We start from the raw sequence: 144,179 nt of genomic DNA, 5'->3' as shown, positions 1-144,179 counted from the left end.
GGACACTCAATAACACTATCTGAACTCTGAATTCTAAGCGGATAATTTATAAGCTTTTTGGTATAGTTTTTAGGTAGTTTTTAGTAGGATCTAGCTACTTTTAGAGATGTTTTTATTAGTTTTTATGCAAAATTCACATTTCTGGACTTTACTATGAGTTTGTGTGTTTTTCTGTGATTTTAGGTATTTTCTGGCTGAAATTGAGGGACCTGAGCAAAAATCTGATTCAGGCTAAAAAAGGACTACAAATGTTGTTGGATTCTGACCTCCCTACACTTGAAATGGATTTTTTGGAGCTACAAAACTCCAAATGGTGCGCTTTTAACTGCGTTGGAAAGTAGACATCCAGGGCTTTCCAGAAATATATAATGGTTCATACTTTGTTCGAGCTTAGATGACTTAAACTGGCATTCAATGTAGTCCCATGCTGCATTCTGGAGTAAAACGCCAGAAACACGTCACAAACCAGAGTTAAACACCAAAAACATGTTACAACTTGGTGTTTAACTCCAAGAGAAGCCTTTGCACGTGTAAAGCTCAAGCTCAGCCCAAGCACACACCAAAGTGGGCCCCAAAAGTGGATTTCTGCACTAAGACTTATTTCTGTAAACCCTAGTAACTAGTTTAATATAAATAGAACTTCTTACTATTGTATTAGACATCTTGGTATCTATCTTCAGACGTTTAGTTCTTAGACTTTGGGGGCTGACCATTCGGCCATGCCTGGACCTTGATCACTTATGTATTTTCAACGGTGGAGTTTCTACACACCATGGATTAAGGTGTGGAGTTCTGTTGTTCCTTGAGTATTAATGCAATTACTATTATTCTTGTATTCAATTAAGCTTATTCTTATTCTAAGATATTCACTGCCTTTCAACATGATGAATGTGATGATCCGTGACACTCATCATCATTCTCACCTATGAATGCATGCCTGACAACCACTCCTGTTCTACCTTAGAACGAACGCGCATCTCTTGGATTCCTTAATCAGAATCTTCGTGGTATAAGCTAGAATTATTGGTGGCCATTTTTGAGAATCCAGAAAGTCTAAACCTTGTCTGTGGTATTCCAAGTAGGATTCAAGGATTGAATGACTGTGACGAGCTTCAAACTCGCGAGTGTTGGGAGTAGTGACAAACGCAAAAGAATCACTGGATTCTATTTCGACATGATCGAGAACCGACAGATGATTAGCCGTGCTGTGACAGAGCATTTGGACCGTTTTCACTGAGAGGACGGGAGGTAGCCATTGACATTGGTGAAACCCAACATACAGCTTGCCATAGAAAGGAGTAAGAATGATTGGATGAAAGCAGTAAGAAAGCACAGATTCAGAAGGAACACAGCATCTCCATACACTTATCTGAAATTCCCACCAATGAATTACATAAGTATCTCTATCTTTATTTTATGCTTTATTTATCTTTATTTTCGAAAACCATTATAACCATTTGATTATGCCTGACTGGGATTTACAAGATGATCATAGCTTGCTTCATACCAACAATCTCCGTGGGATCGACCCTTACTCATGTAAGGTATTACTTGGACGACCCAGTGCACTTGTTGGTTAGTTGTGCGAAGTTGTGACAAAGTGTGATTCACGTTTGAGAGCTCTAAGTCTATTGGCGCCATTGTTGATGATAACAATTTCGTGTACCAAGGATCCAGAAATTTGTTCCTTAGTTTTTCTTTTCTTTGATGCTGAGGTTTTTGGTGGTGCCGTTAGGTTGAGAGAGAGTGTTTGAAGGTTTAAGGAAAGTTGGGGAATGTTGCAAGAGAGCAAGAAAACGCAAGCAAAACAAAGTTTTGCTTTAAACCAAACTTAGAACTTGATTGTCCCAATCAAGAAAAGGAAAAGAAATAGGGAAAGAGAAAAGAGATGAGAAGAATGAAGGAATTGTCTGGGTTCTTTCCTGTGTGAATTGGGGTTTGAAGTGGGAGGAGAGGTAGGAAAGTGAGGGGCTTTTATAGGGGGTGGGAAGTGTGGTCTGAATGGTGGGAAGTAATGTAATTCAATGTTTTCCCACTTGGGGAGTGGCTCCTAGCATGGGAAGAGGCGCCAATCCTTATCCCACTTTGCTTTCTACATGTGTTGAGTTCCAAAGTGAAAGTACACTTTGACTTTTTTGCTTTATGAGCTATCAATCATGTGGGCCCATTTTTCTCTCCTAAAAATAAAATCGAAACCCCATCAGTAATAACAAAAGAATTCTTCATATTCCTTTCTAATATGAGTGAATGAATTTGCAACTGATGAGTGTCCCTTGGGACACCGAACTTAATCCTATTGTATCATAATAAATTGGGTTCATCATTGGGTTTTTAATGTGTTCATAAAGGTAAAATAATTCCAATTTTTTCATATCCTTTTGCTTCTAACCTCTTCTGAACACAATTAAACAACGTTCATGTTCTCACCAATATATTAAATGCTTGCAAATTGAGTAGTATTGGGCCTGCTTAGGTGATCCTTGTATGGTGGTGGCCACACCAAACTTAATCTCTGGGCTTACATTTCAAAATTAATTTATCCAAATGGTTGTAAGCCTAGATTAAGTAGGTAAGTGGCCACACCAAACTTAGCTTTTTAGCTAGTTCTTAGCCCAATCACTCATCATCAGTAAATGTATTCATCAAATTGCATTTCCAGAATAGAAGAAAACAGAATGTAAGGGTCTCTTAACTACCAAAACTAACATTAGACTTCCTACTCTACCACCTACAATCTACTTCTAGAAGGCAATGAAACACAATTATTAAACTGAAACTTAAACTACCTAAATCGACAATTTTAAGCTATTTCTAAGAAAGCAATAATTCAAAAGGATATAAAGTATTGGGGTGCCTCCCAACTAGCGCTTCTTTACTGTCACTAGCTTGACACTCCATCTTTAGTTGAGCTTGTAGCTCACTCTTTGCTCCTCCAAATAGCCTCCCAAGTAATGTTTGAGCCTATGGCCATTGACAATGAAAGTTCTCTAAGTGTTGTCCTCCATGAGATCTACATGACCATATGGGGATGCCTTAAGGATAGTAAAAGGTCCTAACCATCGAGACTTAAGTTTCCCTGGGAAGAATTTGAGTCTTGACTTGAATAGTAGCACTTTTTGACCTTCCTCAAACTCTCTCCTTGCTATCTTTTGATCATGCCATCTCTTAGCTTTTTCCTTGTAGATTTTGGCATTTTCATATGATTGAGATCTAAGCTCTTCCAATTCTTGCAATTGCAAGTTCCTTTTCTCCCCAGCAGCATTACCATCAAAGTTTAGTAGCTTGATTGTCCAAAAGGCTTTATGTTCAAGCTCAAGGGGTAGATGACATGCCTTCCCGTACACCAACTAATATGGGGTTATACCTGTTGGTGTTTTTAAGGCTGTCCTATATGCCCAAGTCATCCAGCCTCTTCGACCAGTCCTTTCTTGAAGTTCCCACAGTTTTCTCTAGGATCCTCTTTAACTCTCTATTTGATATCTCAACCTGCCCGCTTGTTTGAAGGTGATAAGGTATTGCAACCTTATGCTTCACTCCATATCTCAAAACTAAGGTCTCCAATGGTCTATTGCAGAAGTGTGTCCCTCCATCACTAATGAGGGCTCTAGGAACTTCAAACCGGCTGAAGATGTTTCTCCTAAGAAAGCTCATGACCACCTCATTGTCGCTTGTTGGGGTTGCAATAGCCTCTACCCACTTTGAGACATAGTCCACTGCCAGTAGAATGAACTTATTTGCGTATGAGGTGGGGAATGGACCCATGAAGTCAATTCCCCATACGTCAAATAGTTCAAGTTCTAGTATGAATTGTTGTGGCATCTCGTCTTTCTTGGACAGGTTCCCAGCTCTTTGCCATTCATTCTAGTATGAATTGTTGTGGCATCTCGTTTTTCTTGGACAGGTTCCCAGCTCTTTGCCATTCATTACACATTGACACAAATTCCTTAGCATCCTTGAATATTGTTGACCAATAGAATCCGTATTGGAGCACCTTTGCCGTTGTTCTTTCTCTACTAGTGGTCACCATATGCAGATTCGTGGCATTGCCACAATACCTTTTGCCCTTCTTCTTGTGAAATACATCTCCTTAAGATCCCATCAACACTCTTCTTGAACAAGTAGGGTTTATCCCAAATTTAGTGTTAAGAATCATTGATCAGTTTCTTCTTCATGTGATTGTTGATGTTGGTGGGTGATGTGTGGAAAGCGATCCAACACAAAACTCACCGGTAAGTGTACCGGGTCGCATCAAGTAATAATAACTCACATGAGTGAGGTCGATCCCACAGGGATTGAAGGATTGAGCAATTTTAGTTTAGTGGGTGATTTAGTCAAGCGAATTAAGTTTTGGTTGAGTGATTTGTGTTTAACAGGAAGTAAATGACAGTAAATGTAAAGGGGGAAGGGAAAAGTGCAATAAATTGAAGAACAGAATTGTAAATTTGCATAATCTTAAAGAGCAAGAAAGTAAATGACTGAAACTTAAAGTGCAAGAAACTTAAATTGCAGTAACTTAAATGGCAAGAAAGATAAATGGCTTGAATATAAAAGGGAATTGAGGAATGGGATTGCAAGATCTAAACAAAGAAGAAGTAAATTGCAGCAATTGATTGAGCAGAATTTAAATCAGAGGCAAATAGCATTCAAACAGAAAGAAAATAAAATGTAGCAAAGGTTCACAGAAGAACCAAGAGTGAATTATGATCTCAGGATCCCAAGGGCTTAGGTAGCAGAGCCTAAAACCCACTTTCCTTCCCAGATCTGAATTAACTAAGCAATTGACAGAAAATTAAAGAAGAAGTAATAGAAGAACAGAATTGGAATTGAATTATGCAGAAAACAAGATGCAAAGAGCTTGAATGGGAATTGGGACAGAATTTCCCCAATTTCACACACCCAAAACTCAGAAACAGAAGAGTAGAATTGCCCAAGGGAAATGAGGAAGGAGATCAATCAATTCTCCCTTGATCCTCTTAGTGCTCGGACAAGTCTCTCAAGAAAGCTCAAAGAAAAATGAAATTCAAGAGCTAAGACAAGAGTAAGTTAGAAGGTAAAAATTCAAAAGAAGGTAAAAAGCTCCTAATTACATCAAACTAGCTTCTATATATACACTTTCTATTCTTGGATTTTGGGATTTGGATGGGCTTTTGATTTGGTGAAGAAATGAATTAAAATGGGAATTTAATTTAAATTTTCGGCCCATGAGATTCACTCCCAGGAGGCTGCCCTGCCCTTGGTGCGAGTTGGTGTGAGTTGGTGCGTGTGGTGCGAGTCTGGCGCGAGTTTGGTGCACCCTTGGTTGAGGAGTGCTGCCAGGGTTGAGGAGTGCGCGCGTTGGTGCTGCCAGGGTTGAAAATTGGTGCGCCAGGAAGAAAATTGGTGCGCCAGGATGCGCGTTGGTGCGTGGGACGCTACCCTGCCCGCGCCAAGGGCAGGGCAGGAAGAGTTTGATGCGCCAGGGACGTTGGTGCGCGCGGTTGGTGCTGCCAGGAACAAAATTTGGTGCGTGCGTTTTGCTTCTTAGTGCGCCACTTCAAATGCTGCCCTGCCCGCGCCAAGGGTAGGGCAGAGTTGCCATATTGCACGCCCGTGTTCGAACCTGGGCGGATACACACGCTTCATTAATTTTCTTGATTTCTTGGCACGGCAATGGGTCTTAGAGCTTGGCTTCCTCATGGTTCTTTGTTCGAACCTTGTGGCATGCATGGGATATATTTTTTTGTTGAATTTCTTCCTTGTAGAGCCCGATTCTGCCCTCCACAAGGGCAGGGCAATGTTCTCCTTCTCTTGGCTCCAAGGCACCATTTTGTGCTCTGCCCTTGTAGTGGGCAGGGCAGAGTTGCCTTCCTTGGCTTGGTCACCTAATGTTGCTCTCCTAGAGGGCATTCTGCCCTTGTGGAGGGCAATGTTGCTTCCCCCATTAGTTGCGGCACGCTTCTCTCCTCTTTGGCCATGCTTTCCTTTTCTTGTGTTACGCTTCTTAGGCCACGCTTTTCATTTTCTTTTCTTTTCTTCACCTACAATAAACCAAACAACCACTCAAAGTATCACTAAATTCAAGAGGCTTATAAATCAATTAAAATTCAATCAAAATTAGCTTAAACCTCATGATTTAACATTAATTTCATGGTGGTTGCTTGATTTAGAGAAGTTATGCATTTTCACTCCAAATCACTTACTTAGGATGCAAGAAAGTGCATAAATGCTAACAAAACAAGTGAAATTAGCTTGAAAAATGGGTATATGATGACTTGTCATCACAACACCAAACTTAAACCTTGCTTGTCCCCAAGCAAGCATCAAAACTAAGAGTAAATGAAATGAATAAGAAAAGAGTATATATCCTTATTATGCAGATAGCAGAACTTGATCTATGGGGCATTTATGCAGACAATGACAACTCATTTATTGTTGCTGCTGCATAATGCACATTTTGCATCAAAGGTTTGCTAAACTTGCTGTTATAAGACTCACCTTTTGATTACTCCCTTGCTAACTCTTCTTGGCTTATAATGCTTTAACAAGCTTATTATTCTTTTATAGGTTGGGTGTCAAATGCTGCAGCATAGCCTTTGGCTTTATTTTCTTTTCTTTTTGCTCAACATCTTTCCACCACAGACACTTGGCTTGCTAATTCTTCCTAGGATCATTGATGCCCAGCATCTCTTTGGATAACTAAATGTTCTGTATCTAAGTTGCTCTTTATTGTGGATTTTCAATTGGCCATCCCAAATCAGTTGATCTAAGTGACCGGGTTTCAAAATACCCCTTAGAATTTACTCATCCAAGCAGATCTCAGTACAAGAACACCACAGGCATTTGTCCTAAGGTTCAAGCCATTGGTGTCCAACCTTTATTCTTTGTTTTTCTTGACATTTTGGCTTTTTCCTTCCTTTTTCTTTCTGCTTTTGTTACCAAGGGTTGTTTCATTCTTGATAGGAGTCTTTGTAACAGCAAGCCAACTCACAATTGGATGAGAATAATATTATGCAACAATTATTTCATGAGTCATGCATTTAATCTAACACATGTGCCACCACCAACTTCCATTCACACTTATGCAACATTGGATATTTTCCTTTTTAATTCAAACCAAACTCTTTTATTCAAGCATATGGGAAACAAAGCAATATTTAAAGCTAAGTGATGGATACAAGCATTATGCAGACTTAGCATTTGTAACAAACCATTTCACTTGCAGCTAGATAAACATTTTAGCAAGACATACAATGATTTCCAAATTCAAAACATCACACAGCAGCAAGAATTAAGTTTAGATACAACCTTTGAAGTTGCAGCCCTTTGATTTTTCTCCTTCTGTTGTGTTCCCTTTGAGTCAAAATGCATAGTGTCTTCAATTGTTGATTCATGTCCTGCATAATCCTCAAAGTTGCTTGCTTCTCAAGCCCTTAATTACATGGTTAGTTTGTATGAACTGAGTGTGGTTTCAGGATTCGTTTTGGTGTGTGAACACCAAACTTAATTGTTTTGCCACTGTCTCAGATGTACCAAGTTAACCATATTTGAAACCATGTATCCTTGCTAAGGGTTAATGGAATTAAAGCTAGAAAACAATTTAACAGTTGAATAATGTGGCTGATTGCTTGGAGTTAGAATTATGCAAGAGGTGAGAATGTATTAAATGATATTTTTGGTGGAACACCAAACTTAGAAGTTTTCATTCTCCCTCCAATTGTTTTGGTGTGCAACACCAAACTTAGCTCCTTGCAATCCACACCAATTACTCAACATTCTTATTGAAAAAGCTATGAAAAGAAACTACCTCAAGTTGGGTTGCCTCCCAACAAGCGCTCGTTTATTGTCATTAGCTTGACATCTTCATTTTTGCTTATCATGGGGGTCGGAAATCACAGTGCCTTAGCTTGTCTGTCTTCACTGTGAACTTCCTTCTGGTTTCCTCTTTGATGACTTCTATACATTCTTGTGGAAGGATCTTAGTCACAGTGTAGTGATCAGACAACTGTGGGGATACCTTCAAGGGTTGAATATTGATCATCACTCGATCCCCTAGTGAAAACCTTCCAGTGAGGATTTTTTTCTTTTCTTTAGTTCTATCCTCTGCTTCTTCTTGAAAGAATTCCTTGTTGTGTTTTTCTTGGCTGGTGCTTCCTTTGTCCAGTATTTTCTCGTTGTCCTCTATGATCCCTTTCCATCCTTCCTTCTTTGTAGCATCTTTGTTGTTGGTTGGTTTATCTTCAATGGTTTTGAAGAAAGTATCTGGTTTCTTCTCACCCATTTCTGCAAGGTATTTTGCCAATTGAGCTATCTGCTCCTCAATTCCTCTCATTAACATTTCTTGGTTCCTTGTTGTTTCCTCTTGATGTTTCATCATTCTCTCCATTAGGATCTCCAAGTTTGTGATTCTCTGAGAGTCTTGTGAGGTTGGTTGGTTATGACCTGTTGAAGGTAGGAAGGGTGGGTGTGGTGGAGGCATGTAGTGGTTGTTATTGCTGTAATGGTGTTTTTGATGATTTATGAAGTTCGGGTTGTTATAATGGAATTCCCTTGGTCTGTGATTTTGATACTCATTCCTTCTCCAGTTGAGATGGGTTTGGGAATGTCTGTGTTGTGAGTATTGGCTTTGGGTGGTATTAGTGGGTGGGGGAGGTTGATTGGTTGTGGTCATGGAATTGTCCTGGCGGAAACTTCCTTGTTCTTGATGTTGAGGCTCCCTCATTCTCAGATAAGAATGAGGTCTCCATGGTGGGAATTTGGCATTCACTGCAGCAGACAATTCTATGTTTTGCTGTGGTTGATGGTGCATTTGTTTGTTTTGGTCCTTGAATGCATTCACCCCTTCAATAATTGCCACTTCTTTTTCTGAGATTGCATTCTGTGGTTTCTCAGATGGATGTTGGTTGTTGACTCCTTTGTCATTGAAGTCTGTAATTCCTTGAGCGTTTGTTGTTGCTTTGAGTAGGCCATCTGAGAAGTAATCCACTGCTATTCTTGTTTCTGGGGTCAATCCTTCATAGAAAGCTCGGAAGCCCACTTTGTCAGTTGCTTTCTTGTATCTTTCCCAAGCCTTGAAGAGTGGTTCTTCGTCCCCTTGTGTGAATAGATGTTCCTCTTCTTTCAGCTGGATGATCTGTCTGGATGAGGTGAATTTGGCCAGAAATTTGGTGACCAAATCATACCAACTAGTGATACTTCCCTGGGGAAAAGTTTCAAACCAGTGTGCAGCTTCACCCTTTAATGAGAAGGGGAATAACAGGATCTTGTAAGTGTCCTGATCTGGACCATCAGTTTTTACCGCATTGCAAGTTCTCAGGAAAGTAGATATATGCTGTTGAGGATCCTCTGATGGATTTCCATCATAAGAACAATTGTTCTTGATGAGTGTAATGAGTGGTGGCTTCATGTCATGATACCCTCTATCTGTAGAAACTTGATTTCCTGTGATATGCAAACAATCAGGATGACCAAACAACAACACGCTTGAGAGTTAAGTGCGATTATTTGAAAAAATTGTTAGTGAGTTAATAGAGGCAATTTCTCAAACAGTTAGTGTGTTAGTAGGAGTTAGAGTATCAGAAAAAAAAATGCTTAATCTAGACCTCCACTTCACTTAATCATTGTCAATCTATTTCAATCCCCGGCAACGGCGCCAAAAACTTGATGTGTGGAAAGCGATCTAACACAAAACTCACCGGCAAGTGTACCGGGTCGCATCAAGTAATAATAACTCACATGAGTGAGGTCGATCCCACAGGGATTGAAGGATTGAGCAATTTTAGTTTAGTGGGTGATTTAGTCAAGCGAATTAAGTTTTGGTTGAGTGATTTGTGTTTAACAGGAAGTAAATGACAGTAAATGTAAAGGGGGAAGGGAAAAGTGCAGTAAATTGAAGAACAGAATTGTAAATTTGCAGAATCTTAAAGAGCAAGAAAGTAAATGACTGAAACTTAAAGTGCAAGAAACTTAAATTGCAGTAACTTAAATGGCAAGAAAGATAAATGGCTTGAATATAAAAGGGAATCGAGGAATGGGATTGCAAGATCTAAACAAAGAAGAAGTAAATTGCAGCAATTGATTGAGCAGAATTTAAATCAGAGGCAAATAGCATTCAAACAGAAAGAAAATAAAATGCAGCAAAGGTTCACAGAAGAACCAAGAGTGAATTATGATCTCAGGATCCCAAGGGCTTAGGTAGCAGAGCCTAAAACCCACTTTCCTTCCCAGATCTGAATTAACTAAGCAATTGACAGAAAATTAAAGAAGAAGTAATAGAAGAACAGAATTGGAATTGAATTATGCAGAAAACAAGATGCAAAGAGCTTGAATGGGAATTGGGACAGAATTTCCCCAATTTCACACACCCAAAACTCAGAAACAGAATAGTAGAATTGCCCAAGGGAAATGAGGAAGGAGATCAATCAATTCTCCCTTGATCCTCTTAGTGCTCGGACAAGTCTCTCAAGAAAGCTCAAAGAAAAATGAAATTCAAAAGCTAAGACAAGAGTAAGTTAGAAGGTAAAAATTCAAAAGAAGGTAAAAAGCTCCTAATTACATCAAACTAGCTTCTATATATACACTTTCTATTCTTGGATTTTGGGATTTGGATGGGCTTTTGATTTGGTGAAGAAATGAATTAATATGGGAATTTAATTTAAATTTTCGGCCCATGAGATTCACTCCCAGGAGGCTGCCCTGCCCTTGTGGAGGGCAGGGCAGAAAATTGATGCATGGTGGTGCGAGTTGGTGCGGCCTTGGTGCGTGTGGTGTGAGTCTGGCGCGAGTTTGGTGCGCCCTTGGTGCGCCAGAGGCTGCCCTGCCCGCGCCAAGGGCAGGGCAGAAAAGTTGGTGCTGCCAGGGTTGAGGAGTGCACGCGTTGGTGCTGCCAGGGTTGAAAATTGGTGCGCCAGGAAGAAAATTGGTGCGCCAGGATGCGCGTTGGTGCGTGGGACACTGCCCTGCCCGCGCCAAGGGCAGGGCAGGAAGAGTTTGATGCGCCAGGGACGTTGGTGCGCGCGGTTGGTGCTGCCAGGAACAAAATTTGGTGCGTGCGTTTTGCTTCTTGGTGCGCCACTTCAAATGCTGCCCTGCCCGCGCCAAGGGCAGGGCAGAGTTGCCATATTGCACGCCCGTGTTCGAACCTGGGCGGATACACACGCTTCATTAATTTTCTTGATTTCTTGGCACGGCAATGGGTCTTAGAGCTTGGCTTCCTCATGGTTCTTTGTTCGAACCTTGTGGCATGCATGGGATATATTTTTTTGTTGAATTTCTTCCTTGTAGAGCCCGATTCTGCCCTCCACAAGGGCAGGGCAATGTTCTCCTTCTCTTGGCTCCAAGGCACCATTTTGTGCTCTGCCCTTGTAGTGGGCAGGGCAGAGTTGCCTTCCTTGGCTTGGTCACCTAATGTTGCTCTCCTAGAGGGCATTCTGCCCTTGTGGAGGGCAATGTTGCTTCCCCCATTAGTTGCGGCACGCTTCTCTCCTCTTTGGCCATGCTTTCCTTTTCTTGTGTTACGCTTCTTAGGCCACGCTTTTCATTTTCTTTTCTTTTCTTCACCTACAATAAACCAAACAACCACTCAAAGTATCACTAAATTCAAGAGGCTTATAAATCAATTAAAATTCAATCAAAATTAGCTTAAACCTCATGATTTAACATTAATTTCATGGTGGTTGCTTGATTTAGAGAAGTTATGCATTTTCACTCCAAATCACTTACTTAGGATGCAAGAAAGTGCATAAATGCTAACAAAACAAGTGAAATTAGCTTGAAAAATGGGTATATGATGACTTGTCATCAGTGGGCAACTCCCCAATGGGCTTGAAGTTAGCTATGTCTTCAAAATAAGGGGCTACTTGGATCATCATCAACTTCTCATCAGGGAAGCTCTCATTCACTGCAAATTGGAGTGTCTCTTCTTCTCCTTGTGGGATCCTTGAAAGGTGCTCAACCACTTTATTCTCTACTCCACTCTTATCTTTAATTTCAATGTCAAACTCTTGGAGTAGTAGGATCCATCTTATTAGTCTGGGCTTAGACTCTTATTTGGTAAGCAAGTATTTGAGGGGTACATGATCAGTGAACACAATAACTTTAGAGCCAATAAGATATGATCTAAATTTATCAAAAGCAAAGACTATGGCCAAAAGTTCCTTCTCTGTATTGGTGTAGTTCCTTTGATTCTCATTAAGGACCTTGCTAGCATAGTAAATAACATGCACTAGCTTGTCTTTCCTTTGTCCCAGGACAGCACCAATAGCAAAGTAAGATGCATCACACATTAATTCAAAGGGTAAATCCCAACTAGGTAGTGCTATAATAGGTGCAGAGGAAAGTCTGTTTTTAAGTTCATCAAAGGCTAACATGCTCTCTCTATCAAAGACAAAGGGAGTGTTTGAGACAAGTAGGTTTCTAAGGGGTTTTGCAATATTTGAAAAATCTTTAATAAACCTCCTATAGAACCTAGCATGTCCCAAAATGCTTCTGATTGCCTTGACTTTGCAAGGTGGAGGCAACTTCTCAATTACTTCCACCTTTGCCTTGTCTACTTCTATGCCACTTTTGGAGATCTTATGACCAAGAACCACCCCTTCAGTCACCATAAAATGGTACTTCTCCTAGCTCAAAACCAAGTTGGTTTCTTGGAATCTCCTTAGCACCATGGCAAGATGACATAGGTAATCAGAATATGAATCCCCAAACATAGAGAAGTCATCCATAAAAACTTCTATGAACTTCTAAATCATGTTTGAGAAGATGGAGAGCATGCACCTTTGGAATATTGCAAGTGCATTGCACAATCCAAAGGGCATTCTCCTATAAGCAAAGACTCCGTAGGGACAAGTAAAAGAGGTTTTCTCCTGACCCTTGAGGTCTCACAGAGCCTTTTCAAAGTTCATGGTGCCTATGGTGCAAGGTATTAAGAACTTTTTGGGAACCGGTTTCGTTTGAGGCAATGTCAGCTGAATCCATGTATTCAGTTCATTGATGAGCAATGGAGTTTCATCCCCCCAAGTCTCATTACCAAATAACTTGGCATTCAGCTTTATGATTGCTCCTAGATACTGAGCAACTTGCTCTTCAACAGTGTCTTTAGTGCAGGAAATTGTAAATCACACTTTTTACAATTCGTACCACTAACCAGCAAGTGCACTGGGTCCTCTAAGTAATACCTTACGTGAGTAAGGGTCGATCCCACGGAGATTGTTGGCTTGAAGCAAGCTATGGTTATCTTGTAACTCTTAGTTAGGATATCAGTTATAATTATCAGTTGACTTGCAAATGAACAAGAGAGCATGTATTAAATAATACTTATTATGCAGTAATGGAGAATATGTTGGAGTTTTGGAGATGCTTTGTCTTCTGAATCTCTGCTTTCCCACTGTCTTCTTCTTCACGCATGCAAGGTTTCTCCTTTGGCAAGCTGTGTGTTAGTGGATCACCGTTGTCAATGGCTACCATCCGTCCTCTCAGTAAAAATGGTCCAGGTGCACTGTCACCGCATGGCTAATCATCTGTTGGTTTTCACTCATGTTGGAATAGGATCCATTGATCCTTTTGCGTCTGTCACTACGCCCAACCCTTGTGAGTTGGAAGCTCATCACATTCATTCAATCCCTAAATCCTACTCAGAATACCACAGACAGGGTTTAGACTTTCCGGATTCTCAAGAATACTGCCAATGTATTCTAGCTTATACCACGAAGATTCTGATTAAGGAATCCAAGAGATACTCATTCAATCGAAGGTAGAATAGAAGTGGTTGTCCGGTATGCGTTCATAGGTTAAGAATGGTGATGAGTGTCACGGATCATCACCTTCTTCACATTAAAGTGCAAATGAATATCTTAGATAGAAACAAGCGAGTTTGAATGGAAAACAGAAATAATTGCATTAATTCATCGAGACACACAAAGCTCCTCACCTCCAACAATGGTGTTTAGAGACTCATGCCGTCAAAGAGTACAAATTTCAGATCTAAAATATCATGAGGTACAAAATAAATCTCTAAAAGTTGTTTAAATACTAAACTAGTAACCTAGGTTTATAGAAAATGAGTAAACTAAGATAGATAGTGCAGAAATCCACTTCTGGGGCCCACTTGGTGTGTGCTGGGGCTGAGACTTGAGCTTCTCATGTGCCTGAGCTATTTCTGGAGTTAAACGTTAGGTTGTAACCTGTTTTGGGCATTTAACTCCAACTGGTAACCTATTTATGGCGTTTAACGCCAAAATGGAACATGGAACTGGCGTTAAACACCAGTTTATGTCGTTTATCTTCGAGAAAAGTATGGACTATTATATATTTCTGGAAAGCCCTGGATGTATACTTTCTAACCCAATTGAGAGTGGTGCCAATTGGACTTCTCTAGCTCCAAAAAATCCATTCCGAGTGCAGGGAGGTCAGAATCCAAAAGCATCAGGAGTCCTTTTTCAACCTGAAGTAGATTTTTGCTCAGCTCCCTCAATTTTAGCTAGAAAATACCTGAAATCATAGAAAAACACACAAACTGATAGTAAAGTCCAAAAATATGAATTTTTCCTAAAAACTAAGAAAAATATACTAAAACTAACTAAAACATACCAAAAAACTACATGAAATAACCTCAAAAAGCGTATAAAATATCCGCTCATCACAACACCAAACTTAAACTGTAGCTTGTCCCCAAGCAACTAGGTAAATAAAATAGGATAAAAAGAAATCAAGAAGCAATAATATCTCAGAGTTGTAAGTGAAGCTCAGATTCTAATTAGATGAGCGGGACTAGTAGCTTTTTGCTTCCGAACAGTTTTGGCTTCAGAATGATTGGCATCCATAGGAACTCAGAATTTAGATAGTATTATTGATTCTCCTAGTTTAGTATGTTGATTCTTGAACACAGCTACTTTATGAGTCTTGGTCGTGGCCCTAAGCACTTTGTTTTCTAGTATTACCACTGGATACATAAATGCCACAGACACATGGGTGAACCTTTTCAGATTGTGAATTAGCTTTGCTAAAGTCCCCAATTAAAGGTGTCCAGAGTTCTTAAGCACACTCTTTTGCTTTGGATCACGACTTTAACCACTCAGTCTCAAGCTTTTCACTTGGACCTGCATGCCACAAGCACATGGTTAGGGACAGCTTGATTTAGCCGCTTAGGCCTGGATTTATTTCCTTGGGCCCTCTTATCCGTTGATGCTCAAACCTTAGATCCTTTTTACCCTTGCCTTTTGGTTTAAAGGGCTATTGGCTTTTCCTACTGCTCCTTCTCTTTTTTTTTTCACTGCTTTTTCTTGTTTCAAGAATCAATTTCATGATTTTTTAGATCAACAATAATATTTCTTTTGTTCATCATTCTTTCAAGAGCCAACAATTTTAACATTCATAAAATTCAATATAAAAAATATGCACTATTTAGGCATTCATTCAGAAGACAAAAAGTATTGCCACCACATATAAATAATTAGAATTTTTCTTATTAAAAACTCGAAAAAATATTGACTCCTTATTCTAAAAATCTACTATTTTATTCATGTTTGATGATGATGAGAAAAATAAATTATAGCTTAATTAGAGATAAAATCAAAATAGAAATAATAATTACTACTACTCATATATAACTTCTAAGGTAAATTCCTAATAAGAACAATTATCACAGAGTTAAGGCTAAGATTAGGACTCAACAACCTTTATTTTGGGAGGTAGATGCTCCTTTAATCTGTGGGGTGCTTGGCCCTTCAAGAGATAGCTTCTGACGCTTTAGTTGCTTCAGTTCACACCCTTGCTCTTCTTGTTCCCTAAGCAGTTTGCAAAGCATGCTACTTTGATTTTGCTGTTCTTCCTTTAGTTGGTCCATAGCTTCTTGCAACTTGGTGACAGATGCTTCAAGACGCTCCCAGTATTCAATTTGAGGGATTTCCGGGAGGAACTCCTGTGCTTTCCTCTTGATGAGATCATCCTGCACTTGTTGTCCTTCCATTGACTTTTAGGTGATTGGTTGCTCAACTGAGATATACTCATTCACTCCCATCTTTACCCCAGCATCTTTACATAGCATAGAGATTAAGCTTGGATAAGAAAAATTGGCATCTTTGGAGTTCTTGTTTGCAATTGTGTAAAGTTCACAAGAAATCAGCTGATGAACTTCCACTTCTTTTCCCAACATAATGCAATAGATCATTAATGCTCTTTTGATGGTGACTTCAGAGCGATTGCTAGTGGGCAGTATAGAATGCCCATTGAAGTCCAGCCAGCCTCTGGCGACTGGTTTGAGATCTCCTCTCTTAAGTTGATTTGGGACACCCTTTGTGCTGGTTGTCCACTTGGTTCCAGGGAGGCATATGTCCTCAAGAATTTCCTCCAAGCCCTTATTTATTCTCATCATTCTCCTATTAAAGGAGTCTGGGTCATCCATCAGCTAAGGTAGCTTGAAGATCTCCCTGATTTTGTCAGAGTGGAGGTGAACAATCTTCCCTCTGACCAAAGTCTGATAGTCATAGAAGGCGGTTCTAGCTATTCTCTGCCTGTCTATTTACCACAGATTAGAGTAGAATTCCTGAACCATGTTTCTTCCCACCTTTGTTTCAGGATTAGCTAGGATTTCCCAGCTCCTATTTCGAATTTGCTCTTGGATCTCCGGATATTCGTCTTCTTTCAGATCGAATTTAACTTCTGGGATCACTGACCTTAGACCCATTATTTTGTAGTAATGGTCTGAATGTTCTTTGGTTAAGAACATCCCTTGATTCCAAAGTGGTTTTGAAATATTCTCTTTCTTGCCTCTTGGAGTGGTTTGTTTTCCCTTAGGAGCCATGATCTTAGTGGGTATTGGTTTAGTGATCACGGATAAACACACCAAACTTAGAGGTTTGCTTGTCCTCAAGCAAAAGAAAGGAAAGGAGAGGGATAGAGGGAGAGCCAAGTTCGAATTGTGGATGAGAGGAGGGAGACGAACGTGGATTTAAAGGGAAGGGGGTGGGTTTTCAAAAATTTTGAAGAAGATATGATAGAAGATATGATTTGTAAAAGATAAGTATAAAAGGAAAAAGATATTTGAAAAAGATAAATCTGAATTTTGAAAAGAAGATATGATGAATTTAAAAAAGATTTGAGAAGAATTTAAAAAGATAATTGAGTTTTGAAAAAAATTTGAAAAGAAGTTGAAGAGGATTTGAAAAGGATTTATGTTTAAACTTAAGATACATTTGATATCTTTGAAAAAGGATTTGAAAAATTAGGATTTGTAATGTGTTTATCCAAGAAATTATGGATGGAAACATGAAAATTTTGAAAAAAAAAATCAAGTTGGGAACAAAAACTTCCTCCCCTCCACAATCCTGGCGTTAAACGCCCAACTACTGCATGTTTTGGGCGTTTAACGCCCAGTTGATGCTTGGTCTAGGCGTTTAACGCCCAGCTGTTGCTTCTAGCTGGCGTTAAACGCCAGAAACTCCTTTATCACTGGGCATTTTTCTGAACGCCTAGGATGTTATAAATCTGGCATTAAACGCCCAGAAGTTGCTTCTTTCTGGCGTTTAACGCCCAGATGGCTATCTCTACTGGCGTTAAACGCCCAGTAGATGCTTCTTTTGGGCGTTTAACGCCCAAAACAGCTTTTACTGGATTTTTAGCACCAGTGAGCTTCTTTTTGCTGTTTTATCCTCTGAATCCTTCTGTAACTCTGTAAACTCATGTAATTGCTATTTTACCTTGAAGATAATTAATATGAACATGTAAAATTCAATTAATTAACAAATAAGATTTGTTAATGGCTGGGTTGCCTCCCAGCAAGCGCTTCTTTGTTGTCTTTAGCTGGACTGTTACTGAGCTTTAATCAAGTCTCAGTTTTTAGCATTCTTGCTTAGAATTGCTTTCAAGATAATGTTTGACTCTCTGTCCATTAACAATGAACTTTTTCTTAGAATCATTATCCTGAAGCTCTACATATCCATATGGTGACACACCTGTAATCACATATGGTCCTCTCCACTACGATTTCAATTTCCCGGGGAATAATCTGAGCCTAGAATTAAACAGCAGAACTTTCTGCCCTGGCTCAAAGACTCTGAATGACAGCTTCTTATCATGCCATCTTTTTGTTTTCTCTTTGTAAATTTTTTCATTTTCGAAAGCATTGAGTATGAATTCCTCGAGCTCATTTAATTGGAGCAATCATATTTCTCCAGCTAACTTGGCATCAAGGTTTATGAATCTGGTTGCCCAGTAGGCCTTATGTTCCAGTTCCACTGGCAAGTGACAGGCTTTTCCATACACAAGCTGGTATGGAGAGGTCCCTATAGGAGTCTTGAATGCTGTTCTGTATGCCCACAGAGCATCATCCAAACTTCTTGCCCAATCCCTTCTACGATTAATCACAGTCCATTCCAGGATTCTTTTAAGTTCTCTATTAGAGAGTTCAGATTGCCCATTTGTCTATGGATGATATGGAGTTGCCACCCTGTGGCTAACTCCATATCGAACCATAGCAGAGTAAAGCTGTTTATTGCAGAAATGAGCACCCCATCACTGATTAGTACTCTAGGGACGCCAAATCTGCAGAAGATATGTTTCTGGAGGAATTTCAACACTGTCTTCATATCATTAGTGGGTGTTGCAATAGCTTCAACCCATTTGGATACATAATCCACTGCCACCAGAATATAAGTGTTTGAGTATGATGGTGGGAAAGGCCCCATGAAGTCAGGGTATACATCAAACAACTCAATCTCCAAAATCCCTTGTTGAGGCATGGCATAACTGTGAGGTAGATTGCCAGATCTTTGATAACTGTCACAATTAAGTACAAACTCTTGGGAGTCTTTATAGAGAGTAGGCCAATAGAAGTCACATTGGAGGACTCTTGAGGCTGTTCGCTCACTTCCAAAATGTCTTCCATATTGTGATCCATGGCAATGCCAGAGGATCTTCTGTGCTTCTTCTTTAGGCACACATCTATAGATTACTCCGTCTGCACATCTCTTGAAGAGATATAGTTCATCCCAAAGATAGTACTTTGCATCTGTGATCAATTTCTTTGATTGCTTTCTACTATACTCTTTGGGTATGAATATCACAGCCTTGTAGTTTGCAATGTCTGCAAACCATGGTACTTCCTGGATGGCAAAGAGTTGCTCATCCGAAAAGTTTTCAGAGATCTCAGTAAGAGGGAGGGACGCCCCTTCTACTGGTTCTATTCGGGACAGGTGATCTGCTACTTGGTTCTCTGTCCCTTTTCTGTCTCTTATTTCTATATCAAACTCTTGTAGAAGCAACACCCATCTTATGAGTCTGGGTTTTGAATCCTGCTTTGTGAGTAGATATTTAAGAGCAGCATGGTCAGTGTACACTATCACTTTTGATCCTACTAAATAAGATCTGAACTTGTCAATGGCATAAACCACTGCAAGTAACTCTTTTTCTGTGGTTGTGTAGTTCTTCTGTGCATCATTTAATACACGACTGGCATAATAAATGATGTGCATAAGCTTGTCATGCCTTTGTCCCAACACCGCACCAATGGCATGGTCACTGGTATCACACATTAGTTCAAATGGTAATGTCCAGTCTGGTACACAAATGACTGGTGCTGTGACCAGCTTAGCTTTCAAAGTCTCAAATGCCTGCAGACACTCCTTATCAAAGATAAATGGCGTGGTAGCAGCTAGCAGATTACTCAGAGGTTTGGCGATTTTTGAAAAAATCTTTTATAAACCTCCTATAGAATCCTGCATGCCCCAAAAAACTTCTGATTGTCTTAACATTGGCAGGTGGTGGTAATTTATCAATTACCTCTACCTTAGCTTGATCCACCTCTATTCCCTTGTTCGAAATTTTGTGCCCAAGGACAATTCCTTCAGTCACCATAAAGTGACATTTCTCCCAGTTTATAACCAGGTTAGTCTCTTGGCACCTCTTTAGAATAAGTGCTAGATGGTCAAGACAGGAGCTGAATGAATCTCCAAATACTGAAAAGTCATCCATGAAGACTTATAGAAAATTTTCCACCATATCAGAGAAAATAGAGAGCATGCACCTTTGAAAGGTTGCAGGTGCATTGCACAGACCAAATGGCATCCTTCTGTAAGCAAATACTCTGGATGGACATGTGAATGCTGTTTTCTCTTGATCTTGGGGATCTACTGCAATTTGATTATAACCTGAATATCCATCCAGGAAGCAGTAGTATTCATGACCTGCTAGTCTTTCTAGCATCTGGTCTATGAATGGTAAAGGAAAATAATCCTTTCTGGTAGCTGTATTAAGCCTTCTGTAATCAATACACATATGCCACCCTGTAACTGTTCTTGTAGGAACCAGTTCATTTTTTTCATTATGAACTACTGTCATGCCACCCTTCTTAGGGATGACTTGGACAGGGATTACCCAGGGGCTATCAAAAATAGGATAAATAATTCCAGCCTCTAGTAATTTAGTGACCTGCTTCTGCACCACCTCCTTCATGGCTGGATTCAGCCGCCTCTGTGGTTGAACTACTGGCTTAGCGTCATCCTCCAATAGGATCTTGTGCATGCATCTGGCTGGGCTAATACCCTTAAGATCACTGTGGACCACCCAAGAGCTGTCTTGTGTATCCTTAGCACTTGAATTAGTGCTTCCTCTTCCTGTGACTCTAAGGTAGAGCTTATGATTACAGGAAAAGTGTCACCTTCTCCCAGAAATGCATATTTCAGGGATGGTGGTAATGGTTTGAGCTCGGGTTTAGGAGGTTTTTCCTCTTCCTGAGGGATTTTCAGAGGTTCTATTATTCTCTCTGGTTCCACCAGATCAGGCTGAGCATCTTTAAAGATATCCTCTAGATCTGATTCGAGACTCTTAGTCATATTGACCTCTTTCACTAGAGAGTCAATAATATCAATGCTCATGCAGTCATTTGGGGTGTCTGGATGCTGCATAGCTTTAACAACATTCAACTTAAACTTGTCCTCATTGACTCTCAGGGTTAATTCCCCTTTTTGGACGTCAATGAGGGTTCGTCCAGTTGTTAGGAAAGACCTTCCTAGAATGAGAGTTGCACTCTTGTGCTCCTCCATTTCCAGCACCACAAAGTCAGTGGGAAAGGCAAATGGCCCAACCTTGACAATCATGTCTTTAATCATGCCTGATGGGTATTTAATGGAGCCATCAGCAAGTTGAAGACATATCTGGGTTGGTTTGACTTCTTCAGTCAAACCAAGCTTTCTGATAGTAGATGTAGGTATTAGGTTGATACTTACCCCAAGATCACATAGAGATTTCTTGGTACAAGTACCCTCTAATATGCATGGTATCATGAAGCTTCCGGGATCTTTAAGCTTCTCTGGTAAGCTTTTCAGAATGACTGCACTGCATTCTTCGGTGAGGTAAACTTTTCAGTTTCTCTCCAATCCTTCTTATGACTTAAGATCTCTTTCATGAACTTAGCATAAGAGGGTATTTGCTCAAGTGCCTCTGCAAACGGAATCTTTATTTCAAGAGTCCTGAGGTAGTCTGTAAAGCGGGCAAATTGCTTATCCTGTTCCGCTTGGAAAAGTTTATGAGGATAAGGCATTTTGGCTTTGTATTCCTCAACCGTAGTTGCTGCAGGTTCATTTCCTACAGATGTGGTTGGAGAAGCCTTTTTAGAGGGGTTGCTATCAGCACTTGTATGTGTCTGATCCCTCACTGGCATTTGAATGCCAGGGTTGGAAGCTGGAGTGGCGTTAGACGCCAATTCCTTACTTGTTTCTGGCGTTTGAACGCCAGAACTGAGCATGGGTTGGGCGTTTAACGCTAGCTCTCCACCCTTTTCTGGCATTTGAGCGCCAGAATTATTCCTCTCTGGGCTCTTACTATCCTCAGAGGGATTTTGGGTAGCAGTTTGTTCATTTTTTGGCTTCATGCATTCTTGAAGTGAAGTATTTAATGTCTTTCCACTTCTTAATTGAACTGCTTGGCACTCTTCTGTTATTTACTTTTATAACTGCTGTTCTGTTTGCTTCAACTGTACTTCCATGTTCATATTATCCATTCTTGTGTCTTGTAATATGTCCTTGAATTCGGCTAGCTATTTTGTTAGAAAATCTAATTGCTGATTGAATTCAGTAACTTGTTCTGCAGGACTGAGTTTAGCAGTTACTGTTTTAGCCTCTTCTTTCATGGAAGGTTCACTACTTAGGTACAGATGCTGATTTTTGGCAATTGTATCAATGAGCTCTTGAACTTCTTCAATTGTCTTTCTCATGTGTATAGATCTACTAGATAAGTGGTTCAAAGACATCTGAGCTTTCTCTGTAAGCCCATAATAGAATATCTCTCCCAGGCATCATAAAGAGATTCATTATCTCCTTGTTTAAAGCCTTGGATGTTCAGCCTTAGTTGTGTCATCCATTTTGGAGGAAAGTATTGATTCAAGAATTTTCTGACAGTTGTTTCCATGTCCTTATGCTAGCCTTTGGTTGGTTATTTAACCACCTATTAGCTTGGTCTTTTACAGCAAATGGAAACAGTAATAATCTGTAGATATCCTGATTTACTTCCTTATCATGTACTGTGTCAGCAATTTATAAAAACTGTGCCAGAAACTCTGTAGGTTCTTCCTGTAGAAGACCAGAATACTGGCAACTTTGCTGCACCATGATAATGAGCTGAGGATTCAACTCAAAACTACTGACTCTGATGGAGGGTATACAGATACTACTCCCATATGAAGCAGTAGTGGGGTTAGCATATGACCCCAGAGTCCTTCTGGACTGTTTATTTCCACTTAGGTCCATGATGGAGTAAGTGAAATGACGTGGATTTATTTTATTATATAAAAAAAATTTCGAAATAACAAAATAAAATAAAATAAAAACTAAAATAATAATAAAAATATTTAAAAATATTTTATGATGATTTTCAAAAAGGTGAGGAGAGAGAAAGTGGTTAGGATATTTTTGAAAAATATATGATTTTTAAAAAAAGGATAAGATTTGAAAAATTTTGAAATTGAAATCTGAATTTTTATAAAAAAATTTCAAAATAATTGCTAAAAAAAAGTTAGAAAAGATAGTTTTTTATTTTTTATTTTTTTTAATTTTATTATGAAAGAGACAAACACACAAAAGACATAAGACTAAAAATTTTTAGATCCAATGCTCCTTGTTTTCGAAAATTTTAGAGGGAAAACTCCAAGGAACACCAAACTTAAAAATTTTAAGATCAAAACATAAAGAAGACTCAAGAATACCTTGAAGACTCACAAGAACAACAAGAACAAAAGAAAGAAAACCAAACTTAAAATCTTTAGAAAACCAAAATAATATTTTCGAAAACTAAAGGAAAATTAACAAGAGAAAAACAAACATAAATTTTGGCACAAGATTTAATCAAAGAAAAATTATTTTTGAAAAAGTTTTAAAAGGAAGATATCCAATTACCAAGAACACAAGCACACGCTTTAACCAACTGAGCTATAAATGTAACGTGTTTTAAAAAGGTATTTTTAAAGGAAAATAAGAACATGCAATTCGAAAATTGAAGATAAAGAAAAGCATGCAATTCACAGCAAACTTAAAACATGACACTAAACTCGCATAAAAACTAAAAATTAATAAAGAAAAATAATATTTTTGAAAAATTTTTGAAAAGAAAATAAAAGACTCTTACCCAAAAGACAAAATTTTCCTAAACTAAGCAACAAGATTCACCGTCAGTTATTCAAACTCAAACAATCCCCGGCAACGGCGCTAAGTAAATCACACTTTTCACAATTCGTACCACTAACCAACAAGTGCACTGGATCGTCCAAGTAATACCTTACGTGAGTAAGGGTCGATCCCACAGAGATTGTTGGCTTGAAGAAAGCTATGGTTATCTTGTAACTCTTAGTTAGGATATCAGTTATAATTATCAGTTGACTTGCAAATGAACAAGAGAGCATGTACTAAATAATACTTATTATGCAGTAATGGAGAATATGTTAGAGTTTTGGAGATGCTTTGTCTTCTGAATCTCTGCTTCCCCCTGTCTTCTTCTTCACGCACGCAAGGTTCCTCCTATGGCAAGCTGTGTGTTAATGGATCACCGTTGTCAATGGCTACCATCCGTCCTCTCAGTAAAAATGGTCCAGGTGTGTTGTCACCGCATGGCTAATCATCTGTTGGTTCTCACTCTTGTTGGAATAGGATCCATTGATCCTTTTGCATCTGTCACTACGCCCAACCCTTGTGAGTTTGAAGCTCATCACAGTCATTCAATCCCTGAATCCTACTTGGAATACCACAGACAAGGTTTAGACTTTCTGAATTCTGAAGAATACTGCCAATGGATTCTAGCTTATACCACGAAGATTCTGATTAAGGAATCCAAGAGATACTCATTCAATCGAAGGTAGAACAGAAGTGGTTGTCAGGCACACGTTCATAGGTTGAGAATGGTGATGAGTGTCACAGATCATCACCTTCTTCATATTGAAGTGCGAATGAATATCTTAGATAGAAACAAGCGTGTTTGAATGGAAAATAGAAATAATTGCATTAATTCATCGAGACACAGCAGAGCTCCTCACCCCCAACAATGGAGTTTAGAGACTCATGCCGTTAAAGAGTACAAAGTTCAGATCTAAAATGTCATGAGGTACAAAATAAATCTCTAAAAGTTGTTTAAATACTAAACTACTAACCTAGGTTTACAGAAAATGAGTAAACTAAGATAGATAGTGCAGAAATCCACTTCTGCGGCCCACTTAGTGTGTGCTGGGGCTGAGACTTGAGCTTCTCACGTGCCTGGGCTATTTTTGGAGTTAAACGTCAGGTTGTAACCTGTTTTGGGCGTTTAACTCCAACTGGTAAACTATTTCTGGCGTTTAATGCCATAATGGAACATGGAACTAGCATTAAACGCTAGTTTACATCGTTTATCTTAGAGAAAAGTATAGACTATTATATATTTCTGGAAAGCCCTGGATGTCTACTTTCCAACCCAATTGAGAGCGCGCCAATTGGACTCCTGTAGCTCTAAAAAATCCATTCCAAGTGCAGGGAGGTCAGAATCCAATAGCATCAGCAGTCTTTTTTCAGCCTGAATCAGATTTTTGCTCAGCTCCCTCAATTTCATACAGAAAATACCTGAAATTACAGAAAAACACACAAACTCATAATAAAGTCCAAAAATATGAATTTTTTCTAAAAACTAATAAAAATATACTAAAAACTAACTAAAACATACTAAAAACTACATGAAATTACCCCTAAAAAGTGTATAAAATATCCGCTCATCAGTCTTCGTCCTCTTCAGAGGAAGAATACTCATCAGAGCTCATGAATGGCAAAAGTAAGTTCAGTTGAATTTCTATGGTCTCTGTGTGAGCCTCAAATTCCCTTGGTTCCTCGATAGGGAATCCCTTATTGGTCAGTGGACGTCCCTTAAGGTCTTCCTCATTGGGAATCACTGTCTTTTCACTATCTCCAGGTTCGTCCATGTGGATATAGTTATGGCCTTTGATAAACCATTATTTTATGATTTATATTCTGTTTAATTGAGTGGTTTTATCAAGTCTTTACCCACTTATTCATATGATTAGCATGATATTACAATTCCTTCCCAAAGTTGTTCTATGGTTGAAAACTTGCTTCCTAGAGATATTTGTATTGTGTATTTTAATTCTCTTTTATACCATTCGAAGTCGTGATTTGTGTGTTAAGTATTTCAGGTTTCATAGGGCAAGAATGGCTTAGAGAAAGGAGAGGAAGCTTGCAAAAATGGAAGGAGCACAAGAAATCAAGGAGATGACCAGCGAACACTGACGCAGACACATGGCTCACGCGACCGCGTGAAATGGTGAAAATTATAGTGACGCGTTAACGTGCTGGACGCGAACGCGCGGATTGAAATCTACACGGATGACGCAAACGCGTGGACGACACATACGCGTGGCAAGGAAAAATGCTGGATGACGCGATCGGGTGGACGACGCGTACGCGTGACATGCGCGATCTGTAGAATTTACAGAAATCACTGGTGGCAATTTTGGGTCGCGTTTTGACCCAGTTTTGACCCAAGGAACATGCAGAGACTCGGGAGAGATTCTGATGATGATAGTTTTTTAGTTTTTAGATCGGATTTTACTCCTCCTTTAGGTTTTCTCTCTACACATGCATAGTTCTTAGAATTTTATTTGCTTTTTAGATTTGGATATTGAGAAGAGTTGTTACCTCCGCCAAGACTTCGTCATTCTAGTTTGTTTTCTTACTTTTCACTTACTCTTTCATATCCTTAAATTGTCCAGAGTTACAATTGGATTATTTTTAGAGTTTATTAATAAAAGAACTATTTTTATTTTTAATTGATCTTTTTGATTATTGTTTATCATGTCTTTCTTTATTTTCCCTTTTAATTTTGTGAAGTTTACATTCATGACAATTGAGTAATTCCCCAACTTGATTGGGAGTTGATTAAAAAGAGAACCTTGAGTTGGAATACTCGAGAGTCAAATTATAATTGGGTTTATGGTTGGTTGACTCTCTAGTCACTAACGCTAATCCTTCCCAAGGGAAAGGATTAGAACTTGTGAATAGAAGTTGACTCCTAACTTACTTGACTTTCCTTTATTCAGTAACGGATAACTAAGTGGAAACAACTACCAATTATCAATTGTTCTTGAGAAAAATCTAACAAGGGTAGAACTTCCAATTAATCTTCTCCCGGTCAATATCTTTGTTTAAATTACATAAATTCTCTCATTTATTTTCCTGTTTCTCAAAGTCAAATTTTCTTGGAAAATCTCTAACCAATAAGCTGCACTCTTTTGTCAACTCGTTGCGAGACGACTTGGGATTCATACTCCCAGTATTTTTTATTCTAACCTTGTGACAACCCATTTTCACTGGTTAAGAACTGTACTTGCAATGTATTTATTCCATTAAATTCTTAATCGGTCAATTTCCACCTCCATTATTTTTTGGCGCCATTACCGGGGAGTTGCAATAGTGTGCTAATTCATTGGTTGGAATTTATTTATTTGCATTTTATTTTATTTTGTTTTATTGCCATGTGCGGTATGCTTCTTTCGTTGAATGACGCATTCACTACCTGATTTGAGCTTAGCTGCTTTTGATCCTGAAATTGAAAGAACTCTTTCACGTATTAGGCAAGCTCGACATCAGTTATCCTCTGAGGGTGGTGAAGTGATTGTTATCGATTCACCAGTCTCATCTGAAGGCAAGTCTGAACCGCCATTTAAGGAAGAAATAAGCTCATTTACTTCTGATTCAGTTGATTCACATGCAGGTAACATTGCAGCATCTAGGAGGATTAATCTCTAGGAAACTGGAGCCCTAGATTTTACACTGCAGCCGTATCAAGTGCATCACCCAACTCTGGTCGTAGATTTTAAACTAAAAACTGCACTAATCAACTTGTTTATCAAGAGCCTATTAAGCACCTTAGGGGTTTCCAGACAGCTTGTTCTACTGTTAGGCGTCATGGTGCGGATGAAACTTCTATTCTGTTAACTGCCTTCCCGTTTTGTCTTGAAGGAAAGGCGAGGGAATGGTACTACACTCAACCTAAAGCGATTGTTACTAACTAGGATACGCTTATAAGAGAATTTTTGGAGAAATACTTTCCAGCTGAAGTTACTGATAGATTGAGGAAAGAAATTTCTATGATTATTCAAGGCGAACCCGAGACTCTCTACGAATATTGGGAGTGCGTCAACAATCTCCTGGATGTATGCCCCCATCATATGATTGGCAAGATGGTGTTGATCAGCTACTTCACATAAGGCATGAAGCCTCAGGACAAGACCACATTGGAAGGTGCTAGTAATGGTTCTATGAAAAAGTACAAGATCGAAGATGAAGCATGGCAATTGATCAGCGACTTAGCTGAATCCACTAGGAATCATGGGCATAGGCACAACCACTCAAAAGCTGTTACTGAGGTTTCCTTTAGCAAAAAGACTACTGCTCTAACCCAGAATATATGTGATATGACCAACCTACTGAAACAAATGCAGTTGAATCAACAACAGGGGCAACAAGCTCAGCCTCCCCCGCCACAACAAAGCTAACAGTTGGTTCCATAAAGAGTATGCAGAATCTGCACTGATTATAGTCGTTATACTGATGAATGTCCGCTACTCCAACAGGAAGACAATACTGTGGCAGCCACTCACAACTTCTACAACCGTCCAAATCAAGGATACAATCAAGGTGGCAACTACAATCAATGTGGCACCTATAACCATGGATGGCAGGACAATTCCAACCAAGGTTTGAGAGATAATTCTAACCATGGTTGGAGGAACAACAATAACAGAGGAGGAAGAGATAGCAATGGAAACCAGAGGTGGAATAACAATAACAACAACAGACAGCAGAATCAGAACCAACCTTACAGAGCCCCTCACCTAAGACAGTCTCAAGGACCCCAGCAAAACCAACAACAAGTACCTCAGATCACTTATTCAAATCCCTCATCAAATGATGAGATGCTCCGTTCTCTCGCACAAGGACAACAAGACATGCACATGCAGCTGAGTTCTACTTTGAATGGTCTAACTGCCACTTTACAAGCTCTTGTGTCTCGGTTAGATTCATCACTTAACTCCACCAATTCAAGCTCCAGTGGAATTCCTTCTCAACCCTTACCTAATCCCAAGGGTGGCATCAATGCCATCACTCTGAGGTCTGGAACCACATTGCAGGAGAGGAACCAGGAGGAGCCAGGCTCAACAGTACACGTCCCCACTGAGGATGTGGTGGAAGTGAAAGATCCTGAAGAGGAAGAGGACGTATAGAACATAGTTGAAGAAGAAGCAGCTCAACCACAGAATGAAACACCAAAGGATGCAGAAGCTGCAAGCAATGCCCTCCCTATTCCCTTCCCACAACTTGTAAGGAAGCCCAGAAAGCAGATGGAACTTAATCCCAAAATAGTAGAAATATCCAAAAAGGTTGAGGTAACTGTCCCCCTTTTTGATGTTATTCAGCAGGTACCTAAATATGAAAAGTTTTTAAAATATTTGTGCATACATAAAAATAAAATTAATTTATTCGAAACTATTCCTTTAGGTAGTTCTATATCTGCTTTAATGGGAAATATGCCTGAAAAATGTAGTGATCCAGGTCCATGTATGGTTAATTGTACCATTAGAGGTGTAATATTTTCTGATTGTATGTGTGATTTAGGAGCGTGCGTGAGTATTATGCCTTTGTCTATATATGATGCTTTGAGGCTCCCTCCCTTAAAAAGGTAGGCAGCTCATTTTATGTTAGCAGATAAAAGCATTATTACAGTAGCTGGAATTGCTGAAGATGTATTGGTCAGCATTAAGGGGCTCACATTTCCCATTGACTTCTATATCTTGGAGATGCCCCAAAATGACTCGAGAAAGCCGTCATCCATCCTACTTAGAAGACCATTCTTAAAGACTTCTAAGTTCAAGCTGGATGCCTTTTCAGGAACCTATTCCTTTGAAATAGACGGCCAAGCAGTGAGCTTCAATCTGACTGAAGTAATAAAGCATCCTCTGGAAGATCATTCCGTATTCAAGTGCGACATTATTGATGAAACTGTCACTGCAGTTCACCAGGAGGAAATAGCAGAGAAGCACATGGAGCAAGGTCCAAGTGTGGGGACATCCTATTAACAAAATGAGAATGCCTTGCCATTATCATTAGCTCCAGAAGGTCCAAAGCCTAGCCATGAGCAAAAATTGGAATTAAAGCCCCTTCCTTCACACCTCAAGTATGCTTACCTTAAGGATAAGCAGAAGTTCCCAGTTATCATTGCAAGGGAGCTCACTTCCCAACAGGAAGAACAATTGCTTAGCGTGTTGAGATAGCATAAGAAAGCAATTGGATGGAGCTTGGCAAATATAGTAGGCATCAGCCCACAAGTTTGTGAACACAGAATATTCTTAGAATAAGGAGCAAAGCATGTCCGTCAGCCTCAAAGAAGATTGAATCCGACCATCTTAGAAGTTGTCAAGAAAGAAGTAACCAGACTACTTGAAGCAGATATCATTTACCCCATTTCAGATAGCAAATGGGTCAGTCCAGTACAAGTGATACCCAAGAAGTCTGGAGTCACAACAGTGAAGAATGAGCATGGAGTGCTTCTGACAACTAGAGTACAGAATTCATGGAGAGTTTGCATTGACTATAGGCGTCTAAACCAAGCCACTCGCAAGGATCACTACCCCTTGCCTTTTATTGATCCAATGCTTGATCGCCTGTCAGGTAAATCTCATTATTGCTTTTTAGACGGTTATACAGGTTATTTTCAAATCTATATAGCTCCTGAAGATCAGGAAAAGACTACTTATACATATCCGTTTGGAACTTATGCTTATAAGAGAATGCCCTTTGGCTTATGCAATGCACCAGCTACTTTCCAAAGGTGTATGATAAGCCTTTTCTCTGATCTCATAGAGAACTGTATGGAAGTTTTTATGGGTGACTTTAGCGTATATAGTGATTCATTTAGCCTTTGTTTGGATAGTTTATCTAGAGTATTAGACAGGTGTGTTAGTTCAAACCTTGTTTTAAATTTTGAAAAATGTCATTTTATGGTCAAATAAGGTATTGTTCTGGGACACGTTCTTTCTAATACTGGTATCTCTGTAGATCCAGCAAAGGTAGATATTATTTCTAGTTTACCTTACCCCTCCTCCGTAAGGGAAGTCCATTCGTTCCTTGGCCACGCAAGTTTTTATAGGAGATTTATTATGGACTTCAGTAAGGTAGCATTGCCTTTATTCAGACTACTACAGAAAGATATTGAGTTTGAGTTTAGTGAGGATTTCATACAACCGTTTGATAAGCTGAAGATCGCCCTGACTCAAGCTCTAATTGTGAGAGGACTAGACTGGAGCCAGCTATTTGAAATCACGTGTGATGCCTCCAATCATGCAGTAGGAGCAGCACTGGCTCAGCACGAATGTAAGGATCCTTTTGTAATTGCTTATGCATCTAAGACTTTAGATGCTGCTCAGTCTAATTATACTACTGGTGCACGAAATTGTGATCATCAATAATGGCGCCAAAGACTTGGAGCTCTCAAACGTGAATCACACTTTATCATAACTTTGCACAACTAACCAGCAAGTGCACTAGGTCGTCCAAGTAATACCTTACGTGAGTAAGGGTCGATCCCACGGAGATTGTTGGTATGAAGCAAGCTATGGTCATCTTGTAAATCTCAGTTAGGCGGATTCAAATGGTTATAATGGTTTTTGAATATAAAGATAATTAAAGCATAAAATAAAGATAGAGATACTTATGTAAATCATTGGTTGAGGAATTTCATACAAGTGTAAGGAGATGCTTTGTCCCTTCTGAATCTCTGCTTTCCTACTGCCTTCCCCCAATCATTCTTACTCCTTTCTATGGCAAGCTGTATATAGGGCATTACCATTGTCAATGGCTACTTCCTATCCTCTCAGTGAAAATGGTCCAAATGCTCTGTCACAGCACGGCTAATCATCTGTCGGTTCTCGATCATGTCGGAATAGAATCCAGTGATTCGTTTACGTTTGTCACAACGCCCAACATTCGCGAGTTTGAAGCTCGTCACAGTCATCCCTTCCCAGATCCTACTCAGAATACCACAGACAAGGTTTAGACTTTCTGGATCTCAGAAATGGCCTCCAATAATTTTAGCTTATACCACGAAGATTCTGATTAAGGAATCCAAGAGATACACACTCTAGCTCTCGCTTGTAGAACGGAAGTGGTTGTCAGACACGCGTTCATAGGTGAGAATGATGATGAGTGTCACGGATCATCACATTCATCATGTTGAAGTGCAGTGAATATCTTAGAATAAGAATAAGCATGAATTGAATAGAAGAATAATAGTAATTGCATTAACACTCGAGGAACAGCAGAGCTCCACACCTTAATCTATGGTGTGTAGAAACTCCACCATTGAAAATACATAAGTGATGGTCCAGGCATGGCCAAATGGCCAGCCTCCCAAATAGCATGTGAATTCAAAAATAGGGAAAAGACCCCTAGTACAATAGTAAAAACTTCTATTTATACTAAACTAGCTACTAGGATTTATAGAAATAAGTCTAAGTGCAGAAATCCACTTTCGGGGCCCACCTTGGTGTGTGCTTGGGCTGAGCTTGATCTTTACACGTGTAGAGGCTTCTCGTGGAGTTAAACGCCAAGTTGTAATGTGTTTTTGGCATTTAACTCTGGTTTGTGACGTGTTTCTGGCGTTTTGCTCCAGAATGCTGCATGGAACTGCCGTTGAACGCCAGTTTACATCGTCTAAACTTGAATAAAGTATAGACTATTATATATTGTTGAAAAGCCCTGAATGTCTACTTTCCAACGCAATTGAGAGCGTGCCATTTGGAGTTCTGTAGCTCCAGAAAATCTATTTCGAGTGCAGGGAGGTCAGAATCCAACAGCATATGTAGTCCTTTTTCAGCCTCCTATCAGATTTTTGCTCAAGTCCCTCAATTTCATCCAGAAAATACCTAAAATCATAAAAAAACACAAAAACTCATAGTAAATTCCAGAAATGTGAATTTTGCATAAAAATTAATAAAACATCCCTAAAAGTAGCTAGATTCTACTAAAAACTACCTAAAACCAATGCCAAAAAGCGTATAAATTATCCGCTCATCACAACACCAAACTTTAATTGTTGCTTGTTCCCAAGCAACTGAAAATCAAATAGGATAAAAAGAAGAGAATATACTATAAATCTCAAAATATCAATGAATATTAGTTCTAACTAGATGAGTGGGACTTGTAGCTTTTTGCTTCTGAACAGTTTTGGCATCTCACTTTATCCTTTGAAGTTTAGAATGATTGGCATCCATAGGAACTCAGAGTTCAGATAGTGTTATTGATTCTCCTAGTTAAGTATGTTGATTCTTGAATACAGCTACTTTTATGAGTCTTGGTCGTGGCCCTAAGCACTTTGTTTTCCAGTTTTACCACCGGATACATAAATGCCACAGACACATGACTGGGTGAACCTTTTCAGATTGTGACTCAGCTTTGCTAAAGTCCCCAGTTAGAGGTGTCCAGAGCTCTTAAGCACACTCTTTTTGTTTTGGATCATGACTTGAAAATTTGAAAGTGAATAATGAGAGATTGAAATGTATTTTTGTAGAAAAATATGGGTGAGAAAAGGAAAGTTTGAAAAAATCTGATTTGAAAACAAAATTGTGGTCCCCCCACCTTTCTGGCATTAAACGCCCAGAATGGCACTCATTCTGGCGTTTAACGCCCAATTGGCACCCCTTTTGGGCGTTTAACGCCCAGCCAGGTGCCCTGGCTGGCGTTAAACGCCAGAAATCCTTTAGCACTGGGCGTTTTTCTGAACGCCCAGGATGCTGCACACCTGGCGTTAAACGCCCAGAATGGTGCCCATTCTGGCGTTTAACGCCCAAAATGGCACCATTCCTGGCGTTAAACGCCCAGAATGGTACCCATTCTGGCGTTTAACGCCCAAAATGCCCCTTATTGGCGTTTTTTCGCCAGTAAGCTCTTTTTCTCTGCTTTTTGAGCTGAATCCTTCTGTAACTCTGTGAATTCCTTCATTCTTGATACTTGCCTCTGTAAGAACAATTCATACAACTTCCTAATGACTGGGTTGCCTCCCAGCAAGCGCTTCTTTACTGTCTTTAGCTGGACTTTCACTGAGAATCACTCAAGTCTCAGTTTTGAGCATTCCTGCTCAAAATTGCCTTCAAGATAATGTTTGATTCTCTGTCCATTGACAATGAACTTTTTGTCAGAATCAATATCCTGAAGCTCAACATATCCATATGGTGACACTCCTGTAATCACATACGGACCCCTCTACCGGGATTTGAGTTTTCCTGGAAACAGTCTGAGCCTAGAGTTGAAGAGCAGAACTTTTTGTCCTGGCTCAAAGACTCTGGTTGACAACTTCTTGTCATGCCATTTCTTTGCCTTTTCCTTATAAATTTTTGCATTTTCAAAGACATTGAGTCTGAACTCCTCTAGCTCATTTAGCTAGAGCAGTCTTTTTTCACCAGCTAACTGTGCATCCATGTTTAGGAATCTGGTTGCCCAGTAGGCTTTATGTTCCAGTTCCACAGGCAAATGACTGGCCTTCCCATACACCAGTTGGTATGGAGAGGTTCCTATAGGAGTCTTGAATGCTGTTCTGTATGCCCACAGAGCATCATCCAAGCTCTTTGCCCAATCCTTTCTTCGGGCTATCACAGTCCGTTCCAGGATTCTCTTTAGCTCTCTGTTAGAGACTTCAGCTTGCCCATTTGTCTGTGGATGATACGGAGTTGCCACTTTGTGGCTAATTCCATATCTAACCATAGCAGAGTATAGCTGTTTGTTGCAGAAATGAGTGCCCCCATCACTGATTAGTATTCTGGGAACGCCAAACCTGCTAAAAATGTTTTTCTGGAGGAATTTCAGTACGGTCTTGGTATCATTAGTGGGTGTAGCAATCGCTTCTACCCACTTAGACACATAGTCCACTGCCACCAGAATGTAAGTGTTTGAGTATGATGGTGGGAATGGCCCCATGAAGTCAATTCCCCATACATCAAACAATTCTATCTCTAATATCCCTTGTTGAGGCATGGCATATCCATGAGGTAGGTTACCAGCTCTTTGGCAACTGTCACAGTTACGCACAAACTCTCGGGAATCTTTATAGAGAGTAGGCCAGTAGAAGCCACATTGGAGGACTTTAGTGGCTGTTCGCTCACTTCCAAAATGTCCTCCATATTGTGATCCATGGCAGTGCCATAGGATCCTTTGTGCTTCTTCTCTGGGTACACATCTGTGGATCACTCCGTCAGCACATCTCTTAAAGAGATATGGTTCATCCCAGAGGTAGTACTTGGCATCTGAGATTAATTTCTTTCTCTGCACGTAGCTGTACTCTTTGGGAATGAACCTCACGGCTTTATAATTTGCAATATCTGCAAACCATGGAGCTTCCTGAATGGCAAAGAGTTGCTCATCTGGGAAAGTCTCAGAGATCTCAGTAGAAGGGAGGTACGCCCCTGCTACTGGTTCTATTCGGGATAGATGATCAGCTACTTGGTTCTCTGTCCCTTTTCTGTCTCTTATTTCTATATCAAACTCTTGCAGAAGCAACACCCATCTTATAAGCCTGGGTTTTGAATCCTGCTTTGTGAGTAAGTATTTAAGAGCAGCATGGTCAGTGTACACAACCACTTTGGATCCCACTAGATAGGATCTAAACTTGTCAATGGCATAGACCACTGCAAGTAACTCTTTTTCTGTGGTTGTGTAGTTTTTCTGTGCGTCATTTAGAACACGGCTGGCATAGTAAATGACGTGCAGAAGCTTGTTATGCCTCTGTCCCAATACTGCACCAATGGCATGGTCACTGGCATCACACATTAATTCAAATGGCAATGTCCAATCTGGTGCAGAGATGACTGGTGCTGTGACCAGCTTAGCTTTCAGGGTCTCAAATGCCTGCAGACACTGTGTGTCAAACACAAATAGTGTGTCAGCAGCTAACAGGTTACTCAAAGGTTTTGCAATTTTCGAAAAATCCTTTATAAACCTTCGGTAGAATCCTGCATGCCCCAGAAAACTTCTGATTGCCTTAACATTGGCAGGTGGTGGTAATTTTTCAATTACCTCTACCTTTGCCTTATCCACTTCTATCCCCCTGCCTGAAATTTTGTGCCCAAGGACAATCCCTTCAGTGACCATAAAGTGACATTTCTCCCAGTTTAAAACCAGGTTAGTCTCTTGGCACCTTTTCAGGACAAGGGCTAGGTGACTAAGACAGGAGCTGAATGAGTCTCCATATACCGAGAAGTCATCCATGAAGACTTCCAGAAATTTCTCTACCATATCTGAGAAGATAGAGAGCATGCACCTCTGAAAGGTTGCAGGTGCATTGCACAGACCAAAAGGCATCCTCCTATAGGCAAACACGGCAGAAGGGCAAGTGAATGCTGTTTTCTCTTGGTCCTGAGGATCTACTACAATTTGGTTGTAGCCTGAATAGCCATCCAAAAAGCAGTAGTAGTCATGCCCAGCTAGTCTTTCTAGCATTTGGTCTATGAATGGTAAAGGAAAATGATCCTTTCTGGTGGCTGTATTGAGCCTTCTGTAGTCAATACACATACGCCACCCTGTGACTGTTCTTGTAGGAACCAGTTCATTTTTTTCATTATGAACCACTGTCATGCCTCCCTTTTTGGGAACAACTTGGACAGGGCTCACCCAGGGGCTATCAGAAATAGGATAAATAATCCCAGCCTCTAGTAATTTAGTGACCTCTTTCTGCACCACCTCCTTCACGGCAGGATTTAGCCTCCTCTGTGGTTGGACCACTGGTTTGGCATTATCCTCCAATAGGATCTTGTGCATGCATCTAGCTGGGCTAATGCCCTTAAGATCACTTATGGACTACCCAAGAGCTGTCTTGTGTGTCCTTAGCACTTGAATCAGTGTTTCCTCTTCCTGTGGATTTAAAGCAGAGCTTATAATCACTGGAAAAGTTTCACCCCCTCCCAGAAATGCATACTTTAGGGATGGTGGTAGTGGTTTGAGTTCAGGTTTGGGAGGCTTATCCTCCTCTTGAGGAATTTTCGAAAATTCCTTTGCTTCCTCTAGTTCTTCTTGATCAGGTTGAGCATCCTTGAAGATGTCCTCAAGCTCTGATTCTAGGCTTTCAGCCATATTGATCTCTTCTACCAGAGAGTCAATAATGTCAGCACCCATGCAGTCATTTGGTGTGTCTGGATGCTGCATAGCTTTTACAGCATTCAACTTGAACTCATCCTCATTGACTCTCAAGGTGACTTCCCCTTTTTGTACATCAATGAGGGTTCGTCCAATTGCTAGGAAGGGTCTTCTTAGAATGAGAGTTGCACTCTTGTGCTCCTCCATTTCCAGCACTACAAAGTCGGTTGGAAAGGCAAATGGCCCTACCTTGACAATCATGTCCTCAATAATGCCTGATGGGTATTTAATGGAGCCATTAGCAAGTTGGAGGCATATCCGGGTTGGTTTGACTTCTCCAGTCAACCCAAGCTTTCTGATAGTGGATGCAGGTATTAGATTGATGCTTGCTCCAAGATCACATAGAGCTGTCTTGGTGCAAGCACCTTCTAATGTGCATGGTATCATAAAGCTCGCTGGATCTTGAAGCTTTTCTGGTAAGCTCTTTAATATGACTGCACTGCATTCTTCAGTGAGAAACACTTTTTCAGTTTCTCTCCAATCCTTCTTATGACTTAAGATTTCTTTCATGAACTTAGCATAAGAAGGTATTTGCTCAAGTGCCTCTGCAAACGGAATCTTTATTTCAAGAGTCCTTAGATAGTCTGCAAAGCGGGCAAATTGCTTATCCTGCTCCGCTTGGCGGAGTTTTTGAGGATAAGGCATCTTGGCTTTATATTCTTCAACCTTAGATGCTGCAGGTTTATTCCTTACAGAAGTGGTTGAAGAAGCCTTGTTAGAGGGATTACTGTCAGCACTCTCAGGTGTCTGATTCTCCCCAGGCGTCTGAACGCCAGGATTGGGTGGAAATTGGGCGTTTAACGCCAACTTTTCCCCCTTTTCTGGCGTTTGAACGCCAGAACTGGTCAAGGAATGGGCGTTTAACGCCAGCTTTCCTTCCCTTTCTGGCGTCTGAACGCCAATGACATTCCTCTCTGGGCTCTTACTGTCCTCAGAGGGATTTTGAACAGTGGTTTGGTTGTCCTCTGTCAATTGTTCCTTGTTTGGCTTTTTACTCTTTTGAACAGTGTTATTCAGGGTCTTCCCACTCCTCAATTGAACTGCTTGACATTCCTCTGTTATCTGTTTAGATATTTGCTGTTTTGCTTGATTTAACTGCAGTTCTATGCTCTTGTTAGCAACTTTAGTTTCGTGGAGCATCTCTTTAAAGTCTGCTAACTGTTCTGTTATCAGGAGCAATTGTTGATTAAGCTCAATTATCTGTTCTTGAGGACTAGGGTCAGTGACTACTGCCATGACTTCCTCTCTTGGAGAGAACTCATTGCTAGAGTACAAATGTTGGTTTCTAGCAACAGTGTCTATAAGCTCCTGAGCTTCTTCAATTGTCTTCCTCATGTGTATAGATCCACCAGCTGAGTGGTCTAAAGACATCTGAGCTTTTTCTGTAAGCCCATAGTAGAAAATGTCTAACTGTACCCACTCTGAAAACATTTCAGAGGGACATTTCCTTAGCATACCTCTATACCTCTCCCAGGCATTATAAAGGGATTCATTATCCTCTTGTTTAAAGCCTTGGATGTCCAGTCTTAACTGTGTCATCCTTTTTGGAGGGTAAAAATGATTCAGGAATTTGTCTGATAACTGTTTCCATGTCTTTATGCTTGCTGTAGGTTGGTTATTCAACCACCTTTTAGCTTGATCTTTTACAGCAAATGGAAACAGTAATAGTCTGTAGACATCCTGATCTACCTCTTTATCATGTACTGTGTCAGCAATTTGTAAAAACTGTGCCAGAAACTCAGTAGGTTCTTCCTGTGGAAGACCGGAATACTGGCAGTTTTGCTGCACTATGATAATGAGTTGAGGATTTAGTTCAAAGCTGCTTGCTTTGATGGGAGGTGTATAGATGCTACTCCCATATGCAGCTGTAATGGGGTTAGCATATGACCCCAGAGTCCTTTTGGACTGATTGATCCCACTTAAGTCCATAATGGACAAAAGGGAAATGATAATGATTGCAAAGAGATAAATTTTGTTTGTTTGTTTTTTTTTTTTTGAATTTACGAAAAAAAAAAGAATAACACAAAATAAAATTAAAATAAAAATTCGAAAATCAAAAAGAAAATAAGATCAAAGCAAATTGAGAACTGAATCATTGATTTAATTAAAAAGATTTTGAAAATAGCAATTAGAAAGATATGATTGAAAAATTTTATGAAAAAGATTTGATTTTGAAAAGAGGAAAGAGAAAAACACAAAAAGACACCAAACTTAAAATTTTTAGAAAATCAAACACAAATTTTCGAAAATTTTTAAGGGAAAAACACAAAGAGGACACCAAACTTAGAATTTTTATGAATCAAAAAGGGACTAAGAACATGCAAAATCGAAAATTAAAAAAAAAAAAAACAAAAGCATGCAACTGACACCAAACTTAAAATATGAAACTAGACTCAACTAAAAGACTCTAAACCACAAAAATAAAAAAGTCCTAATCTAAGCAACAAGATAAGCCGTCAGTTGTCCAAACTCAACAATCCCCGGCAACGGCGCCAAAAACTTGGTGCACGAAATTGCAATCACACTTTTGCAACTCCGCACAACTAACCAGCAAGTGCACTGGGTCGTCCAAGTAATACCTTGCGTGAGCAAGGGTCGATCCCACGGAGATTGTCGGCTTGAAGCAAGCTATGGTTATCTTGTAAATCTTAGTCAGGATATCAGAAATTATCAGGATTGTTTGTGAAAAGCAAAAGAACATGAAATGATTACTTGTTTTGCAGTAATGGGGAATAGGTTGAGGTTTGGAGATGCTCTATCTTCTGAATCCCTGCTTTCCTACTGTCTTCATCTTCAAACACGCAAGTCTCCTTCCATGGCAAGCTGTATGTAGGGTTTCACCGTTGTCAATGGCTACCTCCCATCCTCTCAGTGAAAACGATTGCATATGCTCTGTCACAGCACGCGGAATTCATCTGTCGGTTCTCAATCAGGCCGGAATAGAATCCAGTGATTCTTTTGCGTCTGTCACTAACGCCCCGCCTTCAGGAGTTTGAAGCTCGTCACAGTCATTCAATCATTGAATCCTACTCAGAATACCACAGACAAGGTTTAGACCTTCCGGATCCTCTTGAATGCCGCCATCAATTCTAGCTTATACCACGAAGATTCCGATTAAAGAATCCAAGAGATAACTACTTAATCTAAGGTAGAACGGAGGTGGTTGTCAGGCACACGTTCATAGTTGAGAATGATGATGATTGTCACGGATCATCACATTCATCCGGATTAAGAACAAGTATTATCTTAGAATGGAAGCAAGCATGATTGAATGAGAAACAGTAGTAATTGCATTAATCCATCAAGACACAGCAGAGCTCCTCACCCCCAACCATGGGGTTTAGAGACTCATGCCGTGGAAAGTACACACAGAAAACGTGTAAAGTGTCATGAGGTACAGATACAATGTCAAATGATCCTATTAATAGTAAACTAGTAGCCTAGGGTATACAGAAATGGGTAAATGACATAAAAATCCACTTCTGGGCCCACTTGGTGTGTGCTTGGGTTGAGAAATGAAGCATTTTCGTGTAGAGACCTTTTCTGGAGTTAAACGCCAGCTTTCATGCCAGTTTGGGCGTTTAACTCCAAGTTTTATGCCAGTTCCAGCGTTAAACGCTGGAATTTCTGAGGCCGAATTGCTACGCCGGTTTGGGCCATCAAATCTTGGGCAAAGTATGGACTATTATATATTGCTGGAAAGCCCAGGATGTCTACTTTCCAACGCCGTTGAGAGCGCGCCAATTGGGCTTCTGTAGCTCCAGAAAATCCACTTCGAGTGCAGGGAGGTCAGAATCCAACAGCATCTGCAGTCCTTTTTGGTCTCGGAATCAGATTTTTGCTCAGGACCCTCAATTTCAGCCAGAAAATACCTGAAATCACAGAAAAACACACAAACTCATAGTAAAGTCCAGAAAAGTGAATTTTAGCTAAAAACTAATAAAAATATACTAAAAACTAACTAGATTACACTAAAAACATACTAAAAACAATGCCAAAAAGCATACAAATTATCCGCTCATCACCAAGCAACTGAAATTCAAATAAGATAAAAAGAAGAGAATATACTATAAACTCCAAAATATCAATGAATATTAATTCTAATTAGATGAGCGGGACTTGTAGCTTTTTGCTTCTGAACAGTTTTGGCATCTCACTTTATCTCTTGAAGTTCATAATGATTGGCATCTATAGGAACTCAGAATTTTGGATAGTGTTATTGATTCTCCTAGTTAAGTATGTTGATTCTTGAACACAGCTACTTTTATGAGTCTTGGCCGTGGCCCTAAGCACTTTGTTTTCTAGTATTACCACTGAATACATAAATGCCACAGACACATGACTGGGTGAACCTTTTCAAAATGTGACTCAGCTTTCCTAAAGTCCCTAGTTAGAGGTGTCCAGAGCTCTTAAGCACACTCTTTTGCTTTGGATCACGACTTTAACCACTCAGTCTCAAGCTTTTCACTTGGACCTGCATGCCACAAGCACATGGTTAGGGACAGCTTGATTTAGCCGCTTAGGCTTGGATTTATTTCCTTGGGCCCTCCTATCCATTGATGCTCAAAGCCTTGGATCCTTTTTACCCTTGCCTTTTGGTTTTAAGGGCTATTAGCTTTTTCTTTTTCTTTCTCTTTTTTTTTTCGCAAATTTTTTTCGCAAGCTTTTGCTTTTTCACTGCTTTTTCTTGCTTCAAGAATCAAATTCATGATTTTTCAGATTATCAATAACATTTCTTTTTGTTCATCATTCTTTCAAGAGCCAACAATTTTAACATTCATAAACAATAAGATAAAAAATATGCACTGTTCAAGCATTCATTCAGAAAATAAAAAGTATTGTCACCATATCAATATAATTAAACTAATTTCAAGGATGAATTCGAAACTCATGTACTTCTTGTTCTTTTGTATTAAAACATTTTTCATTTAAGAGAGGTGAAGGATTTACGGAATTATTCATAGCCTTAAGACATAATTACTAAATACTAATGATCATGTAATGAAGACACAAACATAGACAAACCTATAGCATAAAAACTGAAAAACAGAGAAATAAGAACAAGGAATGAATCCACCTTAGTGATGGTGGCGCTTTCTTCTTGAAGAACCAATGATGTTCTTGAGCTCTTCTATGTCTCTTCCATGCCTTTGTTGCTCCTCCCTCATTGCTCTTTGATCTTCTCTAATCTCATGGAGAATGATGGAGTGCTCTTGATGTTCCACCCTTAATTGATCCATGTTATAACTCAAGTTTTCTAGAGAAGTGTTGAGTTGTTCCCAATAGTTTTTGGGAGGAAAGTGCATCCCTTGAGGCATCTCAGGAATACCTTGATGATGAGCTTCTTCATGCGTCTCTTGAGATCCATGAGTGGGCTCTCTTGTTTGCTCCATCCTATTCTTAGTGATGGGCTTGTCCTCTTCAATGAGGATGTCTCCATCTATAACAACTCCAGCCGAGTAGCATAGATGGCAAATGAGATGAAGAAAAGCTAGCCTTGCCAAAGTTGGGCTTTTCGACTATTTTGTAGAATTCAAGGGAGATGAATTCATGAACTTCTACTTCCTCTCCAATCATGATGCTATGAATCATGATGGCCCGATCCACAGTAACTTCGGATCGGTTGCTAGTGGGGATGATGGAACGTTGGATGAACTCCAACCATCCTCTAGCCATAGGCTTGAGGTCCAGTCTTCTTAATTAAATTGGCTTGCCTTTTGAGTCTCTTTTCCATTGAGCTCCTTCCACACATATGTCCATAAGGACTTGGACCTTTGATCAAAGTTGACCCTTCTAGTGTAGAGGCGTGCATCTTCTTGCATTACAGGCAAGTTGAAAGCTAACCTTACATTTTTCAGACTGAAATCTAAGTATTTCCCCCGAACCATTTTAAGATAATTCTTTGGATTCGGGTTCATACTTTGATCATGGTTCCTAGTGATCCATGCATTAGCATAGAACTCTTGAACCATTAAGATTCCAACTTGTTGAATGGGGTTGGTCAGAACTTCCCAACCTCTTCTTTGGATCTCATGTCAGATTTTCAGATACTTCTTTTTCTTGAGCTTGAAAGGGACCTCGGGGATCACCTTCTTCTTGGGCACAACTTCATAGAAGTGGTCTTGATGGGCTTTTGAGATGAATCTCTCCATCTCCCATGACTCGGAGGTGGAAGCTTTTGTCTTCCCTTTCCCTTTTCTAGAGGTTTCTCTGGCCTTAAGTTCCATCAATGGTTATGGAAAAACCAAAAAAGCTTTACTTTTACCACACCAAACTTAGAATATTGCTCGTCCTCGAGCAAAAGAAGAAAGAATAGAAGAAGAAGAAGAAGATATTCAGGAGTGGGAGAGGGGTTTGTGTTTCGGCCAAGGGGGAGAAGAGAGGGTTGTGTTATGTGAAAATGATGAAGAATAGAAGGGTTTATATAGAGGAGGAAGACGGTAGTAGGTTCGGTCATGAGGGTGGGTTTGGGTGGGAAAAAGGGATTTTGAATTTGAAGATAGGTGGGGTTCATGGGGAAGAGTGGTTGAGGTGATTGTGTGAATAAGAGAGAAGGTAAGTTGAGGTAGGTGGGGATCTTGTGGGGTCCACAGATCTTGAAGTGATCCTGTGGGTCCACAGATCCTGAGGTGTCAAGGATTTATCATCCCTGCACCAATTAGGCGTGTAGAGCGCCTCTGCATGCAATCCTGGCGTTTGACGCCAGATTGATGCTTGTTTATGGTGTTAAACGCCAGTTCTATGCTTATTTTGGGCGTTCAACGCCCATTTGTAGCATGTTTCTGGCGTTGAACGCCAGTTTTCCTCAGTGTATAATCCTGGCGTTTAAATGCCAGATTGCTGCATGTTTCTGGCGTTCAACGCCAGATTAATGCTCTGTTCTGGCGTTGAATGCTGATAAACCCATATTTATGATATAATTTGTGCTGAATTTAAGTGTTTTATTCAATCCTTCACCCACTTATGCATGTGAAATTGCATAGTTTTACCTTCCCTTCCTTATTATGAGATGTATGTGAAAAACATGTTTTCTAGGCTTTAAAAGTATTAATTTTAATTATCTTTTATTGCCATTCGATGTCGTGATTCATGTGTTGAGTAATTTCAGATCTTCTAAGGTAGGAATGACTTAAAGGATGAAAAGGAAACATGCGAAAATGGAAGAAAAGCATAAAACGGAGTTTTTGAAGAAACTGGCAGCGACGCGATCGCATGGGCGACGCGGCCGCATGCCAGCGCGAAATGGCAATGACGCGATCGCATGATTGATGCGATCGTGCGCCATAAGCGAAACGCATATGACGTGGACGCATGACTAAAGCGACCGTGTGACAAGGAAAATTCCACATGACGCGACAGCGTGAACCACGCGGACGCGTGACAGAGGTTATGAAGTGGGGGAATGCATCCGAAAGAAAAGGGAGCTAGCCAATTAGTTACTTTTCATAGTTTAGATGTAGTTTTAGTGAAAGAGGTTCTCTCCTCTCTCTTAGGATTTAGAAATTAGGATTTTTTAGAAATTAAGGATTTAATTCAACTCTTCATATTAGGTTCAATATTCCTTTATTTTGACCTCTCTTATACTTTGAGATACTTTAATGCTTTTATTTATGTTTGATTTATGTTGCCCAATTGGCTTATGAATATTTTCCATGTTAGATTTGACTGCTTTGAATGAATGTTATTTGAGGTATTCCAGATATTTATGATTTTAATTTAGCTTTCTACATTCTTGGCTTTGGTTAAGAAATCCGTAACTCTTGAGTTATCAAACTCAACGTGATCGATAATCGCTATCTTTGCTAATTAGCTTGAACTTCTATAATCCCAATCTTTATCTAGGAATTAACTAGGATTTGAGATCAAACTAATTAGCCACTTGACCTTCCTTCGCATCATAATTGATAAGGATAATTAGGATAGGACTTCCAATTTCTCGTACCTTGCCAAGAGTTTATTTTAAAGTCATTTATTTATTTTATTTGTCATTTATCATACTTGTTCCTCATTCTCAAAATCCCCAATTTAAAAAACTCATAACCAATAATAAGAACACACCTCCCTGCAATTCCTTGAGAAGACGACCCGAGGTTTAAATACTTCGGTTATCAATTTATTTAGTGGTTTGTTACTTGTGACAACCAAAACCTTTGTACAAAGGGATTTCTGTTGGTTCAGAATCTATACTTACAACGTGACTTTATAAAATTCTTTACTAGCAAAAATCCCGACGTCAAAATGGCACCGTTGCCAGGGACTTGCAACAGTGTGCCTTATTATTGGTTATTGTAAATATTTTTATTTTACTTGTTTAATTGTTTCTTCTTTCCCCCCATTTTTTTATTTCTGATATCTACTATGAATTCTCACCCCTCTCGCTTTGAGTTTGGTTCCAATTTTGCTGTAAGGAATGGAAGCTATAACAGGACTATGCATCACGGTCAAAGCAATCAAAGATGGATGGAGCCAAAAGGATCTGATCACCTGTTTAGGCAACAACACCTTCCTAGACATCATGGACAAAGACTATTCTACAATGCATACCATGCTGATAGATATGGTGGACCGCCTTGTAGCTACCAACAAGCCCTACCATATGCTCAGAGACCATCCTTTCAACACAACCTCAATCCACCATACTCACAAGCTCTTTTTCACCATTCGCCACCATATGATCCTTATCCACCCCAATGCCAATCCAATTATGGTAGCCATAAACTTGATAGCTACGATTTTAGGAAATTGCACAATCGGCAAAAATTCCTTCCGGCAAGTGCACCGGTTATCGTCAAGTAAAAACTCACAATAGAGTGAGGTCGAATCCCACAAGGATTGGTTGAATGAGCAATTCGGATTAGAAGTTTGTTCTAGTTGAGCGGAATCAAGATTTAGATGAGAATTGCGGAATCTTAAATTGCATGAATTAAAGAGCGAGAAGTTAAAGTGCTGAAATTAAAAGGGGATGGGGGTGATTGCATGAATTTAATTGCAGAATGTAAAGAGAAAGTGTAGATCAGAAATGGGGAATTCATTGGGTTTCAGGAGATATTGAGATCTCCAAATCAAAACATTTTTATCCCTTCCTCAACCAATGCATTCATTGAATTTTGCTTGGCAATCTTATATGATTGGATCCCAATTCCTTGGCTCACCAATTCTCTCTAAAAACAAACAAATTCCCAATCCCTTGGTTTAAATGTTCATAAGAAGAGATGATGCTCGATCACTGATTATACCACACAGTTTCATGAACCACAATTTGGTAGGATTACATGTCACAATATCCATCCAAACCCCAATCCAATTCACTGTGAGAAAACTTCTCCAGCATGAATCCTCCATTCCTTTCCCAAGGTTCCGAAGGATTCCAATTATGGATAGTCTCTTTCCCAAGACAACTAACCAATGGAATTAGATCGAGAAGCTTTCTAACAAAATTCAAGAGAAAAAATTGAAGAAGAAGATAAAAACTATGATTGATTCATTGAATTACAATAGAGCTCCCTAACCCAATGAAAGGGGTTTAGTGAGTCATAGCTCTGAATTCAATTACACAAAGTAAAACTAGAAAATGATCCAAAAGTCTCTAGTCCCCCCTCAAATGCAGAAACTAAGGCCTTTAAATAGGCTTCCTAAATTACAAAATGAAAATGAAATTAAAAGCAAATTACAGTCAAATGAAAATAAACTATTCTAGATGATTCTTGTGGCCTTGATTTGGTTTTGTTGATGGGCCTTGCTTGCTTGAAGGGTAGAGTGACATAATTGATCCAAAAAGGATAATGATCCATTAAACTACACTCAAACGTTGCACCCCCCTTTCTTGAGTCGTCACTTTGTTCTCTTGTCAACCTTGCCAATTTGATGCCAAATATAGACTATTATACCTCGTTGGAAAGCTATGGATGTCAGCTTTCTAACACAACTGGAAGCACCTCAATTGGATCTCTATAGCTCAAGTTATGCTTGATTGAAGGTGACAAGGTTGCTGGTTGGTTTGACAGCGTTTAAGCCAACGTTTAAGTCACTTAAACGTTCTCGAAAATGCCAATTTTGGGAGCTCAGTTGCATTGTCCACCCCATACTTCTATACATCGTTGGAAAGCTCTGGATGTCTACTTTCCAATGCAACTGGAAGCGCATCATTTGGAGTTCTACAACTCGAGTTATACTCCATGGAAGGTGAAGAGGTCAGCTGGCCTGATTGCATGTTGGTACTATGCTCTTCTATGCACATTACGGGGCTGTTTTCTCCCTGAATTTTTAGTATCCACCATGCATGCCATATATGCTTGGAAAGCTCTAGATGTCTTCTTTCCAATGCATTTTGAATCACCTCATTTGGAGTTTTGTAGCTCAAGTTATTTATGTTTGAAGAAGGCATGGTCAAGCTGTTCCATATAACACGTTTAAGCTCCAGTTTAAGCTTAAACTGGAGCTTAAACGCTGGCACTCCCTGGAGGCACAAGCTCGAGCACGTTTAAGCTCCAGTTTAAGCTTAAACTGGAGCTTAAACGCTGGCACTCCCTGGAGGCACAAGCTCGAGCACGTTTAAGCTCCAGTTTAAGCTTAAACTGGAGCTTAAACGTTGGAAGCATCCTGGAGCAATTCCCTTCCTGGCATTTAAGTTCCAGTTTAAGCTTAAACTGGAACTTAAACGCCACAAATGATATCCAGGCTTCCTTCATTGATTTTTGTTGCTTCTTTGCCTAGCCTCTTCTTCCTTGAAATCATCCAAACAACTGCATCAAAGTCTTGCTAAAATTCATGAGAATTCTTCCATTCATAGCATTCAAGGAATATAACTAAAAACTCATGGAATTTGCATCAAAATCTTCATGTTTGAATGATTTAAGACAAGCATGACTATTTGGCCCAAATGATTACTTAAGGCTCAAGAAAATGCATAAAACAACTAAAAATAAAAGAAAAAGGCTAGTGAAACTAGCCTAAGATGCCTTGGCATCAAATTACGCCCAAGAACCACCACTCCCCCATACACCATGTCCATATCCATCAAACCAAGAATCACAGGTTCGCTTCGAAGAATCAGTCAACCAATTTAATGCAACCCTTCATCAACTGGAGCAAGCGATAAATTAATTATCTTCCAGACGTTCGGACACTCAACAGACTCCTATGGCTTCATGTGGAGAATCTAATGAAGAATGTATTGTGAATTAGACACGAGAAGCTCCAGTGGACAGTATAGAGCATAACTTCGTACTGGAACAAGTAAAGGAAGCTGTCATTGTAGAAGAAGAAGAGTTGGTTGAAGATTTAGGAGATGCTGAACCTCCGCAGGAATACAGAGTTGTAGAGAATTCCGTCGAAGACGTTGCAATTAATGTTAAGGAGGATAGTGCACAACCCCCAAAGCAGGTATCTTATGAGGAACTGGACGGAGTGATCCAAGACTCAAGTTTTCTTGATGATGATAGTCATCACTCGAGTTCTCCTGGTAATGCACTTGCATCCGCAAGTGAATTCTTTGAGACAGAAGAATCATCCCCAAGTGAATATGAAGATGATGCAGAGGTTGACTTTTCTCAACCTCCCAATTATGACTCAAGTGATGAAGAAGATATTGGTGACATTGATCAAGACATGGTTGAATTGGAAGAAGATTGCCCAGAAGTGGAGGAATTCACTGAATACCACAAGGGAGTAGAGCTTGCAGAACCACTAGAAACACCTATCCCAAGGCCATTACTGCCCAACACAGATTTCAAGTGGGTAAAATCCTTGACTTTCACTTTTATTTTTCCACTTGAATATGGTTTACTTGAGACAGATGGCCAGCTTAGAGCTCTTTGCGGCTTTAAAAGCAAACGGGAAATGACCCGCACTCAGAGCTGGTGCACAAGACTTAATAAGGTTTCACACTTCAATTTGAGGTGCAAGAATTAGTGTCAAGCTCAATTGGAAGGATCTCGAAGTCTGTTTGGTCACTGCAATGAGGATTCAGATCACTCATCACCCGGCTGGAAAGATACAGATCAAGACAAAAACAGGTGTAAAAATAGAATTTGGGATCCTGGAATCTATTCCGACAGTCATCACCCGGGGAGCCTGAAAATATGTTTGAAGCTTCTCAGAAGCTTTACATGCCTAGTTTGGGACCCTGGAGGATGCTGGCATTCCAAACACTGGTAGAGATTTCTGGACGAATTCAAGCACAAGCCACCCTAGTAGGAGGCTCATCAAATGTCCAACTTAAGGACTTTAACTAAAAGTGCTAGGTGGGAGACAACCCACCATGGTATGATTGTCCCTTTTTCAGTTTTTATTATTAGTCTGTTTTGTTCACTTTTGAATTTGGTTTGAACCTGAATTTGTGCATAACATTCACTGCATTCTGCATTCTGCATACTGCATAAAAAAAATTTTGGTGAGAGCATGCAACGTGACAGCGTCGCTGACGCGTCCGCGTCACAAATGCTTCAAAAGAATAGGAAAGTGAACAGAGAGTCACGCTGAAGCGAGGCTGGAGGCGTGCCCGTAACAAAACTGTCCCACGAGACTGCGTGCCACCACGCGATCGCCTCTCTTGCGAAATGACATCCCACTTGTCCGCATCACTCACGCGAACGCCTGAGCTAGATATCGAAGTAAAGATCCAACGCCCAGAAAGTTGGGCTGGAATCGTGCGGCTATTGCGCGTTTAGCACCAACACGCCATTGCGTCACTTACACAACACCCATCCCACGCGAAGGCGTGAGCGACGTGATTGCGTCGCGCGGATATTTTGAACCCCAAACCAAACAGAGAGTTACGCTGAAACGAGGCAAGAATTGTGCGTTTAGCACAAATTCTATCGACCCGATCGCGTGCCTCATGCGACTGCGTCACTCGTCCCTTTTACCCATTCCATGCGATTGTGTCCTCCACGCGATCGCGTCAACCTTTTTGCATCTATGTCACGCGATCACGCACCTCACGCGTTCACGTGGACTCCCGATCACTAACCCCAAGTCACGCGAAACCTACCCTTCGCGCGACCCAAACCCTACCCCTCTCTCTCTCTAACCTCTGCAACTCTCTCTCTCTCTCTCAAACAACCACTTCCGCCACCACACACGACCACCGCCGCACCTCCGATGACTACCCCGACTCAACCGAACCACCCCCTTCTCTCTTTTCCTTCTCTTTCTTCTTTTCCCCTTCTCTCACTCTCACCCACCCCCATACCCCATCGCCGCACAACATTTGCCGCCACTGCCTCTTGTGGACGAAATTGTGATTCGTACTCTTTATTGTTGTATGGAATTAATTCCCCGATAATGGCTCCAAAAACTTGGTCCTCAATATCATGGTGTCTAAAATTTAATTCACAACTTCGCACAACTAACCAGCAAGTGCACTGGGTCGTCCAAGTAATACCTTAAGTGAGTAAGGGTCTATCCCACGGAGATTGTTGGTATGAAGCAAGCTATGGTCATCTTGTAAATCCCAGTCAGGCGGATTTAACTAATTTAAGAGATTATTGGTTTAAATATGATTAATAAAATAAATAGAAAATAAAGGTAAAGTTACTCATGAAATCCAATGGTGGGAATTTCGGATAGGTGCATGGAGGTGCTGTGTTCCTTCTGAATCTCTGCTTTCCTGCTAATCCTCCTTAATCCTTTCCATGGCAAGCTGTATGTAGGGAATCACTATTGTCAATGGCTACATCCCATCCTCTCAGTGAAAATGGTCCAAATGCTCTGTCACAGCACGGCTAATCATCTGTCGGTTCTCAATCAGGTTGGAATAGAATCCAGTAATTCTTTTGCGTCTGTCACTAACGCCCAGCCTTCAGGAGTTTGAAGCTCATCACATTCATTCAATCCCGGAATCCTACTCGGAATACCATAGACAAGGTTAGACTTTCCGGATTCCCATGAATGCCGCCATCAATTCTAACTTATACCACGAAGATTCTGATCAAGGAATCCAAGAGATATGCGCCTGGCCTAAGGTAGAACGAAAGTGGTTGTCAGTCACACGTGTTCATAGGTGAGAATGATGATGAGTGTCACGGATCATCACATTCATCAAGTTGAAGTGCAACGAATATCTTAGAACAGGAATAAGGAGATTTGAATAGAAAATAGTAGTAATTGCATTGAAACTCGAGGTACAGCAGAGCTCCACACCCTTAATCTATGTTGTGTAGAAACTCCACTATTGAAAATACATAAGTGGTAAAGGTTCAGGCATGGCCGAATGGCCAGCCCCCATGAAGGTCTAAGGACTAGGCGTCCAGAGATAGCTAATACACTAGTAAAAAGTCCTATTTATAATAAACTAGCTGCTAGGGTTTACAGAAGTAAGTAATTGATGCATAAATCCACTTACAGGGCCCACTTGGTGTATGTTTGGGCAGAGCTTGAATGTTTCACGAGCTAAGGCTTATCTTGGAGTTGAACGCCAAGTTGTAACATGTTTTGGGTGTTCAACTCTTGTTCGTGACGTGTTTCTGGCGTTTGACTCTAGAATGCCGCATGGAACTGGCGTTGAGCGCCAGTTTACATCGTCTAATCTCGAACAAAGTATGGACTATTATATATTTCTGGAACGCTCTGGATGTCTACTTTCCAACGCCATTAAGATCGCGCCATTTGGAGTTCTGTAGCTCCAAAAAATCCGTTTCGAGTGCAGGGAGGTCAGATTCCAACAGCATCAGCAGTCCTTTGTCAGCCTCCTATCAAAGTTTTGCTCAGGTCCCTCAATTTCAGCCAGAAAATACCTGAAACCATAGAAAAACACAAAAACTCATAGTAAAGTCCAGAAATGTGAATTTAGCATAAAAACTAATGAAAACATCCCTAAAATTAACTAGATCATGCTAAAAACTACCTAAAAATAATGCCAAAAGAGTATAAATTATCCGCTCATCACAACACCAAACTTAAATTGTTGCTTGTCCCCAAAATATCAATGAATATTAATTCTAATTAGATGAGCGGGACTTGTAGCTTTTTGCTTCTGAACAGTTTTGGCATCTCATTTTTTCTTTGAAGTTTAGAATGATTGGCTTCTCTAGGAACTTAGAATTTTGGATAGTGTTATTGATTCTCCTAGTTAAGTATGTTGATTTTTGAACACAGCTACTTTTATGAGTCTTGGCCGTGGCCCTAAGCACTTTGTTTTCCAGTATTACCACCGGATACATAAATGCCACAGACACATGACTGGGTGAACCTTTTCAGATTGTGACTCAGCTTTGCTAGAGTCCCCAGTTAGAGGTGTCCAGAGCTCTTAAGCACACTCTTTTTGCTTTGGATCACGACTTTAACCACTCAATCTCAAGCTTTTCACTTGGACCTTCATGACACATGCACATGGTTAGGGACAGCTTGATTTAGCCGCTTAGGCCTGGATTTATTTCCTTGGGCCCTCCTATCCATTGATACTCAAAGCCTTGGATCCTTTTTACCCTTGCCTTTTGGTTTTAAGGGCTATTGGCTTTTTCTGCTTGCTTTTTCTTTTTCTTTCTATTTTTTTTCGCCAAATATTTTTTTATTTTTTTTCGCAAGCTTTTGCTTTTTTCACTGCTTTTTCTTGCTTCAAGAATCAATTTCATGATTTTTCAGATTATCAATAACATTTCTCTTTGTTCATCATTCTTTCAAGAGCCAACAATTTTAACATTCATAAACAACAAGATGAAATTTATGCACTGTTCAATCATTCATTCAGAAAACAAAAAGTATTGTCACCACATCAATATAATTAAAATAAATTCAAGGATAAATTCGAAACTCATGTACTTCTTGTTCTTTTGAATTAGAAACATTTTTCTTTTAAGAGTGGTGAAGGATTTATGGAATTTATTTATAGCCTTAAGACATAGTTACTAAACACTAATGATCATGAAGTAGAGACACAAATATAGATTGCATAATAAGCATAAAAACCAAAAAACAGAAAAAAAAAAGAACAAGGAATGAGTCCACCTTAGTGGTGTCTTCTTCTTGAAGGACCAATAATGTCCTTAAGCTCTTCTATGTCCCTTCCTTGCCTTTGTTGCTCCTCCCTCATTGCTCTTTTATCTTCTCTTAATTTCCTCTTTAGAGTCCTTTCAGGTTCAGGGTCAGCTTCAACAAGAATGCCTTTTTTTCCTTGTTCCTGCTCATATAGGGAAGAAGAGAACAAGAAAAGAAAGAGAAATCCTCTATGTCACAGTAAAGAGGTTCCTTATTGTTAGTAGAAGAAGAAAGCGAATAAAGAAAGGAAAATCCAAACAGAAGGGTAAGGATAGAGGCAGTGATTGGAGATGAAGAGAGGTGAAGAGAAGTGTTAGCAAAAATAAATAAATAGAAGAAGAGAAGAGAGAGAGAATTCGAAAATAATTTTGAAAAAGTAGTTAATGATTTTCGAAAATTAAAGATAAGATATAATTAAAATTAAAATTTAAAACAATTAAAAAGAATTTTTGAAAAAGAGATGAGATATTTTCAAAAATTAAAGAGGGAAAAGTAGTTAGGTGGTTTTGAAAAAGATAAAAAACAAACAAAAAGTCAAATAGTTAGTTGGAAAAGATATTAAAATCAAATTTGAAAAGATAAGAAGATAAGAAGTTAGAAAAGATATTTTAAAATCAAATTTTTTGAAAAAGATAAAATTTTGAAAAAGATATGATAAAAAGATAAGATAAGAAGATATGATAAAAAGATATGATAAAAAGATAAGATTCTTAAGAAAAAGATATTTTGAAAAAGATTTAATTTTAAAATTAAATTTGATTACTTGACTAATAAGAAACTAAAAGATAGGATTCTAGAATTTAAAGATTGAACCTTTCTTAACAAGAAAGTTACAAACTTCAAATTTTTGAATCAATCACATTAATTGTTAGTAAAGTTTCAATTTTTTTTTGAAAAAAAAAAAGATAAGAAAAAGATTTTGACAATAAATTTTTAAAATTTCAAAAATTATTGAAAAAATGAAAAAGATGTGATTTTTAAAAAATATTTTGAAAAGATAAGATTTTTAAAATTGAAAATTTGACTTGACTTATGAGTAACAACTATTTTAAAAATTTTTTGACTAAGTCAACTTAAATTTTCGAAAATTTGGAGAAAATTAAGGAAAAGATATCTTTTTGATTTTTTGAATTTTTAATGATGAGAGAGAAAAATACAATTATGACCCAAAACATGAAAATTTTGGATCAAAACACATGATGCATGCAAGAACACTATGAATGTCAAGATGAACACCAAGAACACTTTGAAGATCATGATGAACATCAAGAACATATTTTTTGAAAAATTTTTGATGCAAAGAAAACATGCAAGACACCAAACTTAGAAATTTTTAATGCTTGGAAAATATGAATGCAAAGATGCACATGAAAAATAACAAAAGACAAAATAAGAAATCATCAAGATCAAACAAGAAGTCTTACCAAGAACAACTTGAAGATCATGAAGAACACCATGAATGCATGAATTTTTCGAAAAAATGCAAGAACAATATGAATATGCAATTGACACCAAACTTAAAAATTAACTCAAGACTCAAACAAGAAACACAAAATATTTTTTGTTTTTATGATTTTATGATTTTTTTTGGTATTTTCTTTATTTATTTTCAAAAAAATAGGAAAAAAAAATTTTGAAAACAAAACAAAAAGAAAATTACCTAATCTGAGCAACAAGATGAACCGTTAGTTGTCCATTATCGAACAATCCCCGGCAACGGCGCCAAAAACTTGGTGGACGAAATTGTGATTCGTACTCTTTATTGTTGTATGGAATTAATTCCTCGATAATGGCTCCAAAAACTTGGTGCTCAATATCTTGGTGTCTAAAATTTAATTCACAACTTCGCACAACTAACCAACAAGTGCACTGGGTCGTCCAAGTAATACCTTACGTGAGTAAGGGTCAATCCCACTGAGATTGTTGGTATGAAGCAAGCTATGGTCATCTTGTAAATCCCAGTCAGGCGGATTTAACTAATTTAAGAGATTATTGGTTTAAATATGATTAATAAATAAATAGAAAATAAAGGTAAAGTTACTCATGAAATCCAATGGTGGGAATCTCGGATAGGTGCATGGAGGTGCTGTGTTCCTACTGAATCTCTGCTTTCCTGCTGCTTTCATCCAATCCTCCTTAATCCTTTCCATGGCAAGCTGTATGTAGGGCATCACCGTTGTCAATGGCTATATCCCATCCTCTCAGTGAAAATGGTCCAAATGCTCTGTCACAGCACGACTAATCATCTGTCGGTTCTCAATCAGGTTGGAATAGAATCCAGTAATTCTTTTGCGTCTGTCACTAACGCCCAGCCTTCAGGAGTTTGAAGCTCGTCACAGTCATTCAATCCCAGAATCCTACTCGGAATACCACAGACAAGGTTAGACTTTCCGGATTCCCATGAATGCCGCCATCAATTCTAGCTTATACCACGAAGATTCTGATCAAGGAATCCAAGAGATATGCGCCCGGTCTAAGGTAGAACAGAAGTGGTTGTCAGTCATGCGTGTTCATAGGTGAGAATGATGATGCGTGTCACGGATCATCACATTCATCAAGTTGAAGTGCAACGAATATCTTAGAATAGGAATAAAGAGAATTGAATAGAAAATAGTAGTAATTGCATTGAAACTCGAGGTACAGCAGAGCTCCACACCCTTAATCTATGTTGTGTAGAAACTCCACTGTTGAAAATACATAAGTGGTAAAGGTCCAGGCATGGCTGAATGGCCAGCCCCCATGAAGGTCTAAGGACTAGGCGTCCAGAGATAGCTAATGCACTAGTAAAAAGTCCTATTTATAATAAACTAGCTGCTAGGGTTTACAGAAGTAAGTAATTGATGCATAAATCCACTTCCGGGGCCCACTTGGTGTATGTTTGGGCTGAGCTTGAATGTTACACGAGCTGAGGCTTATCTTGGAGTTGAACGCCAAGTTGTAACGTGTTTTGGGCGTTCAACTCTGGTTCGTGACGTGTTTCTGGCGTTTGACTCCAGAATGCAGCATAGAACTGGCGTTGAGCGCCAGTTTACATCGTCTAATCTCGAACAAAGTATGGACTATTATATATTGATGGAAAGCTCTGGATGTCTACTTTCTAACGCCGTTGAGAGCGCGCCATTTGGAGTTCTGTAGCTCCAAAAAATCCGTTTCGAGTGTAGGGAGGTCAGATTCCAACACCATCAGCAGTCCTTTGTCAGCCTCCTATCAAAGTTTTGCTCAGGTCCCTCAATTTCAGCCAGAAAATAACTGAAACCACAGAAAAACACAAAAACTCATAGTAAAGTCCAGAAATGTGAATTTAGCATAAAAACTAATGAAAACATCCCTAAAAGTAACTAGATCATGCTAAAAACTACCTAAAAATAATGCCAAAAAGCGTATAAATTATCCGCTCATCAGCCTCCCACCACCGCTGCCTCACCCGCCAAGGCCCCAACCTTCTTTTCCTTTTCCCCCTCTTCTTTCCTTTCCCTCTCTTTCTCTCTTCTGCGTCTGCCTCCCACCCCCGCGAGCTCCCCACCGCCTCCAACGACCACTGCCCCACCGGCACACCGCCGTGCACCGCCCAGCACTGCCTCCCTTCTGCCCTCATTACTGCCCCATCTCATCCCTCTTTACGCACCAGGTTCCGCCATAGGCAATCCATCCCTACGACTCTTTCGTTCATTTTTCAATTTCTGTTCCGAATAGGCTAGGTAGAGATGCATGCTTGTAGTTGATTCTAGGTGGTTAGGTAGCTAGGATCTGGATAGTGGATTCAGTCCTGATAATTGCACCGTTTTTGTTATCTGTTACCTGTCTTGCAATTTTATTCTGGCTGTGTTATTCGTACTGTTCATCTGATATGTTCATGCTATTAAACTATTCTTTAATATTCCTATTATTTGTGACTATTTGCAGCATCTGTTAATCTCATTTGAACCGTTTTTCTTGATATCTGTTTTCCGGGAATGTTCAATTTTAGCCGAAATGCTGCCCAATTTTTTGCAAATTAATTTTGTCCTTTTACATTCAAATATTGGTTTTGGCATTTCTCATTTTTGTCTTGCTCTACGAATACCAAACCAATTCTTGAATGACCGGGCCAGCATTCTTATTATTTTTATTTTCCTGATCATTAATATAGACTCTTGATGATGTAATTCTACTCTTTACTACTTCTATATCTATGTAAATCATCATCCATACCCTGTTATCCATACTTGAATATGAGTTGCCTGTTGCTTCAATTTGTGTAATTCTTGTTACTTAGACACCAATCTTCATGCCACTTACTCTAACTTCCTTTTTACTAACTCACTGATTTTTAACTTTCTCACTTCCCATTTCTCTTTTTCAACTAATTTCACTCATGGCATGATTATTGTTTTTCTATTTAACAAGCTTTCCACTTCTAACATATTTTGGAATGCGATTTCTCATCTTAGCTTTTTAACTCCAAAACATTCCAAAAATATGCATCTACTTAAGTCATTTCATTTTTCTACTGTTCCTTTGCCACTTACTGCTTATCTTGTTATTTTCCTTCTTATTTTCCTGCTTTTACTCCTCAATTATATCTTAGATATTCTATTTTTCAGGATGTCTGACTCTCAAGGCAGGGAAAAGGACAAAGTTACCACTGGCAAATGGAAAAAAAATGAATCCTCCGGTTCTATCCTGGGCATTTTACATGATGATTCCTGGCAGGAGAAGAACTTTACCCCGCAGGAAAAGGCTGATCAGTTGGTACCTTCAGCTTACCCGATAAAATTTACAAACAAATACTGTAAGGTGAAATATCCAACCTTTGCCACCGGCAGGAACCTACACCTGAAAAAGACCCTCAAAATTCCAGAAGAACTTCAGCAATACACCTTAGATCAGATCAAACAGAGAGACTGGTTCTTCCTGGAGAGAAACCTAACTGAGGTCAATTCATCCTGGGTTTGAGAATTTTATAGTAATTACTTTCTCTCTTCCCTGGATGTAGTCCAGCTCAGAGGCAAACAGATTCTGGTTACTGAGGAAGCAATTGAAGAAATCCTCCATCTTCCACGTAAATCAGATCAGCCAGATGGTTATTAGAGAGCTGAGGAAGATATGAGATTTATGAGGTTTGATTGGAATGCAGTAAAGAAGGACGTCACCTTTGATCCTACTGTTCCTTGGGTTATGGGTACAAGCACATTGGTACCAAAGGGAATCAAGCTTATATATCTGAATGATGAGGCTCATCTTTGGCAATAGATTCTGAGCAACTATGTGATGCCGAGTACTCATGAGACAGAGGTGCCAGCTGCCATGATTACCCTCATCTGGTGTGTGATGACGGGTAAGGACCTTTATCTACCTCGCTTCATCCGGCATTAGATGGCCAGGGTCCATGTTAGAGGCACCCTCTCTTTTCCTTACCTGATTACTCAGTTGGGTCGCCGAGCTGAGGTACCTTGGGAGGCTGTTGATGAAAAGGCACCTGCCGTAGAGTGCCGAAAGATCATCCCTCACAGTCGGAAGTTCCTGGCTTTCGGCTAACGTCCTCCATTTCTCACTGACACTACTGAGGCCGCCACTTCTTCACTACCCCTTCTACCCCTACTGGCCCAGCACCACCCACTGCACCCCCACTTGCTCCTGAGCCCGTCTACCGTTTGGTGTGTCGCCTCTTTGACCGCCTAGATCAGATGGAGCACCATCACCAGCAGCAGATTGAGAGATCTGACCGCCGCACCAGGCAACTTTTTGAGAGGTCTGAGCGTTGCCACAAGTGACGCTATGAGCACCTCAAGCTGATGATCCGCTCTGGTGGTGACATTCCCTCTGAGCCCGATACGCCCTCTGACACTTCTGAGGAGGAGGTAAGCGATCATGAGGAAGCACCTACCCAGGCTGAGCAGGGAGGTTCCAGCCACACTGCACCACATCGTGAGGAGCACCACCAGCTACAGACTGCAGATCCGGAGATTCCTCTACGGACAGAGCCCCCACTTCAGCAGACCACTCCTCTGATCCTCACAGTGACTACAGACCCTCATCCTACCATCGAGACACCAGCAGCCCATCCTTCCGGAGATGACACTCTTTCACACCCATCTTGAGTGAGCATCGAGGACGATGCTATTATTTAAGTGTGGGGAGGTTGCCATCTCTGGCATATATTTAGTTTGGTGAACCACTACAAACTCTCTTCTTATTTTTTTCATTTTCTGTATTTTTGCATATTTTTATCTTTTTGCTTTTTATTGTACTTTTTGCATTATGCACTTTGAGCTATATGTATACTATCTTGGATATTTTAGCTTGAGTTGCACATTAGTTTACTAGTTATATTTTAAGTGGATTAATTAGTATAGTTTACCCTTTTTAGCATATGATAGTTGATTTGATTGAAAATAAAAAGGAAGTAAGCTAGAAACTTTAACAGAATAAAAACAATCCACACCTTGTATATATAGCATTACATGTTAGTTAGTTAACAACATTTCATCAAGGAGGAACACTGAAAGTTTAAAGCCATCCAATATATATTTTACATTGAGAATAATGGGAACTCTTAATTTCTACCTGCATGACATATATAAGTGATATATGATTTCTGAGTTAGAGAACACACAGCCTGTGAGTTTTGAGCTTAATTGTATGGTTACATCTAAACCATAATATTTTATTCCTGTGTGTTCCGCCCTTCTTATTTATTATGGTGTTCTTTACTTTGTTTTAATCTATATGTCCGATTATAGATCATAGATACATACCAAGAAAGTGATTGAGGCCATTGTTTGATTCTAGCTCACCACTCCGAAATTAGCCTACCTTTTACATCACCCTTGTTAGCCCCCTTGAGCCTTTTAATCCCCTTCTTCCTTATTACCACATTACTAGCCTTAAGCAGAAAAACAAAATAAAAATCCCAAGTTGAATCCTTGGTTAGCTTAAGATAGATTTTGTGTAAAATTTAAGTGTAGGGAACTTTATGGGAACATGGGATGATAGAAAAGTAGGAAATTAAATTAAACAAGTTATGTGAAAATAATTTGGGAAGCATGCTCATGTGAAGTCAAAATATATTAATTACCATGTGTAGAAAAAAAAAAGCGATGCACATGGAATACAAATAAATAGAAAAAAATCAGAATATGAGCATGTAATATAAAAATGGGAGAAATATGGGAAAATAGGTGAAGAAGCTTTGCTTTACAAAATATGTATGTTAGGTGAAGGATTCACTTAATTAGCTCACTTAGCCTTATACATATATCCTTACCTTTACCTTGGCCCCATTACAACCTTAACCAAAGACCTCATGATTTTTGTATGCCTATATTCTATAATTATTGATTGGATAGATGAAGAACAAAGTTATGGAAAACAAGAATAAAAAGAAGAATAGAGTGATTAACCCAATAAACACTGAGTGACTAGAGAGTAAACACAAAATCCAATAAGGATTCAATAGCTCATCACCATATATCTCTACTTCTATTATTAATTGTCTTGCAAGTTTGAAAAATATTTTATTTACCCATCTCAATTGTAAAAGTGCCTTAACATTATCTAAGGTTGGCTATGCATATATGATTCCTTGAGAATGTGAATTAATTTAACTACATGTAAAGTTTTATATATAGGTGGATAATAACTAGACTTGCATGACTTATTTAGGTAGATGCATTTAGAATAGATTGCATTGCATGAGATTCCACCACTTTACCTTACTCTTTATCTTGGATTTAGCATGAGGACATGCTATTGTTTAAGTGTGGGGAGGTTGATAAACCCATATTTTATGATATAATTTGTGCTGAATTTAAGTGTTTTATTCAATCCTTCACCCACTTATGCATGTGAAATTGCATGGTTTTACCTTCCCTTCCTTATTATGAGATGTATGTGAAAAAAATGTTTTCTGGGCTTTAAAAGTATTTTTTTAATTATCTTTTATTGCGATTCGATGCCGTGATTCGTGTCTTGAGTAATTTAAGATCTTCTAAGGCAGGAATGACTTAAAGGATGAAAAGGAAACATGTGAAAATGGAAGGAAAGCATAAAATGGAGTTTTTGAAGAAACTTGCAGCAACGCAATCGCATGGGCGACGCGGCCGCATGCCAGCGTGAAATGGCAATGACGCGATCGCATGATTGACGCGATCGCGCGCCACAAGTGAAACGCATATGACGCGGACGCATGACTGAAGTGACCGCATGACAAGGAAATCCACGATGCGACTGCGTGACCCACGCGGACGCGTGACAGAGGCCACGCACCAAATATTACAGAAAGCAATCCCAGCGATTTTTGAAGCCCTTTTTGGCCCAAATCCAAGTCCAGAAAGCACAGACCAGAGGTTATGAAGTGGAGGAATGCATCCGAAAGAAAAGGGAGCTACCCAATTAGTTACTTTTCATAGTTTAGATGTAGTTTTGGTGAGAGAGGTTCTCTCCTCTCTCTTAGGAATTAGAAATTAGGATTTTTTAGAAATTAAGGATTTAATTCAACTCTTCATATCAGGTTCAATATTCCTTTATTTTGACCTCTCTTCTACTTTGAGATACTTTAATGCTTTTATTTATGTTTGATTTATGTTGCCCAATTGGCTTATGAATATTTTCCATGTTAGATTTGACTGCTTTGAATGAATGTTATTTGAGGTATTCCAGATATTTATGATTTTAATTTAGCTTTCTACATTCTTGGCTTTGGTTAAGAAATCAATAACTCTTGAGTTATCAAACTCAACGTGATCGATAATCGCTATCTTTGCTAATTAGCTTGAACTTCTATAATCCCAATCTTTTTCTAGGAATTAACTAGGATTTGAAGATCAAACTAATTAGCCACTTGACCTTCCTTCGCACCAGCAGAGGTTAACTAAGTGGAATTAACATTCAATTTTCATCATCATTGATAAGGATAACTAGGATAGGACTTCTAATTTCTCATACCTTGCCAAGAGTTTATTTTACAGTCATTTATTTATTTTATTTGTCATTTATCATACTTGTTCCTCATTTTCAAAACCCCCAATTTACAAAACTCATAACCAATAATAAGAACACACCTCCCTGCAATTCCTTGAGAAGACGACCGAGGTTTAAATACTTCGGTTATCGATTTATTTAGGGGTTTGTTACTTGTGACAACCAAAACGTTTGTACGGAGGGATTTCTGTTGGTTCAGAATCTATAATTACAACGCGACTTTATAAAATTCTTTACTAGCAAAAATCCCGACTTGGCATTCAACTTCATGATGGCTCCTAGATATTGAGCAACTTGCTCTCCAGTTACATCTTCATCCTCTTCAAAGGAAGAATAGTCTTCAGAGCTCATAAATGGCAGAAGGAGATTTAATGGGATCTCTATGGTCTCTATATGACCTTCATATTCCTTTAGGTCCTCAATAGGGAACTCCTTCTTTCCTGAGAGACATCCCATGAGGTCTTCCTCATTGGGATTCACGTCCTCTCCTTCCTCTCTAGGTTCAGCAATGTTGATTATGTCAATGGCCTTGCACTCTCTTTTTGGATTCTCTTTAGTATTGCTTGGGAGAGTACTAGGAGGAGTTTCAGTGACTTTCTTACTCAGCTGGCCCACTTGTGCCTCCAAATTTCTGATAGAGGACCTTGTTTCACTCATGAAACTTAAAGTGGCCTTAGACAGATCAGAGACTGTGTTTGCTAAACTAGAGGTGCTCTGCTCAGAATTCTCTGTCTGTTGTTGAGAAGATGATGGAAAAGGTTTGCTGTTGCTGAGCTTGTTTCTTCCACCATTATTAAAGCCTTATTGAGGCTTTTGTTGATCCTTCCATGAGAAATTCGGATGATTTCTCCATGATGAATTATAGGTGTTTCCATAAGGTTCACCCATGTAATATACCTCTGCCATTGCAAGGTTCTCAGTATCATAAGCTTCTTCTTCAGAAGATGCCTCTTTAGTACTGTTGGATGCATTTTGCCATCCATTCAGACATTGAGAAATCATGTTGACTTGCTGAGTCAACATTTTGTTCTGAGCCAATATGGCATTCAGAGCATCAATTTCAAGAACTCCCTTCCTCTAAGGCGTCCCGTTACTCACAAAATTCCTCTCAGAAGTGTACATTAATTGGTTATTTGCAACCATGTCAATAAGTTCTTGAGCTTCTGCAGGCGTTTTCTTTAGGTGAATGGATCCATCTGCAAAATGGTCCAATGACATCTTAGAGAACTTAGATACACCATAATAGAATATATCCAAAATGGTCCACTCTGAAAGCATGTCAGAAGGACACCTTTTGGTCATCTGCTTGTATCTTTCCCAAGCTTCATAGAGGGATTCACCATCTTTTTGTTTGAAGGTCTGAACATCCACTCTAAGCTTGCTCAGCTTTTGAGGAGGAAAGAACTTAGCCAAGAAGGCTGCGACCAGCTTATCCCATGAGTCCAGGCTATTTTTAGGTTGTGAGTCCAACCATGTTTAGCCTTGTCTCTTAAAGCAAAAGGGAAAAGCATGAGCCTGTAGACTTCAGGATCTACTCCCTTAGTCTTAATAGTCTCACAGATCTACAAGAACTCAGTTAAAAACTGATAGAGATCTTCTGATAGAAGTCCATGGAACTTGCAGTTCTGTTGCATTAGAGCAACTAGTTGAGGTTTCAGCTCAAAATTGTTTGCTCCAATGGTAGGGATTGAGATGCTTCTTCCATAAAACTTGGAAGTAGGTGTAGTATAATCACCAATCATCCTTCTTGCATTATTATCTTCGGCTGCCATCTCCTCTTCTTCTTCGAAAATTTCTGTAAGGTTGTCTCTGGATTGTTGTAATTTAGCTTCTCTTAGTTTACCCTCCAGAGTCCTTTCAGGTTCAGGAACTGCTTCAACAAGAATGCTCTTGTCCTTGCTCCTGCTCATATGAAAAAGAAGGGAACAAAAAATAATAATAGGGATCCTCTTTACCATAGTAAAGAGATTCCTTTATGTTAGTAAAAGAAGAAAAGAAGAGAAGAAGGAAAAGGTAAGAATCCAAACACAAGGGAGAGGAGTAGGTTCGAATTCTTGAGATGAAGAGAAGTGTTAATGAATGAATAAATAAATAGAAAGAGATGAGAGAGGGAGAAATTCGAAAATAAATTTTGAAAAATAAGTTAGTGATTTTCAAAAATTAAAGGGAGAAATAAAATTAAAATTAAAATTTAAAATAATTAATTAATTAAAAAGAATTTTGAAAAGGGGTGAGGAATTTTCAAAAATTAGAAAGAGAAAAGTAGTTAGGTGGTTTTGAAAAAGATAAGAAACAAACAAAAAGTCAATTGGTTAGTTGAAAAAGATTTAAAAATAAATTTTGAAAAGATAAGAAGTTAGAAAAGATATTTTGAAATCAAATTTTTGAAAAAGACATGATTGAAAAAGAATTAATTAAAAAGATATGATGGAAAAGATATTTTGAAAAAGATTTGATTTTTAAAATTAAAATTGATTACTTGACTAACAAGAAACTAAAAGATATGACTCTAGAGTTTAAAGATTGAACCTTTCTTAACAATAAAGTAACAAACTTCAAATTTTTGAATCAATCACATTAATTGTTAGTGAAGTTTTTTAAAAAATCATGAAATAAAGATAAGAAAAAGATTTTAAAACTTAATTTTAAAGAACTTCAAAAATTAATAAAAAATTGAAAAAGATTTGATTTTTGAAAAAGTTTTGAAAAGATAAGATTTTTAAAATTGAAAATTTGACTTGACTTATAAGAAATAGCTAAGTTTTAAAAATTTTTGACTAAGTCAACTCAAATTTTAGAAATTTTGAGAAAAATAAGGAAAATATATTTTTTTATTTTTTGAATTTTTAATGAGGAGAGAGAAAAACATAAAAATGACCCAAAACATGAAAATTTTGGATCAAAACACATGATGCATGCAAGAACACTATGAATGTCAAGATGAACACCAAGAACACTTTGAAGATCAAGATGAACATCAAGACTTATTTTTGAAAAATTTTCAAGAAAAGAGAAACATGCAAGACACCAAACTTAGACATTTTCAATGCTTAGACTCTATGGATGCAAAAATGAACATGAAAAACAACAAAAGACACAAATCAAGAAAATATGAAGATCAAACAAGAAGACTTATCAAGAACAACTTGAAGATTATGAAGAACACATGCATGAATTTTCGAAAAAAATTTTAGAAAAATAAAAAGATGCAATTGATACCAAACTTAAAAATTGACTCTAGACTTAAACAAGAAACACAGAATATTTTTTATTTTTATGATTTTATAATTTTTTGGTATTTTTTTTCAAAAATTATTTTTAGAAAAACGAAAACAAAGAAAAAAATTTTGAAAAATTTTTGAAAACTTTTTAAAAAGAAAATAGAAGAAAATTACCTAATCTGAGCAACAAGATGAACTGTCAGTTGTCCAAACTCGAACAATCCCCGGCAACGGCGCCAAAAACTTGGTGCACTCAAATGTGAATCACACTTTGTCAAAACTTTGCACAACTAACCAGCAAGTGCACTGGGTCGTCCAAGTAATACCTTACATGAGTAAGTGTCGATCCCACGGAGATTGTTGGTATGAAGCAAGCTATGGTTATCTTCTAAATCTCAGTTAGGCGGATTCAAATAGTTGTAATAGATTTTGAAAGTAATAATAATTAAAGCACAAAATAGAGATAAAGACACTTATGTAGATCATTGGTGGGAATTTCAGATAAGCATAAGAAGATGCTGTGTTCTTTCTGAATCTCTGCTTTCCTGCTGCCTTCATCCAATCCTTCTTACTCCTTTCCATGGCAAGCTGTATGTAGGGCATCACCATTGTCAATGGCTACTTCCCATCCTCTCAGTGAAAATGGTCCAATGCTCTGTCACGGCACGGCTAATCATCTGTCGATTCTCGATCATGTCGGAATAGAATCCATTGATTCTTTTGCGTTTGTCATCACGCCCAACAATCGCGAGTTTAAAGCTCGTCACAGCCATTCAATCCTTGAATCCTACTCAGAATACCACAGACAAGGTTTAGACTTTTCGGATCCTAAGGAATGGCCGCCAAAGGATTCTAGCTTACACCACAAAGATTCTGATTAAGGAATCCAAGAGATACTCGCTCTTTCTAAAGTAGAACAGAAGTGGTTGTCAGTCACACATTCATAAGTGAGAATGATGATGAGTGTCACATATCATCACATTCATCATGTTGAAGTGCAACGAATATCTTAGAACAGGAATAAACTGAATTGAATAGAAAATAGTAGTAATTGCATTAAAACTCGAGGTACAGCAGAGCTCCACACCCTTAATCTATGGTGTGTGGAAAGTCCACCGTTGAAAATACATAAGTGATGGTCCAGGCATGGCCGAGAGGCCAGCCCCCATGAATGTCTAAAATCGCATACACTGATTAAAGATCAATCCAAAGACAAGACGCCTAATACAATAGTAAAATGTCCTATTTATACTAGACTAGTTACTAGGGTTTACAGAAATAAGTAATTGATATAGAAATCTACCTCTGGGGCCCACTTGGTGTGTGCTTGGGTTGAGCTTGAGCTTTACACGTGAAGAGGCTTCTTTTGGAGTTAAACGCCAATTTTTAACGTGTTTTTGGCGGTTAACTCTGGTTTGTGATGTGTTTCTGGCGTTTGACTCCAGGATGCAGCATGGAACTGGCGTTGAGCGCTAATTTGCGTTATCTAATCTCGAATAAAGTATGACTATTATATATTGATAGAAAGGTCTGGATGTTTACTTTCCAACACCATTGAGAGCGCACCATTTGGAGTTCTGTAGCTCCAGAAAATCATTTCGAGTGCAGGGAGATCAGAATCCAACAGCATCAGTAGTCCTTTGTCAGCCTTTTATCAGAGTTTTTCTCAGGTCCCTTAATTTTAGCCAAAAAATGCCTGAAATCACAGAAAAACACACAAACTCATAGTAAAGTCCAAAAATGTGAATTTGGCATAAAAACTAATGAAAACATCCCTAAAAGTAGCTAGATCCTACTGAAAACTACCTAAAAACAATGCCAAAAAGCGTATAAATTATCCGCTCATCACTCAGCTTTTGAGGAGGAAAGAACTTGGAGAAGAAGGCCGTGACCAGCTTATCCCAAGAGCCAGGCTATCTTTAGGTTGTGAGTCCAACCATGTTCTAGCTCTGTCTCTTACAGTAAAAGGGAAAAGCATGAGCCTGTAGACTTCAGGATCTACTCCATTAGTCTTAACAGTATCATAGATCTGCAGGAATTCAGTTAAAAACTTATAGGGATCTTCTGATGGAAGTCCATGGAACTTACAGTTTTGTTGCATCAGAGCAACTAGTTGAGGCTTCAGCTCAAAATTGTTTGCTCCAATGGCAGGGATTGAGATGCTTCTTCCATAAAAGTTGGAAGTAGGTGTAGTATAATCACCAAGCATCCTCCTTGCACCTCCACCATTGTTATTGGGTTCGGCCATATCTCTCTCTTTTTTGAGATTCTCTGTAAGGTTTTCCCTAGATTGTTGTGCTTTAGCTTTTCTTAGCTTCTTCTTCAGAGTCCTTTCAGGTTCAGGATCTGCTTCAACAAGTTTGTCCTTGTCCTTGCTCCTGCTCATATGAAAAAGAAGAGAACAGAAAAGAAGAGGAATCCTCTATGTCACAGTATAGAGATTCCTTTATGTGAGTAGAAGAAAAGAAGAATAAGAATGAAGAAGAGAAAAATTTGAACACAGAAGAGAAGAGAGGGTTTGAATTTTAAGATGAAGAAAAGAGTGTTAGTAATTAAATAAATAAATAGAAGAAGATGAGATAGAGAGTGATGAGCGGATAATTTATACGCTTTTTGGCTTTGTTTTTAGGTAATTTTTAGTATGATCTAACTACTTTTAGGGATGTTTTCATTAGTTTTTATGTTAAATTCACATTTCTTGACTTTACTATGAATTTGTGTGTTTTTCTATGATTTCAGGTATTTTCTGGCTGAAATTGAGGGACCTGAGCAAAACTCTAATAAGAAGGCTGACAAAGGACTGCTGATGTTGTTGGAATCTGACCTCCCTTCACTCGAAATGGATTTTCCGGAGCTGCTGAATTCCAAATGGCGCGCTCTCAACGGCGTTGAAAAGTAGACATCCAGAGATTTCCAGCAATATATAATAGTCTATATTTTATTGGAGATTTGATGACGTAAACTGGCGCTCAACGCCAGTTTCATGCTGCATTCTGGAGTCAAACGCCAGAAACACGTCACGAACCAGAGTTGAACGCCAGAAACACGTTACAACTTGGTGTTCAACTCCAATAAAAGCCTCTGCACGTGTAACATTCAAGCTCAGCCCAAGCACACACCAAGTGGGCCCCAGAAGTGGATTTCTGCATCAATTACTTACTTTTGTAAACCCTAAGTACCTAGTTTATTATAAATAGGACATTTTACTATTGTATTTTCATCCTGGATTGTATTTTTGATCCTGTGATCACATTTTGGGGGCTGGCCATTCAGCCATGCCGGACCTTCATCACTTATGTATTTTCAACAGTGGAGTTTCTACACACCATAGATTAAGGGTGTCGAGCTCTGGTGTACCTCGAGTTTTAATGCAAGTACTACTATTTTCTATTCAATTCGACTTATTCTTATTCTAAGATATTCGTTGCACTTCAACATGATGAATGAGATGATCCGTGATACTCATCATCATTCTCACTTATGAATGCGTGACTGACAACCACTTTCGTTCTACCTTAGACTAGGCGCATATCTCTTGGATTCCTTAAGCAGAATCTTCGTGGTATAAGCTAGAATTGATGGTGGCATTCATGGGAATCCGGAAAGTCTAACCTTGTCTGTGGTATTCTGAGTAGGATTCCGGGATTGAATGACTGTGACGAGCTTCAAACTCGCGATTGCTGGGCGTGATGACAAACGCAAAAGAATCAAGGGATTCTATTCCAACATGATCGACAACCGACAGATGATTAGTCATGTTGTGACAGTGCATTTGGACCATTTTCACTGAGAGGATGGAATGTAGCCATTGACAACGGTGATGCCCTACATACAGCTTGCCATGGAAAGGAGTGACAAAGATTGGATAAAAGCAGTAGGAAAGCAGAGATTCAGAAAGGACACAGCATCTCCATGCACCTATCTGAAATTCCCACTATTGAATTATATGAGTAACTATTTACTATTTTATTCCTTCGCGTATACTATAATTTCGCAATACAGTTGAATCTGACTGACTGGGATTTACAAGATGACCATAGCTTGCTTCATACCAACAATCTCTATGGGATCGACCCTTACTCACGTAAGGTATTACTTGGACGACCCAGTACACTTGCTGGTTAGTTGTGTGGAGTTGTGACAAAGTGTGATTCATGTTTAAGAGCACCAAGCCTTTGGAGCCATTGTTAATGATCACAATTTCGCCTACCAAGTTTTTGGCGCCATTGTCGGGGATTGTTCGAGTTTGGACAACTAACGGTTCATCTTGTTGCTCAAATTAGGCAATTTTCTTTTCAAAAAGTTTTCAAAAATCTTTCAAAAAATTTTTTTTTCTTTATTTTCGTTTTTCTAAAGAATATTTTCGAAAAATTTATTAAGAAAATACAAAAAAATCATAAAATCATAAAAATCAAAAATATTTTTTGTTTCTTGTTTGAGTCTTGAGTCAATTTTTAAGTTTGGTGTCAATTGCATGTTTTAAAAATTATTATGCATTTTTCGAAAAATTCATGCATTCATAGTGTTCTTCATGATCTTCAAGTTGTTCTTGGTAAATCTTCTTGTATAATCTTGATATTTTCTTGTTTTGTGTCTTTTATTATTTTTCATATGCATTTTTGCATTCATAGTATCCATGCATTAAAGAATTCTAAGTTTGGTGTCTTGCATGTTTTCTTTGCATCAAAATTTTTTCAAAAATATGTTCTTGATGTTCATCATGATCTTCAAAGTGTTCTTGGTGTTCATCTTGACATTCATAGTTTTCTTGAATGCATCATGAGTTTTGATTCATAATTTTCATGTTGTAAGTCATTTTTGTTGTTTTTCTCTCTCATCATTAAAAATTCAAAAATCAAAAAATATCTTTTCCTTATTTCTCTCCTAATTTTTGAAAATTTGAGTTTACTTAGTCAAAATTTTTTAAAATTAGTTGTTTCTCATATGTCAAGTCAAATTTTCAATTTTAAAAATCCTATCTTTTCAAAACTTTTTTTTCAAAAATCAAATCTTTTTCATTTTTATCTTATTAATTTCGAAAATTTTAAAATTATTTTGAACATCTTTTTCTTAATTTTATTTCAAATTTTTGAAATTACACTAACAATTAATGTGATTGATTCAAAAATTTGAAGTTTGTTGCTTTCTTGTTAAGAAAGGTTCAATCTTTAAATTCTAGAATCATATCTTTTAGTTTCTTGTTAGTTAAGTAATTAATTTTAATTTTAAAAAGTTAAATCATTTTCAACCATATCTTTTTATCATATCTTTTTCAAAATTTTATCTTTTTCAAAAATTTGATTTTAAAATATCTTATCTAACCTCTTATCTTCTTATCTTTTCAAATTTGATTTTAATATCTTTTTCAACTAACTAATTAACTTTTTGTTTGTTTCTTATCTTTTTCAAAACTACCTAACTACTTCTCCCTCTCTAATTTTTGAAAATATCTCATCCCTTTTTCAAAATTCTTTTTAAATTAATTGATTATTTTAAATTTTAATTTTAATTCTATCTCATTTTTAATTTTCGAAAATCACTAACTCCTTTTCAAAATTAATTTTCGAATTCTCTCTCTCATCTTCTTCTATTTATTTATTTATTTACTAACACTTCTCTTCATCTCTCTTCATCTCCAATCAGTTCCTCTATCCTTACCCTTGAGTTTGGATTATTCCTTCTTCTTAATCCTTATCCCCTTTCTTCTTCTACTAATAATAAGGATCCTCTTTACTGTGACATAGAGGATTCCTCTTCCTTTTCTTTTTCTCTTCTCTTTCATATGAGCAGGAACAAGGAAAAAGGCACTCTTGTTGAAGCTGATCCTGAACCTGAAAGGACTCTGAAGAAAAAACTAAGAGAAGATAAATTACAACAATCCAGAGGCAACCTTTCTGAAAATTTCGAACAAGAGAAGGAGATGGCAGCCGAACCCAACAACAATAATGCAAGGAGGATGCTTGGTGATTTTACTAAACCCAAGTCCAAGTTTGATGGAAGAAGCATCTCAATTCCTGCCATTAGAGCAAACAATTTTGAGCTGAAACCTCAATTAGTTGCTTTAATGCAATAGAACTGCAAGTTTCATGGACTTCCATCTGAAGATCCTTACCAGTTTTTAACTGAGTTCTTGCAGATTTGTGAAACTGTTAAGACGAATGGAGTAGATCCTGAAGTCTACAGGCTCATGCTTTTCCCTTTTGCTGTAAGAGACAGAGCTAGAACATGGTTGGATAATTTATGCGCTTTTTGGCTTTGTTTTTAGGTAATTTTTAGTATGATCTAACTACTTTTAGGGATGTTTTCATTAGTTTTTATGTTAAATTCACATTTCTAGACTTTACTATGAGTTTTTGTGTTTTTCTGTAATTTCAGGTATTTTCTGGCTGAAATTGAGGGAGCTGAGCAAATCTCTGATAAGAAGGATGACAAAGGACTGCTGATGCTGTTGGAATCTGACCTCCTTGCACTCAAAATGGATTTTCCGGAGCTATAGAACTCCAACTGGCACGCTCTTAATGGCGTTGGAAATTAGACATCCAGAGCTTTCCAACAATATATAATAGTCCATCCTTTATTTGAGATTTGATGACGTAAATTGGCGCTCAACGCCAGTTTCATGCTACATTCTAGAGTCAAACGCCAGAAACTCGTCATGAACCAGAGTTGAACGCCAGAAACACGTTACAACTTGGTGTTCAACTCCAATAAAAGCCTCTTCACGTGTAACATTCAAGCTCAGCCCAAGCACACACCAAGTGGGCCCCGGAAGTGGATTTCTGCATGAATTACTTACTTCTGTAAACCCTAAGTAGCTAGTTTATTATAAATAGGACATTTTACTATAGTATTTTCATCATGGATTGTATTTTTGATCCTGTGACCACGTTTTGGGGGCTGGCCATTCGGCCATTCCTGGACCTTCATCACTTATGTATTTTCAACGGTGGAGTTTCTACACACCATAGATTATGGGTGTGGAGCTCTGCTGTACCTCGAGTTTTAATGCAAGTACTACTATTTTCTATTCAATTCGACTTATTCTTATTCTAAGATATTCGTTGCACTTCAACATGATGAATGTGATGATCCATGATACTCATCATCATTCTCACCTATGAACGCGTGACTGACAACCACTTCCGTTCTACCTTAGACTGGGCGCATATCTCTTGGATTCCTTAAGCAGAATCTTCGTGGTATAAGCTAGAATTGATAGCGGCATTCATGGGAATCCGGAAAGTCTAACCTTGTCTATGATATTCCGAGTAGGATTCCGGGATTGAATGACTGTGACGAGCTTCAAACTCGCGATTGCTGGGCGTGATGACAAACGCAAAAGAATCAAGGGATTCTATTCCAACATGATCGAGAACCGACATATGATTAGCCGTGCTGTGACAGAGCATTTGGACTATTTTCATGAGAGGATGGGATGTAGCCATTGACAATGGTGATGCCCTACATATAGCTTGCCATGGAAAGGAGTGACAAAGATTGGATAAAAGCAGTAGGAAAGCAGAGATTCAGAAAGGACACAGCATCTCCATGCACCTATCTGAAATTCCCACTATTGAATTATATGAGTAACTATTTAATATTTTATTCCTTCGCGTATACTATAATTTCTTAATACAGTTGAATCCGCCTGACTGGGATTTACAAGATGACCATAGCTTGCTTCATACCAACAATCTCTGTGGGATCGACCCTTACTCACATAAGGTATTACTTGGACGACCGAGTACACTTGCTAGTTAGTTGTGCGGTGTTGTGACAAAGTGTGATTCATGTTTAAGAGCACCAAGTCTTTGGAGCCATTGTTGATGATCATAATTTTGCCTACCAGAGAGAAATTCGAAATTTTTTTTTGAAAAATAGTTAGTGATTTTTGAAATTTGAGAGGAGAAATACAATTAAAATTAAAATTTGAAACAATTAGTTAATTAAAAGAATTTTGAAAAAGAGGGAGGTAATTTTCGAAAATTAGAGAGAGAAAAGTAGTTAGGTGGTTTTGAAATAGTAAAACAAACAAAAAGTTAATTAGTTAGTTGGAAAAGATTTGAAATTCAATTTTGAAAAGATAGGAAGTTAGAAAAGATTTTTGAAATCAATTTTGAAGAAAGATATGATTTGAAAAAGATATGATTGAGATTTGTATGGAAAAGATTTGATTTTTAAAATTAAAATTGATTACTTGACTAACATGAAATTAAAAGATATGATTCTAGAATTTAAAGATTGAACCTTTCTTAACAAGAAAGTAACAAACCTCAAATTTTTTAATCAATCACATTAATTATTAGTAAAGTTTTCGAAAATTATGAAATAAAAATTAAGAAAAAGATTTTGAAAATCAATTTTAAAAAATTTCGAAACTAATAGAAAAAATGAAAAAGATTTGATTTTTTAAAAAAAGATTTTGAAAAGATAAGATTTTTAAAATTGAAATCTTGACTTGACTAACAAGAAACAACTAGTTTTAAAAATTTTTGACTAAGTCAACCCAAAGATTTCGAAATTTTGAGTAAAATAAGGAAAAGATATTTTTTTTATTTTTGAATTTTTAATGAGAAGAGAGAAAAACACAAATATGACCCAAAACATGAAAATTTTTGGATCAAAACCAATGATGCATGCAAGAACACTATGAATGTCAAGATGAACACCAAGAACACTTTGAAGATTAAGATGAACATCAAGACTTATTTTGGAAAAATTTTCAAGAAAAGAAAAACATGCAAGACACCAAACTTAGAAATTTTTCATGTTTGGACACTATGAATGCAAAAATGCATATGAAAAACAACAAAAAACACAAACAAGAAAATATGGAGATCAAACAAGAAGACTTACCAAGAACAACTTGAAGATAATGAAAAACACATGCATGAATTTTCGAAAAATGCAAAAGTTTTTTAAAACATGCAATTGACACCAAACTTAAAAATTGACACTAGACTCAAACAAGAAACACAAAATATTTTTGATTTTTATGATTTTATTAATAATTTTTTTTTTGAAAAACGAAAACAAAGAGAAATTTTTTTTTGAAAAATTTTTGAAAAATTTTTTAAAAGAAAATTACCTAATATGAGCAATAAGATGAACCGTCAGTTGTCCAAACTTGATCAATCCCCGGCAACAGCGCCAAAAACTTGGTGCACAAAATTGTGATCATTAACAATGGCGCCAAAGACTTGGAGCTCTCAAACGTGAATCACACTTTGTCACAACTTTGCACAACTAACCAACAAGTGCACTGGGTCATCCAAGTAATACTTTACATGAGTAAGGGTCGATCCCACAGAGATTGTTGGTATGAAGCAAGCTATGGTCATCTTGTAAATCTCAGTTAGGCGGATTCAAATGGTTTTAATGGTTTTCGAATATAAAGATAATTAAAGCATAAAATAGAGATAGAGATACTTATGTAAATCATTGGTGGGAATTTCAGAGAAGTGTAAGGAGATGCTTTGTCCCTTCTGAATCTCTGCTTTCCTACTTCTTTCCTCCAATCATTCTTACTCCTTTCTATGGCAAGCTGTATGTAGGGCGTCACCGCTGTCAATGGCTACTTCCCATCCTCTCAGTAAAAATGGTCCAAATGCTCTGTCACAGCACAGCTAATCATCTGTCGGTTCTCGATCAAGTCAGAATAGAATCCAGTGATTCTTTTGCATCTGTCACTACGCCCAACACTCGCGAGTTTGAAGCTCATCACAGTCATCCCTTCCCAGATCCTACTCGAAATACCACAGACAAGGTTTAGACTTTCCGAATCTCAGGAATGGCCGCCAATAATTCTAGCTTATACCACGAAGATTCTGATTAAGGAATCCAAGAGATACACACTCTTGCTCTCGCTTGTAGAAAGGAACTGGTTGTCAGTCACGCGTTCATAGGTGAGAATGATGATGAGTGTCACAGATCATCACATTCATCATGTTGAAGTGCAGCGAATATCTTAGAATAAGAATATGCATGAATTGAATAGAAGAATAATAGTAATTGCATTAACACTCGAGGAACAGCAGAGCTCCACACCTTAATCTATGGTGTGTAGAAAATCCACTGTTGAAAATACATAAGTGATGGTCCAGGCATGGCCGAATGGCCAGCCTCCCAAATAGCATGTGAATTCGAAAATAGGGAAAAGACTCCTAGTACAATAGTATAAAGTTCTATTTATACTAAACTAGCTACTAGGGTTTATAGAAATAAGTCTAAGTGCAGAATTCTACTTCCGGGTGATGTGTGGAAAACGATCAAACACAAAACTCACCGGCAAGTGTACCGGGTCGCATCAAGTAATAAAACTCACGGGAGTGAGGTCTATCCCACAGGGATTGAAGGATTGAGCAATTTTAGTTTAGTGGTTGATTTAGTCAAGCGAATCAAGTATTGGTTGAGTGATTTTGTATCCAATAATAAGTAAATAGCAGGAAATGTAAAAGGAGAGGGATGAATTGCAGAAATTAAAGAGAACTGAAAGTAAAGGTGCTAAATCTTAAAGAACAAGAAATTAAATGACTGAAACTTAAAGTGCGAGAAATGTAAATTGCGGTAACTTAAAGTGCAAGAAATATAAATTGCTTGAATGAAAAAGGAATTTAAGGACTGGGAATTCAGAAATTTAAGCAAGAGAAACTAAATTGCAACAATTATTAAAGCAAGATAAGAATCGAAATTGGCTAGATCTCAAACAGAAATGGAAATTTGAATGCAGCAGTGGTTCAGCCGAAGAACCATAAAAAAAATTAGATCTCAGGACTCCAGAGACTAGATAGCAGAGTCTAGATCTCAATTGCCTTCCTAAATCCAAGTTCACAAAGCAAGTAAAGAGAAATTGAAGATTGAAGCAATAAAGGAAATGAAATTTAACTCAATTATGAAGAAGGAAAATCAAAGAAATCTTAAATCGAGATTGAGACAGAAGTTCCTCAATTCTTCACACTCAAGACTCAAACAAAACCCAGTAAAAAAAACAAAAAAAATCAGAGGAAGAAGAAGTGAATTCTCTCCTCCAATTCTCAAGCTATTGCTGAAAAATAGAAAAATGGAAAGTGAGCTCTCAAGTTGACTAAGGATGAAAATTAAAATGAAATTCAGCTTCTTTTTTAATCCTAGCTAACACCTATTTATACACTTTCTGTTTTGGATCTAAGAATTTTGAGTGGGCTTTTTGATTTGGTGAAGAAGTGAATTAAGTTGGATTTTTGAGTGAAATTCAGCCCATGTTGCTCCCAGGAGGTTGCTCTGCTCTTGTGGAGGGCAGAGCAGGGAAGCCTTGCATGTGGATCCAACTAGCGTGCCAAATTTGGGAGGGGCATCAAGATGCTGCCCTGCCCTTGTGGAGAGCAGGGCAGTGTTGTCATGGTGCATCCAAGCTGCGCGCCCAAGCTCCCTTGCTGTGCGTCAATGTGTGTGCTGGCCGTGCCAAATTATGCACCATGCACCAAGGAATGTTGCTCTGCCCTCCACAAGGGCAGGGCAGCGCAAGCTTTTCGTGTTCTTGGGTGACGTCCCAAGATCGAAACCTGGCTGAAGGCATGCTGAGCTTTTTCTTCTTGGCACATGATTCACGCTTAAGGCTTGGCTTCCTAGAGATCTTGTGTTCGAAACTTGGTGGTAGCCTTTTAGCCAAGTGTGGCTCATTTTCCTTTATTGTTGCGCCACTCCCTTCCCTTCATATGCTTGGGTTCGAAACCCATGGTTGGCACTTGGAGAACAATTTCCTTGAATTTTTTCATGAGGAGCCCGAAATTGCTCTTGGGGAGGGCAAGGCAGAATTTTTCCTTCCCTTGTTTCTTGGCCTAGAATTGTGCTCCGCCCTCAAGGAGGGCAGGGCAGTGAAGCCTTGAATGCTTGGTTCATTGTTGTGCTCACTTGGAGGGCAGTGTGCTCTTGTGGAGGGCAGTGTGGCTTCCTCCTTCAATGCTGCGCCACACTCCTTCTTCTTTTTCCACACTATTTTCTTCCTTTGGCCACACTTCTTAAGCCACGCTTCCTTCTTTTCTTCTTTTCTTCACCTACAATTAGTCAAAACAACCAATCAAAGTATCACTAAATTCACAAGGTTTATAAATCAATAAAAATCAATTAAATTTAGCTTGAATCTCATGATTTAGCATCAATTAAAGGGTGGTTGATTGATTCAAATAAAACATGCAATTCCACTCTAAATTGCTTACTTATGGTGCAAGAAAGTGCATAAAAACTAGTGAAACAAGTGAAATTAGCTTGAGAAATGGGTATATGATGACTTTTCATCACAACACCAAACTTAAATCTTGCTTGTCCCCAAGCAAGCATCAAAATTAAGAGGAAATGAAATGAAAAAAAGAAAAGCATACATATTCTTAATAGGCATATAGTAGAACTTGGTTCGTGGAGTTTTTATGCAGACAATGATAACTTAGTTATTGTTTGTTGTTACATAATATACACTTTTCCTCAAAGGCTTACTAAACTTGTTGTTGTAAGGTTTACTTTTTACTTGCTCCCTTGCTAACTTTTCTTTTCTTATTTTGCTTAACAAGCTTATTATTCTTTGAAGGCTTGGTGTCAAATGTTGCAATAGCCTTTGGCTTTATTTTTTTCTCAACATTTCTTCACCACAAACACATGGCTCACTATTTCCTCCTAGGATCATTGATGCCCAGCACCCTCTTTGGATAACTAAATGTTCTGTAGCTAGGTTGCTCTTTATTGTGGATTTTCAATTGACCATCCCAAATCAGTTGATCTAAGTGGCCAGGTTTTGAAATACCCCTTAGAATTTACTTGTCCAAGCATATCCTAGTACAAGAACACCACAGGCATGTGTCCTAGGGTCCAAGCTATTGGTGCCCAGCCTTTATTCTTTGTTTTTCTTGCCACATTGGCTTTTTCTTCTTCCTTTTCTTTTTGTTTTATTTTATTCTCAAGGGATTTTTTTCTTTACTGATAGGAACCTTTATGACAGCAAGCTAGCTCACACTTCAATGAAAATGACATTATGCAACAATTATTTCATGAGTTATGCATTTAATCAAACACATATACCACCATTAACTTCCATTCTAACTTATGCAACATTGGGTATTTACTTTCTAATTCAAACATTTCTCTTTTATTCAAGCATATGGGAAACAAAACAAAATTTAAAGCTAAGTGATGAATGACAAGTATTATGCAGATCAGCATACTTAATCAAACAACTTCACTTGCAACTAGATGAACACTTTAGCAAGACATACAAGAATTCCTGAATTAAAACTTTTCACAACAACAAGGATCAAGTGTAAATACAACCTTTTAAGTTGCAGCTTTTCATTCTTCCTCCTGTTGCCTCCCTTTTGAGTCATAATGCAAATTGTCTTCAAATGTTGGCTAGTTTTCTGCATAATTCTCAAAAGTTGCTTGCATCTCAAGCCTTTAAATGAATGGTTAGTATGCATAAATTGAGTGTGTCTCTTGGATTTATTTTGGTGTGGGAACACCAAACTTAATTCCTTGCCATTACCTCTGATGCAACAAGTTAACCAATTATAGATTCTCTTAGCCTTGCCAAAGGTTATGTAACTATGAACTAGAAAATAGCTAAATGGTTAAATGATTTGTCTGATTGCTTGGAGCTAGCATTAGGCAGAAAGTGAGAACGTGTTTTTAGATCAAATTTTGGTGGAACACCAAACTTAGAATGCTTCATTCTCTCTTAATTTATTTTGGTGTGGAACACCAAACTTAGCTCCTTGCAATACATACAAATCATACAACCTTTTTATTGAAAAAGCTTATGAAAAGAAAACTACCTCCGGTTGGGTTGCCTCCCAACAAGCGCTTCTTTATTGTTATTAGCTTGACATCCTCCATTCTTTGATCATGGAGGCTGAAAATCATAGTGCCTCAGCTTTTCACCTCTTACTGTGAACTTCCTTCCGGTCTCCTCTTTGATGATCTCTAGGTGTTCAAGTGAAAGGACCTGGTTCACAGTGTAGTATTCAGACACTTGTGGAGACACCTTTATTGGTTGGGTGTTTAACATCACTTTATCCCCTGGTGAGAAGTCTTCAGTGAGGATCTTCTTGTTTCTCTACCCTCTTGGCCTCTTCTTTTTTTCTTTCTCAAAAGATATTCCCTGCATTGGTGGTTCTTTATCTGGGATGTTAAATTTCTCATCTGGGGGCTTTGGATCTAGTTCCTCATTGATTTCTTTGCTTTGTTGCACCATCTCTACTGCTTTCAAGCATGGATTTAGAAGTCTTGGAGTTAACTCATTGACTGCCTCCTTCAGGCTTTGATCTCTGGCCTTATCCTTCATACAATCTTCTTCTTGAGTAGGCTCATGCATGGTTTTAAAAACATGGAATGCTAGGTGCTCATCATGCACTCTTAGCAACAATTCCCCTTTTTCAACATCTATCAATGCTCTGCCCGTAGCTAGGAAAGGCCTCCCCAGGATGATGGGAGTGTTAGGGTCCTCTTCTATATTTGAGATAACAAAGTCAGCAGGGAGAAAGAATTTTCCCACTTTTACCAACACATTCTCCACAACTCCCAGTGCTTGCTTAATGGATTTGTCAGCCATTTGGAAAACTATTCGTGTGGATTTCAGCTTAGAAATTTGAAGTGTCCTCATTAGAGACAAAGGCATCAAGTTTATGCTTGCACCGAGGTCACAGAATGACTTCTCAATTGTTATGTTTCCTATGGTGCAAGGTATGTAAAAACTCCCAGGATCATCTTTCTTCTCTAGCAACTCTCTTTGGAGGATAGCACTACATTCCTTTGTCATCTCAACAATTTGCCCTTCCTTTAGGGATCTTTTCTTTGTGAGTACTTCTTTCATAAATTTGGCATATAATGGCATCTGTTCAAGTGCTTCCAAGAAAGGAATATTGATGCTGAGAGTCTTAAATATGTCCAAGAATTTCGAGTATTGCTTATACTCGTTTTCTTTTTTGAACCTCTGAGGGTATGGAAGGTTGGGGACATATGGCCTCACCCCTTCCTTCTTCTCTTGTAGTTGTGATTCAAGGATATTCTTGTCTCCCTTTGAAATTTGTGCCTTCTTGGTTGTCTGATCCTTTTCACTGTTCTCCTCTATTTCTTCTTGTGGAACTTCTTTGTTGTGTTGTTCCTGACTGATGGCTTCCTTCTTCATAGTCTTCTCACTTCCCACTGTGATTGCCTTGCACTCCTCCCACTTTGTAGCTTTTCCTTTGTCTCTTGGGTGTTCTTCAATGACATTGGGGAAGGTATTTGCTCTCTTCTCACCCATTTCTGAAATTTGCTTAGCCATTTGCCCCATGTGTCTCTCAAGGTTTCTGATTGAGGCCTATTGGTTTTTGAATGCCAGGGCCTGATCTTTCCTTGCAGTTTCCTGATCTTGTCTTGCCATCTCTTGATTTTTCATGAGTTTCTCCATCATTTTCTCTAGACTTGAGATTCTTTGAGAGTCTGGATTTGGTTGTGGTTATGTGAAATGAAATGGTTGTTGCTGGAAGTTGTTTAAATTAATTGTGGGGGTACTTTGAGGGTGGGATGTGGATGTAGAAAAGTTATTCTGGTGGTTTTGTGAGTTGTTATGGCATTGGTGGTATGTGTTCTGTGGGTTTTTAAATTGGTTAGTATTATTGGATGAATGGTTTTGGTTGTTTGTGTTGCTAATGCTGCTATAGTTGAAGTCACTTTGTCCTTGGTTCTGGTGCTCACCCCACCTTGAATTAGAATGAGTCTTCCAGGGTGTCTTGTGTGCATCACCATGAAAATTGTGTTTTAATGAACTTGAAGTGTTATTCATGCATTGCACCTGCTTAGAGCTTTGTTGCTCATAATTGAATATCCTAAAACTTTCTTCAGATTGATTCCACCCATGTGAGGTTTGAGATTGGCGATGTGTGTTTACTGCAGCACCTTGCAGTCCATCAATTTTCTTGGCCATCATTTCTATTTGTTGCTGAAGCTGTTGATGCATCTGTTTGTTTTGTGCCAATAGAACATCAACATCTTCAAGCTCCAGTACATCCTTTCTCTGGGCTGGTTGGCGTTGCCTTTGATGACCATAGAAGTATTGATTGTTTGCCACCATGTCTATGAGGTTTTGGGCTTCCTCTGTTGTCTTCATTAATTGCAAAGAACCTCCTGCTGAATGGTCTAGTGCTTCCTGAGCTTTCAGAGTCAATCCTTCATAGAAGTTTTGAAGTTTATCCCATTCTTTGAACATTTCTGGTGGACACTTCCTGATTAAAGCTTTGTATCTTTCCCATGCATCATACAATGATTCTCCATCCATCTGAGTGAATGTTAGGACCTCTGTTTTGAGTTTGATAATCCTTTGGGGAGGATAGAACTTGGTTAGGAATTTGCTCACTAAGTCTTCCCAATTATTGATGCTTTCTTTTGGAAATGTCTCTAGCCATTGAGTGGCCTTATCCTTCAGAGAGAATGGAAACAGCAGTAGCTTGTAGATGTCTGGATGCACACAACTTATTTTGACAGTTTCACAAATCCTGAGGAAGATGGATAAGTGTTGGTTTGGATCTTCAAGTGGACTTCCTCCATAGGAGCAATTGTTCTGCACCAGAGCGATAAGTTGAGGCTTCAACTCAAAATTATTTGCATGAACGTTGGGAGTGAATATGCTACTCCCGCAGTTTCTTGCATTAGGGATAGTGTAAGAGGCCAACACCCTTCTTGTAGGATGGGTATTGTTGCTCACTCCCTGTTCACGCACCTCAGCCTCCATGACTTGCGAGAATCATAAACAAACCAAATGAAACATGGACATTCTAATGCTAGAATGTGGTTAGAGGGTTAGGTGACACAATGTGTCAAACAGTTAATGTGCTTAGTTAAAAAGAAAAAAATGCTTAATCTAGACCACCACCTCACTTAATCATTGTCAATCTAATTCAATCCCCGGTAAGGGCGCCAAAAACATAATGGTGGAAAACGATCCAACACAAAACTCACCGGCAAGTGTACCGGGTCGCATCAAGTAATAAAACTCACGGGAGTGAGGTCGATCCCACAGGGATTGAAGGATTGAGCAATTTTAGTTTAGTGGTTGATTTAGTCAAGCAAATCAAGTATTGGTTGAGTGATTTTGTATCCAACAATAAGTAAATAGCAGGAAATGTAAAGGGAGAGGGATGAATTGCAGAAATTAAAGAGAACTGAAAGTAAAGGTGCTGAATCTTAAAGAACAAGAAATTAAATGACTGAAACTTAAAGTGCAAGAAATGTAAATTGCGGTAACTTAAAGTGCAAGAAATATAAATTGCTTGAATGAAAAAGGGATTTAAGGACTGGGAATTCAGAATTTAAGCAAGAGAAACTAAATTACAACAATTATTAAAGAAAGATAAGAATCGAAATTGGCTAGATCTCAAACAGAAATGGAAATTTGAATACAGCAGTGGTTCAACAGAAGAACCATAAAGAAAATTAGATCTCATGACTCCAGAGACTAGATAGCAGAGTCTAGATCTTAATTGCCTTCCTAGATCCAAGTTCACAAAGCAAGTAAAGAGAAATTGAAGATTGAAGCAGTAAATGAAATGAAATTTAACTCAATTATGCAGAAGGAAAATCAAAGAGATCTTAAATGGAGATTGAGACAGAAGATCCTCAATTCTTCACACTTAAGACTCAAACAAAGCCCAGTAAAGAAAACAAAAAAAATCAGAGGAAGAAGAAGTGAATTCTCTCCTCCAATTCTCAAGCTATTGCCGAAAAACAGTAAAATGGAAAGTGAGCTCTCAAGTTGACTAAGGATGAAAGTTAAAATGAAAGTCAGCTTCTTTTTTAATCCTAACTAACACCTATTTATACACTTTCTATTTTGGATCTAAGAATTTTGAGTGGGCTTTTTGATTTGGTGAAGAAGTGAATTAAGTTGGATTTTTGAGTGAAATTCAGCCCATGTTGCTCCCAGGAGGTTGCTCTGCTCTTGTGGAGGGCAGAGCAGGGAAGCCTTGCATGTGGATCCAACTAGCGTGCCAAATTTGGGAGGGGCATCAGGATGCTGTCCTGCCCTTGTGGAGAGCAAGGCAGTGTTGTCATGGTGCGTCCAAGCTGTGCGCCCAAGCTCCCTTGCTGTGCGTCAATGTGTGTGCTGGCCGTGCCAAATTATGCACCATGCACTAAGGAATGTTGCTCTGCCCTCCACAAGGGCAGGGGAGTGCAAGATTTCCGTGTTCTTGGGTGAGGTCCCAAGATCGAAACCTGGCTGAAGGCATGCTGAGCTTTTTCTTCTTGGCACATGATTCACGCTTAAGGCTTGGCTTCCTAGAGATATTGTGTTCGAAACTTGGTGGTAGCCTTTTAACCAAGTGTGGCTCATTTTCCTTTATTGTTGCGCCACTCCCTTCCCTTCATGTGCTTGGGTTCGAAACCCATGGGTGGCACTTGGAGAACAATTTCCTTGAATTTTTCCATGAGGAGCCCGAAATTGCTCTTGCGGAGGGCAGGCAGAATTTTTCCTTCCCTTGTTTCTTGGCCTAGAATTGTGCTCCACCCTCAAGATGGGCAGAGCAGTGAAGCCTTGAATGCTTGGTTCATTGTTGTGCTCCCTTGGAGGGCAGTGTGCTCTTGTGGAGGGCAGTGTGGCTTCCTCCTTCAATGCTGCGCCACACTCCTTCTTCTTTTGCCACACTATTTTCTTCCTTTGGCCACACTTCTTAAGCCACGCTTCCTTCTTTTCTTCTTTTCTTCACCTACAATTAATCAAAATAACCAATCTAGTATCACTAAATTCACAAGGTTTATAAATCAATAAAAAACAATTAAATTTAGCTTGAATCTCATGATTTAGCATCAATTAAATGGTGGTTGATTGATTCAAATAAAACATGCAATTCCACTCTAAATTGCTTACTTATGGTGCAAGAAAGTGCATAAAAACTAGCGAAACAAGTGAAATTAGCTTGAGAAATGGGTATATGATGACTTGTCATCACCGGGGCCCACTTTAGTGTGTGCTTGGGCTGAGCTTGAGCTTTACACGTGCAGAGGCTTCTCGTGGAGTTAAACGCCAAGTTGTAATATGTTTTTGGCGTTTAACTTTGGTTTGTGACGTGTTTCTGGCGTTTTACTCCAGAATGCTGCATGGAACTGGCGTTGAACGCCAGTTTGCGTTATCTAAACATGAATAAAGTATGGACTATTATATATTGCTGGAAAGCCCTAGATGTCTACTTTCCAACGCAATTGAGAGCACGCCATTTGAAGTTCTGTAGCTCCAGAAAATCTATTTCGAGTGCAAGGAGGTCAGAATCCAACAACATCTGTAGTCCTTTTTCAGCATCCTATCATATTTTTGCTCAGGTCCCTCAATTACAGCCAGAAAATACTTGAAATCATAGAAAACACACAAACTCATAGTAAAGTCCATAAATGTGAATTTTTCATAAAAACTAATAAAAACATCTCTAAAAGTAGCTAGATTCTACTAAAAACTACCTAAAAACAATGCCAAAAAGCGTATAAATTATCCGCTCATCAAGTACTACTGAAAAAGAGCTTCTGGCTATTGTTTTTGCTCTGGATAAAATCCGAGCCTATTAACTTGGTACTAAGGTAGTAGTGTACTCAGACCATGCAGCTCTAAAATATTTACTAGCTAAAAAGGAGTCTAAACCAAGGCTAATATGTTGGATACTGCTGCTGCAAGAATTTGATTTAGAAATTAAGGATTGGAGTGGTTACCAGAATTTAGTGGCAGACCACTTAAGTCGCCTTGAGCACCTTAAGGATGACTCCACTCCTATCAATGATACTTTCCCATTTGATAGCTTACAGGCAGTATCTGAAGTAGTTCCTTGGTATGCACTTGTAGCCAATTATCTAGTTAGCTACACTTTTCCTCCCAATTTTACTAAGCATCAAAGAGACAAGCTAAAAAGTGAGTCCAAATATTACATATGGGATGATCCATATTTATGGAGGTGTGGTGCTGACCAGGTAATTAGACGATGTGTGCCTCAATCAGAATTCCAGTACATTTTTGTGGCCTGCCACTCATTTGAGAGTGGAGGACATTTTAGCCCTCAAAAAATAGCTAGAAAAGTTTTAGACTGTGGATTCTGGTGGCCTACTCTTTTTAAAGATGCTGCTGAATTTTGTAAATCTTGTTCCCCATGCCAAAGGATTGGTAATATATCCAAGAGGAATGAGATGCCTCAACTGATTATGCTTTTCTGTGAAATTTTTGATGTTTAGGGCATCGACTCCATGGGTCCATTTCCAAATTCTAATGGTCACCTTTATATACTATTAGCTATGGATTGCGTTTTTAAATGGGTGGAAGCAATTCCTACCTGTACTGATGATGCTAAAACTATTGTTTCCTTTGTGAGATTACCTATATATTACCTTTATACACTATTAGCTATAGATTACGTTTCCTTTGTGAGTGATCAAGGCACTCACTTTTGTAATAGGAGACTAACAAGATTACTGAAGAAGCATGGGATAATTCATAAAGTAGTAACAGCCTACCATCCACAGACTAATGGACAAGCCGAGGTGCCTAATAGAGAGATAAAGCATATATTACAAAAGATAGTCAAGCCTCATAGAAAGGACTGGAGCACCAGGCTCCAAGATGCGCTTTGGGCATATCGGACAGCATACAAGACACCAATCGGGATGAGTCCCTTCCGCTTAGTTTATGGAAAGGCCTGTCACCTCCCAGTTGAGGTAGAGCACAAAGCCTTCTAGGTGGTAAAAGAATGCAATATGGAATTTGAGAAAGCCGAAACTGAAAGAAAGTTGCAACAGTAAGAATTAGAAAACCTTTGCCTAGAAAGCTTATGAGAACTCCAGGCTGTACAAAGAGAAGGTGAAGGTTGTGCATGATAAGCACATCAAGAGGAGAGAGTTCCAACCTGGGGACTTAGTCCTCCTTTACAACTCCAGATTAAGGCTCATGCCAGGCAAGTTGAGATCAAGATGGGATGGTCCCTATCGAGTAGAGAAGGCTGAGCCATACGGAGTCTTTCACTTGAGTCATCCTTCAAGCTCTGAATTCATCAAGGTCAATGGACATTGCCTAAAGCTATATCATGGTGAGAAGATGCAGAAGAACAAGGAGCTAGAGATATTCCTCTTGGAGGATCCACCAACAGCAGGAGACTGAGCTAGTGGAGCGTCCAACTTAAGGACGTTAAAGCAAAGTGTTGGGTGAGAGACAACCCACCATGGTATAATCGTTCTTTTTCCCCTCCTTAGTTTTCTTTTTCAATAACTCTTCTCATTATCAGTACATATAGTTGCATCTTCATCTGCATACTGCATACAAAAAAAGAAAAATGGCACGTGACGCAACAGCGTCGCCGACGCGTCCACGTCATTTGCCCCTTGGAAAGAGATGAGAATTTTACAGAAAGTCATGTGAAAGTGTGGATGGAGGCATGCCTTTGGCACAAATACGCCCACGCAACCGCATCACTGACGCGTCAGTGTCATGTGGAAAAAATGGCCTCCCACTCGTCCACGTCACCTACACGAACGCGTGCCCCAAAAAAATCGACGTAAAAAGGGTGTATGGCAGAATGTTAGGTTGGAATGGGGCTGGAACCATGCTAGAAGTACAAGCCTCACCACGAGATCGCGTGACCCACGCGTCCGTGTAGTTTTTCAAAATATAGCTTTTCACGTGATCGTGTCACCTACGCGAATGCGTCACCCCAAATTTTAGCAAAATAAGTTTGAAACAGAAAGTTGCGCGAACGAGAAGCTGCTCTCGCGCCAATAGCACAATTTATATCACGCGAACGCATGCCCCACACGTCCGTGTCACTTAGAAATCGTGCCATTCGCGCGTCCATGTTCCCCACGCGTCCGCGTCGCCTACGCCGCACAACTTATCCAGATCAGCCAAATATCATATCTTTTCTTCCTCAAATCCTACATTTTTCTTTTCCCTTCTTCTTTCTTTCTTCTTCCTTCCTTCCCTCTTCATTCTTTCCCACTTCTTACTTACTTTCCCCCCTCTTTCTTTTTCGCCACTCATCATCAAGGTTCTTTCCTTTCTTTTTTCTCTTTTTTACTTTTCCATTTATTATTTTTATTTTCTTCTTCTTTTTTTTCTTTTTCCTTTCATTATCTATGTTTTCTTTTTCTTTTTTCTTTTTACACCCTTTTTATTGGTGTTGGAAATTTACTTGGGTCTATATTCTCTATATTTCGCTTGTGGATTATTAAGGATTTGTTTGACAATTATATTACTTTTCATAGGATTGCTTGCATGTTCAAATTTTTTACTTTCAAAAACATATTTACCATGCATGCTATGTGTTTGTGAAAAAGCCCGTCTGGCATTGTGCACTATTTTTAGAATTCTTTTATTCCACTACTCTAAATGCTTGTTTTTCACAAAATCCCTTTTATTTTTTATTGATTAAATATAATTGTCACATACAAACATATTGTTAGTTTGAAAGAGTTGATAATCTAACTTGGACATTTAATGCTTGATCTATGCTACTCATGCCTTTGCCGGCATGCCAATAAACATCTTGCATCTAATTGTCCTTACATGCACTTGTTATATTTCCATTGATGAACTTTCACATGTAGTCATGACCATGTGTTAACGACATCCTTCTTTACCGTGCATCGATTATCACATATACAGCTCTCTTCCTTGCCCTAACCCTTGAAGTTTTAAAGTCCTTACTCTATCCCTTTCAGGATGGCCACCAAGAAAGGAAAAGAGAAAGCTACTCCCAAACCACCAGCAAGGAGAGGAACAAAACGAGCATTAGTGGCAAAGCCATCTTCAACAGCGGTTAAACCCTCAACAAAATGAATCAAGAGGGTTATCAAGGTCAATGAAAAAGAGAAAGCCTTTCCAGCAAAGGACACTGCGCGGTTCAATAACCGCTACTATGAGCATATGTTCCCCATTCTGGCGGAAAGGAACTATAACAATGAGCACCTTCTCATCCTCCCGACCCAAATTGCTGAATACGTTGAGCCCCGGATTGAGCGAAGACAATGGGGATTCCTACAGAGACAGTCACGATAGATTAATCTATCATGGGTAGTTGAATTTTACTCCAACTTTCACTTGCCAACCCTGCAGTCTGTCTAGTCCATCAGAAGCAAGTCCCCATCACAGAAGAGGCCATTCATAAAGCTTTAAATATTTCCCCTGCTCCAGAAGGATTGGATGCATTTCAAGAAGCCGCACTCCAGCACCAGACATACCAATTTGACTGGGACGCCGTTCTCAGAGTTATCGCACAACCTGGCAGCACATGGATCTATGGATACCATCGTTCCTGACCTAAGGGAATATCTGCTTCCGCACTTACCTTAGAAGCTCGAGTATGGGCGCAGATTATGTCCCATTACATCTTTCCAAGCACTTCTGAGTCCTCCTTCACTGCAGACATGGCTGTTCTACTCTGGTGTATCATTACAGACTAGCTTCTAAACCTACCAAGACAAATCCGGAATGCAATGGGACATGTACAAATTGCGGGAAACTTATCTTTTCTTGCCTTGGTTTCAGATCTCGTCTCAGCAGCTGGAGTCTCCTACAGAGCTGGAGACACCAAAGCCATGCTTCCACGGAGTGATCAGTACATCCCTAACGAAAAATATATCAAACCTCCAGCAGCCACTACCAGCCAACCTGCATAACAGGCTAAAGACATGCCTCCTTCCATACCACAAGCACCTTCAACAAGTCAGCTGCTCCATTAGATACTAGAGAGGTTGGACTGTCAAGAATAGAAAGCGAAGCTATGAGAGCGCCGCAACCAACGCCGATTCAAATACCTCAAGGAACTACTCAAAGGAAACCACAGACCTGACAAAGACCCAGACACTCCGGAGTCCACTTCATTTACCAGCACAGGGAGCCATGACGGTCCTGATTGTAGAGATACTGCTACTAGCCCCCCTTCTTTCCTGACAGATGGCACCGAGGATGGTGCAAAGCCTTAAGTGTGGGGAGGTTTGTCAGTACCTGACTTCCGGAGGTAACTTCTCTTCCCTAACATCAATAAAGTAGGATATTTAGTTATTTTTCCTTTGATTATGATAGGATAGATTGTTTACTAATAGGTTATTTGCATGCATGTTCTATTTGGTTGAAATATAATGAGTTTCTTTTTAAGACTCTATTTTTGAAAAATTTAACTAATTTAAATCAAAACTTTTTGTGTTAAATTTGTTTGAAGTTGTAATTGGAACCTGGTTTTTGAGCTAAAGAACATACAACCCGTGAGATTTTGAGCTTATTTATATGGTTACACTATTTAACCATAAACATTTTATTCTTGTGTGTTTACTTCTCTATGATTGTAATTTATATTTTGTTTCACCCTATATGTCCAATGTTTAATGTGTTATATGCATGCATATGATTGAGGCCATTATTCGTTTAGCTCACTTATCCCAAATAAGCCTAACCTTTAAATTACCTTTGTTAGCCACTTTGAGCCTTTTAATCCCATCTGTTCTATATTTTACCACATTACTAGCCTTAAGCGGAAAAATAATTAAATATCCCAATTGAATCTTTGGTTAGCTTAAGATAGAAATTGTGTGTTAATTGAGTATGGGAAGATTGTGGGAACAAGAGTTAATAAGGGAATGTGTCATGATAAAATAATGGGAATTTGGGCACCTACTCATGTGAAACTAGAAAAATTAAAAATCCATGTGTATTCAATAAATATATAAATAAATAAGGGGACAAAATTACCCCAATGCTAAGTTTAATTAAAGATCAATGCATATGTGATAAAAATTAAAAGAAAATTTGATACATGAGTATGTAATGCAAAGTGAGAAATTATGGGTAGCTAGGCACGATTCTAAGTTATATAGAGTGTATGTATACTAGGTGAGAGCCTAGGTTAGTCAAAAATTCATATTTTAGCTCACTTAGCCTATATATATATACCCGTACCCTTACCTTAGCCCCATTACAACCTTGAAAATACCTCATGATATTTGCATTGGTACATTAAATATTGTTGATTGGTTAGGAAAAGAACAAAGTTTAGAAAGCATGATTAGAGAAGGATAGAGTGATTACCCTATACACTAGAGAGATTAGAGTGCACATACACCATCAGTGAGGGTTCAATGCTTGATCCTACGTTCCCTGCTTTTATGAGATGTCTTCTTACACAAATTTACCCGTTCTTACTGTATGACTTGAATTAGTGGAATTTGATTTATATTTGTGGTGCACGAAATTGTGATCTCAATGGCGCCAACAACTTGGTACGCACAATTGTAATCTCAACTCTTTTTCACAACTTCGCACAACAAACCAGCAAGTGCACTCGGTCGTCCAAGTAATAAACCTTACGTGAGTAAGTGTCGATCCCACGGAGATTGACGGCTTGAAGCAAGCTATGGTCATCTTGTAAATCTCAGTCAGGCGAATTCAAATGGTTATAGAGTTTTGATAATTAAAAGATAAATAAACATAAAATAAAGATAGAGATATTTATGTAATTCATTGGTGGGAAATTCAGATAAGTGTATGGAGATGCGTTGTTCCTTCTGAATCTCTGCTTTCCTATTGCCTTCATCCAATCCTTCATACTCCTTTATATGGCAAGCTGTATGTTGGGTGTCATCGTTGTCAATTGCTACTTCCCGTCCTCTGAGTGAAAATGGTCCTCTACGGTTTCTGTACGGCTAATCAACTATCAGATTTCTCGTCTCGGATGAAAAATACCATGCAGAGATATCGTATGGCTAATCAGCTGTTAGTTCTCGATCGTGTAGGAATAGGATTTACTATCCTTTTGCGTCTGTCACTATGCCCTACAGTCACGAGTTTGAAGCTCATCATAGTCATCCCATCTCAGATCTTACTCGGAATACCACAAACAAGGTTTAGACTTTTCGGATCTCAAGAATGCTGCCTATTGATTCTAAATTATACCACAAAGACTCTTATCGTGAACCAGAAGGCTAAGAGATATGCATTCAAGCTCGTTTGTAGATAGAACGGAAGTGTTTGTCAGGCACGTGTTCATAGGTTGAGAATGATGATGAACGTCACATAGTCATCACTTTTCACCATGTTCTTGTGTGCGAATGGATATCTTAGAACAAGAATAAGCATGAATTGAATATTAAACAGTAGTAATTACATTAATACTCAAGGAACAGCAGAGCTCCACACCTTACTCTATGGTGTGTAGAAACTCCACCGTTGAAAATACATAAGTGATGAAGGTCCAGGCATGGCCGTGAGGCCAGCCCCCAATATCTAATGACTAAAAATGATCCAAAGATATTCCAAAAGATCATCCAAAGATTCCAAAAAAGATGTAAGTACAATGGTAAAAAGTTCTATTTATACTAATCTAGTTACTAGGGTTACAAATATAAGTAAATGATGCAGAAATCCACTTCTGGGCCCACTAGGTGTGTGCTTGGGCTGAACATTAAAGCTTTCACATGTAGAGACTTCTCTTGGAGTTAAACGCCAGTTTGCATCCTGTTTTTGGCATTTAACTCTAGCTTGCAACTTGTTTCTGGCATTTAACGCCAAAATAGGGCAGAAAGCTGGCGTTGAATGCCAGTTTGCATCGTCTAAACTCGGGCAAAGTATGAACTATTATCTATTGCTGGAAAGCCCTGGATGTCTTCTTTTCAACGCAATTGAGAGAGCGCCATTTGGCTTTCTGTAGCTCTAAAACATCCATTTCGAGTGCACGGAGGTCAGAATCCAACAACATCTGTAGTCCTTCTTCAGCCTCTGAATCAGATTTTTGCTCAGGTCCCTCAATTTCAGTCAGAAAATACCTGAAATCACAGAAAAACACACAAACTCATAGTAAAGTCAAGAAATGTGAATTTTGCTTAAAAACTAATAAAAATATACCAAAAAGTAGCTAGATCCTACTAAAAACTACCTAAAAACAATGCCAAAAAGCGTATAAATTATCCACTCATCACAACACTAAACTTAAATTGTTGCTTGTCCCCAAGCAACTGAAAACAAAAGAGGATAAAAAGAAGAGAATATACAATGAATCTCACAATATTAATGAAACTTAGTCCCACTTAGATGAGCGGGGCTAGTAGCTTTTTGCTTTTGAACAGTTTTGACATCTCACTTTATCCTTTGAAATTCAGAATGATTGGCATCTATAGGAACTTAGAATTTTAGATAGTGTTATTGATTCTCCTAGTTCAGTATGTTGATTATTGAACACAGCTACTTTATGAGTCTTGGCCGTGGCCCTAAGCACTTTGTTTTCCAATATTACCACCGGATACATAAATGCCACAAACACATAACTGGGTGTACCTTTTCAGATTGTGACTTAGCTTTGCTAAAGTCCCCAGTTAGAGGTGTCAAGAGTTCTTAAGCACACTCTTTTTGCTTTGGATCACGACTTTAACCTCTCAATCTCAAGCTTTTCACTTGGACTTTCATGCCACAAGCACATGGTTAGGGACAACTTTATTTAGCCGCTTAGGCCAGGATTATTTCCTTGGGGCCCTCTTATCCATTAATGCTCAAAGCCTTGGATCCTCTTTACCCTTGACTTTTTGTTTAAAGGGCTATTGGCTTTTTCTGCTTGCTTTTTCTTTTTCTTTCTTTCTCTCTTTTCTTTTTTTTTCTGCCATTCTCTTTTTTTTCCCGCAAGCTTTGTTATTCACTGCTTTTTCTTGCTTCAAGAATTAATTTCATGATTTTTCAGATTATCTATAACATTTTTCTTTGTTCATCATTCTTTCAAGAGCTAAGAAATTTAACATTCATAAACCTCACTATAAAAAATTTGCACTGTTCAAGCATTCATTCAGAAAACAAAAAGTATTACCACCACATTAAAATAATTAAACTTATTTCAAAATAAAATTTGAAATCCAAGTACTTCTTATTCTTTTGTAATTAGGCACATTTTTCATTTAAGAGAGGTGAAGGATTCATGGAATTATTCATAGCTTTAATGCGTAGACATTAGGCACTAATGATCATGTAATTAAGACACAAACATTGATAACACATAAAGCAATTCAAAAAATAGAAAAATAAGAACAAGGAAATTAAAGAACGGGTCTACCTTAGTGATGGCGGCTAGTTCTTCCTCTTGAAGATCCAATGGAATGCCTAAGCTCCTCCATGTCTCTTCCTTGCCTTTGTTGCTCCTCCCTCATAGCTCTTTGATCTTCTCTAATCTCATGGAGAATGATACAGTGCTCTTGGTGCTCCACCCTTAGTTGGTCAATGTTGTAACTCAAGCCTTCCAAAGAGGTATTGAGTTGCTCCCAATAGTTGTGTGGAGAAAAATACATCCCTTGAGGCATCTCAGGGATTTCATGAGAAATTTCCTCATGCTCTTGTTGAGGTCCATGTGTGGGCTCTCTGGTTTTCTCCATGCTTTTCTTAGTGATGGGCTTGTCCTCTTCAATGAGGATGTCTTCCTCTATGACAATTCCAGCTGAATTGCCTAGGGATCACCTTTCACTTGGCCACAACTTCATAGAAGTGGTCTTGATGGACCTTTGAGATGAATCTCTCCATTTCCCATGACTCGGAGGTGGAAGCTTTTGCCTTCCCTTTCCTCTTTCTAGAGGTTTCTTCAGCCTTAGGTGCCATAAATGGTTATGGAAAAACAAAAAGCAATGCTTTTACCACATCAAACTTAAAAGGTTTGCTCCTCCTCGAGCAAAAGAAGAAACAAAAAGGAGCAGAAGAAGAAAATAGAGGAGATGGAGGGAGATAGAGGTTCGGCCAAGGGGGTAGAAGAGTGTTTGTGATGTGTGAAAATGAAAGAGTGAAGAGAGGTATTTATAGGGAAAGAGAGGGAGAGTGGCCAAATGGAATTGGGTGGGTTTGGGAGGGTAAAGTGATTGAATTTGAAAGTGAGGTAGATGGGGTTTTTGGGGAAGAGATATGGAGGTGATTGGTGAAGAGAATATAGGGAAGATTATAGGATTAAATTGGTGAGTGGTATTTTGGGTGGGGTGTTATAGAGATGTGTGATGGGGAGAGAGAGAGGGTAGGGTAGGTGGAGATCCTGTGGGGTCTACAGATCCTGAGGGGTCACGAATTTCTCATCTCTGCTCCTTTTAGGCGTGCAAAATGCCCTTATTGTGCAATCCTGGTGTTTAATGCCAGTTTGCCGCTTGTTTCTGGCGTTAAACGCCAGATTATATACCTTTCCTGGCGTTTAACGCCAAGCTGTTGCTTGTTTCTGGCATTAAACGCCAGCTTTGTGCCCTTTTCTGGCGTTAAACGCCAGTCTGGTGCCCATTTTTGGCGTTAAACGCCCAGAATGGTGCCAGACTGGGCGTTTAACGCCCATTCTGATACTCTTACTGGCATTTAAACGCCAGTAAGATTATCCTCCAGGGTGTGATATTTTTATTACTTCTTTTGAATTTGCTTTGATTTTTACAGTTGTTTTTGTGACTCCACATGATTATCAACCTAAAGAAAACATAAAATTACATAGATAAATAAAAATTGGGTTGCCTCCCAACAAGCGCTTCTTTAATGTCAATAGCTTGACAATGGGCTCTCATGGAGCCTCACAGATAATCAAAGCATGGTTATGGCCTCTCAACACCAAACTTAGAGTTTGGTTGTGGCCTCTCAACACCAAACTTAGAGTTTGGTTGTGGTCCCCAAACACCAAACTTAGAGTTTGAATGTGGGGGCTTTGCTTGACTCTGTATTGAGAGAAGTTTTTCATGCTTCTTCTTCATGTGTACAAAAGGAGAACCTTGAGTATTGAATACAAGGTAGTCCTCATTCAATTGAAGGCCCAACTCTCCTCTGTCAACATCAATCACAGCTTTTGCTGTGGCTAGGAAGGGTCTGCCAAGGATGATGGATTCATCCTCATCCTTCCTAGTGTCTAGGATTATGAAATCTGCAGAGATGTAAAGGCCTTAAACCTTCACTAGCACGTCGTCTACTAGTCCATAAGCCTTTTTCATGGATTTGTCTGCCATCTCTAGTGAGATTCTTGCTGCTTAAACCTCAAAGATTCCCAGTTTCTCCATGACAGAGAGGGGCATGAGGTTTATGTCTGACCCCAGGTCACATAAAACCTTCTTAATGGTCATGGTGCCTATGGTACAAGGTATTAAGAACCTTCCGGTATCTTCTTTCTTTTGAGGTAAAGTGTGCTAAACCCAGGTATTCAGTTTATTAGTGATCAAGGGGGTTCTCCATGAGGGATTATAGGTGTTTCCATAGGCTTCACCCATGTAATTCACCTCTGCCATTGTAGGGTTCTCAGGATCATAAGCTTCTTCTTCAAAAGATGCTTCTTTAGTACTGTTGGATGCATTTTGCAAACCATCAGACTCTGAGATATCATATTGACTTGCTGAGTCAACATTTTATTCTGAGCCAATATGGCATTCAGAGCATTAATTTCAAGAACTCCCTTCCTATGAGGCATCCCATTACTCATAGGATTCCTTTTAGAGCTGTACATGAACTGGTTATTTGCAACCATTTCAATGAGTTCCTAAGCTTCTACAGGTGTTTTCTTCAGGTGAATAGATCCACCTATAGAATGGTCCAATGACATCTTCGACAATTCAGACAGACCATCATAGAATATATCCAGGATGGTCCATTCTGAAAGCATGTCAGAAGGACACTTTTTGGTCAGTTGCTTGTATTTTTCCCAAGCTTCATAGAGGGATTCACCTTCTTTTTGCCTGAAGGTTTAACATCCACTCTAAGCTTGCTCAACTTTTGAGGAGGAAAGAATTTGGCTAAGAAAGCTGTGACCAGCTTATCCCAAGAGTTCAGGCTATCTCTATGTTGAGAGTCCAACCATATTCTAGCTCTGTCTCTTATAGCAAAAGCAAAAAGCATAAGCTTGTAGACTTTGGGATCAACTCCATTGGTCTTAACCGTATCACAGATCTGCAAGAATTCAGTTAAGAACTGAAAAGGATATTCTGATGGAAGTCCATAAAACTTGCAATTCTGCTGCATCAGAGAAACTAATTGAGGCTTTAGCTCAAAATTGTTTGCTCCAATGGTAGGGATTGAGATGCTTCTTCCATGGAAGTTGGAATTTGGTGCAATAAAGTCACCAAGCATCTTCCATGTATTATTGTTGGGTTCGGCCATTACATCTTTTTCGAGATTCTTTGTAAGGTTTTCTCTGGATTATTGTGCTTTAGCTTCTCTTAGCGTCTTCTTCAGAGACCTTTCAGGTTCAGGATCTGCTTCAACAAGAATGTCCTTGTCCTTTCTCCTGCTCATAGGAAAAAGAAGAGGACAGAAAAGGAAGAGGAATCCTCTATGTCACAGTATAGAGATTCCTTTATGTGAGTAGAAGAAGAAAAGAATAGAAGAATGATGTAGAGAGAAGAGATGAAGAATTCGAACACAGAGAGAAGAGAAGGTTCGAATTATGAGTAGAAAAGAAGTGTGAGTAAATAAATAAATAGAAAAAGGAGAGAGTGAGAGGATTTTCGAAATTAATTAAAAGGAAAAGGAAAATATATTTGTTTTTATTTTAAAATTTTGTTAGGATTCCAAAATTAAGAGGAGAAATAGAATAAAATTAAAATTTAAAACAATTAGTTAATTAAAAAAGTAGTTTGAAAAAGAAGTTAATGATTTTCGAAAATTAGAGAGAGAAAAGTAGTTAGGTGGTTTTGAAAAATATAAGAAATAGTAAAACAAACAAAAAGTCAATTAGTTAATTGAAAAAGATTTGAAAATCATTTTTTAAAGTATAAGAAGTTAGAAAAGATTTTTGAAATCAAATTTTTGAAAAAGATATGATTGAAAAAGATTTGATTGAAAAAGATATGATTTGAAAAAGATATGATTAAAAAGATATGATTGAAATTTATTTTGAAAAAGATTTGAAAAGGAAATTAAAAAGATTTGATTTTAAAATTAAAATTAATGACTTGACTCACAAGAAATCAAAAGATATGATTCTAAAATTTAAAGTTTGAATCTTTCTTAACAAGAAAGTAACAAGCTTGAATTTTTTTAATCAAAACATTAATGTTAGTAAAGATTGTCGAAAATTTGAATCAAAAATAAGAAAAAGATTTTTGAAAATTTTCGAAAAACAAAAGGGAAAGAGAAAAAAAATAAAAAAGATTTGATTTTTGAAAAAGATTTGAAAAGATAAAGTTTTTAAATTGAAATTTTGACTTGACTCATAAGAAACAACTAAATTTTAAAACTTTTGGCTAAGTCAATCCAAAATTTTGAAAATTATGAGAAAAATAAGGGAAAGATATTTTTTGATTTTTGAATTTTTAATGATGAGAGAGAAAAACACAAAAATGACTCAACACATAAAAATTTTGGATTAAAACCAATGATGCATGCAAGAACACTTTGAATGTCAAGATGAACACCAAGAACACTTTGAATATCATAATGAACATCAAGAACACATTTTTGAAAAATTTTCAAGAAAAGAAAACATGCAAGACACCAAACATAGAACTTTTCAATGTTTAGACTAATAAATCTAAAATGCATATGAAAAACAACAAAAGACACAAAACAAGAAAATATGAAGATCAAACAAGGAGACTTATTAAGAACAACTTGAAGATCATGAAGAATGCAATGCATGGATTTTCGAAATTTTTTTGAGAAAAATAAAAATATTCAATTAACACCAAACTTAAAATTTGACACTAGACTCAAACAAGAAACACAAAATATTTTTGGTTTTTATGATTTTATTAATTTTTTTTGGATTTTTTTAAAATATCTTTTTGGAAAAACAAAAACAAAGAAAAAAATTTGAAAGATTTTTGAAAACTTTTTGAAAATAAAATAAAGGTTGAAACAAAAATAAAATTACATAATCTGAGCAACAAGATGAACCGTCAGTTGTCTAAACTCGAACAATCCACGGTAACGGCACCAAAAACTTGGTGCATGAAATTGTGATCTCAATGGCGCCAACAACTTGGTACGCACAATAGTAATCTCAACTCTTTTTCACAACTTCGCACAACTAACCAGCAAGTGCACTGGGTCGTCCAAGTAATAAACCTTACGTGAGTAAGGGTGGATCCCACGGAGATTGACGGCTTGAAGCAAGCTATGGTCATCTTGTAAGTCTCAGTCAGGCGGATTCAAATGGTTACGTAGTTTTGATAATTAAAAGATAAATAAACATAAAACAAAGATAAAGATACTTATGTAATTCATTGGTGGGAATTTCAGATAAGCGTATGGAGATGCATTGTTCCTTCTGAATCTCTGCTTTCCTATTGCCTTCATCCAATCCTTCATACTCCTTTCTATGGCAAGTTGTATGTTGGGTGTCACCGTTGTCAATAGCCACTTCCCGTCCTCTCCGTGAAAATGGTCCTCTACAGTTTCTGTACGGCTAATCAACTGTCGGATTTCTTGTCTCGGATGAAAAATACCATGCACATATATTGTATGGCTAATTAGCTGTTGGTTTTCGATCGTGTAGGAATAGGATTTACTATCCTTTTGCGTCTGTCACTACGCCCTACAGTCGCGAGTTTGAAGTTCGTCACAGTCATCCCATCCCAGATCCTACTCGGAATACCACAGACAAGGTTTAGACTTTCTGGATCTCAAGAATGCTGCCAATTAATTCTAGCTTATACCACAAAGACTCTAATCGTGAACCAGAAGGCTAAGAGATATGCATTCAAGCTCGTTTACAGGTAGAATGGAAGTGTTTGTTAGGCACGCGTTCATAGGTTGGGAATGATGATGAGCCTCACATAATCATCACATTCATCATGTTCTTGTGTGCGAATGGATATCTTAGAACAAGAATAAGCATGAATTTAATAGAAAACAGTAGTAACTGCATTAATACTCGAGGAACAGCAGAGCTCCACACCTTGCTCTATGGTGTGTAGAAACTCCATCGTTGAAAATACATAAGTGATGAAGGTCCAGGCATGGCCGTGAGGCCAGCCCCCAATGTCTAAGGACTCAAAATGATCCAAAGATATTCCAAAAGATCGTCCAAAGATTCCAAAAAAGATGTGAGTATAATGGTAAAAAGTTCTATTTATACTAAACTAGTTACTAGGGTTACAGAAATAAGTAAATGATGTAGAAATCCACTTTCGGGCCCACTTGGTGTGTGCTTGGGCTGAGCATTAAAGCTTTCACGTGTAGATACTTCTCTTAGAGTTAAATGCTAGTTTGCAGCCTGTTTTTGGCGTTTAACTCTAGCTTGTAACTTGTTTGTGGCGTTTAACGCCAGAATAGGGCAGAAAGCTGGCGTTGAACGCCAGTTTGCATCATCTAAACTCGGGAAAAGTATGAACTATTATATATTGCTGGAAAGCCCTGAATGTCTACTTTCGAACGCAATTAAAACTGCTCCATTTGGGTTTCTATAGCTCCAAAAAATCCATTTTGAGTGCAGGGAGGTCAGAATCCAACAGCATCTGCAGTCCTTCTTCATCCTCTTAATAAGATTTTTGCTCAAGTCCCTCAATTTCAGCCAGAAAATACTTGAAATCACAGAAAAACAAACAAACTCATAGAAAAGTCCAAAAAATGTGAATTTTGCTTAAAAACTAATAAAAATATACTTAAAAGTTGCTAGATCCTACTAAAAACTACCTAAAAATAATGCCAAAAGCGTATAAATTATCCTCTCATCAGTTTGTCTTAAAGAACTTATTTGCTTTTAACCAAGTAGACAAAATCATATAGTTGCATTCATATATATAGGTTTCATTGCATTGCATGAGTCTTACATTTCCCCTACTCATTTATTTTATCTCCTTGAACTAAGCATGAGGACATGCTAATGTTTAAGTGTGTGGAGGTTGATAAACCATTATTTTATGATTTATATTGTGCTTAATTGAGTGGTTTTATCAAGTCTTTACCCACTTATTCATATGATTAGCATGATATTACAATTCCTTCACAAAGTTGTTCTATGGTTGAAAACTTGCTTCCTAGAGATATTTTTATTGTGTATTTTAATTTTCTTTTATACCATTCGATGCCGTGATCCGTGTGTTAAGTGTTTTAGGTTTCATAGGGCAATAATGGCTTAGAGAATGGAGAGGAGGCTTGCAAAAATGGAAGGAACACAAGAAATCAAGGAGATGACCAACGAACACTGACGCGGACGCATGGCTCACGCAACCGCGCGAAATGGAGAAAATTGCAGTGACGTGTTCACGTGCCAAATGCGAACGCGTGGATTGAAATCTGCATGGATGATCCGAACGCATGGACAACGCGTACGTGTGGCGAGGAAAAACGCTAGATGATGCGATCGCATGGACGACGTATACGCGTGATATGTTCGATCTGCAGAATTTACAAAAACCGCTGGGGGCGATTTTGGGCCGCGTTTCAACCCAGTTTTCGGCCCAGAAACACAGACTAAAGCCAGGGAACATGCCAAGACTCAGGAGAGATTTTGATGAGGATAGTTTTTTAGTTTTTAGATCGGATTTTACTCCTCCTCTAGGTTTTCTCTCTACACATTCATAGTTCTTTAAATTTTGTTTGTTTTTTGGATTTGGATATTGAGAAGAGTTGTTACCTCCACTAAGACATCGTCATTCTAGTTTGTTTTCTTATATTTCACTTACTCTTTCATATCCTTAAATTTTCCAGAGTTACAATTGGATTATTTTTAGAGTTTATCAATACAAGAACTATTTTTGTTTTTAATTGATCTTTTTTATTATTGTTTATCATGTCTTTCTTTATTTTCCCTTTTAATTTTGTGAAGTTTACATTCATGACAATGGAGTAGTTCCCCAACTTGATTGGGAGTTGATTAAAATGAGAACCTTGAGTTGGAATACTCAAGAGTTAAATTATAATTGGGTTTTTGGTTGGTTGACTCTCTAGTCACTAATGCTAATCCTTCCCAAGGAAAAGGATTAGAACTTGTGAATAGAAGTTGACTCCCAACTTACTTGACTTTCCTTTATTCAGTAAAGGATAACTAAGTGGAAACAACTACCAATTATCAATTGATCTTGAGAAAAATCCAACAAGGATAGAACTTCCAATTAATCTTCTCCCGGTCAAGATCTTTATTTAAATTACATAAATTCTCTCATTTATTTTCCTGTTTCTTAAACTCAAATTTTCTTGGAAAATCTTTGACCAATAAGCTGCACTCTTTTGTCAACTCGTTGCGAGACGACCTAGGATTCATACTCCCAGAATTTTTTATTTTAATTCTGTGACACCCCCTTTTAAATTGATAAGCGGATTTTCACTGGTTAAGAACTGTACTTGCAACGTATTTATTCCATTAAATTCTTACTCGGTCAATTTCTGCCTCCATCAGCCTTTCACTCTATTTTTGGGTTCTTTTCTGTATTGCTTGGGATAGCACTAGAAGGAGTTTCAGTAACTCTTGTACTCACCTGACCCACTTGTGCTTCCAAATTTCTGATGGAGGACCTTGCTTCATTCATGTAACTGAGAGTGGCTTCGGATAGATTAGAGACTATGTTTGCTAAGCCAGAGAGGCTCTGCTCAGAATTCTCTGTCTGTTGCTGAGAAGATGATGGAAAAGGTTTGCTATTGCCAAACTTATTTCTCCCACCATTATTGTTGTTGAAGCCTTGTTGAGGCTTCTGTTGATCCTTCCATGAGAAATTTGGATGATTCCTCTATGAAGGATTATAGGTGTTTCTATAGGGTTCTCCCATGTAATTCACCTCTTCCATTGTAGGATTCTCAGGGTTATAAGCTTCTCCTTCAAAGGAGGCGTCTTTAGCACTGCCGGATGTAGCTTGCAATCCAGTCAGATTCTGAGAAATCATATTGACTTGCTGAGTCAATATTTTGTTCTGAGCTAATATGGCATTTAGAGTATCAAACTCAAGAACTCCTTTCTTCTGAGTCACCCCGTTATTCACAGGATTCCTTTCAGAAGTGTACATGAACTGGTTATTTGCAACCATCTCAATGAGTTTCTGGGCTTCTACAGGTGTTTTCAGATAAAGGGATCCACCAGCAAAATGATCCAATGACATCTTTGACATTTCAGACAGACCATCATAGAATATACATATGATGTTCCATTCTGGAAACATGTCAGAAGGACACTTTTTGGTTAATTGCTTGTATCTTTCCGAAGCTTCATAGAGGGATTCACCTTCCTTTTGTCTGAAGGTTTGGACGTCCACTCTGAGCTTACTCATCTTTTGAGGTGGAAAAAATTTGGTCAAGAAGGCATTGACCAACTTTTCACAAGAGTTCAGGCTTTCTTTAGGTTGTGAGTCCAACCATGTCCTAGCTCTGTCTCTCACAGCAAAGGGGAAGACCATAAGTCTGTAGACCTCGGGATCAACCCCATTGGTCTTAATAGTATCACAGATCTGCAAGAATTCATCTAAGAACTGATGTGGATCTTTTAATATAAGTCCATGAAACTTACAGTTCTAATGCATTAGAGAAACTAATTGAGGCTTAAGCTCAAAGTTGTTTGCTCCAATGGCAGGAATTGAGATGATTCTTCCATAGAAGTTGGAAATTGGTGCAGCATAGTCACCAAGCATCTTCCTTGCATCTCTGGCATTGTTGTTGGGTACGGCTGCCATGTCTGCTTCTTTTTTGAAATTCTCTGAAAGATCCTCTCCGGAGTGTTGTGCATTAGCTTCTCTTAGCTTCTTCTTCAGAGTCCTTTCAAGTTCAGGATAAGCTTCAACAAGAATGTTTTATCCCTATTTCTGCTCACATGAAAAAGAAGATAACAAAAGGGAATAGTGGAATCTTCTATGTCACAGTATAGAGATTCCTTGAGGTGTCAGTAGAAAAGAAGAATAGAGGAATGAGGTAGAGAGAGAATAAGAAGAATTTGAACACAGAGGGAGAGAGAGGGTTCAAATTATACGTAGAAGAGAAGTGTTAGCAAATAAATAGAAAGAGATGAGAGAGAGGGAGTATTCGAAATTTTGAAAAAGAAATAAAATAAAATTAGAATTGAAAATAATTAGTTAATTAAAAAGATATTTGAAAAAGTGGTTAGTGATTTTCGAAAGTTGTAAGTGGAAAAGTGGTTAGGTGGTTTTGAAAAAGATAAGAAATAGTAATTTGTTGAAAAATATTTGAAAATAATTTTGAAAAGATGAGAAGTTAGAAAAAAAGATTTTGAAATCAAATTAAAAGAGATATGATTGAAAAAGATTTGATTTTAAAAAGATATGATTGAAAAAGATTTGAATTTTTAAAAAGATATGATTGAAAAAGTTTTGGTTTTTAAAAATTGATGACTTGACTAACAAGAAATTAAAAGATATGATTCTAAAATTCAAAGGTTGAACCTTTTTTAACAAGTAAAACTTGAGATTTTGAATCAAAACATTAATTGTTAGCAAGGATTTTTGAAAATATGAGATAAGATTAAGAAAAATATTTTTGAAAAATTAGTTTGAAATTTTCAAAAACATTAAAAGAAAAAAAATAAAAAATGAAAGTTTAAAATATGTTTGATGCAAAAAGTTATGAATTAAAATATAAAAATTTGAAAAAATTTGAATTTGAAACGAAATTACTTCCCATGTGTCATACTGGTGTTAAACGCCCAGGATGCTATCCATTCTGGCGTTTAACGCCCAGAATGCTACCTCTTTGGGCGTTTAACGCCCAGCCAGGTATCCTGGCTGGCGTTAAACGCCAGAAATCCTTCTTTACTAGGCGTTTTTCTAAACGCCTAGAATGCTGCCCATTCTGGCGTTTAACGCCCAGAATGATAGCTTTACTGGCATTAAACGCTCAGAATGATAGCTTTACTGGCGTTTAACGCCCAGAATGGTACCAATTCTGGCGTTTAACGCCCAAAGTGCCTCTTCCCTGGCGTTTTGATGCTAGTGAGCTCTTTTTCTCTGTGATTCTTCTGCCTTATGTTCTGAATCTTCATTTCTCTGTATTATTTACTTGAAAAGATGTATTATTTTTTTATTTTTGAATTTTTAATGAAGAGATAGAAAAACAACAAAATGAAATAAAACATAAAAATGCAAGATCAAAACAAGTAATGCATGCAAGGACACTTTGAATGTTAAGATGAACACCAGGAACACTTTAAAGATCATGATGAACATCAAGGACATATTTTTGAAAAATTTTTTAGAAAAGAAAGACATGCAAGACATCAAACTTAGAAATTTTGAATGTTCAAACACTATGATTTTGAAAATGCATATGAAAAAGAACATAAAACACAAAACAGGAAAATCATGAGATCGAACAAAGGAAATTATCAAGAACAACTTGAAGATCACAGAAGAACACAATGCATTATTTTTTTTTTCGAAAATAAAAATAAAACTACCCATTCTAAGAAACAAGATGAACCATCAGTTGTCCAAACTCGAACAATTCCCGACAACGGCGCCAAAAACTTGGTATGTGAAATTGTGATTCACACTTTTCATAACTCCGCATAGCTAACTAGCAAGTGCACTGGGTCGTCCAAGTAATACCTTTCGTGAGTAAGGGTCGATCCCACGGAGATTGTCGGCTTGAAGCAAGCTATGGTCATCTTGTAAATCACAGTCGGGCGGATTCAAATGGTTATGAGTTTTTAATAATATATGATAAATAAAACATAAAATAAGATAGAGATACTTATGTAATTCATTGGTGAGATTTTCAGATAAGGGTTTGGAGATGCTTTGTTGCTTCTGAACCTCTGCTTTCATATTATTTCCATCCAATCATGCGCACGCCCTTCCATGGCAAGCTGTAAGTTGGTGGATCACCGTTGTCAATGGCTACCATCCATCCTCTCAGTGAAAACATGTCCTCTATAGTTTCCCACATGGCTAATCATTTGTCGGTTCTCACTTGTGCCGAAATAAGATCCATTGATCCTTTTGGCCACTGTCACTGCGCCCAATAGTCGCGAGTTTGAAGCTCGTCACAGTCATCCCTTCCCAGATCCTACTCGGAATACCACAGACAAGGTTTAGACTTTTTGAATCTCAGAAATGCTGCCAATCGTTTCTAGCCTATACCACGAAGGTTCTAATCTCACTGATTTGAATGCTCTGTTGTCAGGAGATGGTAGTCAAATGCATGGATCAGAGACCCAAGAGAATATACTCCAGCTGGCGTCCAATGACTACGTTGAACATCATGTAGACCGCTTGTGGTTGTCAAACATGCGGATCTTGGCTAAGCGAGCACTGAAGATAGTGGGTGATTGTCATGGGTCACCCCTTCAGTCTGACTTAACTGAATTCAGTACGAGAGTATATCTTGGAGAAGAAGTAGGCGTGAAGTTAAAGAAAAACAATAGTACTTGCATTAATTCATGAGGAACAGCAGCGCCTCTCACCTTAATCTATGAGGTGTAGAAACTCCACCGTTGAAAATACATAAGAAAAAAAAGGTCTAGCATGGCCAAATGGCCAGCCTCCAAAAAGGGTTCGAAGAACTCCCAAAAGGTCAAAAACTCTAAATACAATAGTAAAAAGTGCTATTTATACTAAACTAGTAAACTAGGTTTATAGAAAATTAGTAGATATTGCAGAAATCCACTTCTGGGGCCCAATTGGTGTGTGTTTGGGCTGAGCCTTGAAGCTTTCACATGGATATGCCATCCTTGGAATTTAACTCCAGCTTTGGTGCTAGTTTCGACGTTTTATGCCAGAAAAGAGTCTCTAGTGGGCGTTTGAACCCAAGTTTGGGCCATCAAATCTTGGTCAAAGTATGGACTCTTATACATTGCTAGAAAGCCCAAAATGTCTATTTCCAATGCAATTGAGAGCGCACCAATTGGGCTTGTGTAGCTCGAGAAAATCCACTTCGAGTGCAGGGAGGTCAGAATCCAACCACATTTGCAGTCCTTTCTTAGCCTCTGAATCAGATTTTTGCTCAGGTCCCTCAATTTCAGCCAAAAAATACCTGAAATCACAGAAAAACACATAAACTCATAGTAAAGTCCAAAAATGTGATTTTTGCATAAAAACTAATAAAAATATACTAAAAAGTAACTAAAATATACTAGAAACTACCCAAAAATAATGCCAAAAAGCGTATAAATTATCTGCTCATCAGTGTGCCACTTGAGCGACCAGGCGTGGCACACCAATGCACAAAGAGGCCAAAGCAAGGGCTGTGCGTGCCACTTGGTATCGAAGGCATGGCACGCCAGTCCAAGAATCTCACTATGGAATGCGACTTGAGTGATGGGAGTGGCACGCCAGCTACTGTGACCAAGGCAAGATCATGGGCGTGGCACGCCAGCCTCTAGGCGTGGCATGCTAATACAAGTTACCAGAGAGGATGAAGGAGGCCAAACACATGGGTGTACCACTTGGTGTCGAGGGCGTTGCACTCTATCCACTATTCCTCACTCGGGTGTGCCACTTGAACCCAGGTGTGGCATGCCGGTGTCATTTAGGAAGCAAAAGCCATTGGGGCGTGCCCCTTGAGTTCGTGGTGTGGCACGTGGTGCAGAAAATTGTTATCCCTTGGCATGGCTCCAAAAACTTGATGCACAATACCATGATTCACACGTCTCTTCACAACTTTGCACAACTGACCAGCAAGTGCACTGGGTCGTCCAAGTAATACCTTACGTGAGTAAGGGTCGATCCCACAGAGATTGTCGGCTTGAAGCAAGCTATGGTCATCTTGTAAATCTCAATCGTGCGGCTTCAAATGGTTATGGGAGTTTTGATAATTAAAAGATAAATAAACATAAAACGATGATAGAGATACTTATGTAATTCATTGGTGGGAATTTCAAATAAGCATATGGAGATGCGTTATTCCTTTTGAATCGCTGCTTTCCTACTGTCTTCATTCAATCATTCATACTCCTTTCCATGGTAAGCTGTATATTGGGGATCACCGTTGTCAACGGCTACCTCCCGTCCTCTCAATGAAAATGGTCCCCTACGGTTTCTGTACGGCTAATCAACTGTCGGATTTCTCATCTCAGATGAAAAATACAAGGCACAACTACTGCATGGCTAATCAGTTGTTGGTTCTCGATCGTGTCGGAATAAGATCCAATGATCCTTTTTCGTCTGTCACTACTCCCCACAGTCACGAGTTTGAAGCTCGTCACAGTTATCCCTTCCCAGATCCTACCCAGAATACCACAGACAAGATTTAGACTTTCCGGATCCCAGGAATGCTGCCAATTGATTCTAGCCTATACCATGAAGGTTCTAATCTCAGATTCAGATGCCCCATTGTTAGAGGGGATTCGATGTGAATCGTTGATTAGAAACCCAAGAGATACACACTCTAGCTTTCGCAGGTAGAACAGAAGTGGTTGTCAGGCACGCGTTCATAAATTGAGAATAGTGATGAGTGTCACGGATCATCACATTCATCATGTTGAGGTGCGAGTAAACATCTTAGAATAAGAATAAGCTTGAATTGAATAGAAAACAGTAGTAATTGCATTAATACTCGAGGAATAGCAGAGCTCCACACCTTAATCTATGGTGTGCAGAAACTCCACCGTTGAAGATGATCAACAAATCAAAAGATGATCAAAAGGTCCAAAGATGTTCCAAAAGAGATAAAGATTTATGAGTACAATAGTAAAAAGTCCTATTTATACTAAACTAGTTACTAGGGTTACAGAAATAAGTAAATGATGCAGAAATCCACTTCTGGACCCACTTGGTATGTGTTTGGGCTGAGCATTGAAGCTTTCATGTGTAGAGACTTTTCTTGGAGTTAAACTTCAGTTTTTATGCCAGTTTGGGAATTTAACTGCAGCTTCTATCGTGTTTTTGGCGTTTAACGCAAGAATAGGGCAGGAAGTTGGCGTTTGAACGCCAGTTTGCATCGTCAAAACTCGAGCAAAGTATGGACTATTATATATTGCTGAAAAGCCCAGGATGTCCACTTCCAACGCAATTGAGGACGTGCCATTTGGATATCTGTAGCTCCAAAGAATCCATTTCGAGTGCAAGGAGGTCAGAATCCAACAGCATCAGCAGTCCTTTTTCAGCATCTGAATCAGATTTTTGCTCAGGTCCCTCAATTTCAGCCAGAAAATACCTGAAATCACAGAAAAAGACACAAACTCATAGTAAAGTCCAAAAATGTGAATTTTGCTTAAAAACTAATAAAAATATGCTAAAAAGTACCTAGATCTTACTAAAATCTACCTAAAAATAATGCAAAAAAACGTATAAATCATCCGCTCATCACAACACCAAACTTAAATTGTTGCTTGTCCCCAAGCAACTGAAAATCAAATAGGATAAAAAGAAGAGAACATACAATGAATCTCACAATATCAATGAAACTTAGTCCCAATTAGATGAGCGGGTCTAGTAGCTTTTTGCTTCTGAACAGTTTTGGCATCTCACTTTATCCATTGAAATTTACAATGATTGGCGTCTATAGGAACTCCGAATTTTAGAGTGTTATTGATTCTCCTAGTTCAGTATGTTGATTCTTGAACACAGCTACTTTATGAGTCTTGGTTGTGGCCCTAAGCACTTTGTTTTCCAATATTACCACCGGATACATAAATGCCACAGACACATAACTGGGTGAACCTTTTCAGATTGTGACATAGCTTTGCTAAAGTCCCCAATTAGAGGTGTCCAGAATTCTTAAGCACACTCTTTTTGCTTTGGATCACGACTTTAACCACTCAGTCTGAAGCTTTTTTCACTTGGACCTTCATGCCACAAGCACATGGTGAGGGACAACTTGATTTTGCCGCTTAGGCCAGTATTTTATTCCTTTGGGCCTTCCTATCCATTAATGCTCAAAGCCTTGGATCCTCTTTACCCTTGCCTTTTGGTTTTAAGGGCTATTGGATTTTTCTGCTGTTTTTTATTTCTTTCTCTCTTCTTTTTTCTGTCATTTTTTTTGCTACTTTTTTTTCTTTTTTACTGCATTTTCTTGCTTCAAGAATCAATTTTATGATTTTTTAGATTATCAATAACATTTCTCTTTGTTCATCATTCTTTCAAGAGCCAACAATTTTAACATTCATAAACTTCACTATCAAAAATATGCACTGTTCAAGCATTCATTTAGAAAACAAAAAGTATTGCCACCACATCAAAATAATATAACTAATTTCAAGATAATTAGGCACATTTTTTATTTAAGAGAGGTGAAGGATTCATGGAATTATTCATAGCTTTAAGGCATAGACACTAGACACTAATGATCATTTAGTAAAGACACAAAACATAACAAAACATAAAGCTCAAAGTCGAAAACAGAAAGACAAATAGACAAGAAGATTAAGGAACGGGTCCACCTTAGCGAGGGTGGCGTCTTCTTCCTCTTGAAGAACCAATGGTGCTATTGAGCTCTGGTGCACGAAATTGTGATCATCAATGGTGCCATCAACATGGTATGCTCAATTGCAATCTCAACTCTTTATCACAACTTCGCACAACTAACCAGCAAGTGCACTGGGTCATCCAAATAATAAACCTTACGCGAGTAAGGGTCGATCCAACGGAGATTGTTGGTATGAAGCAAGCTATGGTCATCTTGTAAATCTCAGTCAGGTGGATTCAAATGGTTATGGAGGATTAATGATTAAAAGATGAATAAAACATAAAATAAAGATAGAGATGCTTATCTAATTCATTGGTGAGAATTTCAGATAAGCGTATGGAGATGCTTTGTCCCTTCCGCCTCTCTGCTTTCCTACTGTCTTCATTCAATCCTTCTTACTCCTTTCCATGGCAAGCTGTATGTTGGGCATCACCGTTGTCAATAGCTACAGTCCCGTTCTCTCAGTGAAAATGTTCAACGCGCTCTGTCACAGGACGGCTATTCATCTGTCGGTTCTCGATCATGTTGGAATAGAATCCAGTGATTCTTTTGCGTCTGTCACTAACGCCCCACAATCATGAGTTTGAAGCTCGTCACAATCATTCAATCCTTGAATCCTACTCAGAATACCACAGAAAAGGTTTAGACCTTCCGGATTCTCAAGAATGCCGTCATCAATTCTAGCTTATACCGCGAAGATTCTGATTAAAGAATCCAAGAGATGTCCACTCAATCTAAGGTAGAATGGAGGTGGTTGTCAGGCACACGTTCATAGGTGAGAATGATGATGAGTGTCACGGATCATCACATTCATCAAGTTGAGGAACAAGTGATATCTTAGAACAAAATAAGCTGAATTGAATAGAAGAACAATAGTAATTGCATTAATACTCGAGGTACAGCAGAGCTCCACACCTTAATCTATGGTGTGTAGAAACTCCACCGTTGAAAATACATAAGAACAAGGTCTAGGCATGGCCATGAGGCCAGCCCCATGATCTAAGATAGCATAAGACTATTCGAAGATAGCTACCCAGATGAAAATATAATAGCAAAAGGTCCTATTTATAGAGAACTAGTAGCTTAGGGTTTACAAAAATGAGTAAATGACGTATAAATCAACTTCTGGGCCCACTTGGTGTGTGCTTGGGCTGAGCATTGAAGTATTTTCGTGTAGAGACTTTTCTTGGAGTTAAACGCCAGCTTTTGTGCCAGTTTGGGCGTTTAACTCCCACTTTTGTGCCATTTCCGGCGTTAAACGCTGGGTAGTCTTGAGCTGATTTGGAACGCCGGTTTGGGCCATCAAATCTCGGGCAAAGTATGGACTATTATATATTGCTGGAAAGCCCAGGATGTCTACTTTTCAACGCATTTAAGAGCGCGGCAATTAGACTTCTGTAGCTCCAGAAAATCTACTTCGAGTGCAGGGAGGTCAGAATCCAACAGCATCTGCACTCCTTTTTCAGCCTCTGAATTAGATTTTTGCTCAGGTCCCTCAATTTCAGCCAGAAAATACCTGAAATCATAGAAAAACACAAAAACTCATAGTAAAGTCCAGAAAAGTGAATTTTAAATAAAAACTAATAAAAATATAATAAAAACTAACTAAAACATACTAAAAACATACTAAAAACAATGCCAAAAAGCGTATAAATTATCCGCTCATCACAACACCAAACTTAAATTGTTGCTTGTCCCCAAGCAACTGAAAATCAAATAGGATAAAAAGAAGAGAATATACAATGAATTCCAAATACATCTATGAAGATCAGTATTAATTAGATGAGCGGGGCTTTTAGCTTTTTTTTGCCTCTGAATAGTTTTGGCATCTCACTTTATCCTTTGAAGTTCAAAATGATTGGCTTCTATAAGAATTCAGAATCCGATAGTGTTATTGATTCTCCTAGTTAAGTATGATGATTATTGAACACAGCTACTTTATGAGTCTTGGCCGTGGCCCAAAGCACTCTGTTTTCCAGTATTACCACCGGATACATGCATGCCACAGACACATAACTGGGTGAACCTTTTCATATTGTGACTTAGCTTTGCTAGAGTCCCCAATTAGAGGTGTCCAGGGTTCTTAAGCACACTCTTTTTTGCTTTGGATCACGACTTTAACCGCTCAGTCTCAAGTTTTCACTTGACACCTTCACGCCACAAGCACATAGTTAGGGACAGCTTGGTTTAGCCGCTTAGGCCAGGATGTTATTCCTGTAGGCCCTCTTATCCACTGATGCTCAAAGCCTCGGATCCTTTTTATTACCCTTGCCTTTTGGTTTAAAGGGTATTGGCTTTTTCTGCTTGCTCCTTTTTTTTTTGAATTCACTGCTTTTTCTTGCTTCAAGAATCATTTTTATGATTTTTCAGATCCTCAGTAACATGTCTCCTTTTTCATCATTCTTTCAAGAGCCAACAATTTTAACATTCATGAACAACAAATTCAAAAGACATATGCACTGTTCAAGCATACATTCAGAAATCAAAAGTATTGCCACCACATCAAAATAATTAATCTGTTATAAAATTTGAAATTCATGCAATTCTTCTCTTTTTCAATTAAGAACATTTTTCATTTAAAAAAGGTGATGGATTCATAGGACATTCATAACTTTAAGGCATAGACACTAAGACACTAATGATAATAAGACACAAACATAAATAAAACATAAAGCATAATTTTCGAAAAATAGGAAAATAAAGAACAAGGAAGTTAAAGAACGGGTCCACCTTAGTGATGGCGGCTTGTTCTTCCTCTTGAAGATCTTATGGAGTACTTGAGCTCCTCAATGTCTCTTCCTTGCCTTTTTTGCTCTTCTCTCATGATTCTTTGATCTTCTCTAATTTCATGGAGAAGGATGGAATGTTCTTGGTGCTCCACCCTTAGTTGTCCCAAGTTGGAACTCAATTCTCCTAGGGAGGTGTTGATTTGCTCCCAATAGTTTTGTGGAGGAAAGTGCATCCCTTGAGGCATCTCAGGGATTTCATGGTGAGGAATTTCCTCATGTCCATGAGTGGAATCTCTTGTTTGCTCCATCATATTCTTAGCGATGGGCTTGTCCTCATCAATGAGGATGTGTCCCTCTATGTTAATTCCAACTGAATTACAGAGGTGACAAATGAGATGAGGGAAGGCTAACCTTGCCAAGGTAGAGGACTTGTTCGCCACCTTATAAAGTTCTTGGGATATAACCTCATGAACTTCTACTTCCTCTCCAATCATGATGCTATGAATCATGATAGCCCGGTCTATAGTAACTTCAGACCGGTTGCTAGTGGGAATGATTGAGCGTTGGATAAACTCCAACCATCCCCTAGCCACGGGCTTGAGGTCATGCCTTCTCAGTTGAACCGGCTTCCCTCTTGAATCTCTCTTCCATTGAGCACCCTCTTCACAATGTCTATGAGGACTTGGTCCAACCTTTGATCAAAGTTGACCCTTCTAGTATAGGGGTGTTCATCTCCTTGCATCATGGGCAGGTTGAATGCCAACCTTACATTTTCCAGACTAAAATCTAAGCATTTCCCACGAACCATTGTAAGCCAATTCTTTGGGTCCGGGTTCACACTTTGATCATGGTTCTTGGTGATCCATACATTGGCATAGAACTCTTGAACCATTAAGATTCTAACTTGTTGAATGGGGTTGGTAAGAACTTCCCAACCTCTTCTTTGAATCTCATGTTGGATCTCTGGATATTCACTCTTTTTGAGTTTGAAAGGGACCTCAGTGATCACCTTCTTCATGGCCACAACTTTATAGAAGTGGTCTTGATGCACCCTAAAGATGAATCTCTCCATCTCCCATGACTCGGAGGTGGAAGCTTTTGCCTTCCCTTTCCTCTTTTTAGAGGTTTCTCCGGCCTTAGGTGCCATAAATTATTATGGAAAAACAAAAAGCAACGCTTTTACCACACCAAACCTGGAAGGTTTGCTCGTCCTCGAGCAAAAGAAGAAAGAAAGGAGTAGAAGAAGAAGAAAATGGAAGAGATGGATGGGGCTTTGTGGTTCGGTCAAGGGGGATAAGTAGTGTTTAAGTTGTGTGAAAATGAAGGAGTGAAGATGGGTTTGGGAGGGAAAGTGGTTTGAATTTGAATGGTGAGGTATGTGGGGTTTTATGAAGGATGGATGTGAGTGGTGAAGAGAATGGTGGGATTTGATAGGTGAGGGGTTTTTGGGGAAGAGGTGTTGAGGTGATTAGTGAATGGGTGAAGAAGAGAGAGAGTGGTGGGGTAGGTGGGGATCCTGTGGGGTCCACAGATCCTGAGGTGTCAAGGATAGCTCATCCCTGCACCAAGTGGCGTGTAAAATGCCCTTTCTGCCAATCCTGGCGTTAAACGCCGTTCTGCTGCCCTTTTCTGGCGTTTAACGCCAGCTTCTTGCCCATTCCTGGCATTAAACGCCAGTCTGTGCCCCTTTCTGGCGTTAAACGCCCAGAATGGTGCCAGACTGGGCGTTAAACGCCCATTTTGCTGTCTTCACTGGCGTTTAAATGCCAGCAAGTTCTCCTCTAGGGTGTGCTATTTTTCATTCTATTTTTGCTTTTTCAATTGTTTTTGTGACTTCACATGATCATCAACCTACAGAAAACATAAAATAACAATGGAAAATAGATAAATATAACATTGGGTTGCCTCCCAACAAGCGCTTCTTTAATGTCAGTAGCTTGACAGTGGGCTCTCATAGAGCCTCACAGATACTCAGAGCAATGTTGGAACCTCCTAACACCAAACTTAGAGTTTGACTGTGGGGGTTCAACACTAAACTTAGAATTTGGTTGTGGCCTCCCAACACTAAACTTAGAGTTTAACTGTGGGGGCTCTGTTTGACTCTATTTTGAGAGAAGTTCTTCATGCTTCCTCTCTATGGTTACAGAGGGATATCCTTGAGCCTTAAACACAAGGGATTCTTCATTCACTTGAATGATCAATTCTCCTCTGTCAACATCAATCACAGCCTTTGCTGTGGCTAGGAAGGGTCTGCCAAGGATGATGGATTCATCCATGCACTTCCCAGTCTCTAGGATTATGAAATCAGCAGGGATGTAATGGTCTTCAATTTTTACCAGAACATCCTCTACAATCCCATAAGCTTGTTTTCTTGAATTGTCTGCCATCTCAAGTGAGATTCTTGCAGCTTGTAACTCAAAGATCCCTAGCTTCTCCATTACAGAGAGAGGCATGAGGTTTATGCTTGACCCTAGGCTACACAGAGCCTTCTTCGAAGGTCATGGTGCCTAATGTACAAGGTATTGAGAACTTCCCAGGGTCCTGTCTCTTTTGAGGTAATCTCTGCCTAGCCAAGTCATCCAGTTCTTTGGTGAGCAAAGGGGGTTCGTCCTCCCATGTCTCATTACCAAATAACTTGTCATTTAGCTTCATGATTGCTCCAAGGTACTTAGCAACTTACTCTTCAGTGACATCTTCATCCTCTTCAGAGGAAGAATACTCATCAAAGCTCATGAATGGCAGAAGTAAATCCAATGGAATCTCTATGGTCTCGGTGTGAGCCTCAGATTCCCATGGTTCCTCATTAGGGAACTCATTGGAGGCCAGTGGATGTCCATTGAGGTCTTCCTCAGTGGCGATTACTGCCTCTTCCTCCTCTCCAATTTCGGCCATGTTGATGGCCTTACACTCTCCTTTTGGATTCTCTTCTGTATTGCTTGGAAGAGTACTAGGAGGGAGTTCAGTAACTTTCTTACTCAGCTGACCCACTTGTGCCTCCAAGTTTCTAATGGAGGACCTTGTTTTAGTCATGAAACTTTGAGTGGTTTTGATTAGATCAGAGGCCATGGTTGCTAAGTCAGAGTGGCTCTGCTTAGAATTCTCTGTCTGTTGCTGAGAAGATGATGGAAAAGGCTTACCATTGCTAAACCTGTTTCTTCTACCATTATTGTTGTTGAAATCTTGTTGAGGTCTCTGTTGATCCTTCCATGAGAGATTTGGATGATTTTTCCATGAAGGATTAAGGTGTTTCCATAGGGTTCTCCCATGTAATTCACCTCTTCCATTGAAGGGTTCTCAGGATCATAAGCTTCTTCTTCAGATGAAGCGTCCTTAGTACTGCCTGGTGCAACTTGCATTCCAGACAGACTTTGAGAAATCATATTGACTTGCTGAGTCAATATTTTGTTCTGAGCCAATATGGCATTCAGAGTATCAATCTCAAGAACTCCTTTCTTCTGATTTGTCCCATTGTTCACATGATTCCTTTCAGAAGTATACATGAATTGGTTATTTGCAACCATTTCAATGAGTTCTTGAGCTTATGCAGGCGTCTTCTTCAGATGAAGAGATCCTCCAACAGAGCTATTCAATGACATCTTGGACAGTTCAGATAGACCATCACAGAAGATACCTATGATGCTCCATTCAGAAAGCATGTCAGAAGGATACTTTCTGATCAATTGTTTGTATCTTTCCCAAGTTTCATAGAGGGATTCACCTTCCTTCTGTCTGAAGGTTTGGACTTCCACTCTAAGCTTACTCAATTTTTGAGGTGGAAAGAACTTTGCCAAGAAGGCATTGACTAGCTTTTCCCAAGAGTTCAGGCTTTCTTTAGGTTGTGAGTCCAACCATATTCTAGCTCTGTCTCTTACAGCAAAAGGGAATAGCATAAGTCTGTAGACCTCAGGGTCAACCCCATTGGTCTTGACAGTGTCACAGATTTGCAAGAATTCAGCTAAAAACTGATGAGGATCTTCCGGTGGAAGTCCATGAAACTTGAAATTCTGTTTCATTAGAGAAACTAATTGAGGCTTAAGCTCAAAGTTGTTTGCTCCAATGGCAGGGATAGAGATGCTTCTCCCATAGAAGTCGGGAGTGGGTGCAGTAAAGTCACCCAGCACCTTCCTTGCATTGTTGGCATTGTTGTTGTTTTCGGCTGCCATGTCTTCTTCTAGTTTGAAGATTTCTGTTAGGTCCTCTACAGAGAGTAGTGCTCTAACTTCTCTTAGCTTCCACTTTAAGGTCCTTTCAGGTTCAGGGTCAGCCTCAACAAGAATGCTTTTGTCTTTGCTCCTGCTCATATGAAAGAGAAGAGAATAAGAAAATATGGAATCCTCTATGTCACAGTATAGAGATTCCTTGAGATGTCAGAGGAAAAGAAGAATAGAAGGAGGAGGTAGAAGAAGAATTCGAACTTATCAAGAGAGATAGAGTTCGAATTGTTGATAGTGGAGGAGTGTTAGTCCATAAATAGAAGGATGTGAGAAGAGGGGAAGAAATTTTTGAAATTAAAGTAAAAGATTTTAAAATGATTTTGAAAAATTGAAGAATGATTTTCGAAAATTAAAGTTGGGAAAGAGATAAAGTAATTTTTGAAAAAGATTTTGAAATTACAAATGAAAAAGATATGATTGAAAAGTTATGGTTTTAAAAAGATATGATTCAAAAGATATGATTGAAAAATAATTTAAAAAGATTTGATTTTTAAAATTAATGACTTGGCTAACAAGAAATTTAAAAGATATTATTCAGACATTAAACCTTTCTCAACAGAAAAGGCAACATACGTGAAATGTTGAATCAAATCATTAATTGTTAGCAAGTATTTTTGAAAAATGGAAAGAAATTGATTTTGAAAAGATATGATTGAAAAGATATGATTTGAAAAGATTTGATTTTGAAAAATTCTAGAAACTTGAAAAAAAATTTGAATTAAAAACAAAATCTTCCCTCTTGTGCCATCCTGGCATTAAACGCCCAGAATGGTATCCATTCTAGCGTTTAACGCCCAAAATGCTACCCTTTTCGGCGTTAAACGCCCAGCCAGGTGCCCTGGCTGGCGTTTAAATGCCGGTTTTCCTTCTTTGTAATTTTTTTGGATTTTTCGAAAATTATATGGAAAGAAAATAAAGAGATTCAAAATTTTTAATAAGAATTCCAGGAATCATGCAATGTTAGTCTAAAGCTTTAGTTTAAAAAGATTAGACATGGCTAGCCAAGCTTCAGCAGGACATTACATTCAAGAGCCAAATTGATGAAAATCAATCAGCTTTGGTGATGATGAAAACATCACCTTGAAACTCTAGAATTCATTCTTAAAAATTTTGAAGAAAAATACCTAATCTAAGCAACAAGATGAACCGTCAATTGTCCAAACTCAAACAATCCCCGGCAACGGCGCCAAAAACTTGGTGCACGAAATTGCGATCATCAATGGCGCCATCAACATGGTACGCTCAATTGCAATCTCAACTCTTTATCACAACTTCGCACAACTAACCAGCAAGTGCACTGGGTCGTCCAAGTAATAAACCTTACGCGAGTAAGGGTCGATCCCACGGAGATTGTTGCTATGGAGCAAGCTATGGTCATCTTGTAAATCTCAGTCAGGCGGATTCAAATGGTTATGGAGGATTGATAATTAAAAGATGAATAAAACATAAAATAAAGATAGAGATACTTATGTAATTCATTGGTGAGAATTTTAGATAAGCGTATGGAGATGCTTTGTCCCTTCTGTCTCTCTGCTTTCCTACTGTCTTCATCCAATCCTTCTTACTCCTTTCCATGGCAAGCTGTATTTTGGGCATCACCGTTGTCAATGGCTACAGTCCCGTCCTCTCAGTGAAAATGTTCAACGCGCTCTGTCACAGCACGGCTAATCAGCTGTCGGTTCTCGATCATGTCGGAATAGAATCCAGTGATTCTTTTGCGTCTGTCACTAACGCCCCACAATTGCAAGTTTAAAGCTCGTCACAGTCATTCAATCCTTGAATCCTACTCAGAATACCACAGAAAAGGTTTAGACCTTCCGAATTCTCAAGAATGCCATCATCAATTCTAGCTTATACCACGAGGATTCTGATTAAGGAATCCAAGAGATATCCACTCAAGCCTTGTTTGCATGTAGAACGGAAGTGGTTGTCAGGCACGCGTTCATAAGTGAGAATGATGATGAGCGTCATATAATCATCACATTCATCATATTCTTGGGTGCAAATGAATATCTTAGAACAATAGTAATTGCATTAATACTCGAGGTACAGCAGAGCTCCACACCTTAGAGAACTAGTAGCTTAGGGTTTACAAAGATGAGTAAATGACATAAAAATTCACTTCCGGGCCCACTTGGTGTGTGCTTGGGCTGAGCATTGAAGCTTTCACGTGTAGAGACTTTTCTTGGAGTTAAACGTCAGCTTTTGTGCCAGTTTGGGCGTTTAACTCTCATTCTTGTGCCAGTTCCAGCGTTAAACGCCAGAATTCTTGAGCTGATTTGGAACGTCGGTTTGGGCCATCAAATCTCGGGCAAAGTATGAACTATTATATATTGCTAGAAAGACCAGGATATCTACTTTCCAACGCAGTTGAGAGGGCGCCAATTGGGATTCTGTAGCTCCAGAAAATCCACTTCGAGTGCAAGGAGGTCAGAATCCAACAGCATCTGCAGTTCTTTTTAGCCTCTGAATCAGATTTTTGCTCAGGTCCCTCAATTTCAGCCAGAAAATACCTGAAATCACAGAAAAACACACAAACTCATAGTAAAGTCCAGAAAAGTAATTTTTAAATAAAAACTAATAAAACTAACTAAAACATACTAAAAACATACTAAAAATAATGCCAAAAAGCGTATAAATTATCCGCTCATCATTGAGTCAACATTTTTTTCTGAGCCAATATGGCATTCAGAGCATCAATTTCAAGAACTTCCTTCCTCTGAGGCATCCCATTACTCACTGGATTCCTTTCAGAGGTGTACATGAACTAGTTATTTGCAACCATTTCAATGAGTTCCTGAGATTCTGCAGGCATTTTCTTCAGTTGCTTGTATCTTTTCTAAGCGTTATAGAGGGATTCAACTTCTTTCTGCCTGAAGGTTTGAACATCCACTCTAAGCTTGCACAACTTTTGAGGAGGAAAAAATTTGGCCAAGAAAGCCGTGACCAGCTTATCCCACGAGTTCAGGCTATCTCTAGGTTGAGAATCCAACCATATTCTAGCTCTGTCTCTTATAGAAAAAGGGAAAAGCATATGCTTGTAGACCTCAGGATCAACTACATTGGTCTTAACAATATCATAGATCTGCAAGAATTCAGTTAAGAACTGATAAGGATCTTCTGATGGAAGTCCATAAAACATGCAATTATGTTGCATCAGAGAAACTAATTGAGGCTTTAGCACAAAATTATTTGCTCCAATGGCAGGGATTGAGATGCTTCTTCCATGGAAGTTGGAATTTGGTGCAGTGAAGTTACCAAGCATCTTCCTTGCATTGTTGTTGGGTTTGGCCATTACTTCTTTTTCGAGATTCTTTGTAAGGTATTCTCTGGATTGTTGTGCTTTAGCTTCTCTTAGCTTCTTCTTCAGAGTCCTTTCAGGTTTAGGCTCAGCTTCAACAAGGATGTTCTTGTCCTTGCTCCCACTCATATGAAAAAGAAGAGGATAGAAAAGGAAGAGGAATCCTATATGTCACAGTATAGAGATTCCTTTATGTATGTAGAAGAAGAAAAGAATAGAAGAATGATGTAAAGAGAAGAGATGAAGAATTCAAACACAGAGAGGGAGAGAGGGTTCGAATTATAAGAAGAAGAGAAGAGTGTTAGTGATTAAAAAAATAAATAGAAGAAGATGAGAGAGAGTTTTTGAAAATAATTAAAAGGAAATGGAAAATATTTTTGTTTTTATTTTAAAATTTTGTTAGAATTCGAAAAAATTAAGAGAAGAAATAGAATAAAATTAAAATTTAGAACAATTAGTTAATTAAAAAGAATTTTGAAAAAGAAGTTAATGATTTTCAAAAATTAGAGAGATAAAAGTAGTTAGGTGGTTTTGAAAAAGATAAGAATTTTAAAATCAAACAAAAAGTTAAGTAGTTAATTGAAAAAAATTTGAAAATCAATTTTGGAAAGATAAGAAGTTAGAAATGATTTTGAAATTGATTTTGAAAAAGATATGATTTGAAAAAGATATGTTTGAAAAGATATGATTGAAAAGATATAATTAAAAAGATATGATTGAAATTTATTTTGAAAAAGATATGAAAATAAAATTTAGAAAGATTTGATTTTGAAAATTAAAGTTAATGACTTGACTAACAAGAAACTAAAAGATATGATTCTAGAATTTAATGGTTGAACCTTTCTTAACAAGAAAGTAAAAAACTTGAAAATTTTGAATCAATCACATTAATTGTTAGTAAAGTTTTTGAAAATTTGAAATGAAATTAAGAAAAATATTTTGAAAAATAATTTTTAAAATTTTCAAAAAACATAAAAGAAAAGATGAAAAAGGTTTGATTTTTGAAAAAGTTTTGAAAGGATAAGATTTTTGAAATTGAAATCTTGACTTTACTTACAAGAAACAACTTATTTTAAAATTTTTTGACTAAGTCAATCCAAAGATTTTAGAATTTATGAGTGAAATGAGGAAAATATATTTTTTTGAATTTTTTTTGAATTTTTAATGAGGAGAGAGAAAAATCACAAAATGACACAACACATAAAAATTTTGGATTAAAACAAATGATGCATGCAACAACACTATGAATTTCAAGATGAACACCAAGAATACTTTGAAGATCATGATGAACATCAAGAACATATTTTTGAAAAATTTTCAGGAAAAGAAAAACATGCAAGACACCAAACTTAGAAAATTTTCATGTTTAGACACTTTGAATTCAAAAATGCATGTGAAAAACAAGAAAAGACACAAAACAAGAAAATTTTAGGATCAAACAAGGAGACTTATCAAGAACAACTTGAAGATAATGAAGAATGCAATGCATGAATTTTCAAAATTTTTTTAGACAAATTAAAACATGCAATTGACACCAAACTTAAAACTTGACCCTAGACTCACATAAGAAACACACAATATTTTTTTTATTTTTTATAATTTTATGATTTTTTTTTAAATTATTTTTGAAAAAGAAAATAAGAAACATAAAATTTTTATTAAGAATTCCAGGAATCATGCAATGTTAGTCTAAAACTTTAGTCTAAAAAGATTAGACATGGTCAGCCAAGCTTCAGCAAGACATTGCATACAACAGCCAAATTGATGGGAATCAACTAGCTCTTAAAAATTCTGAAGAAGAAAATAAAAAGAAAAATACCTAATCTGAGCAACAAGATGAACTGTCAGTTGTCCAAACTCGAACAATCCCCGGCAACGGTGCCAAAAACTTGGTGCACAAAATTGTTATCCTTTGGCATGGCTCTAAAAACTTGATGCGCAATACCATGATTCACACGTCTCTTCACAACTTCGCACAACTGACTAGCAAGTGCACTAGGTCATCCAAGTAATACCTTACGTGAGTAAGGTTCAATCCGATGGAGATTGTCAGCTTGAAGCAAGCTATGGTCATCTTGTAAATCTCAATTAGGCGAATTCAAATGGTTATGGGAGTTTTGATAATTAAAAGATAAATAAACATAAAACAAAGATAGAGATACTTATGTAATTCATTGGTGGGAATTTTAGATAAGCATATGGAGATGCGTTATTCCTTCTGAATCTCTACTTTCCTACTGTCTTCATTCAATCATTCATACTCTTTTCTATGGCAAGCTGTATGTTGGGGATCACCGTTGTCAATGGCTACCTCCTGTCCTCTCAGTGAAAATGGTCCTCTACGGTTTTTGTACGGCAAATCAACTGTCGGATTTCTCGTCTCGGATGAAAAATACCAGGCACAGCTATCACCTTGCTAATTAGCTGTTGGTTCTTGATCATGTCGGAATAGGATCCAATGATCCTTTTGCATCTGTCACTACGCCCCACAATCGTGAGTTTGAACCTCGTCATAGTCATCCCTTCCCAGATCCTACTCGGAATACCACAGATAAGGTTTAGACTTTCCGGATCTCAGGAATGCTGCCAATTGATTCTAGCCTATACCACGAAGGTTCTAATCTCAGATTCAGATGCCCCATTGTCCGAGGGGAGTTGATGTGAATCATTGATTAGAAACCCAATAGATACACACTCTAGCTTTCGCAGGTAGAATGGAAGTGGTTGTTAGGCACGCGTTCATAAATTGAGAATGGTGATGAGTGTCACGGATCATCAAATTCTTCATGTTGAAGTGCGAGTGAACATCTTAGAATAAGAATAAGCTTGAATTGAATAGAAAACAGCAGTAATTGCATTAATACTCAAAGAACAGCAGAGCTCCACATCTTAATCTGTGGTGTGCAGAAACTCCACCGTTGAAAATACATAAGTCATGAAGGTCCAAGCATGGCCGAATAGCTGATGACAAGTCATCATATACCCATTTTTCAAGCTAATTTCACTTGTTTTGTTAGTCTTTATGCACTTTCTTGCTTCCTAAGTAAGTGATTTGGAGTGAAAATGCATAACTTCTTTAAATCAAGCAACCACCATGAAATTAATGTTAATTCATGAGGTTTAAGCTAATTTTAATTGAAGTTTAATTGATTTATAGGCCTTATGAATTTAGTGATACTTGGAGTGGTTGTTTTGGTTTATTTCAGGTGAAGAAAAGAATAAAAGAGAAAAGCGTGGCCTAAGAAAGCGTGACCCAAGGAGAAGGAAGCGTGGTCAAAGGAAGGAAAAGTGTGCCGCATGCAATGGGGGAGGCAAGCATTGCCCTCCACAAGGGCACACTACCCTCTAGGATGGCAACATAAGGGAACAAGGCAAAGAAGGCAACTCTGCCCTGCCCACTACAAGGGCAGAGCACAAATTTGTGCCTTGGAATCAAGAAGAAGAAAATGTTGCCCTGCCCTCCACAAGGGCAGTATCGGGCTCACCAAGGAAGAAAATCAAAGGGAAAATGCCTATGATGCTTGCCACAAGAGTTGAACACGGGACCATGAGGAAGCAAGGAACTAAGTTCCATTACCGTGCCAAGAAACCAAGGAAAATGAATGAGCGTGTGTTTCTGCCCGGATTCAAACGCGGGACTTCATTTTGGAAACACTGCCCTGCCCTCCGCGAGGGCAGGGCATCATTTTGTTGGTGCATGAATCTGGCGCACCAAGGGACATTTCTGGCGCACCAAATCACTATCCTGGCAGCACCAGCGCGCACCACAGCACGATCCTGGCAGCACCATATTTTTCTGCCCTGCCCTCCGCGAGGGCAGGGCAGCATTCTGTGCACCAAGGCACCATTCTGGCGCACCATGGCATGATTCTGGCAGCATCAGCACGCACCGTGGCACATCTCTGGCGCACCAATTTTTCCTGCCCTGCCATCCGCGAGGGCAGGGCAGCATTCTGCGCACCAGCCTGCACCACGCCCGCACCAGCAACGTACCAAACATCAATTTTCTGCCCTACCCTCCACAAGGGCAGGGCAGCCTCCTGGGAGCTATTATTTTTGGGCCGAAAATTCAATTAAAATTCCAATTTAATTCATTTCTTCACCAAATCAAAAGCCCATCCAAATCCCAAAATCCAAGAATAGAAAGTGTATAAATAGGAGCTAGTTTGATGTAATTAGAACCTTTTTGCTTTTGCTTTTGAATTTTGCACTTTCTTTGAGCTTTGAATTTTATTTTTGCACTTTGGAACTTCTCTTGGTGTCTTCACTGAGATTTCAGAGAATTAGGGAGGAGAATTGATCTCTCTTCTTCCTCGTTCTTGCTTGGGTCTTTTTAATTTCCTTGTTTTGAGTTTTGGGTGTGAGGAATTAAGGAAATTCTGTCTCAATCTCCATTCAAAATCTCTTTAATTCCTCTTCTGCATAATTAAGTTGAATTTCAGTTTCTTTACTGCTTCTTCTTTAATTTCTTGTTAATTGCTTTGTGGACTTGGATCTGGGAAGGCAATTGAGATCTAGACTTTGCTTTCTAGACTCTTGAGTCCTGAGATCCCAATTTCCTTGTTGGTTCTTCTGTGAACCCTGCTGCATTTTAATTTCAATTTCTGTTTGAACTTTAGTTTATTCCAATTCATCTTCTACTTTATTAATTGTTGCAATCTACTTTCTCTTGCTGGAATTCTGAATTCCCAACCCTTAATTCCCCTTTTATATTCAAGCAATTTATATTTCTTGCCATTTAAGCTACTGCAATTTACATTTCTTGCACTTTAAGTTTCAGTCATTTACTTTCTTGTTCTTTAAGATTCGGCAAGTTTACTTTCCTACTCTTTAATTTACTGCAATTTCCCCCTCTCCCTTTACATTCCAAGCAATTTCTATTCTGTTAAATACAACCCACTCAACCAAAACTTGATTCGCTTGACTAAATCAACCACTAAACTAAAATTGCTCAATCCTTCAATCCCTGTGGGATCGACCTCACTCATGTGAGTTATTATTACTTGATGCGACCTGGTACACTTGCCGGTGAGTTTTGTGTTGGATCGTTTTCCACATATCTAGTTTTTGGCGCCGTTGCCGGGGATTGAAATAGATTGACAATGATTAAGTGAAGTGGAGGTCTAGATTAAGCACTTTTTCTTTTCTGTTCTTTTAATTTTGACTAACACACTAACTGTTTGAATTTTTGCTTAAACTAACTAAAACTTCATTCTAGCTATAGATTGAAGTTTCATTGGTTTTCTGGATCTGTGTGTTTATTGTTGTGTGTTTGTATGTCAGGTACAGGAAGATCTTCCCCTGTCCTCTCTGAAATTGACCAAAGAACTCTTCGGAGAATAAGAAGAGCTGAAAGAGGGAAGAACGTTATTGGAGAGGAAGAATCTGAGGAGGAATTCCAAGAAATGGAAGGAGATCTCAATCAACCAGGAGAAGGAGCCAACAATAACCAACAACAAAGAAGAGTCCTAGCTTCATACACATTTGCAAATGCTAGACATTGTGGAAGTAGCATTCTTCCTCCTAATGTCAATGCAAACAATTTTGAACTAAAGCCACAACTCATCACTTTGGTTCAAAACAACTGTTCTTTTGGAAGAGGGCCTTTGGAGGACCCAAATCAACATTTATCTACCTTCTTGAGAATCTGTGACACTGTGAAAACCAATGGTGTGCCTCCTGACAGCTACAAGTTGTTGCTCTTTCCATTTTCTCTCAGAGATAAAGCCACTCAATGGCTAGAGACCTTTCCAAAAGAAAGCATCAACACTTGGGATGACTTGGTAAGCAAGTTTCTTGCCAAATTTTATCCCCCTCAAAGAATCCTAAGATTGAAGATTGAGGTGCAGACATTCACTCAAATGGAGGCTGAAAACTTATATGAAGCATGGGAAAGATATAAGGCACTATTGAGGAAATGTCCACCAAAGATATTCACTGAGTGGGACAAGTTGCAAAACTTCTATGAGGGGCTCACTCTTAAGGCTCAAGAAGCACTTGATCATTCAGCTGGAGGCTCTTTGCAACTCATGAAAACTACAGAGGAAGCTCAAAACCTCATTGATATGGTGGCCAATAACCAATATTTTTTTGCTCATCAAAGACAACGCCAACCATCACAAAGAAGAGGAGTAATGGAGTTGGAAGGAGTGGATTCAATTCTAGCTCAGAACAAGATAATGCAGCAGCAGATTCAACAATAGTTTGAGCAAATGGCCAAAAGGATTGATGGCTTGCAAGTTGCATCAGTGAGTGCCACAAGTCAACCACCAACTACTTGGGTGCAAAGTGAAGAAACTCAAGAGGAGCAACAGCAAGAGCAAGTCCAGTACATGCACAACCAAAATCCTGGAACAAATGAAGTCTATGGTGATACCTACAATCCATCTTGGAAGAACCATCCCAACCTCAGATGGGGAGACAACCACAATCAAAACCAACAGCCATGGCAAAGGAACTCAACACAAAACAATTGGAAAAACACAAACAACAACCAGCCAAACACTAACCAAAATACCTACAGAAAACCACAAAATAATTACCCCAACTCTAACCATTATCCACCCAATAACCACCCAACAAATCAAAACACCTATCATCATCCATCAACACCCCAAAACCAACCAATTTCACAAGAATCTCAGAGGATCACTAATCTAGAGCTGCTCATGGAGAAAATGATGAAGAACCAAGAATTGACAACAAAGAACCAAGAAGCTTCCATGAAGAACTTAGAAAGGCAAATTGGGCAAATTTCCAAACAAATTTCTGTTGAGAAGCCATCAAGTTCACTACCTAGTGACACCATTCCCAACCCAAAGGAAGAATGCAAGGTCGTGCAACTAAGGAGTGGAAAAGTGTTATTGGATGGTAACCAAGGGGCAACCAAGCATAGTGACAATGAGCCAACAAAGAATGATGAAGCCATCAACAAGGACATGTTAAGCAAGAATGTCCCAGAAAAACTCACAGAGGAAGACAACAAACCACAGAATTTGAAGAAAGGAAAGCAGATCAGGGAAGAACCAAATCCAAGACAACATCAAGTGGAGAAGAGCTCAACACCACCACTACCTTATCCACAGAGATTTCACAAAGAGACAAAGGACCAGCATTTCCACAAATTTCTTGAGACTTTCAAGAAGCTGGAAATCAACATACCTTTAGCTGAGGCATTGGAGCAAATGCCTTTGTATGCCAAGTTCTTGAAGGAGCTCATCAACAAGAAGAGAAGTTGGAATGAAAAGGAAACTGTAATGCTTAGTGAAGAATGCAGTGCACTCATTAAAAAGGGACTCCCTCCCAAGCTTGAAGATCCTGGAGGTTTCTTCCTACCATGCACTATTGGAAATCTATTCATCAACAAGGGGATGTGTGATTTAGGAGCAAGCATAAATCTAATCCCATATTCTTTAGTGAAAAAGCTTGGCATAGAGGAGGTGAAACCAATATAAATGTCCTTGGAGTTGGTGGACCAATCAGTGGTATATCCTAAAAGGCTGATTGAGAACCTTTTAGTTAAGGTTGACAAGTTCATTTATCCTGCAGATTTTGTGATCCTGGATTCTTCAGAAAGTGGAAATGACTCCATAATACTTGGTCGACCATTTTTGGCAACTGCTAGAGCCATTGTGGATATAGAGCAGGGAGAGTTAACCCTCAGGATGCATGAGGAAAGCATCATCTTGAAAGTCTTCTCAGAATCACAAAGGAATGAAGAAACAAGCAGAACAAGTGGTGACTTCCTTCCAAAGCAAGCAACCAACAAAACAATAGAACAGAAGAGTGAGCTTGTACAAGGAGAAAAAGGAATTCAAAAGGAAGCAGGGGTGATAAATAAGAAGGAAGATATCACAACTCAAGTCACTGTCAAGAAAGAAAGATCAACAAGAAAGAAAAAGATGAAGAGCAAGAAAAAGGCTCACAAAGGGTGGAAGAACAAGAAAATCCCAACTGAAGGATTTTCTAAAGGTGATAAGGTGCAACTCGTATATCAACAGCTGGGAACAGAAGATTATTACACTGTCAACCAAGTACTGTCTCTTGAGCATATGGAAATTGAGCATCAAGGCACACAGAGAAAGCTGACAGTAAGAGGTGACAAGTTGAGACATCACCAACATCAACCACCCTAAAGGGAGTTCAATGTCAAGCTAGTGACGATAAAAGAGCGCTTGTTGGGAGGCAACCCAACCTGAGGTAGTTTTCTTTCATAGCTTTTTCAATAAAAATGTTGAATAATTGGTATGGATTGCAAGGAGCTAAGTTTGGTGTTGCACACCAAAACAATTTAAGGGAGAATGAAAGATTTTAAGTTTGGTGTTCCTCCAAAAAAAATCATTTAAAAACACATTCTAACCTCTTGCATGATGCTAGCTCCAAGCAACCAAACACATTATTCAACTGTTTAATTGCTTTCTAGCTTTAATTTCATTAACCTTTAGCAAGGACACAAGGTTTCACATATGGTTAAAATTGTTGCGTAAGAGGCAGTGGCAAACAATTAAGTTTGGTGTTCACACACCAAAACAGTTCCAGGAGCCACACTATGCATACTAACCAAGTAATTAAGGGCTTGAGAAGCAAGCAACTTTGAGAATTATGCAGGACATGAGTCAACAATTGAAGACATTATGCATCTTAACTCAAAGAGAACACAACAGAAGGAAGAATCAAAGGGCTGCAACTTCAAAGGTTGTATCTAAACTTGATCCTTGCTGCTGTGAAATGTTTTGAATCTGGAAACCATTGTATGTCTTGCTAAAGTGTTTATCTAGTTGCAAGTGAAATTGTTTGTTAAAAATGCTAAATCTGCATAATGCTTGTTATCCATCACTTAGATTTAAATTTTGTTTTGTTGCCCATATGCTTAAATAAAAGAGAATTATTTGAATTGAAAAGTGAAATATCCAATGTTGCATAAGTAAGAATGGAAGTTAGTGGTGGTATATGTGTTTGATTAAATGCATAACTCATGAAATAATTGTTGCATAATATCATTCTCATTTAAGTGTGAGTTAGCTTGCTGTTGTAAAGACTCTTATCAATAAAGAAAAAGCCCTTAGTAACGAAAACAGAAAGAAAAGGAAGAAGAAAAAGCCAAAATGGCAAGAAAAACAAAGAATAAAGGTTGGACACCAATAGCTTGGACCCTAGGACATATGCCTGTGGTGTTCTTGTACTAAGATATGCTTGGATGAGTAAATTCTAAGGGGTATTTTAAAACCCGGTCACTTAGATCAACTGATTTGGGATGGCCAATTGAAAGTCCACAATAAAGAGCAACTTAGATACAGAACATTTAGTTATCCAAAGAGATGCTGGGCATCAATGATCCTAGGAAGAATTAGTGAGCCATGTGTCTGTGGTGGAAAGATGTTGAGCAAAAGAAAAGAAAATAAAGCCAAAGGCTATTACTGCAACATTTGACACCAAACCTCCAAAAGAATAATAAGCTTGTTAAGCATTGTAAGCCAAGAAAAGTTAGCAAGGGAGGAATTAAAAAGTACGTCTTATAACAGCAAGTTTAGCAAGCCTTTGAGGAAAGATGTACATTATGTAACAGCAACAATAATTGAGTTGTCATTGTCTGCATAAAGACTCCATAAATCAAGTTCTGCTATATGCCTAATAAGGATATGTGTTCTTTTCTTATTCATATCTTTTACTCTTAGTTTTGATGCTTGCTTGGGGACAAGCAAGATTTAAGTTTGGTGTTGTGATGACAAGTCATCATATACCCATTTTTCAAGCTAATTTCACTTGTTTTGTTAGTCTTTATGCACTTTCTTGCTTCCTAAGTAAGTGATTTGGAGTGAAAATGCATAACTTCTTTAAATCAAGCAACCACCATGAAATTAATGTTAATTCATGAGGTTTAAGCTAATTTTAATTGAAGTTTAATTGATTTATAGGCCTTATGAATTTAGTGATACTTGGAGTGGTTGTTTTGGTTTATTTCAGGTGAAAAAAAGAATAAAAGAGAAAAGCGTAGCCTAAGAAAGCGTGACCCAAGGAGAAGGAAGCGTGGTCAAAGGAAGGAAAAGTGTGCCGCATGCAATGGGGGAGGCAAGCATTGCCCTCCACAAGGGCACACTGCCCTCTAGGAGGGCAACATAAGGGAACAAGGCAAAGAAGGCAACTCTGCCCTGCCCACTACAAGGGCAGAGCACAAATTTGTGCCTTGGAATCAAGAAGAAGAAAATGTTACCCTGCCCTCCACAAGGGTAGTATCGGGCTCACCAAGGAAGAAAATCAAAGGAAAAATGCCTATGATGCTTGCCACAAGAGTTGAACACGGGACCATGAGGAAGCAAGGAACTAAGTTCCATTACCGTGCCAAGAAACCAAGGAAAATGAATGAGCGTGTGTTTCTGCCCGGATTCGAACGCGGGACTTCATTTTGGAAACACTGCCCTGCCCTCCGCGAGGGCAGGGCAGCATTTTGTTGGTGCGTGAATCTGGCGCACCAAGGGACATTTCTGGCGCACCAAATCACTATCCTGGCAGCACCAGCGCGCACCACAGCACGATCCTGGCAGCACCATATTTTTCTGCCCTGCCCTCCGCGAGGGCAGGGCAGCATTCTGTGCACCAAGGCACCATTCTGGCGCACCATGGCATGATTCTGGCAGCATCAGCACGCACCGTGGCACATTTCTGCGCACCAGCCTGCACCACGCCCGCACCAGCAACGTACCAAACATCAATTTTCTGCCCTACCCTCCACAAGGGCAGGGCAGCCTCCTGGGAGCTATTATTTTTGGGCCGAAAATTCAATTAAAATTCCAATTTAATTCATTTCTTCACCAAATCAAAAGCCCATCCAAATCCCAAAATCCAAGAATAGAAAGTGTATAAATAGGAGCTAGTTTGATGTAATTAGAACCTTTTTGCTTTTGCTTTTGAATTTTGCACTTTCTTTGAGCTTTGAATTTTATTTTTGCACTTTCGAACTTCTCTTGGTGTCTTCACTGAGATTTCAGAGAATTAGGGAGGAGAATTGATCTCTCTTCTTCCTCGTTCTTGCTTGGGTCTTTTTAATTTCCTTGTTTTGTGTTTTGGGTGTGAAGAATTGAGGAAATTCTGTCTCAATCTCCATTCAAAATCTCTTTAATTCCTCTTCTGCATAATTAAGTTGAATTTCAGTTTCTTTACTGCTTCTTCTTTAATTTCTTGTTAATTGCTTTGTGGACTTGGATTTGGGAAGGCAATTGAGATCTAGACTTTGCTTTCTAGACTCTTGAGTCCTGAGATCCCAATTTCCTTGTTGGTTCTTCTGTGAACCCTACTGCATTTTAATTTCAATTTCTGTTTGAACTTTAGTTTATTCCAATTCATCTTCTACTTTATTAATTGTTGCAATCTACTTTCTCTTGCTGGAATTATGAATTCCCAACCCTTAATTCCCCTTTTATATTCAAGCGATTTATATTTCTTGCCATTTAAGCTACTGCAATTTACATTTCTTGCACTTTAAGTTTCAGTCATTTACTTTCTTGTTCTTTAAGATTCAGCAAGTTTACTTTCCTGCTCTTTAATTTACTGCAATTTCCCCCTCTCCCTTTACATTCCAAGCAATTTATATTCAGTTAAATACAACCCACTCAACCAAAACTTGATTCGCTTGACTAAATCAACCACTAAACTAAAATTTCTCAATCCTTTAATCCCTGTGGGATCGACCTCACTCATGTGAGTTATTATTACTTGATGCGACCCGGTACAGTTGCCGGTGAGTTTTGTATTGAATCGTTTTCCACACATCAATAGCCAGCCTCCCCAAAGTGATCAACAGATCAAAAGATGATCAAAAGGTCCAAAGATGTTCCAAAAGATATAAAGATTTATGAGTACAATAGTAAAAAGTCCTATTTATACTAAACTAGTTACTAGGGTCATAGAAATAAGTAAATGATGCAAAAATTCACTTCCGGGCCCACTTGGCGTGTTCTTGGGCTGAGCGTTGAAGCTTTCATGTGTAGAGACTTTTCTTGGAGTTAAATGCCAATTTGGGTGTTTATCTGCATCTTCTATCCTGTTTCTGGCATTTAACGCCAGAATAGGGCAGGAACTTGGCGTTTGAACGCCAGTTTGCATCGTCAAAACTCGAGAAAAGTATGAACTATTATATATTGATGGAAAGCCTAGGATGTATACTTTCCAACGCAATTGAGATCGCGCAATTTGGGTTTTTGTAGCTCCAAAAAATCCATTTCGAGTGCAGGGAGGTCAGAATCCAACAGCATTAGCAGTCCTTTTTCAGCCTCTGAATCAGATTTTTGCTCAGGTCCCTCAATTTCAGCCAGAAAATACCAAAAATCATAGAAAAACACACATACTCACAGTAAAGTCTAGAAATGTGAATTTTTCTTAAAAGCTAATAAAAATATACTAAAAAGTAGCTAGATCCTACTAAAATCTACCTAAAAACAATGCCAAAAAGCGTATAAATTATCCGCTCATCAGCATGCCGAACAGAAGAATCACTATCTTACAAAGGGCTTGGCACGCCAGACCCTGGGCGTGCCACGCTAGTTCAACTTTCAAGAGAGCTTGATCAAGCGTGCAACAAGGGAGCTTGATCAAGAGTGCAGCAAGAATCACTATCTTACAAAGGGCTTGGCACGCCAGACCTTGGGCATGCCACACTAGTTCAACTTTCAAGAGAGCTTGATCAAGCGTACAGCAAGGGCGTGGCACGCTAGACCCTGGGCGTGCCACGCTAGTTCAAGTCTACAGAGGCAAGAAGAAGAGGAAAAAAGCTAGGGCGTGCCACTTAAGCTCAAAGGCGTCGCACGCCAGGCTACATGGGTATTAAAAGACCCTCGGTGTGCCACTTTAGCTTGAAGGCATGGAACAACAAGGATGTTATTGAAGAAGAGCATGCCACTTGAGGGACTGGGCATGGCACGCCAAGCCAGAATTGGAGGAGCACATGGCACGCCACTGAAGCGCCAGCCACACGCCAGCTGGGAAGTCACACTTATTCAGTTTCTTTTCCCTCCAAATTGTAATTTTCCTTTTAACTTTTGAAATTCTTTTATTTTGAGAGCTAGGAGTAGTATAAATACCCCCAAGAAGTACTGAAAAAGGGGGTTAAGCAGTTAGAGAGCTAAGTTTTAGATCCACTTTTATACTTCATCATATTCTTTACTTTTGAGTACTTTTTTTTGAGCTATGAGTAGCTAAATTCTGTCTCATTGAGAGAGGCAGCTCTATTGTACTTGATGGATTGATGATAGTGAAATTCTTCTTCTCTTTGATTTGCTAGACGGAATTTTGATTTCCATGCTTAGTGTTCAATTATCTTGGAAAAGAGATTGAATGCAAAAATGGGTTTCATGGGAACCTTGGAAAAGGAAACATGAAACCATGCTTGAAATCCATTCTCAATTGATTAATTCATCAATTGATTAAAACTGTTCAAATTTACCAATCTCGGTGGATACGATCCCACTCCATTGTGGGTTATTACTTGACGATAATTTTGGTGCGCTTGCCAAAAGAGTGGATTCATAATAAAAAATTTTATGGGGTTTGAATTCCAAAGTCATCAAGTTTTATGGTGCCGTTGTCGGGGATTGGTTTAAATTTGACAGTGATTAAATTGATTGGAGAGCTAGATTAAGCAATTTAATTTCCTTGTTGTTTTATATTTTTTTAGTGCTCTTTTTTTTCATCTCTATTCTGATTTCTATCCTTTCTTTTTTAGATTATTTTAGTTATCCATTGTCCATATTTCCATCCTTCTAACTGTTTGATTAATTGCATCAACAAAACTAACCATTAATCTCAACAAGATTTTTTTATTTCACTTGTTCTCTACTTGTTATTTGCTAAGTGTATGACATGTAGAAGAGGAGGAACTATATCTCCCTTCGATAGTGAACCTGAGAGGACCTTCCTTAGATTATGGAGGGAAGCAAGAGGCAAAGGCATAGTTGGAGAAGAAGAAGTGGAGGAAGATCTAGAAACCACTATGGAGGAAGAAGCACATAACCATGTTATAAAGGAAGCTAGTAATCATGTTGGGCAAGAAAGGAGAGTCTTAGGCTCCTATATCAACCCAATTCTAGGAAACTGTGGCCGCAACATCCTAAAGCCAACAATACATGCCAATAACTTTGAGTTGAAACCTCAACTCATCACACTTGTCCAGAATAATTGTTTATATGGAGGAGGTGCCCAAGAGGACCCAAACCAACATCTCAATACATTCTTGAGGATCTATGATCTACTTTTGTTCCCTTTCTCACTCAGAGACAAGGCAACAAAATGGTTGGAAGCATTTCCCAAGGAGAGCTTAACCACATGGGTTGATGTTGTAAACAGATTCCTTGCAAGATTTTACCCTCCACAAAGAATCAACAGGCTAAGAGCTAAGGTGCAAACTTTCAGACAAGAAGATGGTGAAACACTCTATTAGGCTTGGGAGAGATTCAAAGATTTGACAAGAAGATGCCCACCATAAATGCTCAATGATTGGGTACAACTACACATCTTCTATGAAGGGCTGTCCTATAAATCAAAGAAGGTCGTGGATCATTCTTCAGGAGGCTCACTCAACAAGAAGAAAACCATTGAAGAAGCCATAGATGTCATTGAGACTGTAGCTGAAAATGAGTATTTCTATACTTCAGAAAGAATTCAGAAGAAAGGAGTGCTAGAACTCAATTCTGTGGACGCCTTGTTAGCTCAAAACAAGGCAATTGCAGCACACTAGCAGCCTTAACCAAGAAGATGGAGGCTAATCAAGTCTCAGCCATTCAAGACCAAACTCCTCAACAAGAAGGAAGTGCATAAGAATCTGAAGGTGACTGGAAATAAGCTAATTATGTGAACAACTCATCCAGACCACCATATGACCCCAACTCCAAGACATACAACCCAGGCTGGAAGAACCACCCAAATTTTGGGTGGGGAAACCACAAAGCCATAACTAGGACCACAACAAACCTTATCTATCAAATCAACACAACACTCACAACCCCAACCATCAAACAAACAACCATAGATCTTACCATAATTCATAAAACACATCATACCATGGTAACAAACCAACACACAACAATCACCATCAAGACACACTACCCTCAACCATGCAACCATGTGAAATCAAGAGCAACTTTGAGAGAATGGAGGCTGTAATAGCACAACTATCATCACAGCTTGAAGGAGCTGTTTCTACCATTTTGGAGAGACAAACATAGACTGATAGAAGGATAGACGCCAATCAAGAAAAATACAGGTCAAATCTGAAAAATCAAGGCGCAGTAATCTCAAAGTTGGAAGCACAAGTAGGGATATTATCCAAGCAAATCTCAATGCCCACACAAACATTTTCCAGTGATACCATGGGCAACTTGAGAGGAAAATGCAAAGCCATTACACTTAGAAGTGGGAAGGTTGTAGAAGAAGGAACCCCAAGCAAAGACAACCATGAAGAAGAACTTGCAAAAAATCATGAAAACAAGAATGACGAAGAGACCTATGCTCCATCCTCATCAAAACCATTCTAGAAGCCTTATGTGCCCAAGGCACCATACCCACAAAGGCTGGGAAAAGATGGGAAGGATGGCCAATTCTCTAAGTTCTTAGAGATCTTCAAGAAGCTCCAAATCAATATACCATTTGCTGAGGCATTGGAGTAGACGCCACTTTATGCCAAATTCTTGAAAGAGATCATAACAAGAAAAAAGAACTGGGGGGCAAAGGAGTCCATAGTACTAATTGAGGAATGTAGCGCCATCATACAAAAGAAGCTACCTTAGAAGATGAAGGACCCAGGGAGTTTCCAAATCCCATGCATCATAGGGGATATCACTATTGACAAAGCCTTGTGTGACCTGGGAGCTAGCATAAATCTCATGTCCCTAACCATGATGAGAAGGATGAAGATTGAGGAAGCCAAGCCAACAAGAATGGCACTCTAATTGGCTGATAGAACATTCAAGTTTCCACACGGGGTAGTGGAAGATTTGTTGGTGAAAATGGGAGAATTCATTTTCCTAACTGACTTTGTTCTGCTGGACATGGAAGAAGAGGCCAGCACATCAATCATCCTAGGAAGGCCATTCTTAGCTACTGCCAGAGCCATTACTGATGTGCAAAAAAGGGAACTAGTCTTGAGATTGCATGAAGAGAAGATGGTCTTCAATGTCTTTAAGGCAATGAGTTACCCCAAAGAGTCCATAAGAGAATGCATGATGGTAGACACCATAGAATAGATAGTTCAAGGAGTTTTAGAAGAAGAACAATGTGAAGGAACTATGGAGCTAGAACAACAAGCATCAAGTGGAGAACTACCACAAGGAATCATGAAGAATTCAATCATACCAACCACCACGGACAACAATGAAGCAGAGGCACCAAAACTAGAGTTGAAGACCTTACTCCCAAGCTTGAAATATGCATACTTGGGTGACAACAACACTTACCCAGTGATCATCAATTCAAGCTTGAGTAAGGAACAAGAAAAGGAACTTATCCAAGTGTTGAGACAACACAAGGATGCTATAGGCTGGACACTTTCAGATTTAAAAGGGATCAGTCCTTTAATGTGCATACACAAGATCCTACTTGAGGAGGATGCCAAACCTTAAAGGCAACAACAAAGGAGGCTGAATCTAACCATGAATGAAGTGGTTCAAAAAGAAGTGTTGAAGTTATGGCAAGCAGGGGTGATTTACCCCATCTCAGACAGCCCTTGGGTAAGCCCGGTGCAAGTAGTCCCAAAGAAGGGAGGGATCACTATTGTGCCAAATGAAAAGAATGAACTAATATCCACAAGGACAGTGACCGGATGGCGCATGTTCATTGACTATCGGAAACTCAATAAAGCTACCTAGAAAGGCCACTTTCCCCTGCCCTTCATGGACCAGATGCTTGAAAGAATCGCAGGGCATGAATACTACTGCTTCCTGGATGGTTACTCTGGCTACAACCAAATAGTTATAAACCCCAAGGACCAGGAGAAAACCTCTTTTACTTGTCCCTATAGAGTTTTCGCTTACCGGAGGATGCCCTTTGGATTGTGCAATGCACCTGCAACATTCCAAAGGTGCATGCTCTCCATATTTTCAAACATGGTTGAAAAGTTCATAGAAGTATTCATGGACGACTTTTTTGTGTTTGGAAATTCATATTCTGATTGCCTGTGTCATCTTGCCCTAGTGCTAAAGAGGAGCCAAGAAACCAACTTGGTTTTAATCTGGGAGAAGTGCCATTTTATAGTAACTGAGGGGGTGGTTCTTGGTCACAATATTTCTAAAAATGGCATAGAAGTGGACAAGGCAAAGGTAGAAGTAATAGAGAAGTTACCTCCACCTTGCAATGTCAAGGCAATCAGAAGCTTTTTGGGACACGCTGAGTTCTATAGGAGGTTTATTAAAGATTTTTCAAAGATTGCAAAACCTCTTAGCAACCTACTTCTCTCAAATACTCCCTTTGTTTTTGATAGAGAGTGCATGGTAGCCTTTGATGAGCTTAAGAAGAGACTCTCCTCTGCACCTATTATAGCACCACCTAGCTGGGATCTTCCCTTTGGATTAATGTGTGATGCATCTGATTTTGTTGTTGGTGCCGTTCTAGGACAGAGGAAAGACAACGCCAAACAGAAGAATCACTTGCTTACAAAGGGCGTGGCACGCCAGACCCTGGGCGTGCCACGCTAGTTCAACTTTCCAGAGAGCTTGATCAAGAATGCAGCAAGGGAGTGGCATGCCAGACCCTGGGTGTGGCACGCTAGTTCAAGTCTCCAGAGGCAAGAAGAAGAGGAAAAAGGCTAGGGCGTGCCACTTAAACTCGAAGGTGCGTCACGCCAACCTATATGGGTATTAAAAGACCCTGGGCATTCCACTTGAGCTCGAAGACGTCGCATGCCAGGGATGTTATTGAGGAAGAGCGTGCCACTTGAGGGACTGGGCGTGGCATGCCAAGCCAGAATTGGAGGAGCACATGGCACGCCACTGAAGCGCCAGCTACACGCCAACTGGGAAGTCATGCTTATTAAGTTTCTTTTCCCTCCAAATTGTAATTTTCCTTTTCACTTATGTAATTCTTTTATTTTGAGAGCTAGGAGTATTATAAATACCCCCAAGAAGTACTGAAAAAAGGGGTTAAGTAGTTTGAGAGCTAAGTTTTAGATACACTTTTACACTTCATCATCTTCTTTACTTTTGAGTACTTTTCTTTGAACTTTAAGTAGCTAAATTCTCTCTCATTGAGAGAGGGAGCTCTATTGTACTTGATGGATTGATGATAGTGAAATTCTTCTTCTCTTCATCTTCTCTTTGATTTGCTAGAAGGAATTTTATTTTCCATGCTTAGTGTTCAATTATCTTACAAAAGAGATTGAATGCAAAAATGGGTTTCATGGGAACCTTGGAAAAGAAAATATGAAACCATGCTTAAAATCCCTTCTCACACTTGAGTAGGATCTGGGTTATGGTGTTTGGATTTGGTGACATATAATCCTCCCTCTACTTGGACCTATGATGATGTGTGGTATAATCAGGGACCAAGCATATCTCTCTTCATGAACAATTAGACAAAGGAATTGGCTATTGATCAAGATCTAAGAGATTGAGTTACCAAGGGATTGGGGCTTAATCAATCATGATTGCCAAGAGGTCAATGAGTTACATGATTGAAGAGGATATAAGCTGGAATTGATCCAAAGAGACAACATCTCCTGATCTCAATGAATTTTCCTATTCTTATCTACCACTTTCTTTATAACTTGCTTTTACATTCTGCAATTTCCCATTCCCATTTACAATTAAGTCATTTATGATTCTACACTTTACATTCTGCCATTTCCATTTACGCACTTTATTGCTTTTCTTTACAGTTTAGCTGTTTACATTTCTGCCATTTATAATTCTGCAATTACAATCTATCTGTCCTGCTTGACGAATTCATCTATTGGTGCGCCTGCCAAAAGAGTGGATTCATAATAAAAAATTTTATGGGGTGTGAATTCCAAACTCATCATGCGTGCGCACAAGGCTGTGCATCCGCACATATCAGAATGTCCTGAAATTCTGTAACCTTGCAGAATTTCAGTTTTTCAACACCTACTTTGAATGATCATAACTTCCGCTACAAAATTCCAAATTTTGCAAACTTTGTATCAAATCGAAGGGTTTTCAATAATATTTATTTCTAAACAAATTGCAACAAATTTTGAAAACCGAGGAAAAAGTTATAATCAAACAAAGTTCACCAAAAATCCATTTTTTACCCCAAAAACCACATAAGCTTAAATTAACCAACTTTCAAACCAAAACCAAATCAAAATCTACCCAATCATCATAAACCACCACCACACACACAGCACATTACCTCTTCATATCATTCTCCTCAATTTCACTTAAATTATTCAACTATTATACCATATCTCACTACCAACTCCATAATTTCCTTCTTAATCATAATTCCACACTCATAATCATAATCAATCAACAACAACCTCAAATACCAAAATAAATCCTCATAAATTCTAATAATCATTATCAAACCCTATCCATCATTAACCAAATCCATAATAAAGCTCATTAGCACCAATGATATCCAATAATCCTCAACAATGACAATAACCAACAATCAATTATCATCATCAATATATGTCATCAAACATCATAATCATCAATATCCTTTATTCCAACCCACCATAAACATTTTACATTAACTCATCATCTTAATTTCTCAAAATTCTCATTATCCATCAATATAAATAATAATCATCAATACTCATCAACATCAATAATCTCCAACAATCGTCATCATCCATAATAAATCTATACACCAACAATTAACATCAATTCACATATAATTACTCATACACCCATAACATTCAATCCTATCTTAGGGTCAACTAGCCTAAGTGTCCATGAACATTGCATATTACATAAAGAAAATTGAAACCATACCTTGGCTGATTCCCAAACGCGCCAAATACCAAAACAAAGCCACCAAGCTTGATCCAAAGCCTCATCCAACTCCAACAAACACCAAGGCTCAAACTAACAACACATATATCACCAACATCAAAACCTAAGATACACAAAACAACTAAACACAAGGGTCTAGTGGAACCTTACCTTATCCAATGAGATTATGGGTAAAATCCATTAATTACTCACTACTAGAGATCACCTAAACAACCAAAACCACAAAATCTACTCAAAACCAGAACCTCAAAAACGTAGAAATCTAGGGCACGAAACTGAGAAGTGAGACGCAAATTCTTACCAGATTTATTGGGATAGAAATATAGAGCTCGACAAGAACATCGTGTGGCCACAAACGGCTCGTCAATCGAAGCTCCGGATCAAAAGTTATGCCTTCCGGAAGGTGGAGGTGAAAAGTAACCAACCCTCACCTCTCCTCTCTTCTCAATCTGCGCGCCTCTCTCTTTGTGGGGAGGAAAATGAGCTGAAAAGCTCATTAAGTGAGCTTATATATGTTGGACCTTGGGCCCAGTTTGGGTCCGGTCCAACTCGTTAGCGTTTTTGGTGCGTTTGGCCCACTTTGGGCCAAAACCTTTAAGATTAGTGCCCGGTTTTTTATTCTAAATTATTTTTCTCCTTTCAAAACAATAAATTAATTTTCAAAACATTATTTTCTAAAATACGTGGTACTGGACAGTTTAGAGCCGGTACTGCCGGCTTAAGCGCCAATACGCATTTTTACATAAATCTTTTCGAAAAGGTACATTTTCCAACTCACAAAAATTCACTGAAATCAAATTTCTCATTTACATTTTCAAATTAAAATTTATAAATTTTGAATCTATTCCGGGCACTAAAATTATTTTATTAAAACGGTTTTACGTGAAAATGGGGGTTCTTACACTTGAAATCCCCTATCATACTTGAGTATATTTGGGCTTTAGGATTGGATATGGTGACATGAAATCCACACACTATTTGGATCTATGAGGATGTGTGGTATAATCAGGGACCAAGCTTATCTCTCTTCATGAGTAATTAGACCAAGGAATTGGCTGATTATCAAGATTTTAGAGATTGAATCACCAAGGGATTGGTGTTCAATCAATCATGATTTTCAAGAGGTCAATGAGTTGCACGATTGAAGAAGAGATGATCTAAATTAAATCCAAAGAGAGCAACATCTCCTAATCCTAACCGCAATGAATTTCCCCTATTCTTATCTTCCCTATTCTTTATAGCTTTCTTTAATTTCTGCTATTACCTATTCCTCATTCACAATTCAGTCATTTATGTTCCAACACTTTATATTCTTGTTATTTACTTTTCTGCACTTTATTGTTTTTCTTTACCTTTAAGTCATTTATATTTCTGCTAATTTAGAATTATGTACTCAACAATCTCTATTTCTTAGCTTGACTAATTCACTTATTGATTAAAGTTGCTCAATCTACCAATCTCTTTGGTGTGCTTGCTAAGGAACGATTTCATTATATAGTGACTGAATTCCAGTCATCATCTGGCCGGGTGATAGTCAAGTATATGAGACCTCCAACTAACTGTCGATAAAGAGTAGGGTTATCCAAAATATTGCCATCCATAGGGGTAAATCTAACATTAGGCTCAATGGGAGTTGACTTAGTGAGACTATCTGTAATCCCAACGCAAGCAAGAAGATCAGAAGCATACTTAGCTTGAGAGAGATAGATGCCATCATCTATGGATATGACCTCCAGACCAAGAAAATAACTGAGAGAACTGATGATTGGATTTTTGATGGTTTAGAATTTCACTAATGAAATCTCGTTGTAAAGTATAGTTTCTAAACCAAGCAATAATCCTTTCATACAAAAGATTCTTTGTCACAAGTAACAAACCCCTAAATTTATAAACCGAAGTATTGAACCTCGGGTCGTTCTCCCTAGGAATTGTAATGAAGTGTCTTGTTATTGGTTATGAGTTATTTTGGGGTTTTTGAGATTTTAGACAAGAAATATAAATGGCAAGGAAAATAAACTAACCGCTAACAAAGCTCTTGGCAAGATATGAGAATTAGAAGTCCTATCCTAGTTATCCTCTCCAATTGTGACAACAAATTTTCCATTGCTCCCACTTAGTTAACCTCTAACCATGGAGGAAAGTCAAGTGGATAAATCAATTTGATTCCTTAAGTCCTAATCAACTCCTAAAGGAAAGACTAGCTATAGAGGCATTCAAATCAATTAGCAACTTCTAATTATCAATCAACAAGGGAATTAGATAACTCAAGAGTCACTAATTATACTCAACCAAAGGCCAAGAGGAACAAAATCTATACTAAAATCCAACCAAGCATTTTATCAAACACTTAGAAGGCACAAAAGAAAAGCATAGTAAACTGATAACAAGAATAGAATCTAACAACAATTATTGAAATGAATTAACAACAACAAATCAAATGAACACAAATATTATGAATTACCTTGAATTGAATTGGAAGAAAGTAGAAGAAACAAGAGTACATCTACAACAAAGTATAAGAATAACATAAAGGAAATTACAACAAAAGAATAGAAGAATGATGAATGCAACAACAAAGAATTAAGAAGTAGAAGTAGAAGAAAGCATGAATGAAAACCTAGATCTAAGAACTAAGCCTAATCCTAATCCTAATCCTAGAGAGAAATGAGAGCTTCTCTATCTAAAACTACTTCTAACTAATCCTAATGAGTGTGAATGATCAAAAGTGAGTGAATCCCCATTTCTCTTCAATCCTTAGCAGTGGACGAAATTCTGATTCCTTTGTTATTGTATTTTGTAAAATTCATTACTTTTTCAACTATGTATGGACACAACTCCGTTCAACTTAACCAGCAAGTGTACTGGGTCATCCAAGTAATACCTTACGTGAGTAAGGGTCGATCCCACAGAGATTGTTGGTATGAAGCAAGCTATGGTCACCTTGTAAATCTCAGTTAAGTGGATTCATAGGGTCAAATGTAATTGGATTAGATAATTTAAAAGATAAATAAAATAAAAAGGGATAGAAATACTTATGTAAATCAATAGTGGGAATTTCATATAGGCGTGTGGAGATGCTAGAATCCTTTCGAATCTCTACTTTCTTATTGCTCTCATCCAATCCTTCTTACTCCTTTCCATGGCAAGCTGTATGTAGGGCATCACCATCATCAATGGCTACTTTTAATCCTCTCGGGAAAATGGTCCTATGCGCTGTCACTGCACGGCTAATCGTTTGGAGGCATCACCCTTGTTGATAGCTACATCCCATCCTCTCAGTGAAAATGGTCCAAATGCTCTGTCACAGCATGGCTAATCATCTGTCGGTTCTCAATCAGGTTGGAGTAGAATCCATTGATTCTTTTGCGTTTGTCATCACGCCCAGCCTTCAGAAGATTGAAGCTCGTCACAGTCATTCAATACCGGAATCCTACTCGGAATACCACAGACAAGGTTAGACTTTCCGGATTCCCGGGATCCTACTCGGAATACCACAGACAAGGTTAGACTTTCCGGATCCCCATGAATGCCGCCATCTATCTAGCTTATACCACGAAGATTCTGTTGGGGAATCTAAGAGATATGCGCCCGGCCTAGAGTAGAACGGAAGTGGTTGTCAGTCACGCGCGTTCATAGGTGAGAATGATGATGAGTGTCACGGATCATCACATTCATCAAAGTGTTGCGCAACGTATATCTTGGAATAAGAATAAAATAGAATTGAATAGAAAGTAACAGTAATTGTATTGAAACTTGAGGTACAGCAGAGCTCCACACCCTTAATCTATGGTGTGCAGAAACTCCATCGTTGAAAATACATAAGTGAAAGGTTCAGGCATGGCCGAATGGCCAGCCCCCTGAATGATCAAAAGACCGAATGGTCAAAGACTAAAAAGTCAAAAGATTAAACTGTCAAAAGATGTCTAATACAATAGTAAATTATCCTATTTATACTAGACTAGCTACTAGGGTTTATATGAGTAAGTAATTGATGCATAAATCCACTTCCGGGGCCCAGTTGGTGTATGCTTGTGCTGAGCTTGTTCTATCCATGAGCTGAGGCTTCTCTTGGAGTTGAACTCCAAGTTATAACGTGTTTTGGGCGTTCAACTCCGGATCATGACGTGTTTCTGGCGTTTAACTCCAGACAATAGCATGTACTTGGCGTTCAACACAAATTTATGTCGTCAATTTCCGAATAAAGTATGGACTATTATAAATTGCTGGAAAGCTCTGGATGTCTACTTTCCACGCCGTTGAGAGCGCGCCATTTGGAGTTCTGTAGCTCCAGAAAATCCTTTTCGAGTGCAGGGAGGTCAGATTCCAACAGCATCAGCAGTCCTTTTGTCAGCCTTTTTCAGAGTTTTGCTCAAGTCCCTCAATTTCAGCCAAAAATTACCTGAAATCACAGAAAATCACACAAACTCATAGTAAAGTCTAGAAATGTGAATTTAACATAAAAACTAATGAAAACATCCCTAAAAGTAGCTTGAACTTACTAAAAACTACCTAAAAACAATGCCGAAAAGCGTATAAATTATCCGCTCATCACAACACCAAACTTAAATTGTTGCTTGTCCCCAAGCAACTGAAAATCAAATAGGATAAAAAGAAGAGAATATACTATAAATTCCAAAATATCAATGAATATTAATTATAATTAGATGAGCGGGACTTGTAGCTTTTTGCTTCTGAACAGTTTTGGCATCTCACTTTTTCCTTTGAAGTTCAGAATGATTGGCTTCTCTAGGAACTTGGAATTTCGGATAGTGTTATTGACTTTCCTAGTTAAGTATGTTGATTCTTAAACACAGCTACTTATGAGTCTTGGCCGTGGCCCTAAGCATTTTGTTTTTCCAGTATTACCACAGGATACATAAATGCCACAGACACATGACGGGTGAACCTTGTCAGATTGTGACACAGCTTTGCTAGAG

At 38.6% G+C, this 144,179-nt stretch overlaps 3 non-coding genes across 3 annotated transcripts; 2 read left to right on the top strand and 1 right to left on the bottom strand.

The window, feature by feature from the left end:
- Nucleotides 1–62,882: 62,882 nt before the first annotated feature.
- LOC112799530 (small nucleolar RNA R71) lies at nucleotides 62,883–62,990 on the top strand. The gene has a single exon (XR_003201105.1). It is a non-coding gene; the product is annotated as a small nucleolar RNA R71 (small nucleolar RNA).
- A 38,862-nt stretch (nucleotides 62,991–101,852) lies between these two features.
- LOC112798715 (small nucleolar RNA R71) lies at nucleotides 101,853–101,956 on the top strand. The gene has a single exon (XR_003200314.1). It is a non-coding gene; the product is annotated as a small nucleolar RNA R71 (small nucleolar RNA).
- A 31,702-nt stretch (nucleotides 101,957–133,658) lies between these two features.
- LOC112798623 (small nucleolar RNA R71) lies at nucleotides 133,659–133,766 on the bottom strand. Its single transcript, XR_003200227.1, has one exon. It is a non-coding gene; the product is annotated as a small nucleolar RNA R71 (small nucleolar RNA).
- Between the last annotated feature and the right edge of the window lie 10,413 nt (nucleotides 133,767–144,179).

The sequence above is a fragment of the Arachis hypogaea genome, chromosome 4 (assembly GCF_003086295.3).
Source record: "Arachis hypogaea cultivar Tifrunner chromosome 4, arahy.Tifrunner.gnm2.J5K5, whole genome shotgun sequence".
Lineage (NCBI taxonomy): Eukaryota > Viridiplantae > Streptophyta > Magnoliopsida > Fabales > Fabaceae > Arachis > Arachis hypogaea.
The sequence above is the reverse complement of the archived record's forward strand: the minus strand, read 5'-3'. Positions and strand labels throughout refer to the sequence as shown.